Consider the following 119,891-nt stretch of genomic DNA (forward strand, 5'->3'; position numbering starts at 1 on the left):
CCAAATTTCGTTGTCATTAATTTGACAAATCGTTGTAAGGAACTTGGCACTCTGGCTGCGGAACTTTGGTCAGTTGTGCAAAAACTTATTCCAAACGGAGACCAGCCTGAGACGTGATATATGAGGACTATGAGATCTGGGAGAGATTTTCAGTATCAGTTAATCAAGTTCTTCATTTTGTAGGAGATTTTATTTGGATTTCTTTTGTTAACTTTACTGAGTAACTAAGCGTGTGAAGTTAATCTGTGCCATTTAAAGTCAATCCAGGACGTATGTATGAACCACCGCAGGGAATTCCGACGAGTTCAATGTGGTGGTGGGCTTACCCCAAGGGTCTGCGCTAAGTTTCTATCTCCTTCTGCTGGTGATGGATGCCTTGACGTCGGAAATGCAGGAAGAGGACCCTTGGTGTATGCTGTTTTCCAACGACATAGTGTGCGTCGGAGAAAACGGACTCGAGGACCAAAACATACTGGAGAAATGGCGATGCTGGTTAGAAAGTGTTGGCTTAAAAATCAGCAAATCAGCAGATCTAAAACATAACATCTGTTCTTTGATTCTGGCAGTCTCTCCAATTTTACACCCATTGCTCTCGACGGAGCACTTTTGTCAAGACTTCCGATACCTAGGGTTCGTTATCCAAAGCAACGGGGAACTGGATCATAAAGTGAGGCACAGAATTGACGCAGGATGGATGCAAATGGCGACAGTTCACGGGCACCACGTGTGATTCACACGTTTCCCTTTCCCTACAAGGGAAGATATAGTTATATAAGGTTATTAAGGCCTGCCGTCTAGTATCGATCAGCTTGTTGGACCATTAAAGTGGCTGATGACGGCGATTGCATGGAGCAAAGATGCGGATGTGTGGAGTAACGAGAATGGATAGAATACAGAATGAATATGTTAGAGGAAGTCTGAAAGTGGTACCTATAACAGAGAAGTTAAGAAGTGCGCGTTTGGCATGGTATGAACATGTGATGAGACGAAATGACGATGAGGTTGTTAAGAGAGTTTTAAATAAAAAAAAAAAAATTGCTTAGATGGGTGGATGAGCTCACAGCCCACCTGGTGTTAAGTGGTTACTGGAGCCCACCTGGTGTTAAGTGGTTACTGGAGCCCATGGACATCTACAACGTAAATGCGCCACCCACATTAAGATATAAGTTCTAAGATCTCAGTATAGTTACAACGGCTGCCCTACCCTTCAAACCGAAACGCATGAATGTTGAAGGCTTTAGAGGAATCTTTAGAGGTAACTAGGAGGACCTAAGAAAAATGGGTGGACTGCGTGAAAGACTATACATTTAAGATGGGAGTGAGCGAAGAAATTGTATATGATAAAGGAGTATGGAAGGACAAAACATGTTACGCTGACCCCTGGTAACTGGGAGAAGGGCAGGAAAATGATGATGACTAACTTTGCTTTCTAATCAGACTTCAAACAAATGTTTCAAACAAAGATGTTATGCAAGATACAATAAAATAGTAAAATGTTTGAACTGCTTTCCAACAGTCCTCAAAACCCCAAAAAAATGGCTTCGTCAGCCCTTTTTGGAGACCTGAATGGAATTTAGCTCTCAGTAAAATTGAAACGGTTGCTATTGTTTCTAACAAATTACTTTGTCAATTTTCCAAAAATAACACAAGAAAAATTCCGACTAAAATTTTCAAGGAAAATAAGAAATCTTTGTACAAACCGAAATTATAAATATAATTGCGGACAAAAAGAAAATTCTATTTACGTTGTTGATTGAATTGTTATTAGTCTCGAAAATACAAAGAGTTGTTTTCGTTTCAAAAATAATTTAAAACAAAAAAGCTGTACTTATCTCTTTTATTATTTAGTTCTCAAAATGCAATTTTATTTTCCTTCGCAACCTTCAATAGAGGCAGCTCGGTGGTATTTTTTTTTTTTTTTTTTTTTTTTTTTTTATGATTGAAAGATTACTGGTGGCCCGGAGGCCTTTCCAGCTTCACCAGGACAGGTGGGCGAGCAAAGGCTCAGCCAGGAGGGGGGGATTTGCTAACAACTGCCCGAGCGCCTCCGAAGGAGACCTAACAACTCAAGAGCAATTGCTTCGCGTATGAATCTACTACCGGATCGGAATCGCGACCCACTGAGAAGATCCGGCGAGAAACTCAGCGGGCTGATGCATGGGTTAGGTTGCACGTCGACCTCTTTGTCGAGTTCGACGAGTACGGTTACCGAGGTTCCTCAGCCTGCTCCTAGTGTTAGAGCTGAAGGTATCTAATGCAAGAGTTATTGGATCTGATGGATCCGTAAGGACGTGTCTAGGGCGACGACGGTGACTTGCTCCTGCGTGATCAGGATTCGGGGAGTAATCAGCGGCGGCAACGATAAGGCGATTATCATGACGCATAGCCTTATCGAAGTAACGTTCCGACACTAACTTCATGTGTTTGCGGATCGATTCGAGGCCCAGGTCGTCGTGAAGGTCGACGTTCCTCACGAACCACGGAGCCCCGACGGCTAACCTGCAAAAGCGGGATTGCAGGGATTGGAGGGTGTCTATGTGTGTGCGGGCCGCGTGAGCGAACACCACACTCGCGTAAGTCATGACGGGCCTTATGCAAGTTTTGTAAAGTGTCACCTTGTTCCGAAGGGACATTTTACTCCGCTTACAGATCATGGGATAGAGTCTACCGAGAATAAATGCGGCACGGTCACGGACTGTTTTTATATGCGGACGGAATGTCATGGATGCATCCAGGGTTACTCCCAGGTACTTGACCTTCCTGGTCCAGGGTATAGGTTGGCCGAAGAGGGTGATCGGGGGTGTGATATTTCTCCTCCTAATGCGGGAGGAAATAAGCGGAGAGTTTCCCCTTTGAAATAACACTGCTGTGCTTTTCGCTGGGTTGATGTCTATGCGCCATTTTCGGAACCACTGTCCGAGGGTTAACGCTGCACTCTGGAGCTTACTCGCGATTAGGGACTTGTTTCTACTTGAGTAGTAAACGGTTGTGTCGTCAGCGAATAAGGCTAGCTGGGTCGGCGGCGACCGGGGAATATCATTGACAAATAAACTAAATAGGAGCGGAGAAAGAACGGAGCCTTGCGGGACTCCAGCCGTGAGTGGTCGCGGGGAGGAGCGGGTTCCCTCTACTCGATATCGAAAAGAGCGGTTAGACAAGAAGTCCCGTATGATGAGCACGAGACTATCCGGTACGCCCATGTTGAAAAGTTTGAAAATCAAACCGTTGTGCCAGACTTTGTCGAACGCATTTGCGACGTCGAAGAAGAGGGCTCCCGTGTAGATCGGTTTTGGTCGGTTAAGTCCCACGAGAATGTGCTCCGTGAGGCGGTGCACCTGTTGTACGCATGAGTGATTTGCACGGAATCCGAATTGTTCATCGATGAGAATGCCCTTTGATGAGACGAAGTCTCTGAGGCGTTTGTAGAGCAGACGCTCATACAGTTTGCCTAGAGACATGAGGAGGCTAATCGGGCGGTAGCTCGTCGGATGATTTTTTGGTTTACCGGGTTTATGTATGCCGATAACGTCCGCTTCTTTCCACACCGCGGGAAAGATACAGTTAGCCATAGCGGCATTAAAAATAGATGCCAACATCACGATGAGTTGGACGGGTAAAAGTTTAATAACACGGTTAGATATACCGTCGGAACCGGGAGCTTTGCGAGGACGTAGGTCTTTGATCAAATCTTTAACTTCCATCGGGGTGACGGGTGGTAACGCATCCAAGGGTGGCAAGGAGGCTCTACGCTCTACCTCACTGTCCACCAACTCTACATGAACAGGGTCCACGGATTGAGTGCTGGGCGTGCACTGGGTCTGCAATGTATCGGCCAGCAGCTCCGCTCTTTCGTCATCATCGAATGCCGCGAGTCGGCCCGAGGGGCCTACGAGGGGGGGCATAGCTACTACCGTATCCGATTTGAGAGTACGAGCTAAGCTGTAGTAAGACCTTTGAGAGGGCGCGAGTCCTTCTAAGAAATCAGACCATCTGGCATCTCGGACTTCGGCGATGCGAGACTTTACGTCGCGTTGTAGGGCACGCATTCGAGTACGATTTTCCACGGTAGGATACCTATCGTAAGCGCGGATCGAGGCGTTCTTAGCTCTAAGGAGTTCCCTAATATCGTCAGGCAATTTGAAGCGGTGAAGGAAGTCCTCCGCTACAACTTGCTTCGATGACCTATCTAATGTCGAGGTGATGTGTGACGTTAAGATGTCTATGGCTTCAGCGGTATCCTGAGGAGACGGGGTAGAGTCCGGGCTAAACGGGAGCGATGGTGGATCAGATTCAGCCAGGCTAATGCCCAGCGTGTGCCAATCCACCACTGTCCTCGTGACGGGAACGGAATCAGGAGCGCGACCGAGTTTCAAAATGACGGGACGGTGGTCTGAATCCAACTCTGAAACCACTTCGATCGAGTGTAAGCGCAGAGTAACGTTTTTTAATAACGCTATGTCGAGTATATCCGGGCGATGCGCGATATTTAGCGGGTAGTGAGTCGGGGTTAGCGGAGCGATGATATCGAAGGCGAGATCATCGACTAACGCGTCGAGCCGCCTGCCATTAGGGGTTGTGGTATGTGAGTTCCACCTGATGTGTTTACAATTTAGGTCGCCCGCCAGAATGACAGAGCTTCCCATGCCAAGTAGCGCCTCGATATCACTGCTTAGAACGATCTTATCCGGAGGAAGATAAACGGACGCGATAACGATCGGCGCGTGACCCGTCAGTGAGATTCGGCACACTGATGCTTCGATGTTAGCGAGCGCGGGAGGATCGAGCGGGACGCAATGCAGGGCTCTTCTATAGTAAATGACGGTACCACCACCACGAGCAGTGAGCCTGTCGTTCCTAACCATGTTATAGTTCGCGATTTTAGGGTCGCGACGCGCGGGCTTGAGTAGGGTCTCCTGCACTAAAAAAATGTCAATTTGATGGTCACGCAAAAAATCACAAACCTGATCACGTTGATTTGCGAGACCGTAAGCGTTAAAAAATCCTATCGTTACGGATAAGGGCTTTATTCTACTAATGTACGCCATTGATTACCGGCGGAGTGAGGGGAGGACGTACGTATTTAACGACGCGTATACGTCAGCGTATTCCTGCACAACAGCGATGAAGTGTTGTGCAGTAGAGGCGGCGCGAATGGCGTCACCCAAGGCGTTAACACGCTCAAAGTTGATCGACTGAAAAAAGTCGATCGCTAGAGCGAGATTATCGGACGCGGTCGGAGTGCTGATCGCGGGGGAGGGACGAATCGCGGGGGCGGGACGAATCGCGGAGGGAGGAGCTGCAGCCGTGTTCGTGTACGGCAACGGTTTAGCCCAGGCCGAGCCGCTGGGCACCGGCGCCGGCACGAAGGCAGGCTTAGCCTTCGGCACAGAGGGTACTGAGACTTTGATGTCTGGGCGGGAAGCTCGGAGGCGGTTTTGGCGGGCGACGCGGCGATTTATTTTTGGAGCTCGGGGGCATCCACGGTAGTTCGCGGGGTGACCCTGTGTTCGGCACAGGACGCAGCTAGGTGGTTCGGTGGCGGTTTTCTGGTCGCGAGTACAGAGGGCCGTGGCGTGATCGCCCAAACACTTAACACATCGGGGGCGCGCGTGACAGTTACGGGAAGAGTGCCCGTACAGTTGGCAGTTATGGCACTGACTAGGAGTGCCTTTTTTATGGGGGACTTCGACGGCGATACCGGAGAGCTTACAGACGGTCCGTATGTTAAAAATGTGCTTACCCTCGGGGGTAGGCTGGAGGGCGACTAGAACCATATTGTATGGCTCCCTACCGCGGCCGGTGTGCATGCGGTGCACGGAATTTACTGGTAGGCCTTGTTCTATCAGATCAGCCTTGACGAGATCAGCATCTAGCTCCTTCGGGATTCCACGTATGACAACGCGAAGTTCGCGCTCCTCCTGGAGCGTATAAGTGTGGAAGCTTATACGCTCCTTTCGGAGGTAACTTGAGAGGGCCCTATGGTCGTCGGGTGACGTTACTTTTATTTGAATGCTCGGTGGTATCTACCTATCCTACATTATCTACCTAGTGTACATTATCAACCTATCCTACTAGTTACCGTCTTGCTGCTTTAGAATTTAAAATCATAATGTTAAAAGGAGACGGAAAATTGTGGGCCAAAAATGTAATAACTTGGAATGTAGTCTAAAAAATTTGTCATATTTTTTTATATAAGAATATAAAAAATCACCTCAATCCTCTTTCTGGGACCGGAGAAAAATGAGAAAGTTAGTTTTTGTCGGTATAACGGTGTGATCGATTTAATTAATCGATTACAGGATTATAAAAAGAAAAACATTGCACTAGGTAATTAATGCAAAGTAATTAAATGAGCGATTTATACTTGGTGTATACAAGTGCGGTATATGCCGGATTTAATTGCGATTATATACATAAATGAAGAAAAAGTCTATTATTACTTAACAAAGTAATATGATTATCGATTTCAAATCGATTAAAATCGATTGTATTTTTGATGACAGCTTTGACAGTAAGCTGACATGACGTTTGTTCATAGATTATACAATTATTTTTTGGCGCTTGTTAGTTTTTTTTGCTCTACTCGTTTTGTATCTTCGACGCATTTTGAGTGTGTATCTATCGGGCTGTTTTTATATTTTCAACGATCACTGCTTTATTATTACGGATTCCAACTCTGCCAGCCTTGTACGACAATTGCTTCTACACTGGACACCGAAGATCGCTCACACGTTTGACTTGAAATTGTTGCATTGGATACTGTTGAAATTATGGATCGCTGTGTGAATTGTGGGATGGCAATTCCATATTCCATACCTGATATATATCATTGATATTCATTCATATTATGACATTTAAAAGATTATCCAATGGATATATTAAACATTCACTTATGCTTAAATAAGTTATTATTCAGCACTTTTAAAGAGATTGTAACATAACCTAACTTTTACTAAATCTTGATTAACTCGGCTCTCAGATTGAGAATTTTTTTATAATTTTCAGCAAGGTACTGATAAATCTGAATCTATTAATTCATATTAGTTTCATCACGTTACATTCGGGCCCAAATATGTATGTAATCGTTTCAGTCTCCTTTATTCACTCAATCAATAACTGTATTTTTATGTCTAAATAAAAGAACATAATTTGTAGAATATATACCACTATAATATGCTGTATGCTATATAGCTATCTAATATAACTCTATGCTTCCCAAGATCAGTATCCACGATTTTCATGTTAGGCAACAACCTACTTAATTACAAAGTTTACACAGCAGTCTTACCCGTATCTTACATAAGCAAAACGAATACTTACAAAATCACTGCAGTTACAAATCACAGCTGTAGTTGTAGTTAGGAGGCTTTCATTGCATTTACATAATAGCTCCAATTTGGCCTGAGGCGGTACATCCGCATGAATCCGCAGCGTTATTTATGGCATTAAAGCAATTCTTTTCCGTTTTGTACACATATGTACGTAGTAATGCGGACGTAAAGACGCGCTGGCAATGGGTGTATCATGACTGTTTTGGCAATTCAGAAAAGATTGGCCGTTTGTTTTGATAAGTCTACTACACGTTACATGCAAAGAAACTTTTGGTTAGGATATGGGTTAGAAGAAATTTCCTGATCGGAAGCTCCAGTCACTCACTACATGACACCGCTCCGGGTGACCATTTTAATTTTTATTGCATAGACGGGTGCACGAGCTCACAGCCCACCTGGTGTTAAGTGATTACCGCAGCCAATATACATCTACAACGTAAATGCCGCCACCCACCTTGAGATATAAGTTCTAAGGTCTCAGTATAGTTACAATCTTTAGAATCAGACTACATATAGTTAGAATCAGACTAAATGAACAGAAAAAAATTTGATAGTAGTATGGTGCGTCGAAATCCTACATTAGAGTTGGAGACCATTCTTCATATTTTGAACGCGGAATAACCATGTTTTTTTTTTTTTTTTTTTTATGATTGAAAGTTTACTGGTGGCCCGAAGGCCTTTCCAGTTTCACCAGGACAGGTGGGCGAGCAAAGGCTCAGCCAAGAGGGGTGGGATTTGCTAACAACTGCCCGAGCGCCTCCGAAGGAGACCTAACAACTCAAGAGCAATTGTTTCGCGAATGAATCTACTACCGGATCGGAATCGCGACCCGCTGAGAAGATCCGGCGAGAAACTCAGCGGGCTGATGCATGGGTTAGGTTGCACGTCGACCTCTTTGTCGAGTTCGACGAGTACGGTTACCGGGGTCCCTAAGCCTGCCCCTAGTATTAGAGCTGAAGGCATCTAATGCAAAGGTTATTGGATCTGATGGATCCGTAAGGACGTGTCTAGGGCGTCGACGGTGACTGGCTCCTGCATGATCAGGATTCGGGGAGTAGTCAGCGGCGGCAACGATAAGGCGATTATCATGACGCATAGCCTTATCGAAGTATCGTTCCGACGCTGACTTCATGTATTTCCGAATTGATTCGAGGCCCAGGTCGTCGTGTAGGTCAACGTTCCTCACGAACCACGGAGCCCCGACAGCTAACCTGCAAAAGCGGGATTGTAGGGATTGGAGGGTGTCTATGTGTGTGCGGGCCGCGTGAGCGAACACCACACTCGCGTAAGTCATGACGGGCCTTATGCAAGTTTTGTAAAGTGTCACCTTGTTCCGAAGGGACATTTTACTCCGCTTACAGATCATGGGGTAGAGTCTACCGAGAATAAACGCGGCACGGTCACGGACTGATTTTATATGCGGGCGGAATGTCATCGATGCATCCAGGGTAACGCCCAGGTACTTGACCTTCCTGGCCCAGGGTATGGGTTGTCTAAAGAGAGTAATCGGGGGTGTGAGATTCCTCCTCCTAATCCGGGAGGAAATCCGTGTGGAGCTTCCCCTCTGAAATAGCACCGCAGTACTTTTCGCTGGGTTGATGTCTATGCGCCATTTTCGGAACCACTGTCCTAGGGCTAGGGCTGCGCTCTGAAGCTTCTTCGCGATTAGGGACTTATTTCTACTAGAATAGTAAACAGTCGTGTCGTCGGCGAATAAAGCTAAATGGGTCGGCGGCGACCGGGGAATATCGTTGACGAATAAGCTAAATAGGAGGGGTGAGAGGACAGAGCCTTGCGGGACTCCAGCTGTGAGAGGTCGTGGGGAGGAGCGGGTTCCCTCGACTCGATATCGAAAAGAGCGGTTCGACAAGAAGTCCCGTATGATGAGCACGAGACTATCCGGCACGCCCATGTTGAATAGTTTGAAAATCAAACCATTGTGCCAGACTTTGTCGAACGCTTTTGCGACGTCGAAGAAGAGAGCTCCCGTGTATAACGGTTTTGGTCGATTAAGCCCCACAAGAATGTGCTCCGTGAGGCGGTGCACCTGTTGAACGCATGAGTGATTTGTACGGAATCCGAATTGTTCATCGATAAGAATGCCCTTGGATGAGACGAAGTCTCTGAGGCGTTTGTAGAGCAGACGCTCATACAGTTTGCCTAGAGACATGAGGAGGCTAATCGGGCGGTAGCTCGTCGGATGATTTTTTGGTTTACCGGGTTTATGTATGCCGATAACGTCCGCTTCTTTCCACACCGCGGGAAAGATACAGTTCGCCATAGCGGCATTGAAAATAGATGCCAACATCACGATGAGTTGGACGGGTAGAAGTTTAATAACGCGGTTAGATATACCGTCGGAACCGGGAGCCTTGCGAGGACGTAGGTCTTTGATCAAGTCTTTAACTTCTATCGGGGTGACGGGTGGTAACGCATCCGATGGTGGCAAGGAGGCTCTGCGTTCTACCTCACTGTCTACTAATTCTACATGAACAGGGTCCACGGATTGAGTGCTGGGCGTGCACTGGGTTTGCAATGTATCGGCCAGCAGCTCTGCTTTTTCGTCATCATCGAACGCCGCGAGTCGGCCTGAGGGGCCTACGAGGGGGGGCATAGTTACTACCGTATCCGATTTGAGAGTACGAGCTAAGCGGTAGTAAGACCTTTGGGAGGGCGCGAGTCCTTCTAAGAAATCAGACCATCTGGCATCTCGGACTTCGGCGATGCGAGACTTTACGTCGCGTTGTAGGGCACGCATTCGAATGCGATTTTCCGCGGTAGGATACCTGTCGTAGGCGCGTATCGAGGCGTTCTTAGCTCTAAGGAGTTCCCTAATATCGTCGGACAATTTGAAGCGGTGAAGGAAGTCCTCCGCTACAACTTGTTTCGATGACCTATCTAATGTCGAGGTGATGTGTGACGTTAAGATGTCTATGGCTTCAGCGGTATCCTGAGGAGACGGGATAGAGTCCGGGTTAAACGGGAGCGATGGTGGATCAGATTCAGCCAGGCTGATGCCCAGCGTGTGCCAATCCACCACAGTCCTCGTGACGGGAACGGAATCGGGAGCGCGACCGAGCTTCATAACGACGGGACGGTGGTCTGAATCTAACTCTGAAACTACTTCGATCGAGTGTAAGCGCAGAGTTACGTTTTTTAATAACGCTATGTCGAGTATATCCGGGCGATGCGCGATATTTAGCGGGTAGTGAGTCGGGGTTAGCGGAGCGACGATATCGAAGGCGAGATCATCGACTAACGCGTCAAGCCGCCTGCCATTCGGGGTTGTGGTGTGTGAGTTCCACCTGATGTGTTTACAATTTAGGTCGCCCGCCAGAATGACAGAGCTCCCCATACCGAGCAGCGCCTCGATATCACTGCTTAGAACGATCTTATCCGGTGGAAGATAAACGGACGCGATAACGATCGGCGCGTGTCCCGTCAGTGAGATTCGGCACACTGATGCTTCGATATTAGCGAGCGCGGGAGGATCGAGCGGGACGCAATGCAGGGCTCTTCTATAGTAAATGACGGTACCACCACCACGGGCAGAGAGCCTGTCGTTCCTGACCATGTTATAGTTCGCGATTTTAGGGTCACGGCGCGCGGGCTTAAGTAGGGTCTCCTGCACTAAAAAGATATCAATTTGGTGGTCACGCAAAAAGTCAGAAACCTGATCACGTTGATTTGCGAGACCGTAAGCGTTAAAAAATCCTATCGTTACGGATAGGGGCTTTATTCTACTTATATACGCCATTGATTACCGGCGGAGTGAGGGGAGGACGTACGTATTTAATGACGCGTATACGTCGGCGTATTCCTGCACAACGGCGATAAAGTGTTGTGCAGTGGAGGCAGCGCGAATGGCGTCGCCCAAAGCGTTAACGCGCTCAAAGTTGATCGACTGAAAGAAGTCGATCGCTAAAGCGAGATTGTCGGACGCGGTCGGAGGGCAAGTCGCGGGAGAGGGACGAGTCGCGGGGGCGGGACGAATCGCGGAGGAGGGAGTTGTAGCCGTGTTCGTGTACGGCAGCGGTTTTGCCCAGGCCGAGACACTGGGCACCGCCGCCGGAACGAACGCTGGCTTAGCCTGCGACGCAGAGGGTGCCGAGGCTTTGATGTCTGGGCCGGAAGCTCGGAGGCGGTTTTGGCGGGCGACGCGGCGATTTATTTTAGGGGCTCGGGGGCAACCACGGTAATTCGCGGGGTGACCCTGTGTTCGACACAGGACGCAGCTAGGCGGTTCCGTCGCGGTTTTTTGGTCGCGAGCGCAGAGGGCCGTGGCGTGATCGCCCAAACACTTAACACATCGGGGGCGCGCGTGACAGTTACGGGAAGAGTGCCCGTACAATTGACAGTTATGGCACTGGCTAGGAGTGCCTTTTTTATGGGGGGCTTCGATGGCGATACCGGAGAGCCTACAGACGGTCTGTGTGTTGAAGATTTTCTTACCCTCGGGGGTAGGCTGGAGGGTGACTAGAACCATATTATATGGCTCCCTACCGCGACCGGTGTGCATACGGTGCACAGAATTCACTGGTAGGCCTTGTTCTAACAGGTCGGCTTTTACGAGCTCTACATCTAACTCTTTAGGGATTCCGCGTATTACAACGCGGAGTTCGCGCTCCTCCTGGAGCGTATACGTATGGAAACTTATACGCTCCTTACGGAGGTAAGAAGAGAGGGCCCTATGGTCGTCGGGTGTTTGAACCTTAATTTGAATGCCGTTCGCGAGGTTACGGGCATTCGTGAAATTTATATTTTTGGCCTTAAGGGCCAGGCAAACTCGATCCCAAGCTGCCTTCTCCTGAAGGATAACCGGGGGAGGGGTCTGGGTTTTATTTTGTGCCACCGGACGCGGCGACGGAGTGGCACGGGCTGGGGGCGCAACGGGAGTCTGAGGGCGGGGGCGCGACGCGTTCACGGCTTTGCTAATTTTAGCGGCCGCGGGAGCTCGAGACTCCGCGGCACGCTTCTTACCCTTCTGTACCAGGGTGAATCCATCCGTCGATGAGGCGGGGGCGAGGTCGACCTCCATGTCCGAGTCAGAGTCGGAGCACGAGGAGGCGGGTGCAGGCGACCTACGAGCAAGTGTAGGTGTTTTAGAGGGCGCGACGGAGGCCGCGGATGATCGCTCAGCTGAAACGATGGTCACGGCGGACGACGCAGCAGCTTTTCTCGCCAGTATAGGCGACACGGGAGCGGCAGGCACGACAGAGGCTGCGGTGCTCAATGCAGAAGCTCTGCACGCAGGTACAGGCGACGCAGGAGCAGCGAGCGCGGCGGAGTCCTCGAGAGGGCTCGCAGTGTGATTGGCCTTGAAGGCCAAAAACTCCGAGGCGAGCTGTGGGTGGCGAAGTCGGAGGAATTCCGCGAATACAGCGTCCATGATCGCTGAGTACCCAGGTGGGGCGGCCCCGGGTCTTGAAAACACTCGCCTTGCGGCGAGGCCCCAACTTCTCGGACCTGAGCGGTTCTATTGAACACAGGTGGCAATGCGGCGCGATTACTACAGGACAAAGAAAAAGCACAACAAAACTGAAATTACGAAAAGAAACAAAACAAATAAATACTTGCAGGAAACCACTTTGTCGGCAGATGTACCACGAACACAGAAACAACAAAAGGAAACAAAACAAATAAAAACTTCCAGAAAGAGCACTTAGTCGGCAGATGTACCACAAACACAGGCCGCGCGAACAATGGCCGGGCTAACAAAAGCCGGGCGAACAAAGACCGGGCGATCGAGTGGACGATGAGCACGTCCGCACGTGACGGGTGCCTCTATCGGAATAACCATGTATCCTAGTTACTAAACTATTGATTATTTACATCCTGAGCTTATAACTATAAATTGTATTCTTAATGAAGTATTTCAATTAAGTGAATATAACATTGTCTATAAGACCCGATAAAGCCAGCCACCTCGTATGGATATTTCTAAGTACACACAATAAGATAACAGCTGCAGTCGATACAATTTTGAATCATTATCGACGTCCAGGTTTCAATAAACATACCGACGGAACAGTAAGAACGTCATTTAAGGTTAAATATTGGAGTCAATTCGCACAAAAGGCTAGAGGCAAAGATGGATTTCCTGGACGACGCTTCGAAGTTATGAAATAGTGAGGAACGCTTTTCTTGAGTCCGCGATTTTTCTTTTCTTTGTCCTTTAACAAATGTTGAATATTACTATTTAATTTCAACCTTTAGATAAAACAAAAAGGTATAATCTCTATCGTTAAAATATCATCAGTGAGCTTGTTAAAATGAACCATTACTTTCATTGTAAGAATCTTTCCGCGAGAAGCTGGCATAGCCTCTTAAGCTATCAGCGAATAGGTAGGGGGAAATATTCTAAGAAGAGTTTTAAACTTATAATAGAATGATAACTTAGAGAAACTATTTTCTAATCTTTTAATCAACTCGAATGAAATTTAAAGATATGTTAACTTAAAGCAGAGGTTAATCCGGTTTCAATCATTGGACTGTATGATGATATGTAAGAATCTCAAGTTTACGGCAAATATAATAATATGTAGATGTTATACCGCGATGAGAACTTACATAATATTTAAGATATTATTATTTATTAAAAATGAATATATTAAGAAGGGGTTAAGATAAAAAATTAAAAAATTAAATTCAAGGTTCAAGCTCGTGACTTTAATTTGCAATTATTCGACTGTTAAAATCCGAACACAGGCTGTTATTTTGTTCTACTATTGCCTGTTGGTAGTCGTCGTGGTCTAAAGGATAATACGTCCGGTTTTTTTTTTTTTTTTTCTGTTTGAAGGATTACTGGTGGCCCGGAGGCCTTTCCAGTTTCACCAGGACAGGTGGGCGAGCAAAGGCTCAGCCAGGAGGGGTGGGATTTGCTAACAGCTACCCGAGCGCCTCCGAAGGAGACCTAACAGCTCAAGAGCAGCTGCTTCGCGAATGAATCTACTACCGGATCGGAATCGCGACCCGCTGAGAAGATCCGGCGAGAAACTCAGCGAGCTGATTCATGGGTTAGGTTGCACGACGAACTCTTTGTCGAGTTCGACGAGTACGGTTACCGAGGTCCCTAAGCCTGCTCCTAGAGCTGAAGGCGTCTAGTGCGAAGGTTATTGGATCTGATGGATCCGTAAGGACGTGTCTAGGGCGTCGACGGTGACTGGCTCCTGCATGATCAGGATTCGGGGAGTAGTCAGCGGCGGCTACGATAAGGCGATTATCATGACGCATAGCCTTATCGAAGTACCGTTCCGACGCTGACTTCATGTATTTCTGTATAGATTCGAGGCCCAGGTCGTCGTGTAGGTCAACGTTCCTCACGAACCACGGAGCTCCGACGGCTAACCTGCAAAAGCGGGATTGTAGAGATTGAAGGGTGTCTATGTGCGTGCGGGCCGCGTGAGCGAACACCACACTCGCGTAAGTCATGACGGGCCTTATGCAAGTTTTGTAAAGTGTCACCTTGTTCCGAAGGGAAATTTTACTCCGCTTACAAATCATGGGGTAGAGTCTACCGAGAATAAACGCGGCACGGTCACGGACTGATTTTATATGCGGGCCGAATGTCATCGATGCATCCAGGGTAACGCCCAGGTACTTGACCTTCCTGGCCCAGGGTATGGATTGACTAAAGAGAGTAATCGGGGGTGTGAGATTCCTCCTCCTAATACGGGAGGAAATCCGTGTGGAGCTTCCCCTCTGAAAGAGCACCGCAGTACTTTTCGCTGGGTTGATGTCTATGCGCCATTTTCGGAACCACTGTCCTAGGGCTAGGGCTGCGCTCTGAAGCTTCTTCGCGATTAGGGACTTGTTTCTACTGGAATAGTAAACAGTCGTGTCGTCGGCGAATAAAGCTAAATGGGTCGGCGGCGACCGGGGAATATCGTTAACGAATAAGCTAAATAGGAGGGGTGAGAGGACAGAGCCTTGCGGGACTCCAGCTGTGAGAGGTCGTGGGGAGGAGCGGGTTCCCTCGACTCGATATCGAAAAGAGCGGTTCGACAAGAAGTCCCGTATGATGAGCACGAGACTATCCGGCACACCCATGTTGAATAGTTTGAAAATCAAACCGTTGTGCCAGACTTTGTCGAACGCTTTTGCGACGTCGAAGAAGAGAGCTCCCGTGTATAACGGTTTTGGTCGATTAAGCCCCACAAGAATGTGCTCCGTGAGGCGGTGCACCTGTTGAACGCATGAGTGATTTGTACGGAATCCGAATTGTTCATCGATGAGAATGCCCTTGGATGAGACGAAGTCTCTGAGGCGTTTGTAGAGCAGACGCTCATACAGTTTGCCTAGAGACATGAGGAGGCTAATCGGGCGGTAGCTCGTCGGATGATTTTTTGGTTTACCGGGTTTATGTATGCCGATAACGTCCGCTTCTTTCCACACCGCGGGAAAGATACAGTTCGCCATAGCGGCATTGAAAATAGATGCCAACATCACGATGAGTTGGACGGGTAGAAGTTTAATAACGCGGTTGGATATACCGTCGGAACCGGGAGCCTTGCGAGGACGTAGGTCTTTGATCAAGTCTTTAACTTCCATCGGGGTGACGGGTGGTAACACATCAGAGGGTGGCAAGGAGGCTCTGCGTTCTACCTCACTGTCTACTAATTCTACATGCACAGGGTCCACGGATTGAGTGCTGGGCGTGCACTGGGTTTGCAATGTATCGGCCAGCAGCTCTGCTTTTTCGTCATCATCGAACGCCGTGAGTCGGCCTGAGGGGCCTACGAGGGGGGGCATAGTTACTACCGTATCCGATTTGAGAGTACGAGCTAAGCGGTAGTAAGACCTTTGGGAGGGCGCGAGTCCTTCTAAGAAATCAGACCATCTGGCATCTCGGACTTCGGCGATGCGAGACTTTACGTCGCGTTGTAGGGCACGCATTCGAATACGATTTTCCGCGGTAGGATACCTGTCGTAGGCGCGTATCGAGGCGTTCTTAGCTCTAAGGAGTTCCCTAATATCGTCGGACAATTTGAAGCGGTGAAGGAAGTCCTCCGCTACAACTTGTTTCGATGACCTATCTAATGTCGAGGTGATGTGTGACGTTAAGATGTCTATGGCTTCAGCGGTATCCTGAGGAGACGGGGTAGAGTCCGGGCTAAACGGTAGCGATGGTGGATCAGATTCAGCCAGGCTGATGCCCAGCGTGTGCCAATCCACCACAGTCCTCGTGACGGGAACGGAATCGGGAGCGCGACCGAGCTTCATAACGACGGGACGGTGGTCTGAATCTAACTCTGAAACTACTTCGATCGAGTGTAAGCGCAGAGTTACGTTTTTTAATAACGCTATGTCGAGTATATCCGGGCGATGCGCGATATTTAGCGGGTAGTGAGTCGGGATTAGCGGAGCGACGATATCGAAGGCGAGATTATCGACTAACGCGTCAAGCCGCCTGCCATTCGGGGTTGTGGTGTGTGAGTTCCACCTAATGTGTTTACAATTTAGGTCGCCCGCCAGAATGACAGAGCTCCCCATGCCGAGCAGCGCCTCGATATCACTGCTTAGAACGATCTTATCCGGTGGAAGATAAACGGACGCGATAACGATCGGCGCGTGTCCCGTCAGTGAGATTCGGCACACTGATGCTTCGATATTAGCGAGCGCGGGAGGATCGAGTGGGACGCAATGCAGGGCTCTTCTATAGTAAATGACGGTACCACCACCACGAGCAGAGAGCCTGTCGTTCCTGACCATGTTATAGTTCGCGATTTTAGGGTCACGGCGCGCGGGCTTAAGTAGGGTCTCCTGCACTAAAAAGATATCAATTTGATGGTCACGCAAAAAGTCAGAAACCTGATCACGCTGATTTGCGAGACCGTAAGCGTTAAAAAATCCTATCGTTACGGATAGGGGCTTTATTCTACTTATATACGCCATTGATTACCGGCGGAGTGAGGGGAGGACGTACGTATTTAATGACGCGTATACGTCGGCGTATTCTTGCACAACGGCGATAAAGTGTTGTGCAGTGGAGGCAGAGCGAATGGCGTCGCCCAAAGCGTTAACGCGCTCAAAGTTGATCGACTGAAAGAAGTCGATCGCTAAAGCGAGATTGTCGGACGCGGTCGGAGGGCAAGTCGCGGGAGAGGGACGAGTCGCGGGGGCGGGACGAATCGCGGAGGAGGGAGTTGTAGCCGTGTTCATGTACGGCAGCGGTTTCGCCCAGGCCGAGACACTGGGCACCGGCGCCGGAACGAACGCTGGCTTAGCCTGCGACACAGAGGGTGCCGAGGCTTTGATGTCTGGGCCGGAAGCTCGGAGACGGTTTTGGCGGGCGACGCGGCGATTTATTTTCGGGGCTCGGGGGCATCCGCGGTAATTTGCGGGGTGACCCTGTGTTCGACACAGGACGCAGCTAGGCGGTTCTGTCGCGGTTTTTTGATCGCGAGTGCATAGGACCGTGGCGTGATCGCCTAAGCACTTGACGCATCGGGGGCGCGCGTGACAGTTACGGGAAGAATGCCCGTATAATTGGCAGTTATGGCACTGGCTAGGTGTGCCTTTCTTGTGTGGGGTTTCGACTGCGATTCCGGAAAGGCTACAGACCGTTCGGATGTTGAATATTTGCTTACCCTCGGGGGTAGGCTGGAGGGCGACGAGAACCATATTATATGGCTCCCTTCCGCGGCCTGTGTGCATGCGGTGTACGGAGTTAACCGGTAGGCCTTGTTCGAGAAGGTCGGCCTTGACGAGCTCGGCATCCAACTCTTTAGGGATGCCACGTATAACGGCACGGAGTTCGCGCTCCTCCTGGAGCGTATATGTGTGGAAACTTATACGCTCCTTACGGAGGTAAGAAGAGAGGGCCCTATGGTCGTCGGATGTTCGAACCTTAATTTGAATGCCGTTCGCGAGGTTACGGGCATTCGTAAAATTGATATTTTTGGCCTTCAGGGCCAGGGAAACTCGTTCCCAAGCTGCCTTCTCTTGAAGGATTACCGGGGGAGGGGTCTGGGCTTTATTTTGTGCCACCGGACGCGGCGACGGAGTGGCACGGGCTGGAGGCGCAACGGGAGTCTGAGGGCGGGGGCGCGACGCGTTCGCGGCTTTGCTAATTTTAGCGGCCGCGGGAGCTCGAGACTCCGCGGCACGCTTCTTACCCTTTTGCACCAGGGTGAATCCATCCGTCGATGAGGCGGGAGCGAGGTCGACCTCCATCTCCGAGTCAGAGTCGGAGGACGAGGAGGCGGGCGCAGGTGACCTACGAGTAAGTGTTTTGGACGGCGCGACGGAGGCCGCGGATGATCGCGCTGCTGGAACGGTGACCACGGCGGACGACGCAGCAGTTTTACTCGCCAGTATAGGCGACGCGGGAACGGCAGGCACGACGGAGGCTGCGGTGCTCGATGCAGAAGCTTTGCACGCAGGTACAGGCGACGCAGGAGCAGCGAGCTCGGTGGAGTCCACGAGAGGGCTCGCAGTGTGATCGGCCTTGAAGGCCTGAAACTCGGAAGTGAGCTTTGGGTAGCGAAGCCGGAGAAATTCCGCAAATACAGCGTCCATGATGTCTACGTGCCCAGGTGGGGCTACCCTGGGTCTTAGAAAAGACTCGCCTTGCGGCGAGGCCCCAACTTCTCGGACCTGAGCGGTTCTATTGAACACAGGTGGCGATGCGGCACGATTACTGCAGGACAAAGAAAAATCACAACAAAACGGAAATAACAAAAAGAAACAAAACAATTAAACACTTCCAGGAAGACAGTTTGTCGGCAGATGTACCACGAACACAGAAATAACAAAAGGAAACAAAACAAATAAAAACTTCCAGGAAGAGCACTTAGTCGGCAGATGTACCACGAACACAGGCCGCGCGAACAATGGCCGGGCTAACAAAAGCCGGGCGAACAAAGGCCGGGCGATCGAGTGGTCGATGAGCACGTCCGCGCGTGACGGGTGCCTCTATCGGAATGCGAATACGTCCGGTGCATTCGTATCAAGCGATGCAACGGTGTGGTACCAATTTTTCTATTGAAATACGTACTTAACAAGTGTTCACGATTGACTTCTACGGTAAAGGAATATAACATCGTGTAATAAAAATCAAACTCGCAAAATTATAATTTGCATAATTACTGGTAGGACCTCTTGTGAATCCGTACGGGTACCACAGCCCTGCATATCTCTGCCGTGAAGCAGTAATACGTTTCGGTTTGAAGGGCGAGGCAGCCGTTGTAACTATACTGAGATATCCGTGTATCCTCCGAATGCTATTTTCATTTTCCCTTTACTTTACTTGTAGAGCTTATATTCTTGGCTCCATTAGGTACACAAGGACGAGAAATTACATCTCAAAACGCTCGTTTTTATTTAATTCCCGGAGAATCGAAACGAGATTCCTTAATGGTTTCTCGATTATTCTGTTTGATGTTTGGAAACAAAATGTAAGAAGGAATCGAGCGGATTTCTCATACAAGTTTTTTGTATAATGTTATAAAAAGATTTCTTTCTTCCTCTTATTCTTATGGTCCTTTTCATGGAGGATTATTAGAATATTTGATTTATTCTTGAGTTTTTAGTTTTGAAATTGGGTATGCCGGCTAGCTTACTACCGTCTTCCTGTTGATAATACTGGTTCCGGTACACCAGAAATTGAAATAATAGGTTATAATTAGGTAATAAAGAGTATTAACGAGTCAATGTGCACTGCAAATGTCTACTCATGATAATAAATATATGGCACTTATGTATTACAAACGTGAAATGTTCCACTGACCTACTGCTACAAGAGGGTTGCGTAGATGTCTCGAAGGGGAAATAAAACGGGCTGCGAAGGGGTGTGAACTAATCAAATGTCTACATGAATGATGTGTGGGTTGTAGCGTGTCTTTTAGGGCTTGTTAACCACTTTGGAAAGTTTTGATGTTTGTAAGGGATGGTTTGTTTTGCTATTTGGCTTTGTATAGCTTTCATATAATGGGAAGGTAAAATAAATAGGTTGTAATTGTGATAAGATTAATAAGAATCAAATCTCAAGTGCAATCAAATTTGAACCATCGTTTCAAAAGGAAAATCATATTGTTTCCAACATATCCAGAAAAGTAAGTAAATACTTGTAAGTAAGTTTTTTTTTTTTTTTTTTTTTTTTTATTGCTTAGCTGTGTGGACGAGCTCACAGCCCACCTGATGTTAAGTGGTTACTGGAGCCCATAGACATCTACAACGTAAATGCGCCACACACCTTGAGATATATAGTTCTAAGGTCTCAGTATAGTCACAACGGCTGCCCCACCCTTCAAACCGAAACGCATTACTGCTTCACGGCAGAAATAGGCGGGGCGGTGGTACCTACCCGTGCGGACTCACAAGAGGTCCTACCACCAGTAATTACGCAAATTATAATTTTGCGGGTTTCATTTTTATTACACGATGTTATTCCTTCACCGTGGAAGTCAATCGTGAACATTTGTTGAGTACGTATTTCATTAGAAAAATTGGTACCCGCCTGCGGGATTCGAACACCGGTGCATCGCTTCAACACGAATGCACCGGACGTCTTATCCGTTAGGCCACGACGACTTCAAAACTTAAACGTACTTGATGGTGTCTGTGATTGCAAAATCAAAAAGTGCTTAATAACAATAATTCTCTACATCATTTTGTATACAAAGTAAAATGAATAAATTTAAACAATACTCGAACAAGTTACATTTATATCGTCGGGTATGGTAAAAACGGTGTGTTCCGTGCGTGGATGTGGAACGCAGGAAGCGCGGTGAGACAAGCCCCTCGTCCCGATTCCGATATATTGGTATCTACGTGGTCCAAGCCACAGGCGCCAGCGGTTACAGTTTACTGTTTTAAGACCAGAATTTTGACAACAATAGCTAGTTTTATAGTTAAAATAATTTAAACTCTTTAATCTTCTGTGTCGATTAGCTTACGAATTTCACGATGTAGAACGAGATGTCATTTGCCTACGTTTGAATACTACCGACAAGCGTATTATATATTAAAAAATATGCCTAATATTTTCCTAAATTTCTTTACACACAGTAAGAATTATTAACAATTATTCCTTTTCTTTCTTAAGTTCCTCGACAGAGTGGACAGTCCCACTCGACTTAAGGTCTCACAGACTCTCGTTACAGAATTAAGAAGCTATACCATAGGAAGCTATACTTCGCTTAGGGCCTCGGAAAAATAGTTCGGAATATATTTTGGCGTGTGACGAAGCCGAACGTATTCATTTGTATTTTTTTTATTTTTTTTATTGCTTAGATGTGTGGACGAGCTCACAGCCCACCTGGTGTTAAGTGGTTACTGGAGCCCATAGACATCTACAACGTCAATGCGCCACATACCTTGAGATATAGTTCTAAGGTCTCAGTATAGTTACAACGGTTGCCCCACCCTTGAAACCGAAACGCATTACTGCTTCACGGCAGAAATAGGCGGGGCGGTGGTACCTACCCGTGCGGACTCACAAGAGGTCCTACCACCAATAAAATGGTATAATATAATACTCGTATAATTTATAGATCACATAGCAAGATTTTTATGATGTTGTAACCTCTATACGATTTTTGACATAAATCTTAAAAGAGCTTAATATGTTATAAAGGTGACATAAATGGTAATTTGAATATTGAACATTAGACAACATTTTTGAAGACTAAAATATAAAAAAAAAACATAAAAGTAATATAACTTCTTACAGGAGTAGATAAGTACATACGTGGTTATAAAATTATTCACTAACTCAAAGCTATGCAATAGTTTTCGAATTAATACCAATTCTTATGGCCATAATAATACTGAGTATTTTGTATAATAATAATATCATCGAATAAGCTCTCACAATAAGAGCACCGCCATCAGTCTTGAGACAGAAGGAAAACAGACGAAGATAAAGATAAATACGTTCATAATATGACCTCAGATCATCATCACCAGATATAAAACTTGTGATAGAAAGACATTAAATTAGGGATTCAATTCAACTTTAATAAAATGTTCACGATTGACTTCAACGGTGAAGGAATAACATCGTGTAATAAAAATCAAACCCGCAAAATTATAATTAGCGTGATCACTAGTAGTAGGACCTCTTGGGAGTCCGCACGGGTAGGTACCACCACCCCGCCTATTTTCTGCCGTGAAGCAGTAATGCGTTTCGGTTCGAAGGGTGGGGTAGCCGTTGTAACTATACTCAGATCTTAGAACTTATATCTCGAGGTGGGTGGCGCATTTACGTTGTAGATGTCTATGGGCTCCAGTAACCACTTAACACCAGGTGGTCTGTGGGCTCGTCCATCCTTCTAAGCAATAAAAAAAAAAAATAGATACGAGTTGACGACTTCGGCCATTTCAAGCCATCAAATTTCTCCTTGATCCGTTTAATTATATCAGTACATCGTGGTTCCATCCTAACAAAATACTGGTAAAAGTTCGTGAAATGTACCATCTCCTACCGCAGCGAGTGGCGGCGAACATCGCATCCTGCACGCGAACAATGCCCAAGCATTGTTAACAAGTTTGCTGGAAACGCTTCGAGGCTACCTCTCGATCGCCTCCACACTAACTACTACTATACGATGAAAACAGGAAGTGGTGATAGGTTGTGCTTTAAATTATCCTAAATGCTGATATTTCTTTTATATTAAACCGAAAAACTACTTTTGCTCGTGGCGAGGGTACTTCTAAACTCAGTAACACTTATCACGCAAAGAGGACGACATATCAAATAATTAAATACTCTTCTCCTAAATTACTCGAATATTATTTGAATGAACCTAAAACTGAACTTTATTTTCAGCATTAGGACACAAAACTGTTCCTGGCTATAAGATGCATTTTATTATTCCAATTTCCCAATACTCCACTACCTTTTTGACATTAAACTAGGTTGGTTTATAGAGCCATGTCACAGTTGAACTTGGTAATCTCCCCTCTGAGAGTTGACTCGAATATCGAGCTAAATCCATTAGGTTTCACTGTAAAAGCTCTAAGCTAAAAGATAAGTATCTAATGCACAGTCTCGTCCGTTAGTTCGATTTTTATAGTCAGCGTGTTTTGTGTTTACTGTCGAATATTGAAATCTTCTTTAATTAGATGACCATTTTATTATAGTGCTTCTTAGTGTCACGCGACTTAAGTGTTTTAAATCAATTTCTTATCTTAAGGCAGCATTCACGCTCAGTCTAATGGAAAATGTGCAATAGCGGATAGTTCAAGAGCTTTTCAGCGCATTTACGCGTGTTTTGTGTATTAGCAACACCAGCAGCATACACATGAAAAATTTGACTAACTCTTTTCATTTACAAACATTGATTAAATATAAACTCCTTGGTTAGAGAACCAAAAAAAATCGTAACAAAATAAATAAATAACACAAAGCCCTGCCAAGTTGGGATCCACATTTCGTTCTTAATTGCGTTTTAATAATTCCCCTGGGGCCGTAGCCGGTCCACTCCCGGATCGGAATCGACACCTGCGCTGCAGATTTATCGTTAACTTCAACAAACGCCTGGCGCCTTGCCATTCTCGCTGCTAACCGTTACTATGTGGCATTCGTTTGGGTAAACATAAAATCGGATATTGGCCAGTTTTGGTTTATGAGCTTAGCTGGCTCCGAGCTGAATGGCTTGGAGATTGTTAACGCAATTTCAAAGTTTTAAACCTTCAATTTGTATGCGGGTTCCTTATTTGTGTGACTTAGGGTTGTGAAAGATAAACACCTTTTTTCCAGGCCGGGGCCAAACCTCCTACGAGCTCCCCGCGACTAATAGGCGCGCAGAGTATGTGGGACTGGTCCGCGACTGCGAACCGCGGGCCCAAGGATGTTTTAGGGCCCTACCGCGCTAAACAATTCCCCTACTGCTGTGTGTGCTAACAGTACCACCAGCTGCTACGCCAAATTGAACATTTGTATATTGCGCATACCCTGAGAAAAAAATTGAGCAATGCTTGATCGACGTCTTATCGTTTAGTGATCTAAGCTTAAACTAATGGTTAGGCGACTTAAATGATTGATTGGGCGATTTTTTTATTTTAATTCCATCACATTATTAATTCATCATAGAAGTTTCTGAAAATCTGTTAAAAATGTTTTTTTTTATTCAGTACCTACCGCGGGTATTAAATTTGAGGTTCAGAAAAGTTTCATCACTCAATACGAATACATCAGGCGACTTATCCATTAGGCGACGAACACTTAATCGCTAATGAGTAATATTATACCACAGTTAGTGGCTACACTGCACATTAGACGGAATATATGAATACTTCGTGATTGAAATAGGCAGAGCCGGGGTAATGACGTGTGCGGCCTGACATTTATATTCATTACCAGTCATTTCACAGGATTGTCTTCTTGCTGAAATCAAAATACATTTCTTCACACGAAGAAATATCTAGCTTACGTCTGTCTCATGTGATATCCATGCTGAGTTACGAAGGCTATCGGCAGACATATGGTACTTCAGCAGCGATTTATTAGGGGTCAATACTCCCCAACTTACCTTGGTACCTTTCACCGGCCTCAACACATCCACGTAAAGTTGAAAATCGTGTACACTTATAAACTAAAAAAATGGTATGTGTCTAGAAAAAGTGGTAGCAGTGAAACAAATTCTCGTCAATAGGTAGCCGTAAATTCTGATTCTAAGTTGAATGATAGAATTCAATTTGTAGTTACGCGGTCTGCTATCCTAATATGTTTATGAAACGATTTTGGAATTCAGATGTAAGGTTCCTTTAAGTACGATATCTAAGAAATACTGTGAGCTCACGGTGAATCTTCTCTAGTAACACTAGAGACATGAATAAGACGCGAAATCAAAATCAGTACGGCGTGTTGTTAGTCCTTACTAGTGGTCGTATTTATTGATGCCGCGTAGCAACTGTACTTTAAGACTCTGAACTCTAAGCTTAAGTTGGCTCGAGATATTCATTCCGCAAAGACCTCGTGACATATACAGCTCTGAAAAGCCTAAGAAATAATGATCCATAATATGTATTTGAGCACGCAGGTTACATCAGAATCGCGTGCTACCCCACAGTTAGAAAGTAACAAGAACATATGAGCAAAACGTTAAAAGAAAAAACAAAACGAACTGGCTCCGTTGTGTGCGCAGTGTGTCATTCTATTTAAGTATTATTTCTTAGCCGACTACGAGCCTACAAGGGATATGATTTTCGCGGAATCTACATGTCGTTCTGTTCAGATTACATACTCTCAGAGCTACAAATATTCTTTTCATATTTAGCGAACGATATGTCATATAGGTAATATAAAATTGTAGCAAAATTTCAACTCAAGTTAGTGTGATGCAAGTGAAATGTGCAGTTATAACCACAGTCGTAAGCTACGTAATATATGTCGATGAATTTAGTGATGACTATCACAAGGTTTTATGTACCTAAGAGTAAATCTTGAACACATTTATTTAAGTTAGAAATGTGCCTGAGTATAACATTAAAGTCTAACAAAACTGTTTGCTGTCGGGTAGAAAAAAAAGCGGTAATCGTAATCACTTGTACTTATGTGCGACAGTAACCTCTAAACGTTAGCTGGGAGCCCTTTCTACTCATTTGCTTAGTACGGCAAATGTATCTAACATCATTTTTAATATCAAAATAATAGCTATCAGCTTTAAATTTCACTGTCTAATTCGAAACTAGATTTATAGCCTCGATTCTAATTTCATATAGCGAGATTAGATCAAACTCGATATTGGAAGCTAATTTGGCAGCCAGACGAAATAAATAGCATTCATAAAGGTCGCCGTCTGATGAATCATTTTCAAATATACTATAATATTTTAAAAGTATTGAATTTTGTGGACATTATGATAATGCGTATGTGTTAACTTAAAAATAAAGACGTTGCTGCGTAATTAATAATATTACGTTGAGCTTAGTTACGTTTTCTAATATATTACTTGTGGTATTTAGCATTTTAAAATTAATTATGTCTCTAAAGAATTCAAAATTACTACATCTTTTACATTTTATTTTTTGCGTATCTGCATGCATAACTTCACAGCTCTCCCGGCGTTAAATGGTTACAGGAACCTATAGATAGTACGAGATAAGTTCTGGGCTCCTGCTTTGAGACATGAGGTCAAAATCAATTGTATGGTATAACAACATTCCCATTTCTTCCAACCAGAACGCATGAAGGCTTCATGGCCGTAGGCAGGATAGCTGTGCAGCAGGATAGCAGGATATCGATCAATGCAGGAGCACAATATTTTTTAATCACCAATGAACACCAACTGGCAATTCGTAAATGGAATTTACAGAGTTAAAAAAAGGGTTAATAATGGCCTAAATTACACAAAATAAGGGGTATAAGATTTTAATATTAAATGACAAATAAAATTTGCTCGGGTAGATAAGTACAAACGCATAACCCCATTGAATTAAATGCTTACTGGAGCCTGTGGACATAATCTTCCAATAAGCCATGGACTTGACACTGATACCTAAGAAAGTACAAAGCCATGTGAACTTAGTTCTTACGTTACGCTCTCTTGTCTCTACGTCGAGAACAGTTTCATCTTGAGAGGCTATTCTTCTCAACTAGTCCCAAAAAACTGGTAAATTGCCATTTCTTTCTACAGTTAGGGTATTCACATATGATTTGGAGGCCTCCATAGATTATGTAAATTGCGTTAGATACGCTGAAATGATCGCCCGGGAGGGATTAGGGGATCACTTACGTAAACTCAAATTGAATTTCGGCCACCCATATGTTGGATTACGTTCTATGGTTTTTTTTTATATTATTTGGTTTTGGTTAAAAACGGAGACGGTTTTACATATCAATTTCCTAGAAGTTTCCTAATAAGGGAAAGATTTTTTTTATTAACTAGTGCGGATTTTTCCTCATGGGTCGACATTTCGTATATTGTTCCAAATGCCTTGTTAGCAGCGTATTCATTTATTGTACTCTGTATTTCAAGCTACTTTATACATTAGTGAACAAATTTTAAATTTATTTAAACTACGCGAAGTCCGTACCCGATATATTCAAAGTGGTTGCTATATTTCAAAATATGGTGAAATGTTTGAGAATAATAAAATAAGTGCAACTTTAAACCGCAGTGTTTCAAAAAAATTGATAGAAGTTCTATTCTTGCGATCAAATGTTTGTTTTCGATTCTTATTTCATCCATGCAAAATTTCGTATATAAGGCCTTTACTTATGAAGTTTCTATTTAGTAAGAAGCTGTGATGAATACTAAACCATCAAGTAGTGATCATGATTTTTTTGGGTCATTGCCTAGGTGCTGAACCAAGGTCTATCCAAAACGATGACCGCTTGTGATTTAAAAAAATATTTCATTTTTCATGGCTAGTGTCAATGCGGATAAAATCCCTTCGTTTATGTGTCTGCTTTGTTTGTTGTTATAAAAGCTTATTATTTCCTGCTAAAATACAAAGTAAATAAAAAGTTTAGAATAAATAAAGAAGTAGTCGTGGCCTAAAAGATCAGACGTCCTGTGTATTCTTATCTAGAGAAATTATAATTTGCGTAATTACTGGTGGTAGGACCTCTTGTGAATCCACACGGTAGGAACCACCACCCTGCCTATTTATGCCGTGAAGCAGTAATGCGTTTCGGTTTGAAGGGTGGGGCGACCGTTAAACTATACTGAGACCTTAGAACTAATATCTCTAGGTGGGTGGCAGCATTTACGTTGTAGATGTCTATGGGCTCCGGTAACCACCTAACACCAAATGGCCTGTGAGATCGTCCACCCATCTAGGCAATATAAATAAATAGAAGGTTTATTTCAATAATAGCTAATAATAAGTAAGTAAGTAGTTAATAATAAATCAGTTAATAATAAGCTAATAATAGTTTATTTATCGACTAATGTTTGGCAGGAATCCATTAAGCATGGTGAAGGCCACCTCCAAGTCCTTCCATTCGGTTCTATTTTGGGCTACCTGTATCCATCGAGGGCTAACAATAGTTTTTATATCGTCCTCCCGTCTTGATATTGGACGACCTTTTTTTCCTTTCCCTTGTGGCCCTTTCCATGAAGTTATTCTTGCATTCCATCTCTGGTCCTTAAGGCTTGTTGGCTTTAGTTTTCGGGCAACCATGGAGTAAGTTTCTCAAGATCAAAATTTCCATGTCGGAAGCATTCGAGCCAATAACGAGTTGTACGTTCGGTTGTAGTGCTCACCCCATACACGTTATTAATGTTTTTAGCTGGTTGTGCGGCATTGTTACCGCGACGGAACTCGTATTCCAGAATTACTCGTATTTTATCGTGTCCATGTTGACGAAAAAGATATAAGTGTAGTAAAAACAAGATACTATTATATAAAACTAGCTGACCCGGCGAACTTTGTTCCGCCTTAGAGGCAATAAATAAGCAGACTTTTATTTTTTATTTGGATAATTAATGTAAATTAAAAAAGTAAGAATTTTAATGATTCTTTATTGGCCACGTATTTTTTTTGTTATTATTATTATTATCTTCAGTCCCTTCACTCGCAATGTCTCGAATTCTAGTTGCATTACGGCTTCGTCGGGAAAGATTTGATCGTGTTGGCGGCATGGCTTTCATAATGATTACCCATATCGGTACAAAAGCTAATATAAACTCGAAACTAACACATCAACCGGTGAACTTCAAAAATTTTTTTTTTTAAGAGATTTTATGACCTGGTAACTAAGACCTTTAAGTCATGTCTTATTTTACTTTATATTCTTAATTTTATGAAAAATGATAATATGGAGTGAAATGAAATGAAGATGATTAATTTGAGAAATTAATCAACTGGGATGAAATTTAATGAAATTAAATGATATGGGATGAAATATAATCGCAGTAAAATGGTGGTCATTTACTGAGATTTTTTCAGTGGACTTTTTGGAGGAACCTGAGAAGTTACGTCCAGCAGCTTTGTTTCATTTTCCCACATTTGTGCACTTTCACAGATATTAAACACTTAATAAACCACCATTATTACACATTTAAACCTGAAGAAACACTAAATAGACAAAATAAAACAAATCACACAACTTCACTCCTCGCGTTCCCGCCAAAAAGTCCACTTCAAAATTCTATTATAATTAACCATAGACTACGTCATTACGTTCAGCTGTCAGTTGCGTTTTGTTATTCCATATCAGTTGCGTTTTGTTATACCACGTTTTATGTCACGTCCCACGGGAACGTGATAAAAAGTATCCTATTTCCTTCTCCTGGTTCTAAGCTACCTCCCCACCAATATTCACCCTAATCAGTTCAGCCGTTCTTGAGTTATAAATGGTGTAACTAACACGACTTTCTTTTATATACTATATAGATAAATAAATAACAGAATCAGAAAATACATTTCCATATTCTCTTAATTAAATTCATTTGAATTTAGAATTAATTGTTGGCCATACATTAATCTCATTACAAATGGCCAATATTGTACAACGACCACTTCATAGGTAAACAAATCTAATATATTATATACATACAAATAATATTATTATATCTTTTTTTTTCTCCACCTTTACCCTACTAGGTGGGGTCGGCACAGCGAATTTTTCTCTTGCATTTTCTTCTATCAGCCGTCATCTCAACACTCACTCCTCTCTCGCATATCGTCATTCTCACACTCCATCCATGTCTTCTTCGGTCGACCTCTTACCCCTCTACCTTGCACTACCATTTCCATACATCTACATATAATAATATTATTACGTACTCACATAATATTTATTGCTCTTTGGCCAACACATATCGTATTTTAAAGTACCACATAAAATATTTCAAGAAAATACTCTATGTCGTTAAAGTGATCAGAGCTTTTTGGCCGAAGCTCGTTTCATTAGCTCTTAATAGCGCACGACTACGAACACTCTTGGGCAGCGGTGCTCAAGTTTTTTTTAAGTGGAACTGGGGAAAATTTCAGGAAGAAGTCATCAATAGTACTCCTTCCTGTGTTTGTACACGATCTACGATTGCTCATCTGGTACTCTGTGTGTTCGGGAGGTTTGCAGCGCTACTCTATCTCTACCATATCCAGCGCTTGAATCTTCAGCCAATAATTGCCAGTATATGCATGTACTACTTATCTTGATTTGACGTCTAAAATTAAAATATCAACTAATAATTTTATGTGAATACATGGAAAAGTGCAAAATCATTATATTATCGGAATCATTTAATTTTCATTATGTACTACACCCTAATATTTCATCGGACATTAACAGAAAAAACAGGCTGTAAGTACCCATATTACAAAATCTTATTCAGAGAATGACGTGACCAAGGCTGCTGTGTGATATTCCGAGTCTAAGTTAGATAACTGGTGGTAGGACCTCTTGGGAGTCCGCACGGGTAGGTACCACCACCCCGCCTATTTCCGCCGTGATGGAGTAATGCGTTTCGGTTCGAAGGGTGGGGTAGCCGTTGTAACTATACTGAGACCTTAGAAGTTATATCTCGAGGTGGGTGGCTCATTTACGTTGTAGATGTTTATGGGCTTCAGTAACCACTTAACACCAGGTGGGCTGTGAGCTAGTCCATCAACCGAAGCAATAAAAAAAAAATAAAAAATAAAAAAAAATGTTATTCGGCCCGTGTAGTGTTCGAACAATCAGCCTTGCAAACGATCACAATCACTCTGCTGACTGTACCACCATTAGTAGCTCAGTTACCGAGTGATTCACATCAGGATTGCACATTGCGTTGGAATTCCATTCTTCACGTATAACGATTTGGAACATAGCAACTGACCTCTAATACACCAATTTACAGCACTTGTGCCGTTTTTTTATTTTTTTTATATATTTTGTACACACAGCTCCTAGAAGAAACACGACAATAAGGATACAGAATACAAAGGCACTACTTATTTCTTGTTGAAATCTCTTCTAGTAGGCTCGCAAAAGGAAAGAAAAATTAAGAACACAAACCAGTGTTTCAACAATTTTTTGTTACTTAATAGCATTTCAACAAAATAATTATTAAAAACTAGCTGACCCGGCAGACTTCGTAGTGCCTCAATCGATAAATAAAAGACCTAAACTTTTTTATAAAATAAACTTAAAACAAACAAAAGGAATCCGTCCGACGGGACACACATCAAACGGAAAACAAAATTGTTATTTTTATTTGATTACGAGCGTTTTCATATTTATCTGCCTTTTAAACCTTCTCTGGACTTCCACAAATAATTCAAGACCAAAATTAGCTAAATCGGTCCGGCCGTTCTCGAGTTTTAGCGAGACTAACGAACAGCAATTAATTTTTATATATATAGATAGATAGATAGATTTAATTCACGTAATCTGTGTTCCAGTACAAAACAAATACGTTTTATAAGTACGAATGATCGAATAAATCAACAAGTGAGTTGTTACAGGAACATTGTTACAGGAAAAAAAATCTGTTCGCATATTTGAGTGCCGCGGTCCACAGATAGGTGACTGCGAAGAGCTCGGCAATTTCCGTAGCGTCACACGATCAACTACTAATGGAGTTATAAAGCTAAAATATATCGTTACATTTATTGCTTTTGAACGTTTCTTGTTTATTTTCAATTTATATTCTCGATTGGGAGCATTAAAATTGATTGTAGAATATGAACGATGGGAAAAGAAATTTATTCCGAATTGAAGGTTTCATAGTGATGAACGCGTTACCAGCTTAGAAACCTAAAGACGAAATAGTGAAATACACCTCCCACTTCCTTCGGTGTACTAAGATAAACTCACAGACAGAGCCATCTCGTTATTGGAATACTAGAAATAAAAAAGCATAAGCAATAACCCTTAAAGTAATATTAGACAACGAACTCTCACACTCACAGTGATCTATTTTTGACAACCCTAACAAATTAAATAGGAAAATTAAATTCTGTGATAATTATAAGAGAAGCAAGCTGTCCAAGATCGCCGAGAGCTTCTGTGAGAATGTAATTTCGACATGAAGAGCGCTAATTCCGTACCTACACTTGTAAAACCTTGAGGCAGCACATGTAAGATTTAAATTAGAACTCAGGTTTAAAAATCCTCCAGAAAAATCTGTCCGGCTCTTCATCAGGCGATACGGTCATCCCCAGGTACTACTGTATTCCCTTATTTCATCAGTAAGATCATCTCCCTCTTCTTTGGAAATTTGTCCTGCTCTTAATTTCTTTGTAATTTAACTAGTGTTGGATCATATTGTAAGCTCACAAAGATGCGAACCATTCATATATATATATATATATATATATATATATTTTTATTGCCCTTGTAGGCAGACGAGCATACGGCCCACCTGATGGTGAGTGGTTAACGTCGCCCATGGACTTCAGCAATGCCAGGGGCAGAGCCAAGCTGCTGCCTACCGCTTAATACTCTCCACAAGCCTCGTTTGAAGAAGAACATGTCATAGCGCTCGGGAAACACCGTGGAGGGGAGCTCATTCCATAGCCGGATGGTACGTGGCAAAAAAGATCTCTGGAAACGCACTGTGGATGACCGCAGTGGCTCCAGGTAGTATGGATGAACTCTACTCCGGTGGCGGGCGATGCGATGGTAAAAACAAGATGCCGGTATCATCTCGAACAATTCCTCAGAGCACTCCCCATGGAACATACGGTACAGAATATAGAGGGAACCGAAATCCCTCCGCAGACCCAGAGGCTCCAAACAATCCGTGAGAATGGAATATTTCAAAGGTATGGCTAGCTATTATTACAATACATTCTTTACAATAAAGTTTCAAGCTCATGTGACAAGGTAGGGATTCGGGTTACAGCGTCGAAGGAAAATACCATTAACCATTTACCACTTAACTATCATCATCACCGGCTCGAAAGAGATCGATCTTGATCTCATCGGTCCATTAACGGCATAAAAAAAAACACGCTTCGTAAATTTAAATTCACGGCAATATTGCTAAGTATTTACTGCTTACCAAAATTAACATTTCAATACAAGAATTACGTATTCTTTGGATTCGTTACCTACTAAAAACTTTCTCCTTAAAATCTAAAAACAAAATTTACATGAAAACCGTCAGATTTACCTGAAACAAGTGATCTAATTACTCTTCACGAACAAAAAGAACAAATTTCGGTCTTAATATGTAATTTTGTTTTGAGTCGTGACGTAATGAGTTTGAGGTTACTTTGTTGGTAGGGATGGGGTAAGATTTATCGATTAATTACTAGTTTTTATGCATAAAAGGCTTCACGTGCTTTTATATTATATTCTATGATAAAACTACTGCTTCATTTTAGAATATTTAATCTTTAGAAATATTTTTTATTTGTGAACATAAAAGGTCTATGTCCATATGTGTAAAGGAACAGTCGTTGTGACTCATGTACACATGTACATATAAAAGCAATAAGCAGAATATAACCAAGCTGTTGCTTACGGTTAATTTTAAGCCCATATGAAGAAGGATATTAATATCACTCAGGTATATCACGGAGAAAAGCTAAATATAGGTCTGGGTGGAATGTATTAGAATTGTAAACTATGGATGGATACAGCGGCTCTAGACAGCCGAGATGAACTCTGCTCAGTGTGTTTAGTGTGAGTGATTTAACGTTCTCGATAGCGTAAAAGTTAACTTGAATTTGTATGGAGTTGGAACGTTTGCCTACATTTGCCGCTAGGGGTGATATTCCAACTGCATACAAATTTGAGTTAAGTTTTACGCTAACGAGTATGTTAAAAAACTCACACTAAGCACACCGGTGCGGGTGAAATGATCGTATGAAGGAAATTATGACAAAAATTCAAACAATTTCTTTTTATTTATTGTCCTTGTAGACAAACGAGCATACGGCCCACCTGATGGTGAGTGGTCACCGTCGCCCATGGACTTCAGCAATGCCTGGGGCAGAGCCAAGCTGCTACCTACTCAAGAAAGACTCAAAATATCATCGTAAATTGACACAACGATGTTAATGCCTATCGTACTGCACTGCCCAAGCGCTTGTAAATTTGTTTGTTTTTAGCTTTTTACCGAAATTTGAGCGTCTTCCTACAAGCCATCGTATAATGGTATAAATCTTAGCATTCATCGAATGTCAGAAAAAATATCTGTGACATCCGTTGCCTGATTAATAGTACACGTGATGTATTCGGCGTGGAACGTAGTTTCTCTCCATAAAAAGGTAGGTGGAACTTCTTATTTAAAACCAAGTCAGTTGATAAGTTTATTTGCTATGAGATATTACGTACAGCTAGAAAAACATTTTTTTTTTGTTAGATTGCAGTTTTTGTTATGAAGCGTTAAGCACATCACTAAAAAATTGAGAGGCAGTTAATTTAATATAATCACGTCGCGAGGCCAATCGTACCGGTTATTGTTTCTGTTGATAACGTCAGAATAATATTAACGAGGGTTCCGTTTGTTGCAAGCGACACGACAACTGTTTTATTGTTTTGAAAGAAATGGCATGAACCTATCATTTTCAGTATAAAAAGAAATTTTCTTTAAGATGAAACAATACATAGTACAATTTTATCGTGCTAACAGACGAGTGTGCTATTAAAATGATTTGAAGCTGAAGAGGGTAGTTCCACAGTTTTGGAGGACCATCAGAGCAGTACTTTTTGGCAGGAACGCGAGGGGTGAAGTTGTGTGATTTGTTTTATTTTGTCTATTTAGTGTTTCTTCAGGTTTAAACGTGTAATAACGGTGGTTTATTAACTGTTTAATATTCGTGAAAGTGTACAAATCTGGGAAAATGAAACAAAGCCACTGGACGTACTTCTCGGGATCCTTAAAAATGTCTACTGAAAAAATATCAGTAAATGGCCACCATTTTACTGATGATATTTCATCCCATATCATCTCATCTCATTTCATTTAATTTCATCCCAGATGATCTCAAATTAATCATCTTCATTTCATTTCACTCCATATTAAAATTTTTCATAAAATTAAGAATATAAACTAAAACTTATAACTTATAAAGATATGACTTAAAGGTCTTAGGTTACCAGGTCATAAAATCCCTTAAAAAAATCATCAGAGCAGAGCTCACTTCTACTACCCGGAACGAAGGTGCTCAAACACAGTGCATTTTCAAAAATCATTTCCGATTCTTATTTTACGACTTGTCCTTCTTCAAATGAGGTTACTGGTAGTAGGTCCTTTGCAAGGGGCTTTTATAAGCCCTGTGACACCACAGAGACTGATTAAAGGCCTAGATTCACGTAATTTAGTAATTTATCTATCTTGATTATTTGGAGCTGGAATAACTACTGTCCGTTATTTCGTTCCTTATGATATTTCCTATAATTACTCTGTCCTCTTCTTCTTATATTCAAACTTCGCTCGTGTGAATTCTGCAATGTCATTTGGAGATAAAAACGTTCATTTTTAGCATTGCAGGGCCGCACATCCAACGTTTTAGATGCTACCTTGACTTTACTCTCCAAATGATTGTGATGTTGAACACTGCTCGGAATGTCGACCTCAAGAATCTCAATATTCTCAAAAAATGTCAGAGATGTTCCTTGAAATTGCAGCGCCATAATAACTTTTATTTGCAATAAAAACCCAAAGCAGTTTTAATCAGTTGCCTGCCGCTAAAATAAAAACAAATACCCTATTCCGCAAAGCTGTCGTTTATTTTGTAAATTTAATTGAATTGAACATTACAGATGAAGGAATGTCATCTTCTTTACAATTCTCCTCCCACATCGTAGAAAATACATTTAATTACATACATAAGTTAAGTACATAAGTTACAAACGCTACATTATTATCGACTAGGGAAAACGCCAATTATTCTCGAATAGCTTTGTGTATCGTTACCCAAAGGTCGCGAGGCCACGGACCATTCAATGTAACTATATTGTATGAAACCTTAATTAAAAGTTTGAAATTCAACTTACTGAAGGGTTCATTACTTGTGAGAAATGTATGGAACAGAAACGATGGCTTCGGAATCATATTCCACGACTTGTTATCGGATTAATCTAATCTAATTAATCTAATTAAAATCAAGTGGCATCTATTAAAAACGCGAACCCAATAATGGGGCTCACGCAAGCTGCTTCAAACTGGATAATGTCAAAAACCGTTAATTTTCCATCACAGCACATTTTCAACCTACATTTGACATTCATTTCAAAGTATCAAACGACTTTGAACATTTAGAATTGTATATTGTATGATGCAAGTGTTATTATACGTAGCTTTAAACAAAGCAACTTAGTGTACAGAACGTAGATAGAGACAGTAAGTAGCTCTTCACATCTACTTATGTGACTCGCTTAGAGCGCAAAACGATGATCGTTTGTACCAGTATACAATGTTGTGATATCAACAGATATGAACTATAGAAATGTGACTTTTTGAAACAATTATCTATTATCTATATATATAAAAATAAATTGCTGTTCGTTAAAACTCTAAAACTCGCTAAAACTCGAAAACGACTGGACCGATTTGGCTAATTTTGATCTTGAATTATTTGTGGAAGTCCAGAGAAGGTTTGAAAGGTAGATAAATATGAAAATGTTCGGAATTAAATAAAAAATTGTAATTTTGTTTTTCCTTTGATGTGTCCCCCGTCGGATGGATTCCTTTTGTTTGTTTTAAGTTTATTTTATACAAAAGTTTAGGTCTTTTATTTATCGATTGAGGCACTAAGAAGTCTGCCGGGTAAGCTAGTTCTTAATAAAAATTTTTTGAACAAATTAGGTTTTATTTTACTGGAAGCTTATTTTATACGCATGCTACGTTCTTTAACATCATCCAACCGCTATTCCATGAAGACGTATCTTTGTATAAGTATCCAAGCAAGTGTAGATACGAATTCTTGGCGATTCGGTAGATTAGGCACGGATTACAGTTAGGGATTTCATGTTCTTAGCCAAGGGGCGCATCAAATGTGTTTTCCCATGTTCAATTCTTCGCAAGATCCTGGCCATACATCAAATGGTAACACGCCCACAAACGTAATGTGGCCCTCGAGAGCGTGCGTGCCGGCTTTATTTCATGCCATGGTTTATTGCGACCCTGAGATACAGAGATGTGCTTGTAATAATAATTGTTTTGCACTTTTTGTGTGATGTGTGCTATTCAGTTAGATTATTGTTAATGAAAAATATTTTGGTGTACAATAAATCACAGTTACGGCGCTATTTTTTATAGTATATGATGAATAGGTGTGATCTGATGTTAAGTGGTCATTTGTTAAGAACCATGGCTTTTTTTTTTTTTTTCGGGCCGAGGGCCGAACCTCCTGCGAGGTCCCCGCGCCTAGGGGGCGCGCGGGGTATGTGAGACTTAACGATCTGCAGGTGTTGAGAGCAGATCGCGGGCCCAAGGATTTTAGGGCCCACCCACTAAATGACTCCCCTGCACTCTTACACCCGACGTCCGATCTCCGTCCGGGGTCAGAACCTGGACAGATTAGGGGGGTTCCCGCGGTCAACACTACAACCAGACACGCGGTGCCACTCCGAGGACGCCCGACCGATGGGTCGTCGAGGCGATAGTCGACGACCAACGACGTCGGTCTCCGCGGTACGGCGGCCCTACCAGGCCGCCCGAGCGGTGCCGCTGGTGTTCCGGGATACCCCGCTGGGCCAGAACCAGCCTGCCGGGTCGGAACGCGATACACCGCCGACCGGGTTGCTCTTCAACAGTATGTTCGGCGACGACAGCGCTGACGAAAATGCGGACCGCATCGCAGTCCGCAGCCGCCGACGCGCCGTCCCGTCCTCCTGGTGCCAGCACGCTAAAATGACGGTAACGCGCGGCGCAGCCTCAACCCCCTTAGGTCGCCCCGTGACCATCACCGGGAGGAGACTGCCATCCTATCCTTTACATTGGAAAGCGTGCTTGCTATTGCAGCTGTGCGGTAACGTGTTCTGCTGTTAGTCATTTATAAAATACATAATTAAATTCTATGCGTTTGATATTTATAGCGTAAGTCCTTTTATATAAATGCACGTTGAAGACCACCAGTGTACAAGCACGGGCGGACAAACATTACAACGAGTGTACATGTAACCCAATTAACATCCGCCAATAAACCGTTGGGATGCGAAAATTAAAACTGCATTTCACGATTCATAGCGTCGACTGTTTACTGTGAGCGCCGAAATGTGTATTAATGTGGATAATTGAACGTTATTGACGCGATAATCCGACACGGCGGCGCGGCGGTACGAAGGCGATGTAAATATATTTGCGGTCGTTCATTTATTACATTTGTTCAATAATTCGATATGTGGCTTTAAAATAGTAGACCTGGTGTTTTTATATGTTTTTTCTGCTGTTATATACGTAAATTTTATAAATTGTTTTTCCGTCAGTCGTCTTTTTGTTTTATAGCTAGATACGTAGAGGTATTTGATGGCACTCCTGGTGTCTAATGACTTCCGGAGTCTGTAGAGGTCACAAAATAAATATCGTTGGCTGGCCTTTCCTTCAAACTTGGAGGAATGATTATTTCGTGGGAGAAATAGTCATGATGGCGGTACGTATCCACGCGGAATACATTGCACCCTACCACCAGCGCCGTAGTAATATCACGATATATTCTCTATGTACTCATCTCCATGTCAACCTACCTACTTATTATTGTTTGATTTTTCATTAATAATTTTATGTATCCAATTACTGGCATATACAGATATTCATATCTATAAGACAGCGGCAGTGCCCACACCACAGCGTCTATAGACTACTAGACTACTGTAATTTAGCATGAAAAGGACTGTGAGCTTGGGACTCTAGCAACGCTAAAATCAATTTCATCAAACATTAGTACAGGCAGGCGATACTTCGCTGTGGCCATCACGAAGTTCTAAATGCACGCTAATTAAAACCCCGTACCTCATAATATCTTTCTTGAACACCTGCAATCTTCAAACCGCTCACTTTCAAAGCCATCCCATCGACAATGCTCAGATGTATGCTACGAAAACAAACGAAAAAACCGAATGAATAACAATTATTTATTATTAGATTAAATTTGAAAACTGTTACGATTCACACTGATTGGGCTCAAACAACTAATATTTAAAGTTTGAATCAGTATCGGATACCCGGAATAACGCTCAATAGCTCAGATTTTAAACGAAGGTCCCCGCGGGGAGATATTAATTAGAATTCGTCGAACAAAACCAAGCCCTCTGGAAATTATTGCAGAAATACTATTTCGGAAATTAATTGATATTTCCTATTCACTTGAGTTAATATAAACTATTGATTGGCAAGATTTCTTCATTTTACCGTTGCGTTGGTGATGTGGAATAAATCCATGTTTTAGTTTCGTTTGGATTCATACTGCGCGTTTATTTGAGAATCATTAAGAGTTTAGAGGATGCTAATCAAGATAAGCAACAAGAATAATAGGACGTGTTGTAAGCCCACGCGTGTTGCTACCAACGCCCAAACTATTCTGTTGCGAAGCTGTCATCTGTTGAAATGTTAAGGCAGCTGTAAGTGTCTGGTTGTAGTGTTGACCGCGGGAACCCCCCTACTTTGACCGGGTTTTGACCCCGGACGGAGATCGGACGTCGGGTGTAAGAGTGCAGGAGAGTCGTTTAGTGGGTGGGCCCTAAAATTCCGTGGACCTGCGGTCTGCTCTCAACACCTGCAGTTCGTTGAGTCCCACATATCCCGCGCGCACCCCAGGCGCGGGGACCGCGGGGAAAAAAAACTGTTACAACACATATAATTGAACATTTTCATAAGTGATTCAATTAGACTCGTTACGTATCCCACACGACGACTCAATGATTCAATTGCGCCGGTGTTTAAACCTCGCCGACAGGTAACAATTTATCTAACACTTAGCTTAGCTCGTGTTGAACAACTTCTGTGATGAAGGAATAACATCGTGTAATAAAATCGATGCCGGAAAATTGATAAAATCGGATAATTACCAGACCCGGTCAAAATGTCGCGCCTTACTGAGACCTATGTCCAGTAGTGGACATCTGTGGGCTGACGATGATTGATGATAGGATGTATTATGACCCTGCACATTTGTTACCATTTCGTTTATTTCTACCGCGCGGTCATGCGTGCCGACATGGAGGGTGGGGCAGCCATAATAAATAAACTGAGCAATCAACCTCATGTCCCAAGTGAGTCATGGCATTTTCATTGTGATATCCGTGAGCTCCAGTAAGTACGAGGTGAACCGTAAAAAATATTTGTGCCTTAATACCGCTTAAATAAGTAATAAGAAAATCTCTTGGTTTTTCTCAGAGCTATAACTAAGAAAGCAATTGGATCTTTGTCCGAAGATCTTTAATTTCCTAAGTAGTCCATTTGGATTACAGCTCCGGCTCCGGCTCTCAACCAACACTTTCATTTAAACGAAGTCTTTTATTTGAGTTGGATTCGCTTCCACAATCCTTTCGACTTGAATGTTATTAACTCTTCAATTCTTTTGCGTACTTTGTAATTAAGTGAGATATTAAGTTATTTTCAATGTGAGCCATACATTAAGCAGCAGTCAAAATTCGACTATAATTAATTGGAATTGTAAGTTTGTAAACTATTATCATTGTATTTTATACTTTTATATTCACAAATTTCGCCAAGACTACACTATAAAAAATATTAATAAAGACAAACAATATTTAATATATTCTCAATTTGACAACATACGTCAAGAACAAAAGCTTGACAATAAATAGTATGCATGCATGTGTGCGTCAAATACATGGTATGTACTGTGTGTAATGTTATTTTTATTGATTGAAAGGATCTTTTAAGCATTATTTAAAAAAAAATTTAGCATCGTGCAACTAATTCTCTATATTCTCTATAAGTGTGGAAAATTTCATACTCCTCCGTCTGCGCAATTTTCGTAAAAAGGGATACAAAGTTTTTGCTTCACGTATTAATATATAGATTAATAAAATTAAGTACATTATCTCTTTTACGTTAGCTTTACATTAGCTTCCTCGTGCTTCAAATTGGAATGTATTACTACTTCACAGCAGCCAAGACATCCTACCGCCAGTATCTCTTTTTTCTTTTTTTTATATTGACGTGTGATCAAAATTTCGCCTGGGTATTACAAAGACGATCACACACTTCACATCAGAACGCATTACCGCTTCGTGACAAAAATAGGTAGGAGGTTGTTACATATCTGGGCGGACTCATAACACATTCTATCGACAGAATTGCCATTGACTCTCAATTATTGTAGCGTTTTGTTTGATAGGTAAACTTCAAGTAACGTCTAGCGCAAATAGACGGCATCCGACACTCCAATTAAGTTTATTTGTTTATCTAGAAAATTAGTACTTTCAAAATGTTGACGGAGACTTAAATGTTTTGAACTATAAATCGCCACGTTTTAAAAAAAACAGTAATTATAAATTATTCTTTTGGAACAATTCAATGTGTTTAAAATCACGAAAATTATCAGTTATAATCATGGTTATGAAGCCAATTGAAATATCTTATGTGATAAAACGGATCATAAGCCGAAGCTGGAAGCTAAGGATTAAAGTGATTTGAAAGTGTTTTAACAAATTTTCATTTTCCATTGAATGTAAATTATAATTCAATCTCTACTTAAAATTATATTTCAATAAGTATCAAATCTCATAAAGTACACACAATCAGTAAGGTGAAAATTTGTTTGTTTTGAAATTGCACATAAAACCTTTTGATTCCGAAATCCATAAATGGAAGTTGCTCCTTCGATAAGTCTCCATGAATATAGTTTGCAGCTTCACGACCACCCTTTGTACTTTCCATTCAGATAAAAATTTCCACAGCTCGAGTGAAAAATTCACCCACTATTTTTCTTGAAAATTTTCACTTATTTCACAGTTTTATATCTTCAAGAAACGTTGTTGTATTTCAGTGTTTTTTGAAAAGATTTCTCTCGCCCCGTTTATAATATGCTTAGCTTGTTTGATGAAATGCTCTGTGGAAAATGCATTGTAGAATAGCGTGCCGAGTTTATACTATAAATTCTAAATTTCACTTAAGCGCTCCTTTATTCTTCAAATTAATTAATGGAAGTCAATGTTAATAAAGATATTCGAGCCTTGGACACAACAACTCTAACTGCTCTCTCTCAACAACTCTAGGAACGCTTTAGTTAAACTATTGTCGCAGGGTTCAGTCACAGCGATCTGTTTCTCCCGCGCTTCTTCTCTTTGTTTTTATTCTCCTCAAGCTTGAAAGCAAACTTATAGGCAGCGGTTTGACTCTGCCCCTGGCATTGCTGAAGTCCATGAGCGACGGTAACCACTCACCATCAGGTGGGCCGTATGCTCGTCTGCCTACAAGAGCAATGAAAAACAATTGAAAAAAAAACTCCATGCCCCAATTACCAACTAGTCTATAGCACACTGAATAGAAGAAGCGATGTGAACGTAAACAACAATTTCATTAACCACTCAATATTCAAATAAGCTGAACACAATTCACAAACTCATCAACACGGTTATAACAATAGTAAGAATTCGATAAGCCCGTTAGAATATTACCCACCGCCGTGATGTTCGAAGCGAAGAGAAGGAAAGAGAACTAGATACACCAGAGTAGGCAGCGGCTTGGCTCTGCCCCTGGCATTGCTGAAGTCCATGGGCGACGGTAACCACTCACCATCAGGTGGGCCGTATGCTCGTCTGCCTACAAGGGCAATAAAAAAAAAATAAAAAAAAAAAAAGTCTCAGAGTCACTTCACTGTATAACCTACAATTGCTCCATTCGTGATGATGACGTCACAATCGGCCACAACTCTCTTTTGTTGACTGCCCATAAATGTACTTTATCAAGTTCTTTCATAGGCTTGCATAGCATACATTAAAAGAAACTAGCATCCGGGCCGCCATTTATTTAATACAAAATTATGTGTGTAAAAAAGTGGATGTACAATTCATGCACTGAAGTCGGCCAATGCTAGGCAACGAATTAATTGTGCTGCCAACATTATTATTCGTTGTACACCACTTAGCATTGTGGAAAAAAAGTGGTCCATGTCTCAATTCTGTTGGAATATTGGGTATGCTACTGATGATAATGGTGATGATAAGATACAAATTAACGCTGTTGTGGTAGACAACAGGATTTTATACAATGAAATGAAAACAAAAATTGAAAATACTATTTTCTTTTAATTTCTGAGTGGCACATACCAATGTAATTAGAAAAAGTAATAAAAACGAATTTTACAGACAAGGACGTCCGTATCTACGAAAGCTGTAAAGTATTTGAAATGTAAGAAATTAAATAATGACAATAAAAATCAAATCAAATCAAACTTTATTAGCTAAAACACGACTTACAATTAGCTAAAACACGACTTGTTTCTACCAGGTCGGCGTACAAATATTATTCAAAATTATTTACATTAAATGCCGTCAGTAAATATATTAAATAATTAAACTGTCAAACAACAAAATAAATTAATTGAATAAGAAAACAAAGAACAGAAAGAAGCGAATTTAAAATTACCATAATGATTTATCATTTCAAAAATCGTTAACTGTATAATAACATCTTAAAGTTAATAGTTTTTTTCCACAAAAAGGCAACATTAAACCGTATAAGTAATAAAAATTGAAACAATGCAATCAAACATAGGAAAATAGAGAGCAAAACCAAACTCTTGCTCCGGAATTGATGAAAATTACATTTTTAACTGAAATTTTATTAATTAAACTTGAAAGATATTGCACGTTTACCTTTATAGCCCAGGTTCAGTGTTGTGAGCTTCTGCCCCGGAAAAAATAATGAAACAACATGCCAGAATCCAATATTTATTTATACGAGACTCGAAGAATGTAATCAAAATCGAACATCTTCACATCACCGACGCCTTTCCGTAATGTTTTCCAATCACTTAGTGTAACAGTAAATAGAAGACTATGAATTTTACATGACTCTACCGTATCATAGAGTCAGTTACGAGTAGAGCGGGCACATTTTTCGGTTCTATTTTTTATTCACACTCTCCTGGAAATTAATGTTACTTCTGTAAATTTTTATATTCTGTAATGTTCTGTTTCAAAGCAATATTCTCCAGAGTGATGAGAGTAAGATGTTCTCTACATTCGATTCGCTACATAATACAACTGAACCTCGGATCTCCTGCCGGTTCTATTTTGCATCTACCACCAACCGCTTAAGTAAAACAAGAAAACGTTTCGAAAATTAGTTTTGCTGGCGTTAGGAAGTATATCTCCTTATTCTGCCGTGAAACAGTTGTGCGTTCCGATATTAAGAGTGGCATATCCCTTAAGCTGTACAGTTGAGGCTTGAGCTCATGTCTTAAGGTCCACTTAACATCAGATGGATCTTGAGCTAGTTGATCTGTACAACTACAGTAGTTCGAAGTCGTCGTAGCCTAAAGGATAAGACGTCCGGTGCATTCGTGTTGAGCGATGCACGGGTGTTCGAATATCAGGCGTGTACCAATTTCTCTAATGAAATACGTACTCAACAAATGTTCACGATTGACTACCACGGTGAAGAAATAACATCATGTATTAAAAATCAAACCCCCGAAATTATAATTTGTATAATAACTGGTGGTAGGTCCTCCTGTGAGTCCATACGGGTAGGTACCACCACCCTACCTATTTTTGCCGTGAAGCAGTAATACGTTTCGTTTTGAAGGGTGAGGCAGCCGTTGTAACTATACTTGAGACCTTAGAACTTATATCTCAAGGTGGGTGGCGCGTTTACGTTGTAGATGTCTATGGGCTCCAGTAACCACTTAACACCTGGTGGGCTGTTGGATTTGAGCTCGTCCACCCATTTAAGTAATAAATAAATATAACAAGTTAACATTGGTTCCCTGTATAACGTGTGCCCGAAATACATTAAAAATAAGAACTAGTCAAGGCCCGCGAACACCAGAATATATTGTTAACAAAGATACTAACTTTGATCGAGAATGGAAACTGGACCATGCAGTACAGTAATCAAAACTACTAACCACGACCAAAAGGAGAACAAAGCCACTTAATATCAAATGCATAATAACTACAGCAAAAAACATCATAAATAGTGCATTAAATTCTTCCATATTTGTTCTATTTAAAAAACGTCATATTTAGCGTCTAATAAAAGCATCATAAGGTCCATTACCTATAACCATTAGCAGATTCATTAGGTCCGTTAACTACTGCGATCGAACATACTCATACAGCTTTATGCGAACAATCTTAATAAGCTCGTACCAAATGTCCTAAATAATGCATAGTAAGCCTATACCTTAAGATAAACAAGATAATAAAGTCGTACCTTTGTGACCGATATAAATTGGTATTGCGAAGACATGGTTTTCCAGGCTGCATGTTCTCACTTGAAATTTATTTACTTTTAACAAAGATGACAAACCTGACGCTGAGCTAGCTTCTTTAGATTACCAGCACCATCAGAAGGTGGAAATCACTATCCACCTTAAAAAATAAAAATACAAACGTTCAATGGCTCTAACTTAGAGTTTCCTTCTGAGCTTAACATCTGGTAGATACACGCGTACTTAAAGAAACTAAAGTCAACCAGGGCCAAAGTGTAGTGTTGTGACAAAAGTCCATCTACAAATATATCATTTCTATTTGTTGATTTAGGTCAACTAATGCCTAGATCGTAAAGGCTCTTAGTGGTCAATGTACCGGACTCGCATTACAGTTTCGTAATGTTTCGATAGATACCCCCAGAATCTTTACCTCCCTATAAAGGGTCCTATAAGACTCAAGGTTATAAATCCGCACAGGGCGTGATACTAAAACACGGAGTAGCTTTCGAAGTGTTGTTGAATAACTGATCTGAGATACGCATTTAGTCCACATGCGAATTTAACCGAAGGCAGTTTTTCTCGGATACCGGTATGAAATAGTCAATGTACTTTTATTTCTGGACAGATGATTATAATGAAAATAGACTGTTCTACTTTAATGAGTACTTAAATACGAATATACGTGGTAGGACCTCTTATGAGTGGTGGTAGGACCTCTTGTGAGTCCGCACGGGTAGGTACCACCACCTCGCCTATTTCTGCCGTAAAGCAGTAATGCGTTTCGGTTTGAAGGGTGGGGTAGCCGTTGTAACTATACTGAGACCTTAGAACTTATATCTCAAGGTGGGTGGCGCATTTACGTTGTAGATGTCTATGGGCTCCAGTAACCACTTAACACCAGGTGGGCTGTGAGCTGCCTCTGCCTCCAGCTTCCCACAGCTATTTCTAACTACTAATTTGTTGTAATCCATCCTTAATAATCCTTATTCTCTTACATATTTCTACTTTACATTCTAATTCCTTTTTGATGTACTAAGAGTGAAGTAAATTGTAAGCCACCACTGATGGACACCACTATCCTGCCCGTTTCGATCAAGTGATCATGATTATCATTCAGGGTCTGTTTATATTTACTAAGTTGCGCTCTACAAAAGACCGTAATGCATTGAAAAAAACGGCTATTACTTTTGGAACAAAAAATATAATTGTTTTGTGGCAAAAATATGTAGTGTGGAACACAGGGTAAGCACCCACTTAAAAATCAATACTTAGGCATTGAGTGGACAATATTTATTTTATACTAGCTGACCCGGCACGGCATACTTCGTAGTGCCTCAATTGATAAATAAAAGACCTAAACTTTTGTATAAAATAAACTTAAAACAAACAAAGGGAATCCGTCCGATGTCCGATTTTCATGTTTATCTACCTTTTAAACCTTCTCAGGACTTCCACAAATAATTCAGGATCAAGATTAGCCAAATCAGTCCAGCCGTTCTCGGGTTTTAGCGAGACTAACGAACAGCAATTCATTTTTATATATATAGATTTGTATATAGTTCAGCCACCATGTCTACAAGAGGACGCCAGCATCTAAATCTTGATAACTAGGTGCCGTTGGTAAAATAATCGACGAACGCGTTGTAACAAATAAATATGCGTCGTTTTATTTCGTCAATGGTCGTACTATTCACAAAACCCCACGTATTCCCTTTGCCTCGAATCAGGCAAGTTATTTTGCAATAAAAATATTTTATTGTTTCACCTACAAGGTTTATTGTCAGTTAAGACGCACGTTTTATATGTTTCGACTTGTAATTGAATGTTTTACGATTGTTTCGTGTTTGTTAATCAATTTGATTGGAACTTTATTGTGATAGAAGTGGATGTGATTTTATTAAAGTTGCGTTGAATACATTTCAAACAAGCCTTTGGTGGCATTCTATTCATTTGCTTTTGAAGACAATCAGAACTGGAAATACCAATTGTGGGAAACGTTTCCGAATTGGGATCGGACTGTATCCATATCTTACAAAAGTTTTGTTCATTTCGTAACTTTTAACTTTACATTATCTTTTCCAACTTAGTGTGCGAAGTCAATTTTATACCTTAGTACTTTATCAATTTTTGAATCAATTGCAAACCTATATTTTTAATCTATTAATAAATTAATTGTAAAAAGTAAATTGAAAATATAATACAATCGCAATTTCAACTTCGCAGTGTCTGTAAACCAGCCAATTTGTCGTCTATTGATCTTCAGAGGTCAATAAAAGCTTAGATGTTTCATGACAATAATTTGTTGGACTGTTAGTTGTAAGATACGTGCGTAAGACCGTATTACGACCATAGTAATTGTATCGTCATCTGATTATATAACTTGAGCTGACTAGGTCAATTGAAATTCCGCGAAGATGTATATAGTACCCAAATTATTTTCTCTAACCAGCTATTTCTTAAAACGAAGATCAAGGGTATTTCTTTTAAATTTCAATTCTGAAAAGTAATTATAAGCCTTTGACTAATAAATTTAAATTGAAATAACTATGTGTACTCAGACGTAAAATCTACACAGCCACTTACTAAAATAAACTTTGAATCAAATCACAATTTCGTTAAGCAAATCTAAATCTAAATCTTCATTTACAAAAGACTCAATTTTCCATTATCTTTAGATTGTAATTACGTTGCAGCTGAGCTTTCAAGCTAGTGCTATGCAAAACAATTTATCTTTTTGAACAAGAAACACAAATTGCCCGCGAACAGAAAAGATTGGATAGTTTACTTCATAACGTTCCGCTGTAAGCTTACAGCATTATAAAATAAATTTTGGATGTGGTATTTTATAGATCTGATAAATTGACCTCTGTAGAAAACAAATAATTTTAACAAATTTTCATTGAATTTAATAACGATCTTGACAGTGACTTCAATCATCTGATTGCATAATCAAGTGGACTGAAAACAGGTATCCTTATCTTAGCCAGTAAAAAAAATTAATTCTAGAGTGTGTAATTTTTCTTCAAGCTAGCATATCCGCTTCGTTATGACTTCATGGTCTGCCTAACGAGAGTTGCTAGATTGAAAATTAAGGACTTAATACCGACATTATTACATTTTATAAACCGTTTACAAAGTAATAAATAAATTTGTTTACTTTATTACGAAATGTATGAAATGGTAAGTCATCTAGTTTGACAGCAAATCAATTATATTATTATGTTCCGATTTGAGAAGGGGGAGGGGAAGGATGTCATAACGTAATACACTTGTCTGAAACTAGGTGACGTCATTCCCATTTTGAAGTCCAACAAGTGCAGTGACCACTTGATATTAAGCGGGTAGTGAGCAGTAGCCAGTGGGCTCAGTGGTGCCCAAGACCGACGTAAATGGAAGGATTCGATTGGAGCTCTACCCCATCAGAGGGTAATAGGAAAAAGAAGAGGGCTCACCTGTATAGCAGCCGTACATCCTTCAGACTGGTGGTGGTGGTCACAGCAAGCCTTACTACGGCAGTACTAGGGTAAGATTATTATGATTGGCAGCACGCTATGGTGTCTATATGTCCTGATAGCCATTGGTACAAGGGGGAAAAAGAGGTCGTAGAGCGTATTTAAAAAAAACCTTTTAATAAAAAAATAATTACCGTTGGATCATTACTCAGTGGAAAGTAAAACATTAACTCGGTGAAAGGGTATTACAGTAATTTTAGCAATCACGCTATTAATTACACAGCAATCAGAAGTTTACGAGTTCAGCCATAATAAAACTGCTTAATGTTTATCCATTAGCATTTCGCATTATATTCTTTAGTTCTACTTTTAATGGAAAGTGGTCAGACTTTTATAGTCTCAACATAAGCTAGCGACTTACCTCGTTTTATTCCACAATTTTCCTACTGCATATTTAATAACATTACTAGAGCTCTTCACACATACGAGCATACGTCAGAAGAACTCAAATATGAAAATCAGCAAACTAAGAACTCGACGGAAAATTGGAAGTGAGCTCTTGAATATTTGCACAGAGTTGAGACCACAGTATGTTCTAGTTTGGGTAACAAGTTCATTCCAGAAGTAGCTTTAGGGTCCACACGCCGTGCTAGGAAAAGCAGAGTTATTAAACACATATTGAATATATTATACAAAAAATACAAAATAAAAATACAAAATACTTTATTTTCAAAAGCAAGTTAAAATAATACAATGATTGGAGTCTCCTTTTAAGCGTGCAAGCCTGTACTAGGAGAATTTATTTATTTATTATATTTTTACACATTACAGTACAGTTTTTTTATTTTTTTTATTGCATAGGTGAGTGGACGAACTTACGACCCACCTGATTTTAAGTGGTTACCGGAGCTCATAGACATTTACAACAAAAATGCCGCCACCTACCTTGACTTATTATAAGTTCTAAGGTCTCAGTATAGTACAACTGCTCCACCCTTCAAACCGAAATACATTACTGCTTCACGGCAGAAATAGGCAGGGTGGTGGTACCTACCCGCGGGGATGCACAAGACGTTAATCATTACTAATTAATTCCTAACAGCTTGTTAAAGTACGCGTCTTATTTCTAGTGTCTACGAAAAATGTTTAATTTAAAAAAAAAAACGTATATGAATAAGTGTGAAGTTTGAGAAACAGGGTAGATTAAACGTAAAACGTAAAATAAACCTTAATATCAAATAAATGATTTTATTTTAACTTTTTATTTTAAATTTGTAACGCTTTATGTGGCTTAATAATTAACTGTCCGTTACTTAGTCATCCGCAACCCCTTTAAAACTGACGATGCCATTTCTGCAACTGGCGAAAATCGTATAAACTACTTTATTATATATACTATACTAGCGGCCCGCTCCGGCTCCGCTCGGGTCTTAAACAAAAATTTCAACGATATTTGACGTTGTTTTATTTTTTAGAATAAAAGAACGCTTATTGCTGCATAACTACAATAGTTAAACATATTATGCTGTAGCGATACTTTTTGTAATTAATAATATGTTCTACAAAGTCGTAGTAAATTATTTTATTCTATCATCAATAGTTTTCGCAGGGCACGCGATGTAAAGAATATTTAAGGTAATTTTTTTACACCTTGGATTACATTATTAGAGTTTTAGTAAAGATCCCAAATTTTTTTTCAAAAAAGATTATAGCCTATGTCATTCGGGAATAGTGTAGCTTCCAAATAGTGAAAGAATTTTTCAAATCGGTTCAGTAGTTTCGGAGCCTATTCAATACAAACAAACAAACAAATCTTTCCTCTATAAAATATTAGTATAGATTTTCAGTATAACAAGTAATTGACAGCCGGGTATGTAACTATTTGTGACTTTACTCCATTCCATCCGTATTTAATTAAAATAGGAGTTGCAAAACGCTAGTTCTTCACTAGTGAATCCTCAGTAAAGTTTGTGGTCAAGCGGCGAGAGTTAGGAATCTTCGGGGCGCCACAAACCAGGGGCCCCTCTCATTATACATCAGCAAGTTACACTGCGCTCTGAGCTCGAATTGCACTTAATGTTTGACATTTATATTAAACACTCGTTATACTGATCATTTGCTAATCAACACATTGACGATTCTAATTGTTTTGAGAGTGGCTTTAACACTTTTGTTAATAGTCCTTCTTCACATCCTTTTGAGCTCTGTCTATCTATGAAACATTATCTTTAAAATTTGTACTCGGATAAGAGTCGACGACAATACAGTAACTTTATTTATTTGCCTTAACATCTTGATCGGTATAAAAATGTTTTAATTCTTAGTTGGGTCCCATATTTTAAGCATGTAATGTTGATTTCTATAGTATACTCAGTTCAATGAGCATTCACGAGTATATGGTTGAATTTTCATGAGCTCGAGTCTTTTAAAATCAACAGAATTGATTACTTGACTGCAGGAACTGTCAAAAATTACAAATTTCTGGCGCTCAGGAATTTTAAGAGCTTGTTGATAGCAAGTTGGGTTTTTTGATAGCAAGTTGGTTTGGGTTATGATAACAAGGAAAATTGTTACAAATTGTTACATTGTTACAAATCAATGCTATCTGTGCCAAATTCTTTCTAAGATAATTGTTTCTAGAGGATCATTTAAGGACTATATTATTTATAGAAAACGCGGATATCGGACCTTCCTAGATATATCTTACGGTATCTCTGAACTTCGGTAGCTACTCGACTACGGAAGAATCGAGGATTCGAAAGAACGAGCATCGTCTTATTATGCGTCAAATAAAGTTAATTTTAAAAAAAACGAATAACGGCTTCAGACTTTATACGGCCATTACAATGTAATTTAGCAATATTCTCGTTTGTTACTATAAAAGTCGTCGCTGTCGTAAAACCGTTTTCATCAGATTAACTGGAATCCATGAAGCTTTATGTCTAAACGTATTCGATATTTTTAAATGTTCTCAAAGTATGAAAAAAAACACTTCAAATATTTATCTTTTATTTGAATATTAATGTTCATGTGTTTGTTTTGTCTGTATCCCCACAACAGTGATGTGATTGAGTCGAAAAGGGATTTGGGTAACCGCTTTCAATGGAAGCCAAAAGCTGGCCTGCTCGTTCACCATAAATGATACAATTGTTGATTGGTTCCAAATACACTGTCTTCATTAAAAACAACAGTGACCAAATGAGATTTTATAATCGAAATTTATAAAAATCCGTAAAGACATAATTATGATTTTGATATTACGCTTGGCAGGAGAAGACCTGGTCGCCTGTACATACTTAGCGACGCACCGTGGAAAGCGAGATGAGGACTGCCGGCATGACCTGGGGTGATGTCAAGGAGCAGCCGCAAGACTGGGTGCTTGGAGTGGAGCTTGTGAGGGCCCTATGTACCGACGGAGTACCCTAGGACAGCAACAACATCATTGACATCCTAGTAAAAATTCCGCCATCCATCTGGAGATGTGGAGACAATATCTGGTTTGTACAGTATTTCGGCCACTTTACACAACCCTTTAAGCAAAAAGGAAAACTCTTTCGAATAAATACACACTATGATTTTTAATATGTCCTACCAGTAAGTCTAACTTCAAACTACGAATTGACATATCCTTGAGTCGTACAGTATGCAGCAATGAATAGTCTTACATTTTGCGTGAACTAAAATATTTTAAAACCGAATAGCGACTGCCTTATTCTAATCATTGGTATTATCTACTACACTATCACTGTTGTCAACCGTAATATGAGTACTACTGCCTATAGTCCTTTTATTATAGTTTTCGGTATAATAACAGGGTTTATAAAAATTTGGAAACCGCTGCTTCACGTCAATACGAGTTTTATGAGAGCGCCGGTTTTCGTTAAGTGTCAGTGGCTGGAGGCGGGCGGGATCTCAATGATCAGTCTTCCAATAGATAGCTATACCGACCGGAAACAACGGTTTTTGTCCAATGAAAAAAAAACTTTTATAACCGCCAGGAGATGGTATTTTTTCATTTTAACGGTATGTAAATAGAGTACCCACTGTACTGTACTAGACTTATACTTAAGTCTAACTTACTAGATAGCTTTGTACAGTAGACTCAACTGAACTACTAACGTAGAGTAAACTCTACTACTATCCCTCCAGCTATCGCCCGATTAGTTCCTTTTTTCTCTAGGCAAACTCAAATTTAAATTCAATCCAAGGGCATTCTTAAAAATGAGCAGCTTAGATTATTAGATTCTGCATATTGAGTCAAGGGAAGTCACTCTTCCCCTCGCCATATAACACTCTTTGGGACTAAATTGAAAAATTAATCCTATTTTTGCAGAATAGCTGTTGATGCGCCATGATTCGTGAGGATTGTCGATCTTCAGGACGATCTGGGACTCGAATCCATCAGAAAACACCTGAGGTTCACGTCTTCTTTTTTAATGCTTAGATGGGTGGACGAGCTCACAGCCCACCTGGTGTTAAGTGGTCACTGGAGCCCATAGACATCTACAACGTAAATGCGCCACCCACCTCGAAAATCCCACGTCGGAACTTTATTTAGATAAGGCGATGTGTCATGCAAATTTATACATTATAGCCGTGATCATTCACGATCCAGATGATGCACTAACACAATTATTAGATGACTGCAGTTTTAGCACTAGGAGCAGACTTAGGGATCCTGGTAACCCTACTTGTTGAACTCTTCGACGAGTTCGACGTGAAATCTATGTCATAGACTAGCCCACTGAATTTCTCGAATAAGATTGTGAATGAAATATTTTATTCTTTTTTTTGCATTGATGGGTGAATAAGCTCATAGCCCTAGCGCTTACACACTGATTATTGCTACATTATACTACGAAGAATTTAAATACAAAGAAAATCTCAAAACATTCCATAAAACTTTCAAAACCACAATTTTTCTAGAAATTAAGAAATGTATTTTAAATGTTAACTAAAACTATTGACGAATAATTAGGAGTAATTAGGATTAAAATCCTTTAAACTTATTACTGAATTACTAAATAATGTAGAGCATCGAAGGCAACTCTTAGACTAGTAACAAATTCTCCACGCCTATAAAACGTCTGATCGAGAATTCATTTTATTTCTTGGCATTTTCTACCGACACCTCGTATGTGCTCTACGACGTAGGTCTTCTGCGGCTCTACGACGTAGCATCGTAATGCCGAGCACATAACTATAGAGCGCTTGCTTTAGCTATTTTATACACTATTACTGTTTTAATTGAACTTTTGACTCAATTTGATTTAGATTACTTAAATAAATGTGATGTCATCGATTGTTAGGCATATTAACTTGTCATAAAAAAGTAATTAGTTTTGAAATATTCTGCTTAACAAGTGCTAACTGAAATAATTTAACGTGTTAAATTAACATTAATTTGATGAAAATGACCTACTCTAGGCTAATATTTTTAACACTAAAATAAATATTCAAGTATTGCACTAAATCACTGTCATCTATTGTAAATTTTGCTATACTAACTCAATATCTAGTAAAATAGAAATATTAGGTAGACGATTTGGTAAACTGGAAACTTGTTGAGACAATTCGATATTTAAGTGATATTTGATCAAAGTATTTATTAATTTAAATTCTTATCTTATTTGAATAAAGAATTATAACACTTTTTTTTCAATAGTCGTTTTTATTGCCCATTTAATTGTCGTTAAGAGGGCTTTTAATAAATCGATTCTTCAAGAGTAAACTCTAATAACAGACATTCAATATTGTTGTCTGCCGTTTTGTCTAACTTTATTGTCTAAATTTATTCAACATGAAATTTTAGACGGAAAACACAGTATGGTCACAGACCTCACATAATAACAAATGCATAATGTTTACGTGCTCCCTAAAGGCACCCTTGAATAATAAAATATGCTAAGTAGGTAGTAGGCCTGTCCTTGCATTAATTTTTATACGCGCCCAAGTTCAAGGATCGCTTAAATTTTAAATAACATTTTATCATAATTAAAAAATTTCAATATTTCCTGCGAAAGCTTATGAAGGGCAATGATTTTTGAATTGTGTTGTTCGCACGTACATCATCATCATCATCTTAGGCCTTACAGCCCAGGGTGGGCCTTAGCCTGGTCCAGTATGTCTCTCCAGACTGCTCTGTTCAGGGCTTTCTCCTTCCAGTTCTTGACGCCGATATTTTTGAGGTCGCGCTCCACGCACGTACACTATTCTATTATTATCTATTATCTATTACTGGTGGTAGGACCTCTTGTGAGTCCGCGCGGGTAGGTACCACCACCCTGCCTATTTCTACCGTGAAGCAGTAATGCGCTTCGGTTTGATGACCAAGGCAGCCGTTGTAACTATATTTGAGATCTTAGAACTTATATCTCAAGTTGGGTGGCGCATTTACGTTGTAGATGTCTACGGGCTCCAGTAACCACTTAACACCAGGTGGGCTGTGAGCTCGTCCACCCATCTAAGCAATAAAAAAAATGAATTGAAATGAAATGAAAAGAATTTGGAACATTAATCAAATAGCATGAAATTAAATTAGTCAATTCAATTGGCAAAATATTAGTCATTTACAATTTAGAAATCTAAACATAATGTGACTGTCAACACTGAAGTTTGAGAGTGACATTTGACTTTTTGGCGGGAACGCGAGGAGTGAAGTTGTGTGATTTGTTTTATTTTGTCTAATTAGTGTGTCTTCAGGTTTAAATGTGTAATAACGGTGGTTTATTAACTGTTTAATATCAGTGAAAGTGCACAAATGTGGGAAAATGAAACAAAGCCGCTGGACGTAACTTCTCGGGATCCTCCAAAAAGTCTACCGAAAAAATCTCAGTAAATGACCACCATTTTACTGAGATTATATTTCATCCCATATCATTTCATTTCATTTTGATTCGTTCCAGTTGATTAATGTCTCAAATTAATCATTTTCATTTCACTCCATAATATCTTTTTTCATAAAAATATGAATATAAATTAAAATAAGACATGACTTAAAGGTCCTAGTTACCAGGTCATAAAATCCCTTAAAAAAAAAGATTGACATTTGACAGACTTTTGGCGGGAGCATAATATCTTCCTTTTTCCCTTCCTCTAAGTCTCGGAAATCTAAAGTTTTAGAGTTGTATAAATATAAGCAAGACTTATAAATTAGTTCGCCAAAAAAGTTTCACTTCTGACATGTTTTTTTTTTTATGATTGAAAGATTACTGGTGGCCCGGAGGCCTTTCCAGCTTCACCAGGACAGGAAAACTGACATGTGTACTTTGTACGCACGCATTTTTTTGTTTTTGGTTGTGAGTTAGAAATAATTCACATCTATTTGGCATTGTAAGCTAATACGGTTAGTGTCAAGTCCGTCTATTTTTGCAGAAAAATGATCATAAGTTCCAATTTAAAGAGTAGAACATTTATTACATAATATTTCGTCCTCATGACACGTGAAAATTCATATCTAATTTTGTTTATAAAAAGAACAACACACGAAACGAAAGATGCTTTATAATCTACCATAGATTACTAAAGAGTACTCAATTTTGAGAAATCATTCAATTAAAAAATAAATAACAGTATAAAAAAACTAACAAAATACGCTTTTGTAGAAAATCCAAATAAAAAATAAATGTTACCCTTCTACTCATATCTGTTCATAAAATATTTATAACTACTGATACCATACACCCCACGCTTTTTTTACAATTTAGGTAATCATTTTTTCTTACACTATTTGTAATTCAAATTTATTAAAATTTATTCTCTATTTTTTAGTTGGATTTTCTGTAAAAGCGTATTTTGTTAGTTTTTTTAAACTATTATTTATTTTTCACTTTTTATTTGAATTTCAATTTTTTCTTCAATTTTCCATTTAATATTGAATTGTCATCGGTCCTTAATAAGTATACCAAATTTCGAGTTACTCCGACGTTTTGAATGGGGTCAAAATGATGATCAAAGATTCCGTTACATACTAACATACGTACGCCTGAAGCTAATATAATAAAAGCGATTAGAAAAAAACATCGCATTGTCGAAAATTTTGTTAATCTACTGTTTCTGATCAAAATACATATTGAGGAATATGTACTGTTCGCAATTAAGTTGACAGGTGTGCAGGACTGGGCAGCGTCCCGAGGGCCCCGCAGGGATAGCCCGACCTCAGGTTAATCAAATTATACAAGGAATATTTTACTCATGCAGACGACTAAGGACGACGGTTTAATTGAAAATTTGCCAGCTGTCGAGCCCTATGGGTGTTGCAGTGCAAGGACACTCAGTAATATGACCAGTTTTTTTTTGTATTCCTTAGATGGGTGGACGAGCTCACAGCCCACCTGGTGTTAAGTGGTTATTGGAGCCCATAGACATTTACAACGTAAATGCGCCACCCACCTTGTGATATAAGTTCTAAGGTCTCAAGTATAGTTACAACGGCTGCCCCACCCTTCAAACCGAAACGCATTACTGTTTCATGGCAGAAATAGGCGGGGTGGTGGTACCTAACGGTGCGGACTCCCGAGAGGTCCTACCACCGACCTAACTGTGCAGGATTAAACGGCGCCCTACCACCAGTAAAAATGGACTGCGGTAACCATTTTGTAACGACGCAACAGTTATATACTTCAATAGAGTATAATTGTGAATAGTCGTAGGATAGATAGCTGCCACATTCAATTTGTGATACCTATGGGCATTGGTCTGCACTTAAGACCGGGTGGATTGTGAGCTCGTCTGCCTATTACGGCAATAAAAACGTTTAAACGAGGGAAAATCAGCAAATAAAAAGTACATATAGCCTTTCAGAAAACTCTCAGAATAATTGCTCGAGTGCCGTTTACTGTTTCAAATTTATTCGTTTCCCGTAGCCTCGTTACGTGTCCGGTTTTAATTGCTTCTAATATTTACGAGCTTAGTTTTAAAAGTTCGTTTCCTCTGCGCCTGGACAGGTGATAAGGGATAAACAGATGAATTGGGTAATTAAGAAACGTGTTTACTATTAAAAATATATTAGGGTTAGATATCACTTAATACTAGAGCAGCTTTATATTGAGTTTAAAATCTAAAACTACGATTTTATTTTTGTAGGCTTATTTTAAAATTTTGAAGCTTTCGCTGTTAGTATCACTATGGGTTTTCCTGTCGGGGAGTAAGACCTGAGACAAAGTTACCTTCTCCTGCCATACGGCTACACTACAGTTTTTCACACACACTCGTCTTGCTATCGGGATTTCTGTTTGCTTAATTGCTGCGTGTTCTATTCATCTTAATTTGACACTCCTTATTCTAAATCCAGTTTGAAGGAAAACAGCCTTTTGAAAATTCAACAACATGTCTTAAAATGGATTGCGATGTCTATGGTCTCGGTAATTACACACATAGCACCAAGTGGACCGTAAGCTTCTCACCTATCTGCGCCGTAAAAAGACAATAATTCATAAACTATTTGCTTAGCTTTTCGTATGAAACATAAAATTCCCCTGAAAATTAATTTTATTAGAAAAGTATAGAAATTCGGTTTAATTGGGTGTCTCTAAAGGCGCACTTTATTTCATTTGAGTTATAACACATTATTATCCAAATCAACTGTGTAACATTGAACACAGTACCGTGAACTTAATGAACTGAAGTTTAAACCCACCAATGAACTTACCGATAACTTAAAATTCCAGAAACATAAGTCTCAAAGGAATTTGATGAGAAGCCAAATAATTTTACAACATCCACGTCCTTTGTGAAGTTAGAATTAAATTCAATTAAAATGTTAGGCTTCAGTGGTGGCCGCCTCACAGGATTAGAAAGTTTATATCAGAACGAGCTGTGTCCGCGGCTGCATAGAGCGAGACGGTATGTGATCTATGAACTTTACTAATACAATAATTATGTTGAGATGTTTTATTCTATAATTGCAATTTAGATGCGGTTGTAACAATTTTATCGTACACAAAATGCTGTACACTAATTCCACCGCACTTTTTACGCGTAGTTTTGGATATGTTTTCGGAAATTTAAGAAAATATAAATATAAAAGATAAAAAAACGAACCGGTGATTCAATGTCAGTCCATTCAAACTTTCACACCTGAATTTTAAGTATAGATACGCTTCTGCCTGCTATAGTGAATTATAATAGTGAAGGTAAGTTTCTTGACGGTAATTTTGTTGTGAGTGTTGAAATTACTGGCTATGAATACACTTTGGGGAGTACAGTGGAAGTAGTCATTGATAGTGATTCATTTAATAGAAAATTAAGTGCAGCAACTTTTACTTGTAATAATATAAAAAGCTCACAAAAGCAGTGTGATCGACGATGGCTCTCATGTCAAAATTTCAATAAAAATTAAATAAATTCAAATATTGGACTTTTAAAAAAAGGCAACCCCAAGATATGTCACAAAAAGTTTGGGTTTTGATATTTTCTATTACGTGAATGAATACGTCTAATGAAGACGTTACGAAAGTTCAAGGACAAAAAGAAACGAAAACCGTCACTTACTCCAATAAATCGATCATTGTCCTATTTCTATTTAAGTAACATTCATCTTTATGATTTCTCCGCAGATAAGCAGGGCACTAGTCATTCGTACGTACTGACAAAACAGCCAAGTACACATTTATTATTTTCAATAAGTACTGCGAGTTTAGTTTTATTAGTAGGTTGGTGAGTCGACAGACTTACAAATAAATATGGTGAGAACTGAAAACAACACTAAATTTCAGTACACATCATTTCAATTGTTAATACAATACTAGATGACATCTAGATCAGTAGGTACTGTAAATTGCTCAAACTCCAGACTGCTAAAAATCTAACGCCTTAAAATCATATCATATCATTCGTTTCTTATAATATTTTTATAACTTAGTTACATTTGTAAGACAGCTCATTTTTAGTCTAGAATCTTGAACAAAAAATCAAGTATTCTAGCAATATCTCAAAAAAAAACAGAACCTAAAAATGATCATTGATTACAGCCGAGTGAGTCGTTTGAATTGGTTACGTATCCACCCAGTTACCTCGTGTCTATTTTACGGCGCTCAATTTGTACCTATTAAAATGCTAAGCATTATCTGGATTTTCGGAGAATGTTCCAGAATATAAATCGGTGAACACCTTAGTCAGGCGCCGGGATATTACACTATCCGACAGAGGAAATTAAATTTATACTCTCTAGACTAATTTGCACTTATTAATGCTTTTAGGTCTATTAAGATCCTTATAAACGGATATTTTTTTTCCTTAAAAATTCATATTTAAAGTGTGCTGAAACAAAAAAACTACGAGTGCATTAAGGCAAAAGTTTTGGATTATTTTCGTATTTATAAACATACATACTTTTTTAGGATTTAATTACTGCGTTACTTATTTCACACAACAATGACTTATTACTAGTGGTAATGCATCTGTAAGCCGGTCTCTTTCGATAGCACCATTTACATTGCGATTTCTAGAGGCTTCTACAAAAAAAATAGAATGTAATCTGATGCCCAAGAATGGTTCATTAATGAAACTACTTAGTATTTATTTTAATCCGAGTCAGACCGAGTTCAAAATAATTCCAACCTTCAATTCAATGTAATTGAATCGCCACAATCAAGCCCTGTAACTTGAGGCAGTCCAAGGGTCTCCTTTAAAAAGGTGGTATTACCACTGTGAGCCCCGCCTCATCAACGATCAATACGGACTTAAGTTTGAAATTTAATGAGCAGAGAGATGGACCGAGTGATTTCATTTGGAGAAATTGTATAGACTTGTAAACATATAATTAATTTAAAATATATATTTGAAGACTTACATTTATATTTGACACAAAGCTTGAAGTGCGATTCTATACAGAATCAGCAATAGACAGCGGCTTGGCATTTATATTTTCTGATGAAATACGTAATAACTTCCACGGTGAAGGAATAATATCGTGTAATAAAAATAAAACCCGCAAAATTATAATTTGCGCAATTACTGGGGGTAGGACGTCTTGTGAGTCCGCACGGGTAGATACCACCATTCTGCCTATTTCTGTCTGTCTGTTGTATTGTACTGAGACCTTAGAACTAATATCTCAAGGTGGGTGGCGGCATTTACATTGTAGATGTCTATGGGTTCTAGTAACCACTTAACATCAGGTGAGCCGTAAGCTAATCCACCCATCTAAGCAATAAAAAAATCGAAACCGACGCTACTCCAACAAATATAACGCACAACCCGTATACACAGGTTCATTAGGAAATGTAAGAATATATCGCAAGTGCGACCCTGTGCTCGTATTTCTGAATAGCTCAATGAGGTCGATGGCATCACATCTCGTCACGCTGCCCGTCAACCTCACAGACTCCCGCCGGGTCTCTAAAGCGGTGATTAATGACACATATAACTTAATGTGAAATCGACATAGCCCATTTTCGACTTGTAATAACTTAGTTAATGTGGTAAATTTAAGCGAATGTAGATTAATACGTTAGGTAATTATGAATTTTCAGCCTTAAGAGCACAACGGCCGGTGGTTGTGGCGAGGCTTGGGTGGAGCCCACGTCTAGCAGTGTATGTCTGTGAGCTGAAAGATAGAAGATAAATTTGAACAATAGCAATACCGTGGCCCATGCCCAAGCCACATCCCTATATAGTCTAATTTGAACCTCATAATAAGGAGAATAAAGTGTCATAGTGCTGGAGAATCTCCAAGAAAAGGAATTAATTTTAAGATCTGATCTCACAAGTCGGTGCCAAGTAGAATCATCCCTTTGATACATCATCAATAAACCGAATGAAAATAAAGAACCAGAAACAAAGAATAAATCAACGTACACGTCGTAAAAAAATTCACTTTCAAGATTTCCATTCACGGTATCTTTACAGATGTATAAATAATGTTCCTTTCCCCCTAAATAATTCCACGACAATATCTCAAGGAGCATCTGTGTCGGCGATTCGTTGCTTTGCCGTACATACCTACAGCTCCGAAGCAAACAATTCCGTTTGATAAATCTCTTTTAATCCGGACACAAAAAAAAAACTGGATTATTTTTCTGTGAAGAACGAAAAAGATTTTTATAATGGAATTAGTTCGTTTCTTTCGAATGGATGTTGGGGCGCAGTGGAGTTGCTTATCAGTCAGTCAGATCAGTCTTGACCTTGTTATATATCAATATAACAAGAAATAAATAAAAAACTTGGGACTTCCCTCGGATCTTCGAATCGTCGTACAAAGGGGACTCTAGCCGCTTAGGGAACCAAAATTCTTACAAAATTCAACACCGTTCTCTATAGAAACTGGTTAGACTCGAGAGATATGAGCGCTCTCTTACGCCCCGTTTTCTGTTTATGCAAGATGGTATACTCTCAGAAGTAAAACATTGCTCGCCATATCTCGTCCGCTACGTCATGACACATCGGTACACGTATCCAATAAATATTATCTCAGTGGACCAGACTATTTCTGTCGTGGAGATATCATATACCATAAGTACAGTTTATAGATAGTAGTTATTGTATACTTCGAATCAATCTTTCGATCTGAATAGAATAATAAAAATCTCAAATGTTCCAACAATAATTTCAAGAAATCTTGAAAATGAACAACTACAATGAGTCTACCGAGCAAAAGTCACTCTTCCTTGCCTTTTTATTTCCTTTATGTATGATGTCACTTCCGTTGTAACACGCGGGTACTTTAGTAAATCTTACTTTATGTTATCTATTCTGTACCCCGCGCGGACATCGAGTATCTCTCGTGATCTCGTTAGATCAATAGAATATTCTATCAGGATTAAGCGTTCACTCAGCTTCGAATAAGGCCTTTTGTTATGGCAATTGCGCACTGGCTGCCTAATAACGTCTATTGTTAGAGTAATTATTATTTTTATGTTCTCGCGATTTTACTTTACTATTTTTATACATCTATACTTAATATTATAAAACTGAAGAGTTTGTTTGAATGCGTTTACTGGTGGTAGGACCACTTGTGAGTCCGCACGGGTAGGTACCACCACCCCGCCTATTTCTGCCGTGAAGCAGTAATGCGTTTTGGCTTGAAGGGTGAGGCAGCCTTTGTAACTATACATAAGACCTTAGAACTTACCAGTTGGGCTGTGAGCTCTTCCAACCATCTAAATAGGAAGCGGCTTGGCTTTGCCCCTGGCATTGCTGACGTCCATGAGCGACGGTAGCCACTCACCATCAGGTGGGCTGTATGCTCGTCTGCCTATACGGCAATAAAAAAAAAGCAATAAAAAATAAATAAATAAATCTCTGAAAACGGTCTATACAAACCTCGAAAATAACAAGCAAAATTTTCGCAGACTTAAAACTATTGCTGAGTTTTCGGGAATATTATTTTCGAAAATTGATAAAAAAAGTCTTTTGAAGTATTAGTAATTAATTACTTTCGAAAAGTGGCAAAACTGCGGCATAACTCCGTCGGCGTTGTCCGCGTAACTTCCCCACTTATTTATGCGGGTTAATGAAGTCTTCGACCGCTTAATTACTTCCACAGATAATGTTGTGGCGCGTTAAACATAATGACAGCTTAGGGCTTTTGAATTTAAGAGCATTCAAAGATATTTGTATATCATTTTAATTACATCTTGGTGCTCAGTTATCGGTAACCAATAAAGCCGTTATACGTGTGTTCAATACGTAAACTAAACAATAAACATGTTAATGTCGCTCTCATGACAGAGATGCTATCAAACTGAGTCTGTATTAATTATTAATAATGGCAAAACTACATCATGATTGCGTTTGTATGACATTGATTGTTTGTTATACTATTATTAATGATTTACAATTAATTATTCTACGGTCTGCCTTCGTAACCCCGATTAAAGTTTTTGTCTGTCGTGTGATGGTTTTATACATTTTCAGAGATTTGATTTTCTTAGAACAGAGTTTGTCATAAGGGAAAATTATATTTATATTACAAAGAAAAGTATATAGTATAAAGTCTTTAATTCGTAGTGACCTAAAGGATAAGACGCCTGATGCATTCGAACCAAGCGATGCGACTGAACCCGTGTTCGAAGCCCCTAAGGCAAGGACCATTTTTTCTAATTAAATACGTACTTAACGCATGTTCAGGAATTACTTCCACGGTGAAGGAATAACATCGTGTAATAAAAATCAAACCCGCAAAAAATATAATTTGCGTAATTACTGGTAGTTGGGCGTCTTGTGAGATCACACGGATAGGTACCTACCACCATCCTGACTATTTATGCCGTGAAGCAGTAATGCGTTTCGGTTTGTACTCGTAGGAGTGAGGCAGCCCTTGTACTGTAAGAACTCAGAACTCCTTCTCAAGATGAGCGATGGCATTAACGTGGTCAAGGCGTATGGGCTGGTTGGCTCGTCCACCTGACCCATCTTATCAATAAAATAAAAAATGTGTGTGTGTGAGAGTCACACGGTAGAAGTGAAACTTATAAAATATAGAAATTAACGCAAGAGTAAACCACTCCGCAGTGCAATGGAGCAGCCGCACCCTAGGGGAAGCGCCTGCATGCTCACAGTATCCCTACGCCAGGTAGGTATGATTTAGCAAGAGAAATACGAGAACATCTATGCGTAACATCTCGTCACCGCGATTCAGGAATTGTTGAATTTACGTGCAGCGATATCTGTTGATAACAAACTAAATAGAAATAAATTAAACATGGCGCGTAACAGAAGAAATCAAGATGGCGCGTAACCGAAAAACGGTTACGTTACATACGTTTTTTCCTCCTTACGTCGATAAATAAGTTTCACTTAAAAAAAAGAAATAACTGATAATAAAATACATTTTATTGGTATTTAAAAACATGACATACAAAATAATTCGATTTTGAAATAAACATATTATCTCACAATAATCAGATACGCGCGGACGTACCTCACTCTAACAAATCAACTAAAAATTTTCTTTGGCATTCAGAGTGTGAGCTCTTAGTTTTCAACTCCATTTAGCAAGTTAGTTAGCAAATGACTGCAGAGAAGAGGCAAACTGTGATATAACTTCGCCGTATAACTTGTTTCTACTTAATAGAGTTTTGAGTCTGTAGCATGCAGCCAAATTACTGAATGTTGTGTACACTATTATTACTGATTTAATGGGTACGACTCAGTTGCAAGGGAACGAAATTCACAAAAAATAGACTTATTGTTATGTTTTTTTAAATAAAGCTACTGGCTTTTTGCGATCAAATGCTCAATTTTGACGATTTTTTTTTATTGCTTAGGTTGGTGGACAAGTTCACCGCCCACCTGATGTTAAAAGTTTAGTGGAGCCCGTAGACATTTACAACGCATGTAAATGCCACCACCTACCTTGAGATATGATTTCGAACGTCCCATTTTGTACAGCACAACGGCTACCCCGCCCTTCAAACCGAAACACATTACTGCTATTTAAATACAACATTGTGCAATAATTACATTTTTCTAAAAGTTCTTGTTGTTGTTTGATACTTCAAAACAGAAAATGATTCCAATAAAAAAAAACAGTGTGAGATGTGGATCCGCGGATATCGTATACGGTGCGGATATGTTGCGGATATTGTGAGGAAATAGCGCCCGTGCGATGTTCGGTGCTACGATTGGCTTTTAGCTTATGCATCGAGCTTTTAATTATGCGACCTAAATATGAGTTGAGTTTTAGCGTAATTTGGAAATGTACGAGGAAATGTGTTTCGGTTTATCCTCGCTCGATTCTGCGGAAACATCAGTAGCTCAGTTTTATAACTAGAGTCAGCCTCAAGTTTTATTTAATTTATTGCTTAGATGGTAGGTCGAGATATACATAGGTCGTTAGCTCACGAATCTACGGCCCCCTGGTATTATGCAAACCCATCACATAATAATCTTTTTTTTATTGGCCCGTATAGGCAGATGAGCATACGGCCCACCTAATGGTGAGTGGTTACCGTCGCCCATGGACTTCAGCAATGCCTGGGCCAGAGTCAAGCCACTACCTAGTGAAGTACTCTCTACAAGCCTCGTTGAAGAAGGATATGTCATAACGCTCGGGAAACACCGTGGAGGGGAGCTCATTTCAAAGCCAGATGGTACGTGGCAAAAAAGATCTCTGGAAGCGCTCTGTGGATTAACGGAATGGCTCCAGGTAGTATGGATGAACTCTACTCCGGTGGCGGTGGTGCGTTGGTAAAAACGAGATGGTGGTATCATCTCAAACAATTCATCTCATCTTCTCATCTCATCTCATCATCTCAAATCTTGCGATACAGCTTCAAATTTGATGTGATAGTATCACTTCTATTGTAAAGCAATTGTCCCACACTTCAAGGTGGAAGATATGAGTGCATCGAGGCAGAAATAAGAAATGCTTATTGGATTCAACAATATTAAAAAAAATACAACTATCTTTCTCTCTCTCTCTCTCTGGCCAAGGTGACTGTTCTCAATGGTGAAACTGCATTTTTTTATTGCCTATCTGAGTGAACGAGGTCACGGCCTAAATTTAAGCGGCTGTGGTAAAAACTATCACACGTTGCCGATGCTTAAAACGAAAACTTGTGAATATTGTTAATCAATCTACGAAAAGTCTCGCGACTGTTCAAAAGTTCACCAAGGGGCTTCGGAGTGAGTCAATAAGTTTACTCTTTTCCCAGTCCCAAAAACATTAAACAGATAACATTCAGAGAACCATAGAGATGAATTAGGTAAACAGAACAAATAGGTAAATGTTTATCGACTGAGTCAGCTGTGTACCTGTGTACGCCACGCCAGCAAGCCAATGATCAAATTAATGATTTAATCGTCATGAAATTGGGCCACGCATGCCAAATAATTTAATCAGTGTCTGTATGCGCAACCGGAGATCAAAAGTGTTCGTTTTGTTCTAAAAATCATAGCTTAATTTGTTTTAAATTTCAATCTGGTCAAAATAATAGAGCTTTTTTTTCGGTTTTCGCAAATGGTTATTTAAAACAGTTTCTACGGTTTAATCTTGGGCTTATACGACTGACTGGTTACGAAGGCTGTAAGGTATCAGAAACATTAGAAACGATAAAATGAAAATAAATACAAGATTATATCATACGAGTAATTTAATTTATAATTCTGGTCAAAATTCAATGATATCAATAACTTACATCTTTCAAATGTTCACTTCAAAAAGAATTTTAGTAATTTATTTTATTTATAAATTTTTTTAGCTTCTCAATTTAAGAAATTCAAATAAATTGTAACGTTTTTTGGTCCATGTTCGTTCAGTTCCACAATAGCTGAATATTGAAATACAAACTAAATATATTTAAATATATATTTGAAATGTCTGTTGTGAAATCGTTGCCAAATTAAACACTCGTTACGTCGAACGTTTCGTATCTCGGAGGCAATAATTTATTTTTATCGGCCCACCAAAAACTAGAATCCTTTACAAACGTAAAACGAAATTGTGTTTGATTAAGCCGAGCACACACTGTAGTGTTCGAGCTCCCAATATCAACATGCTTTACGCCGACAGACTAGTACGGATTACATTTGCTCGTGCTATTAACTATGTACATAAACTTTTAACTCAACCAACTATGTAATCAACCATGAGCTTGTCTACATATTATACATTACATTAGCATATAGTATAAGTAAGTATAGCGTGGTATGGACATGTAATGCGTAGAGAGAAGATGTTTTTTTTTTCCTACCTATGCTGGTAGCCTAGAGAGGCTATTCCAGCGTAACCGTAACTAGTAGGTGAGCTCACGGGGCTCAAACCTGACGACGATGCTAACACGAACCCTAGCAAGAGCCATGCTTCGCAGAATCTACCACCGGATCGGAAACGCGACCCACTGACAAGATCCGGCGAGAAACTCAGTGGGCTGTGTCTGAGAGTTAATTTACCCGTCGAGCCCTTCGTCGCAAGCGACAGGTTCGACGAGAACGGTGACCGGTGCTTGAAGTACCTAGAAGCACCGTTAGTGGATCGAGAGGATCCGAGATGACATGTTTTGGGCGATGTCGACTGCTTTCCATTCTTTCCGCAGGATCGGGAATGGCATGAGAAGATGCATGTGACTAGGAGATGTATGGAAATGGTAATGCAAGGTAGAGGAGGAAGAGGTCAACCAAAGAAGACATGGATGGAGTGTGTGAATGACGATATGAGAGACAGACAGTGAGTGTTAAGATGACGGCTGATAGAAGAGAATGGAAGAGAAAAATTAGCTGTGCTGAACCCATCTAATAGGATAAGGTGGAGAAAAAGAAGATGATTAGTATTTAAGTTAAGTATTAAGATTAGTATAAATGTAAAATCTTATTGTACAAGATCGATATCGCTTCTGAGATAAAATGTTTATGGTCTCGTTGGCATAGTTTTTAGTGATCCTGGCTACTGGGGGGCTCGAATTCTATCTTCGTATACTATAAATATCTGCTTTTTGTATATATAGAATTAATAAAAATATTGTAAGCTTGTAATAATAAATAATGAACCGTGTGTACCAACCCTCGTAACACCAAAACTCTCCTTCACGTCAGAGTGGACTAATAAATCTTTTAGGAGTCGCCCTAAGTGAATAATTTGTGGGCCCATCGCGCAGAAACCAAATTAAATAGTCAAGCATTTTTAGGAAAAAATGTAAAAAGCTTTGTAAATTAATTTGATACGTTAATTTTTATCATTAGCTGTAACCCGCGGTTCCATCTGTGTTAGTTTATATAACTTGAGATGCTGCGCTGTTCATGTTCCCGTTCATAAATGGATGAACCCATTTAGATCGGCCCCAGCTAATATTAGTTCACTGCAACTTACAAAGTTTTACCTATATACAAATTTCTCACGCGCTTTTAACTATGCAGAATTTTACCAGAATAGAATTTTAACTGAAGCAATAATATGGCTAATATTGTTATGGTACCAAATTAAAAAAAAACGTAGATAGTCAATGTAGTGTTGTTGCATTTTCATACAAGTTTACGAGGTTTATTATTATTACAAGCTGTTGCTGGCGACTTCGTCCGCGGGGAATAGTTCACAAATAATGCTTTATTTTAGAACAAATTTGGTTAGCATAAAACACGTTATAGTGAGCCAACCTTAACATATAGACATATGCTGTCGCGGACTTTTTTTTAGTTCTTTTAAAGGGAAACAATTCTGTCATACATTATTTTAGCGAAACTTTAATCGTTTCTGCAGCGCACGCAGCGGAAGCTCTCAAAAGGGAAAAAACCCCGATTTTGAAACATTATTTATTGGTGCTCCGCTTGTATTCGTCTTAGCGTAATATTGTATACTTTATATCCTTCCTCAATAAATGGGCTATCTAACACTGAAACAATTTTTCAAATCGGACCAGTAGTTCCTGAGATTAGCGCGTTCAAACAAACAAACTCTTCAGCTTCATAATATTAGTATAGTATTATCCTTTAAGCTGTGAAAAACGCGAAATACAACGAGACAATGAACTCTGAACATCAGATATAGATGGGTCTATTTCAAAGCGTATGGGTACCCATTCAAAATCTAGATTACCTAATAGCCTAGATTTAGCCAGACGAGTTAGAGCTTAGACTCAAATTTACATTTAGATTACAAACTGTGTCACTTCCTGAACACGAAAGGAAAGTTATAGCTTTGAAGCTTTAGGCTTTGAGATTTCGTTGTTGGCTTGCTAACATGTTTGTGGTTTCACATGTAACTATAATATGTTTTCAAATGTTTTTTTTTTTCTTAGTTTAGAGTATTTTAGGAATTAAAAATTCTAGCTAGCTTCCTGAAAATAATACTGTAACTTTGAGAAAAAAATATACTGTTTATATTGCGAAAGCATTTTTTGTATAACTTTTGCATTGATGTACATAATATATGCGTTAATTTTTTATATATATTATCATAAAGTCACGACCCATTTAAACGATTATTACAACGCGAATTCTACTACTGCATTAAATTCACACCAAACAAGCTTTGTTGAAGGAAATATTATTATGTCGCCAACACGTGCTTACAAACGACTAACATAAATAAAAACTACAAAATTAATATTGCAAAGGCACATTGAAAGCCTCTATGAGTAAGTACCAGCATATGGACACAATAACTCGAAACAAATATTTAGTCTTCTTTAATAAATCAACAGAATAGGTTTTTCAGACACGATATTAGCTTTATCCCTACTTCTCTAATTCGTTGTATCTTGTCTTGAAATAACTATAGTAATTTTAAAATTACTACTTTTATAAATAATGTTTTTCTTGATTTGCTTCGGTACCAGCCTACTACTACTACTTTATTTATTTGGTTTTGTCAGCACTCTCATCCAATGTAAGTACTCTGATCATATACCTCAGTATAAATGTTCTAGACTTTTAATGGCAAGAGATATTGGTATAAAAAACTATAGTAACTTATAGCAAGAAAAATACATGATTTTTAGTAAGAGAAGTGTTCGGGAAAGCTTTTAATCAAAACATTGTTTACATTTTTTTCTGATCAAATGTGATCTTTTCAGGCTTTGATATCTAGACTCCGACGACCACCAGGTACCAGTTAGGATTTGAGCTACTCTTCACATCAATACAAATAAAAAACAAAACTCTTAGTGAATGCGGCACGGTACGGGTGTATTGTGACATAATTCTACTAATTTTAATACTTTTTGTGAATATATTTGTCTTAGTTTATATAATTTAAGCTTTTAATTTAAAATAAATAAAAAAGAACTATGTTATCGCTTCAAAATAGTCGTGCTATCTCTGTATCATAATTCTACACCGTAGTTGAATACTAAGAAACAAAATACTTCAATGTAAAGCATAATTCATACTAAGCTTAAAAAACATAACGCTTGCTAGTGTTACAATAACAACTTGTAGGTTATCTGTGAAAAAGTTCTTTTCAATACTAGTTCGTATATCAATCGGCAATTTCAATTAGAAGTATCCATTTGGTCACGAAATATCTGAATCAGTGCGATTCTCGCTTAATAGCCTCCAATAATGACGGGGTTCGCGCTGCACGGACAAAGGAGAGACCATTACGCCGATTGGTACGTTGGAAGGTGAAACGGTGAGCTACTGTAAGCACGGCCTCACGTACCCAATTAGAGAATGTTGGCGGATTTAATTTGAAAGCAAATATGTCCAGAACCTATTCATTGTACGGTTTGGTAACTCATGAAAATAATTCAAATGTTGACAAGTAACTCTTAATGAAATCAAATAAAGCTTTTTTAATTCGAATAGGCTTTCATAGACGCTTTGAAAATCGCTACAACTTTCCCACTAATTTGTCATATAGTTTCACTGCTGAGAAGGGTCACCTTAGTGCGAGAAAAACAACTGAAATTATTTTTTTATATCTCTATTAAAGCTTGAGTACCAAAATAACTAAATTTCTTATTACTACAGCGACGAACTCATAAGTTTGAAATACGAGGGAGGTGATATACAAGTGACATTTTCACCTCTATTTTCAAAGTGGGTAGCAGATTTTAGATTAAGATTTCTCGCATAATATCAGATGACCCGTAAACTCATCTATCGATTTATAGCATCAGTGAAAAACTAGATAATATTGCACTGAAGGTGTCACAACGCTATTTTTCTATTTGGAGTTTTAGTAAAGGAAATAATGAAGTCGGAAAATCGGTGCACTGAGTAAACAGAGCAACAATCTAAAGTCTTAACAGTATTATTATATCGCTGTTCCTTGTCGAGCGCAGTGAAAGACATTCAAGCAAATAAAGGACTTCAAGGTATGATATATTTAACTTACGATATACAAGGTTTCAATTGTGATTATTATTAAATTGTATTATTAGTGTTTACAATGAAAAGAATGAAACTCTTGAAGTCACATCCGCCTAAACCAGACTGAAGATCAATTTTATACAAAATGGCTTTCTGAGGTGATTCAAAAGTCCTTTTGGATATATCCCTGATATTGCTGAAGCTCAAGACTGATGTTAACCATTTACTATAGCAGTATACCATTTACTATTTAATTGTGGCTCGTCAACCTTCGGAGACAGTGAAAAATGAAAATAAAATAAAAAAAACTTCAGAAGTGTCAAGGGACACCCGGATGGAACGAAGTTCCTTTCGATTAATTAGTGAAGGAATTGTAATTTTTTTTTAAGTTATAATAATAAATTACGGCATTATGAAGAAGAAAAAAACAATACTATGAACTAAATTACTATTGTTGAAACGTTATCTCGAGAAACTGTACTCATTACGCGGACCAATCGGATACGAGCAATGTCACGCGATAAGCGCCTACACGTTGATTGGTCAGAATGACGGATCTAAAAAGTGTCGTGACAACTTTTCGTAAGAATTTTTTCCGTCTAGCCCCCTTTCACAACGCGCGATAAGGAAGTTCGTTCCAAAAGGAAGGGGTAGTCGTTGACAAATAATAGCTTTGAAATACAATTCAAACAACATTATAGCGAACATAACATTAAATAACATCTTGCGACCGAGATAACACGAAATAATATTGCACAAATTACCTCCTAAATCACAACTGTGGCGTGACATAACATATGAGAAATGTGCCGTTTTCATTGTATAATGCTCACAATGAATCTGACTGGAATCACGCGCTGAAAGAGGCCAAGATAAGAGTTTGAATGGTCTATTGTAAATGAAGGAGAAAGTATTCAATACTGAATCAGAATGCAAATTAATTTCGATTTTAATTGTACAAAGTGCTCGTAAGATAACCAGTTACGCGCAAGTGTAGTGACATTCTTGTTTGGTTATATACCACTATGTTTAGGTGCGTGTTCACTGGTACTCATAGGTAGCCTATTGACAAATGTTTTTGCCTGTTAATTACAAGAATAGCCCTGAGAAGTTGCAGCTAAAACAGGAGTTGTATGACGCTTATCTGTTTAGCGATTTAAGACAGAAATATCGCAAATATTTACTTATTTATTACACTTCATGTAAAATTTACTTTGGCGAACTTTATGGAAGGCATTATCTATCAGTCAACCAAAGGTAGCGCAGAGAAAATAGTGGTGGTTGCAATGAAATTTATATTACATTACAAATACATACACAAAAATATATACATACCATACATATGCGTAAACATATACATATTGACACGCATTTTGTTGTATTTTTTTTGTAATCATTACAAATCAAGGGGAGCACATTGTAAGCAGCTTAGCTATGACCCTGGAATTTCTGAAGTCCATTTGCGACGGTAACCACTCACCGTCAGAAGGGTCAGATGTTTCCGTACCGTCTGCTTTCAATGGTAATAAAAAATAATAGTTTAAAAAAACTAACAACTAGTGTAAGAAAAAAATATTTTATTGTTAAAAAGCGTGGGCTGCTTTTCAGGATATTATCAAAATAACCCTTCTACTCATATCTGTTCATAAAATATTTATAACTACTGATACCATGCACCCCGCGCTTTTTTTACAATTTTTTTTTTCTTACACTATTTTTAATTCAAATTTATTAAAATTTGTTTTCTATTTTTTAGTTAGATTGTCCATAAAAAGCGTACTTTGTTAGTTTTTTTGAACTATTACTTATTTTTCCTTTTTTAGTTGAATATCAAATTTTTCAATTTTTTTTTTTCAATTTTGTTTTAATATTAATAATAAAAAATAATAATTAAGTTTTGAGCTAATCCGACGTTTTAAAGGGGGTCGAAATCATGTTCAAAGATTCCGTCGAAGCTTGCACAGCTAGACAGTTTTACTGTAAATAGACACAATGAGATTTATGAATATATGCTTCAGTAAACTGCCGTTTAAGCCAAGCAATATCTAGATATCGTTTTATTTAAACTTATTCCCAGTACACTTTGATTTTCCAATTCGTTTAGTCGTAAAGAAAAACGTTTACAAAGATAGTGATTATTATCTATTACAAAGTTTATTTTAATATATTATAAACATATTAGTTATGCCATTTTTGAATCCCTAAACTAATTGTACATTTTTTTGTAATTCTAATATATTTAATAGAAGATTTATGTACATGGCAAAAAGTTGGATTCCGGTACCGGTACTAAATCTAAAGAAACCTTGACAAATTTTGAACAATACAATTCTGAACAGATAACAACCGCCCGCTGGAAGACCTTCGCTTTGCTTCTGAGGAGCGGCTGACGGTCTGTCACCAACACTTCCTATCGCGTCAGTACATTGTTAATATTACCAATAGCTCCCTTTGCCTTTCGTTCCGGTTCGAAGGAGAATACGCGTTTCCAATACAACCAAGGGACATGCTTGTGAATGCCGGCGTTACTTTTAGGAATTATAGACATTTAACTCTGACAAACAACATTTACATTAAACACTAACAAAAACAAACAAAATAGCGTGGAGCACTGGCGCAAAGGAGTAATAGTCACACACTAGTAATACACTACACGGTCAGCTGCTGTGAACTATAGGCGCCGCCATATTGGCCTTGGCTGCTCTGACGAGCGCCTTTCACTTTATCCCTACTCCGCGGCCGACCGTCACGCGACATGCAACAGACAGACGAAAAAGTTTGAAGTTTAAAAGTTTCCCTTTAATAATTGTAATGATCAATGACCTAGTTGACCCTGTATTCCTAGGGGAATATATTAGGGCCAAGTAAGAGACAGTTAGTGTGTACGTATGTTTGTTAAAATATTTGACAGGTGCAAAATTGCTTGCGAACTTTGCGAACGCCGTCCCATAAAACCTTTACAAGTGACAATTCGACAAAGTACCCCGCAGCGAGTTGTAATACACCGTAAAACGTTTTACACTCTCGTAAAACGCCCGGCACGCTTACATCGCGTTTTCTATCGTCAATGAGTCTTCGTGAAACTCTAAGCATTGATTCGATACTTTGGTTAGTGATTTATTGCCATTTTGTAATTAGCTATTTCGATTAAAATTAAATTAAATCTCAATAAAAATGATGTTGTATCTATGACATTCTAAGCTAATAATATCAAACAAAACAAATAAACATTTCCCTTCCGTTTCTAAAAATAAAATTTGGCATCGGTTATGGAACCGTAATCGTACATACCAGACGGGAATAATTACATCCAACTCTCGAACAATAAATATCTACACTAATAATTCTATAAATTTGAATGCTTGTAAACTTATGTATAAGTAATAACCTAATAACTTAATCACCCTAAAAAGGTTCTTCGAATTTGGACGAACCTGGATTAACAAAGGACATTTTAAAAATTGATAATAAATACGACGGCGCGTTTACTTATTCGTGATTTATGTACCAACGGATCTGCAGATAGACTGGAAAATTATAGAGCAGAGAATGATATGAGCAAATCTTCCCGAGAATATGTGTTTGATGTTAAGTGGCTATGACATCAAGACATCAACAACGGAATTGTCACCACCCTTGACACGTGAGTTCTAAGTCTCAGTTCTTACAGTACAAGACCTGCCTAACTTCATAAGCTGAAACGCATTATTGTTTCACAGCAGAAATAGGCGAGGTGAGGCAAATTACCTGTATCACAGGGCACGCTACCATTAATGTTCATTTCCTGAACGTCAAATGTCAGCGAGCGACGTCCCCCATGACAAGGTCCCTTACAAATCCAGTCGCCAAGAGCAACGCATCAATTTTATGGTCTTCTTAAATTAAGTCGTTATTTGTCATATAAAGCTATTATAAAGAGGAAAGATTTGTTTGTTTGTTTGTTTCGAATAGGCTCCGAAACTACTGGACCGATTTGAAAAATTCTTTTTCCATTAGAAGCCGACATTGTCCCTGATGAACATAGGCTACTTTTTTTATTTTATTTTTTATTTTCGTTTTTTGGTTTCATGTGTGTTTTAATGTTTCCGAAGCGAAGCGAGGGCGGGTCGCTAGTGTCATATAAAGCTACAATAAATTCAGTCCACGATCAATTACCACAGCGCGACGACTAGTAGTTATGCGAATTATATTTTTTTGCTGGTTTGATTTGTGTTAATCCCATTATTTTTTAACCATCGCTCCATCTGCAAACATGAAAACCGTTCGACCATATTGCCCAGAACTGCTGCGACCGTCAATAGTGCATTTTCACAGACATTTTTGCTATGTACCATCTGGATTTTAAATGAACTCCACTCCGCTCCTCGTGTTTTTTGACCGCTATAATCTGTCCTTCTCTTAAGAGGTTTGAGTGGTAGCAGTAGGTTGCAGCTTGTCCTTAGCATTGCTGATGTGCATGAGTGACGGTGATACACACCATCGATTAGACTGCATGCTCGTCTTAACGTCTAACTAAAAAGGCAATAAAAAAGCAGCGTAATATAGTTGAGTTGGTGCTCACCGTATTGACTTCTAGAATTCCTGACTACAATGTTAGCTACTAAATGTTACCGATTTGTAATGTGTAGGGACCACAAATGTCCCCGTAGCAACTAATAATATGTATGTGTTAGCATTAATTATATTGCAGTGATGCTACGTCAGTCTCGGGATTGTCGGGTTGTCGATAGCACGTGAGGTTGTATAATCCCAATATACTTTAGTCACTTAACTGAACACGTGTCTTATTATGAGTAATCCTTGCCAGATATAGAGACTCAACAAATGTTTACGAGTTTCATTTTATGTATTTAATGCGGTGCGATGCGAGTCTTTCATCGCCGAAGATTAGGCCAAGTTAAAATAGATCGGTGTGAGAAAACAAAACGCGTAATCAGTCCATGCGTGCATAATACAGTAAGTTGGCTGAGATAGCAGCCGAGACGCAGTAAGTGGTACTCATTTGTAAGCCTTAGGACGGGCATTGCTGCCGTCGGCTGATGAATATGAATGTTAGGGATGTGTACAGAGTGCCTGTCGAACAGCGATTGACTATGTCGCCTATTGGTTATACTCGTATTACTTAATTGGTACAATTTTTTATCGGAGAAACTGTACGATTACGTACTGGAATGGAAATACTTCTGCTGAAAGACCAGACTGAAAGGTGGTCTTGAACGACCAACAAGATCAAAACTTAAGTTTAATTTTCAAACGAAATACACTTTCATTTAGTAGGTATGTGATTTTGAAGACACCCTAATATTACGAAGGCTTAAACAAATAATTTTCAGTGCTTGTCTAACAATATAATTCAAGAAGAATCACACTTTTAGTTGCCTTCTAAAACTCAAATAAGAATCAGGTCGAATGAAACACCCTTATCGCTATTTCTTTTCTAACAAGACTAAAGCATTAAGTACCTATCTGTTATCTAGAATAGGAAGGAATAGCATATAATACCTTGTTCTCAAATGTTTACCACGACTGAATGTTAGGCGTCTAATCCACCCTTTTTGGAGAGAACACAATCTAGAAACTGTGTGGCTTGAATACCTACCATCCTTAATTAAATCAGTTAATATAACGTTGAGTAGGCAACGACGCACGCTAAAGATACGATTTTGTATTACAATTTCACAAAATTATCTCTGGTATGACTTAACTTATTAACAACAAAATTGTTACGGTAACATTATAGGCATATTTGATATTGTTTACACTGTTTAGTATTATTTGCTCTGATCCTATTTAAAACACCAAATTAAGAGTAACGTAAAAGTAAATAATTGAAAAACTCAACAGACTTCGCTTCATCTAAAACAGTCAAATTCACACCACGCGAATGCTTTATCCAAACTGTAATATTTTTGGATGACTGTTTTTGAGGTATGCGATTCAAATGGCATTATTTTTATATAAAAAGATACAACTTAAAGTAGAAATCATTTGTCGAAACCTCTCCAGAATATCTAATCAAGCAAAAAAATATATTCCACATAATTTAACGTCATTGATATTTTAAGTAAACTCGAATGAAACGAAACAGGTTGGTAAATTCAAGCTGCGTTCACTCGCAAAATTAGCCTTATCGGAGCGAATTGAAATGGCCGACTAAACATTATAATTAGCATCCAGCTCCAGCTATACGTATCTTTAAAGCCTTTTGAACATACGCTGGCAAACATATAACTTACGGAACTTTTATCGTCTTCCATGTTAGCAATTGTTATCAAGAGTACCTACATATCCTACCGGTGGTAGGACCTCTTGTAAGTCAGCGCGGGTAGGTACCACCACCCCACCTATTTCTGCCGTGAAGCAGTAATGCGTTTCAGTTTGAAGAGTGGGGCAGCCGTTGTAACTATACTTGAGACCTTAGAACTTATATCTCAAGGTGGGTGGCGCATTTACGTCGCAGATGTCTATGGGCTCCAGTAAGCACTTCACACCAGGTGGCTGTGAGCTCGTCCACCTATCTAAGCAATAAAAAAAAAGTAAGTACATTCGTAATAATGAATAAAGCTGAACTACTAGCTTTGAAACTTTTTTTCCTACCTATGCTGGTAGCGTCCGGGGATTATACCAGCTTAACCGGACGAGTAAGTAAGCTCACGGGCCTCTAACCTGACGACCTCTGAACCGCCGAAGAGATGAAAATATCAGTTTTAATGTTATTCGATCTATTGAATCTAAGACAGGGTAATCTCGGCGTAAAATAAACACCAATAGTCACGTAAGCCCACAAAATTCCGTTATTACTAAATCAAGGGGTATTAAATCGCATTGAAGAAGAGCCTAAGATTGGATTCATTCGCACGTATTGAGTGAGGGCGCCTGAGCAGTAGAGTAACCCTAATTGAAGATAAAGTCATAAAACATAAAGTTACATTAAAATTAAGTTATGGTATTTACATAAATAAGGTTTAAAGTGTGGGTGGCTTAAAAGGCATGAAGTTTTATGGGTTAACGTCACTTAATGTAGATAGATAGGTAGAGATATACGTAGATCCAATACTTACTTCAAGTAAAGACTTACTTAGCACGGCTATTTAATTTTATACTAACGACTTCAACCACAAAGTCGTAGCATCCTGTAAAAAGTTTTGAAACAATTATAAAATTCTGCAATTATTGGTGATAGGGTATTTTATGAAGTACTTTTAAAGGTGGAATAGACGTTATTCAATATAATTCAGACTTTAATCTTATATCTCAAGGTAGATCTTGGGATTCGCGCTGTCCTGTTTATTGGCACCGGTAGTAACGTAAAACCAATTCGCGAGTGAGTAAAATCATTAACGACTTGGAATCTTCGCGGACTGCGATCGAGGTCATCGTCGTCGCTTCCCGGCCACAGCTGTAAGAGTAACCCGGTCAGCGGTGTATGGCGTTCCGACCCGGCAAGCTGGTTTTGACCCAGCGGGGTATCCCGGAACACTAGCGACACCGCCTGGGCGGCCTAACGGACATCATCGGACGCGATTGCCTCGACGGCCTGTCGACCTGGTACTACCGCCAGTCTGATTGTGATGTTGGCCTACTCTGCCCGGGTTCTTATCTCAAGTGGATATCAGACGTCGAATGGGAGAGTGCAAGAGGAGTCGTTTAGTGGGTAGGACCATAAAAACACCTTGGGCCCGCGATCTGCTCCTAACACCGTCATCGAAAAAAGGGGCCTTGAATCTTGTATACACTTGGTGGAGATCTCGTACCTGACGTGTAATTTGGCCTCATATCTCACCATAGTCTTTTTTTATACTCTTGAAGTAGACGATCACAGCCAAGCCGGTGGCATTTGTGCTGCAATGTTTATATAACCATCTAACATTAACTTATATAAATAAATTATATCTTTAACTGTAGAACGAGTCTAACACACCGGAGATGATTCAGTTGTGCCGTCCAATTATTTTAAAATGGCCGAAAAGCGCGCGCTTGGCGACCGCGGCCCGGCGCTACGCTAATGGAATAACTGGACCTCATACTTACTTTTACAACTCACGATTTTTATAAGAAAATACTAATAAACTCATGTTAAGGTATTTTGAATATGAAAAAAGTAGTGCTGTGCTATTTCTCTAGAGCACAGAATAGGCAGTCGTTTTTATTGGATTAAGTGATAATACTAGCTCAATAATCAATAATAATCAAGAATTCCACTTGGCCCAACTGCTGTGCCAAGGAGTAACCGACTATGATGATGACTAGTTCAAGTTCTACCAGATGAAAAGTGGCTACAGAAGTCCACAGTCATCACAAATGAATACTACCACTATAGTTAGACAAGAAGCTTAAAGGTTCCATATGGCCCGATTCTTTTGAAATTACATACACGTTTAATCAAATCGTACTCTATAAATAGTTTTGACTCATGTTTTACGACCGTAGAAAGGTGGCACTTTCGTAAAATTCGAAATTGATATTACAGGCAGGACGTGGATGATGCAGCCTTCCATACCGATTTAGATATATATTAAATTTTACATTAAAGATGTGAATACCAAAAAGAACAGCAAAGTTAATAGATTTTATCGATATTTGTTATCTGTGGAGCTGCCAACGCGAGCTGGTTGTAGGCTTTATCAATTTTACAAGTAGCTTCATTATGCACGCTGGAACATAGAGGATACCTAAAAAAAAAATATCGATGCTTGATTGTTATAATAAAAAGTCGATAAAACTTGAGTCGTGTGCGCCATTAAAACTCAGTTTTACGACCCGGACGGTCCGAGTTTTTTTTTATTAAATTTTTAATAAATGTACCTTCATAAAGCCTCTTTACCTAAGGTCGCGACATCTTGGTGTTCCCAACGAGAATAATTTACATTTACTAAATTAATATTACGTACATTAAAACATTTTATTCTTGTTTAAATGGTAACATTTATTTCTAGTTTTGATATTAATTCGAATAAACGCGAGTGTGTCGAATATGTAAGGTGCTCACATCTTTTAATACTGATGCTCATGTAGTTGTTTCATTGAATTGATCACCTCGTTGGTCACGTGGTTAATTACATTGACTGTTGTTTCATAGGATCCGGGTTTGAATCAGTACTATCTTTTTTAGAAATGCTTTGAAATCAGGGTTTGGGTGTATGCTTGTGTTGTATTTGTTTTGGGCATCCACAACATAGGAGAAAGCCGCAGCCTGCAGCCAGAAGATACCAAACGAAAGTATTATAGACTATGTATTACATAAACAGCTCGTTATTTAATTTTATAAAAATAATGTATTAGCAACTCACTATTTTTTGTTTTACTTAAGAAGTTTTTATAGTAGGTACTTGGACCTCAAAGCAATAATTAAAACCCTCTGAACAATAAAAAAAATAATTAAATTATTTACCCTTCCGAGACCACCCTATATTTTGTGTATTCGAAGACGAGACTAAAACTGTGAACCATGTATGCTCTTTTCTGATAACTGTTCATCAGGTGTACGAAGGCTTCGTCATCTCGCGTGGTGGTGACATCAACTGGCCACCGAGATCGTGTGACTTAACATTGCACGACTAATTTCTGTGGGGTTACGTGAAATCTCAACCATATCGCGCTCTTACCAGTACGAAGGATTAGGTAGCCGTTGCACTGTAAAACTGATATTTAGAACTCATGTCACAAGGTAGGTTTCGAAATTAGAATTGTTGATGTCTATGGGTTCCAGTAAGCGCTTAATACCAGCTGGGCCGTAAGATCATCTACCTATTGCAATAAAAAATTAATATCACAAAACTAAAAGACTAGGCTGTATGATGTGATCCTTTAGTCGTTCCTGTTGGAAAAATGGAACTACTACTGTCATTATGTCAAATAAAATTAGAGGTTATGTTTATGTATGATTTGTTGATAGAATCAGACTTTATCAGACCAGTTAAAAATATGTTTGAGTATTGTTAATCTAAAGGTTGAATGAATTTAATGAATAATATCAGACTGGAACTATGAACTATCATTTAAACTTCTACCAAATACGCATTGTTTTGTAGTGGCCCACTATAATTTACTATAATTATATTCGGAAATAGTAATAAATTGTAATATTATGATGATAAATAATATTTTAACTTTGACTTAATTAAAATGGTTGGTAAGCCATACAAATGTGTGAACTGTGGAGTGGAAGCTTCAGCTTTATACAGAACTTACGGCACCGTTATTAAATTAACGAAATGTGTGAGTTTTGATAAAATTAAATTACTGGTTTTCGACGACACCGCGCGCTCTTTAATATCTCATTTCAATGAAAGACCCTACAAAACCTTTTTATTGCTTCAGATGAGTAGTCGTAGTAGACGGTCACTAGAACTCTTTCAACCAGAACAAATGATTGCATGACAGAGGATGATGATACCTACTATTTTATTAAACGCCACCGTCAACTTATCGTCCAAAAATGGATTGAGGGACTTAACATTATCCAGCCTTACAGGTCCAGTATCAGCTAAACACTAAGTAGCCCATAGACTTTTCAATCCGTGACAAATTAAAAAAAAAATATATACAGTCAAAACCGTTTACTGCGACATCGTTTAATACAACATGCCGGTTATAATAACCAAAAACAAAGGTCCCGGCTGAATGCCATATGACCGCCTTATTAAAAATATTGCTTTCTACGACATTGCTAATAACGACATACCTCATAAATCGACCACATTTAACTAATATTTCGGAGAATTAGATCTGTTAGAACGACCGGCTAAGCTGTATTGTAAACAATTTGAATAGGTATCCACGTTTGTCTTCAATGGCTTTTAAAATCAGGAAAGAAAACAATAGGATTTAGTTTAGTGTAGGGTCTAGGGCATGCGGTAGTCAAAGCCCGCTTCTTCATATCTCTTCAGTTAGTTTGTACACAAGACGCACCAAAACTTTGTGAAGTTATTCGTGAAACTTTCAAAATGTCGCAAAGAAAAATAAAACAAATTAATATTGAAGAAAAATCGCGTATTATATAAATATATTTTTCCAATAATTCCCTATCAATTTGTTTGTACTTGCACGATACACATTAAACATCACCGGTTGTTACGACTATCGGTTTTTACGACTGAATATGAGCAGTCCCTTCGATGTCGTTTTAACAGATTTTGACTGTATATAAATTTTTACTGGTGGTAGGACCTCTTGTGAGTCCGCATGTGTAGGTATTACCGCCCTGCCTATTTCTACCGTGAAGCAGTAATGCGTTTCGGTTTGAAGGGTGGGGCAGCCAGTGTACTATACTGTGACCTTAGAACTCATATCTCAAGGTGGGTGGCACATTTATGTCATAGATGTCTATGGGCTCTGGTAACCGTCCCCCATCTAAGCAATAAAAATAAAAAAGACTAAAAGAGAAATTTGCAAAGACATTATATCACTGAAATAAATATGTAAGTAATCATTAGTATTTTTATTGGTCCTTTACAAGTCATAAACATAATTAAGACCATAGTTACAGCTTAATTCTATATAATTTTTGTTTTGTTTTGTTGTGGTGAGGTTTGGGGGAAGCCTATGTCCAGCCGTGGATGTCTGTGGGCTAAAAGATAGATAGAAGATTTGTTTTATCATATCTGAAAGTTTTGTAAACATTATAATTTTTGTGGTCAAGGGTGATTGAGATTTCAATAGGTGTGCTGTGCTGATTATAGTAATGTTTTTATTATAAGTTATTGTAATCGAATTTTATTGCACACAGAAAGAACTAATAATATCTTGGGGTCTGGTTGGTTGTCTCATCTTTCTTCACAATAAGAGATTTTAATTTTTGATTATAGATATATTTGTAGGGTTGCATTTTTGGGTATTCAGCCATCTAGTTTCTTTATTAGATTGAATTTGAATGGTAATTCTTGATAGAACTCTAGAAAATACTGAAATAGTCGAGAACTGAGTGCTTAATTAATAAAAATGGGAGAGCTTTACCCATTACATTTAAACACATTACAATTTACTATTTAAAAAAAAAAAGTGCTAAATTTTCTATAATCTCTTCTCTGATTTTCAGGAAAACTGCAAAGGCTTTGTTGATAAATATATTGAATATGACCCTGTTATTGTCATGATAGATCTAATATTAATATCCAAAGAAGCACAGAGACATGTTTTATATAATACTGATTTTAAGGTAATATCACAAGTTTTTATTATTTATTTGCATTGGGTGCATCCCTAGCTGGCACTGGCTATCCTCCAAGTTGTAACTAGTTTCCAAAGCCTATCGTCATGCAATATTTCGGGAAGACAGAAGTCGCAATACATCTTTTTTTTTGCTCTAGATTTGATATTAAGGAATGACCGATTGAAATCTTATCTCGAATGGTGCTGATACAGTAACTTACGCTTATTTTTTTAGTGTCTGATAGGGTTCTTACATGCATCAACCCAACTCCTCTGTAAATCAGCCACTTCAAAAAATAATGTCTCTAACCCTAGATATTAAATCCAGTATGTGGTTAGTCCTGTATACTTGAAATAGAATAGAAAGACATAGTTAAATTTGAGTGACTGAAATAGGCTGATGTAGGCTGATGAGTACCAATCAACATTCTTTTAACTTGAAAATTCACTTGATTTTTCAGTCATTCTGGAAGCTCCTTATTACACTAATGATGTTGGAGACATATGGAGTTTGGAAAAGTGACAGTTTATTCAACATAGCCATTAATTCAATGTGCGGAATAGCAGGCAACAATACTATTAATATTACGAATTTGTGAGTATAATTTAATGCAGATGACAAAAAAAATTAAATACCATAAACACACGAAATAGTGGCCCATCTGCCGGTAATAACAGTCTACAGACTGTTATTACTTTATTTAATTAGTTGTGCCAACAAAGTGATCATCGATACAAAAAATCGACGAATTGATAGGAATTACTTATGTGACAAATGCCACCTCAATTATAGGAAAGTGTCAATAATAATAACTCAATAAAATACTCGTAAAACGAAATAAATTAATTCGAAAAAGCGGTGCGACACGAAATCCTTCCTGTCGTGGCCGCCGGTAACTACGGGATCCTGCAGACCGAATGGTAAACACGTCATTTCGGATCTTCCCGGGCCACTAACGGTGCTTTTAGGTACCTCAGGCACTGGCGATAGTTCTCGTCGAACCCGTCGCTTGCGATGAAGGGCTCGGCGGGTAAATTAACCCATAGACACAGTCCACTGAGTTTCTGACCGAATCTTCTCAGTGGGTCGCGTTTCCGATCCGGTGGTAGATTCTGCGAAGCACGGCTCTTGCTAGGACTAGTGTTAGTAACGTCGTCCGGTTAGAGTCCCGTGAGCTCACCTACTCGCTCGGTGAATCTAGTATGACCCCTCGAGGTCACTAGAATAAGTAGAAAAATAGATAAATAATATAAACATAAAATCCAGATAAAAATTATAGACAAAACAAACAGTGGTGGACCTATCTACTAAACAATATGCTTGCAGTACATATATGAGTTCCTGTCGCAGAAACTTAAGTAAAACTCCTTGTTTTCAGACATGTATATATTGCAACACCAGAGTTATCGAAAAACAATTGCATGGCATGGACTCATGATAACAGAGACGATAATAATGATTTATTTATATGGGAGAAGGATTTCTACATTCAGTTCATGTCTACGTTAGCCGGTATGTATAAATAGAGTGTCTATGATAACAGGGGTCCAAAGTATATGTATTGTGATCCTGCACCGTTGGTACCGTCATGCTTTTTAGACAGTAAAGTGGTCACGGCACCTTCCGCAATTATGACCACTTTTATTATTTTACCTTCTGATGTTTATGGACTGTGGTGACCACTCAACAGCATGTGGCCCGTAAGTTCATGTCCCATCTACACTTTAAGTTAATGTAAGACGGAACACTTCGGCAGCGAGCCAATGATGTATTCCGGTTTAATGGGCGGAGTTTTTTACTGGTGGTAGGACCTCTTGTGAGTGCGCGGGTAGGTACCACTACCCTGCCTATTTCTGCCGTGAAGCAGTAATGTGTTTCGGTTTGAAGGGTGGGGCAGCCGTTGTGACTATACTTGAGACCTTAGAACTTATATCTCACGGTGGGTGGCGCATTTACGTTGTAGATGTCTATGGGCTCCAGTAACCACTTAACACCAGGTGGGCTGTGATCTCGTCCACCCATCTAAGCAATAAAAAAAAGTATAGCTAATTTCATACCTATTATAATAGACAGTAATATAAAAAATATAGAAGTATAATAATCAAGCACTTATCGTAATGCGATAATTTTTTATCGCTTACACGGGTGAGTGTTATTGGAGCCTGTAGACATCAACAACAACCTAAATGCCGCCACCCATCTTGAGACATTAGTTCCAAGGATCAGTTCTGTAGTTACAACGGTTGCTCCTGTAACTATAGAACTGATCCTTGCTAAACACGTTTAGTTAGACGTACGAGTTCCTTTGATATTCGTTTCGGCTATTCGGCGATAGATGGCGTTACTCTTACAAGCGTAACTATATTATTAAAAACTTACAAAATACCTACATATTTATTTTCAGGCATATTCGTTTTCGTGGCGACGACACAGCTACTGATGACGTCATTCAAGCTTGTAATGTCGCAAAGCGAAGGTTTGAAATTTTTAATTCTGTAATTAAACAGTCCTAGCTCACAGACCACCGAGTATCTATTAGTTACCGCAGTAGCTGGACTCGCCGACACAGTCCTAGGAAAGCTGTGGTCCTAGGACAGCTATCACGGCTGTACAACGACCCGTAGTAATCGCGGTACTGTAGAAGGAATGTGTCGAATTCGAAGTTAGACTATTCAAAAACCTAAAAAAAGTTATTCATATGAAATGTCCCAGAGTGAACATTTTCTCATGTTTTTTTTTAAATAAGTGATTACTGGTGTCCCAGACGCCTTTCCAGTTTCACCGGGATAGGTTGGCGAACAAAGGCTCAGCTAGGAGGGGTGAGATTTGCTAACAGCAATTTTTGCCGTGAAATAGTAATGCATTTCGATTTGAAGGGTGGGGCAGCCGTTGTACACTATACTTGAGACCTTAGAACTCATATTTCAAGGTGGGTGGCGCATTTACGTTGTAAATGTCTATGGGCTTCAGTAACCACTTAACACTAGGTGGGCTGTGAGTTCGTCCACCAACCTATGCAATAACAAAACAAAAAAAAATAATGGGCCAGCTCAGCATCGAGTTGGCTGCATACCGGTGTATAAGACGGCGGACGACCCCTTTCTGTTCCCAGATTGTAGTTAGTTGATTTGACTTTGCAGTACCAATACTGAGGTGTCTGAAGGCGTTCTCGTTGGCGGACGTGAGCGTATTGTTCACGCTGCCGATGCTGGTGTGGGGCACGGACACGTCGCTGGAGACCAGGCTGGTGCACTACGGACTCGTCCTCTCTTACAGTTTCGTGGTTTTCACTAACGTCTTCACAGGCAAGCCGTTTTTATTAAATCCCTAAACATTAAGTGTTCCTTACATATTGTTACGGGCCGGGGTTCGGGATAATTAAATGTTCCACCAAAGTACAACTTAAAACTTTATTTATCACTTAGAACACTCACAGAACACTTCAAAATTCTTAATTCACTTCGTTCGTTCGCTGTTTCGATTCGAGTAGATCCGATTTCTAACTGACTGTGCCTGTGCCATCTCTGCAACGCTTTTATAGTCAATAGGTATGACTACCCTAGAATCTTCGAGAACATTCCTCACAAGTCGAGTATCTTCGATGTGTGTTTCCGCTATCTAACAATAGATGGCGTTGTACTGCTCGAGCGTTCTAGCTATTACTAGACCCTTCGATGTGTATGATTAAATAGGTCTATTCGACAACGAAAATATGTGTTAACGGCCTCAAATATAACGAAGAGAGAAAGTGACTTCTGTTTCTTCTTTTAATAACAACACTGCCGATATCAGGCAGCTAGAAGATGTTTAAAGTTTTATGTCAATTGCGGAAATAAGCCCATGCACACACAATTTTGCTGCTGGGAAACGTTGTGGGGAAGTTCATATGAATGGAAAATAATGCTCGTCGAATCAGCAAACAAAGTATAAAATGGGTTCATTTCGGTGCAAAATTTGGAAAAATGTGATCTAATGAGCCGATCACTTGACCACACAAACTGGAGAGGAATTGCATTGAGGTTAAAAAATGACAAGCGAACAAAAATGACCTAATTATGTGTCTCAACAGCACACCAGTATGCTTAGTGTGAGTTTTTTAAAGTTCTCGATAGCGTAACGCAAATTCATATGGAGTTGGAACGTTTGCCGCTAGGGGCGCTGTTCTAACTGCAAACATAATATTTGAATTAACTTTTACGCTATCGAGAACGTTAAAAACTCGCACTAAGCACACAGCAGCTTCTTCCTTTAATCGCTTTTTTCGAGACCCACGAGAGGATGTAATATGGTAGTGCTACTCTAGGATGTTTTACAGAAAGTATACTTAACTTACACTTTGAAAACCAAACTGCCCGAATGTTGAGGAAAACAGTCGATACTAACTCATATTTTTCTGTTGCAGTTTTATACGAATGCCCCATGTTTGTCGCCGCACTAACTGTAGTGGCGGGCTACATGGCTAAATACACTACAAGCTATCACGCAACGCCCTTACTAAGGATTTATATAACATAAAATAAACAATAATACAGTATCACAGAGTATCTTTATTTCAAAAATATAGTAACATTTATTTCTCTTGTAAATGTCTGATAGATTTTAAAACAAACAGATAACCTACACTTTCGTCAGTTTGCAAACGAAATCGGTTACGTTACGTCAGTGTTTTGACATCTTTCAATAAGATTCTTACACCTAATTTAAAATATCAGAATTATAAATAAAAAAGAAACTCGAAACATTAATATGCCAGTTTGACAAGTAGGTAAATAAATTATGAGATATCGATTTTATATAGGCAATTATTTTCTCTGTAATTGATCACCTTAACAACAGCTCTATGTTTTATTAAAACTCAGACGGAGAAACACTGACGTAAAGGAACTTTTAAACTATTATTACATTAATTTACTTTATCGGCTACAAGAGTAAAGTTCATTTTCGCCAAAAAGATAGTGAACACCGACGAATACCCATCCTTAGACTTCAGAAAATATTAATATGGTGGTGCAAGGTTCATCTGCAGTGGTTAGTCCTGAGATACACGCGAAAGATCACAAATGGTCTAGTAACTACAACAATATTTATGATAAAATCATTCATAAAATACACAAAACTTAATAACATGAATATACGAAAAGCTATATGTATGTAACTATGGAGATATTTGTAGATTGATGTATTCCACAATATCATTTCACATCATTTTATTTAATCTAACAAGGTATGCTAATTCTTAATTTAGAGAGAAATCTTCGGTTTTTCATTGTTGTGAAAGTCCTGTAATCTAGGGCCCGGTAGGCGAAATGAAACAGCGGTCCTCGTCAATTAATCTATGAATCACATTTCCGGCACAATAACTATCACTGAACTGACAATGTTTAACTATAAAATAGGGGAACTTTCATCCACCCCACATTTAAAAGTTATCGACTAAGGTAGGTATGAGTAATAAGGTAAACCAGGATAATATCGTTTCTACAAATTTCGCCCGTAACATTTAAAGCGATATCCAAGTTTACATCTTTAAATTATCCATCAGTCTTTGGCAACATTGAGCGTGAAGCTTAAAAAACAATCTAATAAATTGGTTAATAATAATTAATTAAATTAAAGTGTGGTGGAGGTGGCGGCACAATTAAAATCTGGCTCTACGAAAATTCTGCATTGTTTGTTGACAAAGATCCAGTGCCGTAGCGAGGGGGGGGGGGGGGAGGCAAGAAGGGCGCTCCTCACAAAGCTGCGCTAAACGGTCCACAAAACAAAAGTTGTTGGATAATTTTTATTTTGATTATAATTGATTTCTGCAAAATATATTTTAAATTTAGCGCCACTGTTACATTCTAAATATTAATTCGTAAATAAAAAGGAAAAAAAGGAACACCAATAGTCTAAATCACTAAAAGGTATTGTGCCCCGGACGCGACTTAGATCGTTACGCCACTGTAGAGCCCATTCCCAATAGTGGTTCTGCTACTGCAGGTATATTGGCCTCGACTAATAAACCTGGACAGGATTGGAACTGCAAACGAAACGACTTGCGAAATCATTCGAAGGAGACAGAACTGGTGGAATAAAGAGCTGACTCAATGAGCATAGTGTTCCGCTATATGTTGTGTCTTAAGAGTGTAGTTAAAACACTTATTGTAAAATAAATTAATTTACAATGTAATTGTGGTGTAAAGGCAAAATGAAATGTCAAATATATAATTTATGTTTAACTTTAACATCTATAATAGACAATATACATATAAAGACACATATTATGTAACTAAAAGCTAGCAAATTTTCTTAAGTTTATATTGACTGCGTCACTAAACAAGCTGAGAGAACCATATCACTAACATGCCATTGTTTTCGAATCAATTATTACAACCTTTAAACTTAAAATTTAATACATTCTGCATTCAAGTCACAGCAAGTTGTTTTTGAAAAATATCCGAAAAAAAAATTTTTACTTACTTTATTTTAGCAGAAATTGAAATTACATATTTGAAATTGCCAATAGCAGAGAAAACGTTATTAAAATCTTTAGTATTTAACACCACTGCATCCAGTCATTTCTTAAAATATAATACACTACACAATTTTTTTGATTTTGCTGATTGTATACTATTGTACCGTAATACTTGATTCTGCTAACTAAAAATCTTATTACTTATCTTTTCTTACTAAAGCACAATATTTTACATTAATAGATGATGTTTCTTAAATATTATGACTGTGTTAAATATTTGAAGCGTCTAAGAATTTAATTAGATAAGCAAAAACTCTTACTGTTGTAAAACAAGTCTTTTTAATGTTATATGTCTTCCCATATTTTGTGGTTCATGATTTATTTATATCTAAAGACTAACTTACATATCAATTTAAAGTAACAAAGATGTACATTCATTAAATATAAATCTGTGGAATAACATTAGCTGTGTGCTTTAACTTAAACTAAATATGAATTTCGTTATATTATAAAGATTTATTATTACTAAAATAACAACTAAGTGTGGATATTAACATCTCATTGAAGTTACTCGACAATCAATATTATCAAGCTATTAACAACGTTTAAAGGTTATTAATAGACTGCATTACCCGTGTAATATATACTCAGCCTCGAACTTGGAACTCTAATCAGGCTTACAAAATTTCCGTACACCAAGAATGTTGAAATTACATTACTTCACCAGAAGACTAATCAGATCCTTATTTCTTTAAAAGTTATATTCTTTGAACCCTTGTTTGTTAATGTCATACATATTTAATGTTTTTTATGGATGTAGAGTTTTTTCAAATGTTTGCTCCGAAGGTGATCACTATGACTCATAGATTTAGCCAATAGTAAAGGCTTACCTTTGCTTACTCAAATTTCAATATATAGCAAGTACTTAACAAGACATCTTCCAGATAGTAATTTAAAATTTAATAATGATGAATATTACTTGTATCAATTATTGTCGTGCAGGAAAGTTTCTTGTTAACATATTTACATATTAGTCTTATTTGCCTTTGATAAATAATTGTATTAATTTTTTCTGTCAAACAATAATATTGTGCAACTATACAAGTTGCATGTTTGTATTTATAACAACATATTGTGTATCTAAGAATAAAGGAAAATATTGCTAAGGTGATCAATGATTTACTTGTTGCATGCTGGCTTGCTTCTTGGCTGCACAGTATAGACATTAACATGATTGTCACTACCCATTTTAAAACCATGGTTACCGAGGCCACAGGGCCCAATAACCACTTTAAACCAAGTGAGCTGTGAGCTATCCATGTCATAATAATTATTTATAATGTAATGAGAACTGAATCCAAATAAGCCATTATTAACACTTATGTTGTCCCACCTATTTGGCTTTGTTTAATAACACTATCTCTTCAAATTAGAGCAACATTTAAAAACAAGATATTTAAGATTCTCTGCCTTTATTATTTAAAATAAAATCAACTATGCAGTTTTATTTTTTATATACTTGCCCATTTAATATCCATAATATAGTCATAAAGGAAGCAGACACTAATATCCTTTTTTACACTGTAAATATGGACCACCTAATGGTGAGTGGTCACCAACACTCATGGATATCACAAATTTTAATGTGTTTGTTACTGTTTTAGTTTAGCAATTGCTTAGCTAACATTAATAGTTGGACTATTAGTTGGTTAAAATGTGATTTGAAATTAAAAGAAAGTAACACAGAGAAATATAATACTTCTTGAGTGTTTATATTTTAAAACCTATTAGCAGTCTATAAAAATATTTATATTGCTATGGTCATTTGATTTACAGATTATAATATTATATTGTATACCAGAATGCACAGCCTTGCTTGGTCTTTAACAACCATTTTTTTAAGTTATTGTAACCTAATATGATTGCTTGTATTACTTAATGCATTATTTTCACTAAGCAACAAATCTAGATAATTTGCTATATTCAAAGGTAACCTTCAGTAGAGAGGAGGAATCACAGGAAGGAATATTGTAGTAAGAATTATTTTAAGACTACATTTAGTTAGATTGTTTAAGCTGCAGCATCACACTTCCACACTTAGTTCTATTTTATTATAATAATAACCAAAGATTAAATAGCTATCAAGATATTACGGGCTTAATGGAGGATCGTCATTACCTATCATGACGTCCTCGTACATAACATCATTTGTTCTTCGTTGATTAATCTTCTGCCTCATATATTCAATTAAATTATACTTCCTTACAACTAATACCAGACCACATACTATTAATGCTATAGTAAATATGGATACTATAGCAGCCGTGGCACCGTGAGGACCGCCTGTATCATCACTAGGCTCTTCACAGTCGTCACCAACTCGAATAAAACCTTTTTCGCAGACACACTGCAATGTCTTCTGGACGCAAACCTCATTTTTCCCCTTACAAGGCTCCATTGCGGTCACATTACAAGGCAGGATGTGGTCTGTTAAATAGAGTACTGTTCGTAATACGGGATGTATTTCGTTCTTTCAATTAAATAATTGTCGGTTAAAGTCACTTACCCGATGTAACGTATTGCAGGAAATTTAAGGTAAATGCAGCAATAATATCGATAGTATTTGGCCCCATTATGACTTTAAATAATCACATTACACTAAACGAGCAATACGTAAATTTTTGTTAGTGTTTATAAAATAAAGCCAGTTATTCCTTTCTTTCAGTTCCAACACAAAACAACGAATGTCTCTTTGTCAGAATTGTCAGAAATGTTGTGCTGTCATTCTACGTATAACATCAAAAGCGTTTCGTTTCTGCTTTGTAATGTTTGACACCTTAATAACAAAAATTTGCTATTTTAAAGTACAGTACACCGTTTTTTTTAAATTATATTTCCAATAATGTAATGAAAAAACAATTTCACTATTACACTATTTTGTTATAGTATTATGCAGGTACAAATTAAATTAAACTTGAATTTTAAAAATAGTTAAATAGGTACATTTTTACATTAATAATGACATACAGAAACTCTCATTCATTTCTTTATTTTTAACAAAAATCAATTCCTTTCCATCACGTTGCAAAAGATGGCGATTGAAAAGCATGTTTCATACAAAACAGAATTATTACATATTCAGTACTTAAGCGCTATCAGTCTGAAGTATCTCTATAATCTAAAAATTATATTCCTCTCCGCTTCCGTACGTATATTTTTCAGGAAGTATGTAGTCATTGGGATCATGACCGAAAGATTCTGTGCCGCCGTTGCCATCGCTAGCGCCCTCTCTTAAACAAAAATGTATTCTCAATTTACACTTTTTTGCATTACAAGAACTGAAAGTCTACGTTATAACTATTCGGAATGTGACAGTAAGTACTACATAGGTTAATTTAATCAAAACAAACAGAATCAAATTTGTCACTTATGTATGTTTATTTGTTTCTATCTTTAAAATACCGATTGAGAGAACCTATCTGACAAATTATATGTTTTTTTCATTTATTGCATGGATGGGTGGACGAGCTCACAGCCCATCTGGTGTTAAGTGGTTACTGGAGCCCATAGACATCTACAACGTAAATGCGCAACCCACCTTGAGATATAAGTTCTCAGGACTCAGTACAGTTACAACGGCTGCCCCATCCTTCAAACTGAAACGCATTACTGCTTCACGGCAGAAATAGGCAGGGCAGTGGTACCTATCGGCGCGGACTCACTAGAGGTCTTACCACCAGTAATTACGCAAATTATAATGTTGTGAGTTTGATTTTTATTACACGATGTTATTCCTTCACCGTGGAAGTCAATCGTACGTATTTCATTAGGATAAAGTTTTCATGAATAGCGTAAATGAATTAATTAAATCGACTGTCACCCATGTTCAGTTGCAGAGGTGGATCACTATCATACGCGCACTGTGTGAAACTTACTTTAGCTCTTCATGATGTCTCCCGTTGTTTGTTTCGGCTGGTTTCTTCTCCTCGTCGTGACCGACGTCTTCAGCTTCAGGTTCCCGATATTTCTGAGCTGAACAAAAACAAATCGTTCAGTTGAATTTATTTTATTAAGAACATAATATAATACAATATTTATGTATATTATATTCAGGTACTGTGCATATGTAACGTTATGTATTCTGTTCGTGTGATAGTAAAACAACAAAATGATAAGTAAACACGTTTTTGAAATTTGATGTTTCCCATTATCTCAATAATTTATTTTCCAAACCACTTGAAAAGCCTTTTAAGAAATTTTCTAGGTCTCTTTATGAATTTCGCTGATCTTTCTTCACCTTTTGTCTCATGGTTGTGGCTGTGAGCCCCCGCTTGACCCTCGTCGTCGTGACCGAATGAGTCCTGCTTCTCGAATTCGTAGTTATCGCCTGCCTTCTTGTGGTATGAGTTGAAATGCTGGTAGCCTTTCTTACCACCACCAGACTTCTTTCTCGAATACCCTATTTCACCATCACCTTCATTCTCATATGATCTGTGAAAGTTTTCTGGCTAGAAAATAAAGAACATTATGGATGATGATATTTGCGTTCATACAAAAATTAAACAATGTTCTCATTCAAAACGTCATTACTGCAGTGTTGTGGCCGATTGTACCGAAGCCCGCACGAGACCACCATTTATTATTAGTCCATTACTGCGGTAAAGCTTATAGCTATTCATGGATAGCCTATTCCAGCTACGCGTGGAAGTGTAGGTAAGCTTACGAGCTCAACTTAAGAGAAATTGCCAACACTAGCTCTAGTAAGGACACACAGAATCTACCACCGGATCGGAATCATAATAAGAAGATCCGGTGAGAAGCTCTTTTTTTTTATTGCCCTAGTAGGTATACGAGCAAACGGCCCACCTAATGAGTGGTTACCATCGCCGATGGACTTCTGCAATGCCAGGAGCAGAGCCAAGCCGTTAAGTACTCTCCACAAGCCTATTTTGAAGAAGGACATGTCATAGCGCTCGGGAAACACCTCCCAAACTCAGTAAACTGTGTCTATGAGCATCTCGACTCGCGCGCATTACGCGCGAATCACGCGCGAGTCGAGTCTGGCGTAGTGCACGCGATTTACGCGCGTATTTTGAATTCGCGCGTTGCTTATGGACGCGATCCGCGATGTATTGGTACCTAGTATCTTACTGACGCGCGAATGTTTTCGTTCGAAACATTTCGCGGCGAATTCACCCTTTCTGGACCAGGTCTTAAATACGACGAAGCAGAAAGTGTCAATTCCAATATGAGCGGTAGAACAGATAATTTCTTTTCTTATGAACATACGAGTTTACGGTCCACCTAATGACGAGTGATCAGTGTCGCTCATGTAGGTACATCAACAATAACAGCGGCACAGACAAGCCCCTGCCTATCGATGCCTTTTACAATTCAATTGAATCTTTATCCTAATTTCTCTAAGTTGGTAGTGGAATTTATGCTACGACCTCTTTGGGCTCTGCCAACGCTATAACAATAAAAAATCGTATAAGTCATATCACGAAAATACTAAACAACTTTTGACTTTAATAACGAAATTGGGACATTGTCTTCGTGGATTCTGGTGACGCATAACTTCACCTGTTTGTTCGAAACTTTTGAATTTCTTTACTCATATATTATTATGCTTAGCTTACCGGGGCGGCCCTAGCTTCTCGTATGTACGATCCTATTGACATAGTGTCATCAGCCATCTCCAGGTCTTGCAGTATTGTTGGCAGCGCCGCAGTCAACTGCAGGATGCCCAACGTAACGGACATCAATTTTAAAGCCATGTTTGTACTGAAACATATTTTTTATTTTTTAAATATTAATTAAATATTGTTATGTTAATGTGATTTTGTTTTAAATCAATATTAACTACATTACGCAATGCTTCGTAATATAATATTATTATTGTTTTATTGTTCATGTTAATGTTATTGTGGGTGATGCTTGCATTGAGATATACCTAATAGGTATATTGGTATAGGTATATATATAGGTATATTAGTTGATAAATTCAAACTATAATCAATAAAAAAATGTTGTAAAGCACATCAATTGAAAGCGGCTGGACTAATTTGGCTAAACATTCGCAATGATGTCTTAAATAGGTACCAATTTAGATTTGCAAATATTGTCCGGAAAAAAGAAAATTCACAAATCGTTCACATACCTACAAATATATTGAAATTTTGACCGGACAAGATTTGTTGCGTGAGTTAATTCTTTAATAAAACTAGGCTACACTATTATAGTCAAAATTGTGTTCCAAGTTATTGAAATATTTTTATTCAAAACTTATGAAATTCAAATTCTAACTTTAATTCAAAATTCGACTTATATAATAAATTTACCTGATCCTTTTCCAAATTCCGTTCCAATTTCCAATCTAAAAAAAAAATATCCATTAACACACTTCCTAACTTTTTTGCATGGCTGACGTACAAACCGTGCAGGCCAAGAAATGGGAAAAAAACCTAAAACAAAATTCGTGTCAGTCAAAAAAAAAAACTTGAAAAAGAAATTTCATAGATGAATTAAATTTTACGAAAGATTAAAATATAAATACAAGCACTAATCATTTTCAATCTAGAAAAAAATTAATTAAAATAATACGGTTGTTATTTTAAATTGAAACATTCCTTACCTTGCGACAATCAACAAAAAGTGCAGTCAACTTAGCGGCAATCGTTCGACTCGAGACAAAAATTAATGTTTTCTGTTTTATATAACTCGGAATCGCAACTGTACTGGTCTTTCACAACGTACCCTAGTATACGAACGTCGATTCTACATTTGTTTAAATTAAACCTTTTACACAACTTTGTTTGTGAAGGCGTCAATCCGTGACCGTTTCTGCAAGACTGGCGTTTTTGTCAGAGACTCTTTGAGTGGACTGATTGAATTTAGAACTATGAATTTAAGGGCTATTTCATATAAAAATTAAATACCGATTTGTAATAATAAAAAAATTAGGGTGCGTTTCTTTCGTTGTAAGAGATATTCAGGAATGCGGAACATTCCGTAGTGATAAATAGGTATATAGTACTAGCTGACGCGGCAGACTTCGTAGTGCCTCAATCGATAAATAAAAGACCTAAACTTTTGGGGGACACATTAAAGGAAAAACAAAATTGTCATTTTTATTTAATTCCGAACATTTTCATACTTACCTTTTAAACCCTCTCTGGACTTCCACAAATAATTCAAGACCAAAATTAGCCAAATCGGTCCAGCCGTTCTCGAGTTTTAGCGAGACTAACGAACAGCAATCCATTTTTATATATATAGATAGACTAGAGTAAGACTAGAAACTTACAAGATTAGTAATTTATGTTCTGGTGCCACACCGATGGATGTTTGTGTTTGAGACTTAGTCATTTTTTGTAGGTACTATGCATACAGAGCATAATGTTTGTGTGTTTGACTTGACTAAAAATCCCTCTGTCTGAATAACTCCACACACTCCAAGCCTTGGATAACACAGGATTCAGCTGAGGCAAGCGGCAGCAAGTTGACACGTTTATTGCATGACGCAAGACTCCTTGCCATCCTACACGCAGGGGAAGCCGACCCGGCAATTGTCGTTGCGACGACTGACGATGGATTTGGTTTGGATAGATAATGTTACGACTGCTCTGGGGTAGACCGGTGATATAAAATAAAAGAGTGAAACAAGTAAGTATCGCGGGTGGCGTTTCTGCACGAAGTGTCGAAGCAGGTGTAAATCCGCTACCCCGCGCCACTGTCCTCCTCCCGGCGCCCGCGCCGTTGGGTTCGTTGATGTCCGTGCATCGACAGATAACATAAAATTGAATTGTTTTAATTGACAATAAAAAACGTGAGGTCGTTTAAGGTTCACGACACGCGGACACTAAAGAGTATATATTCTATAGGTGTTAATTAAAGTCGTCGTAGCCTAAAGGATAAGACGCCCGGTGAATTCGTGTCGAACGATGCAACGGTGTTCAAATCCCGCAGGCGGGTACCAATTTTTCTGATGAAATACATACTTAAAAACTGTTCACGATTGACTTCCGCGATGAGGGAATAACATCGTGTAATAAAAACTAAACCCGTAAAAAATATAATTGGCCTAATGGTGGTAGGATGTCTTGTGAGTTCGCACGGGCAGGTAGGTAATACCCTGCCTATTTCTGCCGTGAAGCAGTAATGTGTTTCGGTTTGAAGGGTGGGGCAGCCGTTGTACTGTCAAAACTGAGACCTTACTACTCATGTCTCGAGGTGGGTGGCGGCATTTAGGTACTTTGTAGATGTTTATCTGCTCCGGTTACCACTTAACACCAGGTGGGCCGTGAGTATCCAAGATATAAAAAATATATATTGTGCAATGCAAACCAATTAATGATAAGGCACAGATTCAATAGTCGCACCAAACCGGGGTCTTTGTGCCCGTTCATTTAAGAGTCCAAGTGAGTTCTTGGCTCTTAATTTGACTTCAATTATGTACACTCAACATCGCAGGTTCACAAATAACGCAACAAAAGGTTACATTTTTTTATATTTTTAAAAAAGGTTATAAAGCGACATGGGCTCAGTGTCCAGAATTGTACTTACTCATTTAAATACGACAGGAATAGGTAAGACCGTAGTACCAATATAAGTGGTCACACACTGCTTACCGATACGTACTCGACGCAAGAAATAAGTAAAGGATTCAATAGGCGGAGGATAGTTATAAGTACTACAAATAAAGAGGGGGTAGCAGTAGTAGTTCAACTTGAAAAGCTTCATTAACTTTGTAATGGCAGTAGGCTACGGCCGTATACGAGTTTACGCAAATTATTTGCGGGTTTGATTTTTATTACACGATGCTATTCCTTCACCGTGGAAATCAATCGTGAAGATAAGTACGTATTTCATTAGAAAATTTAGTACCCGCCTGCGGGATTGCAACACCGGTGCATCGCTAGATATGTATGCACCAGATGTCTTATCCGTTAGGCCATGACCATTCATAACTACGGCTGCTCCGCCCTTGAAACCGAAACGCATTGCTGCTTCACGGCAGAAATAGGCGGAGAAATAATAGGAACCCGCGTGTCGAATAGTAAATTCTGTAATGTGTATATTGTGATTGTACACTTTCATTCAAAAAACAAAATTTGTTTTTCTAAACCAATTGATGTAATCCTTTTTTTACATAAATGTATTGATATAGACGGTACAGCAGCCCTGTAACTGTCATGTGTGACATTAACGTTTTGAAATAAATAGTTACGTAGGCATATTGCTAAACTACCTAGTAACTGCAACATCTTGATCAAGACGCACGCAGCTGACGGTTGGACTAAGTACAAGCCGTCGTCAGAATTAGTAAAGTATACAGTGGTGACAGAAATAATGAAATTCAAAGTGTTTTGACGTGATGATTGTAAAATATGATGCAATCGTTTCCTCAAAATTAATCAATTGAAATTTCATACTAATTTCATTGTACATGAAATTAAATCGGAATGTTCCCCTGTAACTACGTCGCGGCCAGTTAGGTCACGTCTTTAATGATTTCTCACAAATAACTTTACAATAGTAAAGTGCGCTTTCTGTCAGCCTTATCAACCTTCGAGTGGTTGTGTCATAGATTTGTCAACATTGATTAGCGACCAGCATAACTAATTTTGTTGGGGACAACAAATCAGGTTAGGTACCTACTCTTGGGAGAATCATTAAATTTAACTACGTTTATCTGATTAATTGAATACATTTTATGTAATTCTAATATTCCGTATAGGATAGTATAGAGCATAGCGAATGTAATTTCAAAATGAATTGCGACTAAATAATAAATCGACTAAATGCCTACTAAATAATAATATTATATATTAAATGCGAACGTAAGTTTATTTTCTTTTTTAAGTTTTTTTTAATTTCCTTGTAGGCAGACTAGCATACGGCACAAGCCTCACTTGAAGAAGGACATGTGAGGAGTGTGTTAATGCGCTCCGTGGAGGGGAGGCAAAGCCTCTTCATTGGTTAGGCTTTCACGTACTACACAACTGGCCATCATATAATTTAGCTTACACGATGCCAGAGACACCAAAAAGGACACAAGATATCTTTCTAGTTGTTAAAAGAACTATGCCTGAGTGATAGATTTATCCTACAGTAATGCGAGTAAAACCACGAATAAAGGCTAGCGGTTTACAAGACTATCAATGTTGATTATTGCGAAATTTGTCGTTCGTGAAATAACTTCGATCGTGCTATTTATATTTCAGATTTTATATTCAATAGACAACGCCCTTGACTTATGACAAAACAAAGAATATTTGGCAATATTTTAGATCACCGATTTATTCGTGATCTAGAAGAATTTCAAAAATGTCAACGGAGGTTTGAACATTTTCATTGGGCTAGTGGTATGCAAGTTGCAGGTCCGTGGTCCGCACGGTTCTCGCCTTTTTGTGCTGAACAACATTGCTGCGCTTGAGATCAGACAGACATTTTACTAGTACAAAAATAAAATATCGTTGTCAGAAAAACAAAAATCAAAATTTTCCACCCTCGAACTTTGCAAATCCTTGACCGAGATGCACAGATACCACCGGGATAAAGGCGTGTTTATACAAACGAACAATTGGAATAAAAGACTTAATTTTATGTAATTTTATTCTGCAACCGCCACACAAATTTAATTCATTTTTTTAGCGGCTTCTGTTGAAGCTGTATAAACAGCCACGAAATTCCCTTCAAGGCTAGCTTCTGCATCTTTAGGATTATTGTCAATGATTGCTGAAGATTGCGGATTCTCTTTCAAAACATTAGCATCGTATGAAAACTGCCATTCTTTCTTGAGCTGGAGTTCTTCTAGCGTTTTTGCTCTGAAAGTAGATTAAGTCCAAAAAACTAGTTTTTACACTGATTGCCCTTTACAGATCCAGTTAAAATGATTCAATAAGTTTTACTTCAAGTGAAGCCAAACGACATTATAATAATATTATTTTATGATAATGTGTACGGATGCTACTCGGTCGACAATGAATGGCGGTGTTGCTTTCTGGAGCTACTATTATTCTACATACTTCTCCATCATTCATTGCAGAAGTATTTGCATGATATTTGACTACCCGACTTTCTTTACAATACTTTCTAGCTTGAACACTGGGGTCAGGGCGTGTTCTGAGGTCTCATAAGTTAATGGCCAAATACGTATCTGTCACGAACCAATCACGCGCCCTATGATCTCAAACTCCAATTATAAACCATTTCATAACGATCTCCACCCTGCCGCGAAGCAGTTATGCGTTTTGGGTTTGAAGGGTTTAAAACTTGGACTGCTTCTCGTTTCGGTTATTTTAGTAATCGCTTAAAACTAGGTTAGCCTCTGAGCTTGTTCACCCATATATGCGATAAAAGGTAATCAGATGGCTCTGGAGAGCCGTCTTGTGGTGTCTGTAAACTTCAATACTTAGTCCCTTACCACATAAACTAGATGGTCTTCGCACATTTTGAATTATTGAAATAGTTCTGTTCATCAGACATACCCTAAACATACCCCAGACGTACCCTAAAATTATTTAAATAAAATCTCTTCGCGATAAACCACCATTGTGCCGTTTGTTATATCCAGGCTTACCTATTCTAATAATTTAACAGATGTTACCAAACAAAGGACCAATACCAACATGCTAACGTCGTTGACATCAAAACGCAGTAGAGGAAAGCCGACGTCTCGGCCTCTTTGTATCGCGCTCTTGGCCAGTACTTGAACAATGTCTGCACTCTTCAGACTGTTCTTGGGAACGATGAGATACACCTGTGATTATTTCAATGGAGCATATGATTGGTCAAATGTTTTTTTTTTGTTTTAATGAGGAACTACTGGTGGCCCGTAGGCCTCTCCAGCTTCACCAGGGCAGTATGGTGGTGATGGTGACGGTGGTGGTGGAGCGAGGTGAGCGAGCAAAGGCTCTGCCTGAGGGGTGGGATTTGCTAACAGCTGCCTGAGCGCCTCCAAAGGAGACCTAACAACTCGAGGGCAGCAGCAGCTGCTTCGCAAATGAATAATTGGTCGAATGATGAAGGCCTCATGATCTTAAGGATAAGACGACCAGTACTTAATCGTATCGAGCGACGCGACCGTGCCGTTGCTCAAATCCCGGTATCCTATTAAAAATACGTCCTTAACTCATGTTCACAATTTACTTCCACGACAAAAGAATAGCATCGTGTTATAAGAATAAAGGCCCCAAAAGCTATAATTTGCATTTACTGATGGTAGAGCGTCTTGTGAACACGCTTCGACAGGTAGCATGCTGCATTCCAGTTTGAAGGTTGGAAAAGCTGTTATACTATATATGTCTGAAAGACGGCGTTCAGATTCTGATGTGTAAAACCTCATAGGTACCTGCCTCAGCCTGTCCATGTTTTAATAATAAATAAAAAGCAGTATTTAAAATCAATAATATTATAGAACTTTTTAATCAAATTCGTTCATTTTTTTGTTAATTCGTTGTCAGTATCAGTTAGTCTAACTAATCATCTTAAGTTAAATACTGTTATACATTTTGTTCGACATTATATGGTCATCTATTTAATCTAAGTAACGTAGGATATTTGCACAACCACAAAATACTGACCTGTAATATGTTCTGAACTTTATATTTCTCATACAAGGCCGGGGCCCTCAAGCAATGCGCCGTCAGATATATCATCCTCCTCGATTTGGTGCAGCTCACGCAGCGAGCCCACTTCTCCAGCATCGTCGCGTCCCACGGACAAACTGATATACCCAAAGCGAGACCTCGGATTTGTGACCAGCCCCTCCTGATTTCTTGCTTTTCGGCTAACATTGAATGGCCTGTCAATTGACAAGAGTGATATTCGATTTCCATTCACCATTGGATCCTTTTTATAAAGTTCACAAAGCAACGGAAGCGACGGAAATTTACAAAATTAAACATATATTTGTTATAATTAACGTGAATGCGTTTCCAGAAGGCTAAATTATCACAATCATGATTAGATCACAATTCATAAAATAATGTTAAATAATAATTAGATAATTACTGGCAACAAATCACGCACGATCATCCGGTCCCAAATTAGGATTCCTTGTCTTATGTGTGCTAGAGACTGACATACATAAATGCGTTTATGTACATATACCTATAAAATTAATCACTTAGACAAAGAGAAAAAAATCCTGTTTATCACACGATTTCACGATGTGGGTATCGAACCCACGACCCTCGGCACAACAATCAGGAGCGCTAGCCACTGCACCACCGAGTCAGTCAAAGGTCATGTTAAAAGTCAGAGCAGGCGTCCCGCAAGATACAAGGTTGTTGACCCCGGTGTCATTGACTATTTTTCTTAGTTTACGTGAAATACACACTTCAATTAACAAATTTGACGTGAGGAAAACCGCGCGTCGCTTCTTGTTATAAGAGTTGATCGAAAAGGGCTCTTTGTAAGCAATCTATTACAATGAAATGGCACATTCACATGCTAACCTTGAGCCAACGCCCTAGCCAAGAAATCGCACAAAACCAGATTTGATCCTGGAGGAGCTGATACCTCTGGCCAGGTTTGTCGGACATGTTCACGGACAAATCGAATTACCCGAGGCACGTCCGACGGGCGAGCGCGACGCACCCTCACCGGTTCTTCATTTTCACCTTGTACCTTAAAGAAATGCAAAAAACAGATGAAACATGACTTCTAAGCCTATAATATACTATGTCTATATTACTGGTGGTAGCAATTCTTGTGGGTTCGCACGGGTACGTAACACTACTCCGCCTATTTCTACAGTAATGTGTTTCGGTTTGAAGGGTGGGGCAGCCGTTGTAACTACCATGAGACCTTAGAACTTATATCTCAAGGTGAGTAGCGCTCTTACGTTGTAAATGTCGATGGGCTCCAGTAATCACTTAACACCGTTGGGCAGTGAGCTCATCCATTCATCTAAGCAATAAATATAACATGCCAATAGCTTCCATCCATTACTGGTCGTATGATGTATTGTAAGTCTGTGTGGATGATTACTATCTTCCTGCGTATATTGCGGTTGCAGTCCCAAGGGTCTCGCCTTATTACAAAGCTAGGTAGTTCTGATGTAAGTAGAGTGTACAATTTTGGATGGCCCAGTCACCAATTACCACCAAATAGCGCGTGGGCTCGGGTGCTATCAAAAAGTACTCACTAGAATGCACGTTTCTTGTTTAGGGATAATAGCATGATTGGTGACAACGATACGGGTTCTAATTTATCTACATCTGCTAGCAAATTACTAGTAAACGCATCCGACATCATGCTAGTAAATTAAGGTAAACAATTTTTTGAATATAAGGATACTAAAATAAGGAGGTTCGCAGGTAACCAATGTTAATGATGCAGCCAGGAAAATTACTGAAGTAGCACATAGATCGTAGAACACAACCACTGCCACTGATTATTTTTGGGTGACGATCGCGTGAGATTTGTTGAGTAGACGAAGAACCTGATAGTTCCGTGAAGCTGGATCCTCAGCACAGTAGGTCGTTGCGTTTAAACTTATAGGGGGCTTATAAGACCGTGGTCATATTCCGATGGTGATGATAAAAATGCAACCTAAAGCTATTAGAGGTATCCCAACCGTGTCGCCGTTCCATACTACACAATTAGTACGAAAAGATGAATTATGAAACAATGTACACCATAGTATTAATAATGTCTATGACAATTAGTTTTTCTCTGTTCTGATGTGAAATTGATTGCCATAATGACTATTTATCTCCAATCTATTCTTAAAAAGTATTTAAAGACAAAATGTCATGACCATGTGGTATATTGATATGATGAGGCTTTGAAAGTTAATTTATAAATGAAACTAACCATAACCTGTTTAGAATTAGAATCACTTTTGGTTGTATCTGAATAACTCCTGACATGACCACCGAAGCCGCTGAAGGCTCCTTGTACTCTTCTGACGAGATTTCTACCTGATATGACCTTGAAAAATCCTGGCAGTGACGACATGGTGTGGCGGTTGAGGATGAATATTTTAATATATATTCATTTGAGCTTCATTTTGTATTTTTTTTTGTAGTGGTTTTATATGAAAAATAATAATTTGTCCTAAAGTAACATGTTGCAGTTTTATTTATCGGATTAAATGTTTTGAAATTTGTCAATATTGGCATTTCGGAATTTGAACTTCCTATAATGAATAAATAGTCGGTATATCAGTTAAAATTAAATACATAAATATATCGTTTCTGGTAAGTACGAATACGCTTTGTTATTTTTTCTACCTAAGCTGATAGCCTTGAGAGGCTATTTCAGCGTAACTTTAATTAGTAGGTGAGCTCACGGGGCTCAAACCTGACGGCGTTGCTAACACGAACCCTAGCAAGAGCCGTGCTTCGCAGAATCTACCACCGGATCGGAAACGCGACCCACTGAGAAGACCCAGCGAGAAACTCAGTGGGCTGTGTCTGTGGGTTAATTTACCCGCCGAGCCCTTCATCGCAAGCGACGGGTTCGACGAGAACGATGACCAGTGCTTGAGGTACCTAAAAGCACCGTTAGTGGATCGATAGGATCCAAAATGACGTGTTTTTGGCGACGTCGACTGCTTTCCATTCTGTCCGCAGGATCGGGAATTACGCTTTGAAGAAGGCTGTGATCGCTATGGAAGATGACATGGTCGACACCAAGTAACAGAAGATGGAAAAAGTGGGTTATGTGTCTTTTTTTTGTAGCTTAGATGGATGGACGAGCTCACGGCCTACCTGGTGTTAAATGGTAACCGGAGCCCATAGACATCTACAACGTAAATGCCACCACCCACCTTGAAATCTTGAGTTCTAAGGTCTCCGTTTTAATAGTACAACGACTGCCCTGCCCTTTAAACCGAAACGCATTACTGCTTTGCGATAGAAATAAGCAGGGCGGTGATGATACCTACCCGTGCGGATTCACAAGCCGTCCTACTACCAGTAATTACGCAAATAAAAATTTTGCGGGTTTGATTTTTATTACACGATTCCTTCACCGTGGAGGTCAATCGTGAACATAATTTGTTAAGTACGTATTTTCTTGGAAACATTGGTACCAGCCTTCGGGATTCGAACACCGGTGCATCGCTCGACACGATTGCACCGGACGTCTTGTCCTTTATTCCACGACGACGCGACGTCACTTCGTATCTTCACCACGACGTATCTTCTATCTCTCTCTCTCTCTCTCTCTCTTCGTATCTCTCTTCTGTTTCAACTTTTTAACCGATTGAGTTGAAAGTTGGAGGATTGTTTTTATAATCGTATTTAGCAAATGGGTGTTATCACATGTTTAGCTATAGACACTGTGAAGTGTGGTTATAACTAACAATCAACCATTTTTTTAATATTCTATAACTTAAATTTTCACCTTCTACTCTATGCTATTCTTCTTTATTTTCTCTTTGATCAAATCTTATTGTCAATTTGAGTAATTATGTACATATCTATTAGTATGAATATGTAACTCAAATTCCAAACATGATTTTTTTTATAAATTAAAAAAATATAAATATATTGCACAATGCACGCTCTCCAAATTTTAAGAAGTGGATTACGTTTACCTTTTTTTGTTGATAGATTGAGTATCAGCACCACAGCTAAGAGTTTACGAAAACGATCACCTTGTGACGTCTGCCTTTACCCAACTGACAAGAAACCGGTAAAATTTCACATTTTCTTAACACTTGTTATTGGCATAGACGGCAGAAAAGACCACCATTTTAGATTACCTAGATCAACGTGACTGCATTACGCTAAGTAAAAAAAATAGTGTAGCGAGCAATGGAAAAGCGAAAAAGATTGTTATTATTAGTTACTAGATGTACCCGTCCGCTTCGCTGGCCTTTTAAGATTAACATTATTTATTATTTCTCCCCCCCTACAAAGATTCTCATCATTAACGCCCCCGCAACTGGTGTAGGGAGTCCAACACGCATATAAATAGCCTATCCATTAAATACGTGTATTTTCTACATGTATACCAAGTTTTAAGTCAATCGGATGCATGGTTCAGTAGTTATAACGGAACATCCGTAAAAACTAGTGTAGATTTATATATTAGTATACATTTTATATTATAAGCTGCTAAACACATTTAAACACCTTTAATCTTTTTTATATACATTAATACTTTAAGATTTAAAACATTTTAAAGCAATTATGTTCATTGTGATTAGTTCATTATCGAAATAACCCAAGACATTTTACACTACCTCAGAAATCAACATCAAATACTAGTATATCTTCAAATTAAGACTAAAGAAGCTGAGAAGTGCTAAGCTCTTTTGGAATAGCAATCAGAAAGCGCCTTGAGTAGTTGCATGAGTGAGTTTTTTCCCCTGCCTAACCATTTCTAGCTTAAGGGGCTATTCCAATAAAGTCCAGACTGGGAACTTTTAACCACCATAACACATTTTTTGTGATTACAAACACACAAACGAGTAGACAATCAAAACATGAGTTACGAACTAATTCTAATCACGTTTTTATAGTGTTTCGACCTGCGGAATGTATCCATTGAGTTCGGCAACCAATGTCACGCGAAATTAATACGATCGTTCCTCTACACTCATTTCTGGCCTCGGGAGCCCAGTGTCGTTGGTCTGTGGATGTCTTTGGAATGCCCTTACCTTGAAGTTCTGACTGAAAAGTACTCTAATTCAGGTAAGTTGAGTGATTTTTTATAATGTAAATAGGTAAATGGACTCATGGTCCATTTGTGATTCAGCGGTTGCTGGAGCCTATTGGCAATGCAACGTTATGAAGGGCTTGAGATGATTTGTACTGAGATCCTATTCTTCAAGCCCGAATGCATGACATTGCGCTTTACAGATACCCTGCACCAGTAGTAATTAATTTGCAACTTTTGTTTATACCTTATTCATTTTAGTTGTTCTCTATTTATGAGGGTTGGGACTCTTCTGTCGTCTTATCACTGTCTCTCTTCACCTATTCGTATATTATATTTTTGAGACAGCTTCGTTGAGCGACATTTCTAAGATCTGAGTAACTTGGTTAAACAACCGCTTTATGTTTCGATCTTTAGCCCTTTTTTTTTCTATTTTGTTTGGAGTAGACGCTTCTATAAGTTATATGAAATATGGCACTAAAATATTATTAAGCTGTTAACAAGAAGTCCCTTTAATTTTTTACAGGAGATCGGTTCTTGGCCTTTGAGCGGATCCAACGGACAGGCGAGCGGAAATTGGCAGGAGTTTGCGTAGCTAATACGGTCAGACCTTGGAAAATCAAGGAATTGGAAGAATGGGCTCACAATACCGACTCAAAACCAGAGAGGCACCGCATGTATTTCTGTGCTCACTGTTTGAAGAGTCCGAACTTATTTGCTAAGTACAACGTTGATTACATCTACGATGTAAGTGGTCGAAGGTCGACCAAATTTTTGGTGCAGCTAGCTTAATAATGCCGTTATAATGACGACTGCCTTATATTGAACTTTCTAATCAACTCAGGTCGAAGTACTGACGACCGCAGCAGAAGTGACAGGTCAGGGACTGGCCACGCTTCTACTTCGCACGGCGCTGGCTCACGCGAATGAGCTGCGTCATCCATTGGTACAAACTGTGGCGGTCAGTCAGTACACGTAAGGGTTTTCGTTTTCTTGCATTTCATAATTATCGAAATTGACTATACTCGTACATAGTCTTATGGTTCGATAGTAAATTAAACGTTTTGTATCTTACTGTACTCAGTACTAATTTCTACTGGAGGAAGTCTGAAAGTGGCACCTGTGACAGAGAAGCTGAGAAGTGCGCGTTTGGGATGGTATGGACATGTGATGGGACGAAATGAAAATAAGGTTGGTAAGAGAATGTTAATTATTAATGTGGAAGGATATAGAGGAAGAGGTAGACCTAAGAGGAAATGGATGGATTGCGTGAAAGTAGATATGGGTAAGAGGGGAGTGAGCGAAGAGATGGTATATGATAGAAGAGTATGGAAGGAGAAAACATGTTGCGCCGACCCCAGGTGACTGGGAGAAGGGCAGGATAATGATGATTGATGATGTAATCAGTACTAATTTCCTATGACTGTCAGTATGTTAAAATTCTTACATTGAAATTGTTTTACTCTTTACTGGTGGTAGGACTTCTTGTGAGTCCGCACGGGTAGGTACCACCGCCCTGCCTATTTCTACCGTGAAGCAGTAATGCGTTTCGGTTTGAAGGGTGGAGCAGCCGTTGTAACTATACTTGAGACCTTAGAACTTATATTTTAAGGTGGGTGGCGCATTTACATTGTAGATGTCTATGGGATCCGGTAACAACTTAACACCAGGTGGGCTGTGAGTTCGTCCACCCATATAAGCAATAAAAAAAAACTCGGATCATCGTAGATCAGCACAGATGTATTAGTAGCTTTTGATAGTTCGTTGTTATTTATCCATTTTTAGTTCATGGCGGTATGAGGTATCTTAAATCTAAAGAAGATAAAGGTAATGATAGGTAGATAGATAGTGGTGGGGGTCTGTAACATTATTATTAATAATAATAATAATAAATTTTTTAGTAGTAATGTATTCATTCGGTTTAGGATTTTCAGATCTCATTTACTATAGAAACTTGAAGATGACACGATTTTTTAATGTAGCTCGCTGTAGCCTAATGTTGTATTATATTTAATTCAAATGTACATTAGCCAAATTTAACCAAAATCCGGTTCCGTTCATACATATACTATTCCTTTAAACCGAATTCCTCGGGACGGAGAAAGCTTGAATAGATTTTTGACCTGTTTCAGATCCAAAATATGCGAAAGAGTCGGTATGCGACGGGAATGGTCTATGAATTATGCCGACTACGTGAACGACGCAGGTCAGCGCGTGTTCTTCCCCCGAAGACCGCACCACACGGTCGCTATTTATGTGAAACATTTTGATCCTAAAAAGGGTGGTGAGGTTCCGTGCAAGCCTCCATATTAAGCCCGACAGCCTCAGAATCTGTATTGGTGTGCTTCCAACAGCGGCCATGCTTTTTATCATCTTCCGGTTTTGACAAATTACAGCTTTGTTTCGATGATACGATTATCAACTAAATTATGTGTGATTAAACAAGTTTTATGGTTCAATATGTGTGTTTTTATTATATTTAAAACGTCGTGAGTGCGATAATAATAGTGCGATTGAATATTAATATATTTATATTTACGCTTATTGCTGCTAAATATAGCTAGATTAACAGTCACATCCTTTAGAGCGTAGTGCTTTGCGGCAGAAATGTGCAGAATAACGTATTATTTATTATAATGTGTAACGGATGTGACGTCGCTACCATGCCCTGCTGCCCAGCCATGTATAAGCACGCTCCCTGTCCAATATAACATAATAATATGCCAATAAAACAAGCCTTGCCGGCCATTTCTACCCGCTTTTTCTGACAAATAAAAGAACTTGTCTTACGCTGCAGGTTTTTCTATCGGAACATTTAAAATACATGTACAAATCTGTAGAAAGTCGTCGTGTCTTAAAGGATAAGACGCCCGGTGCATTCGTATCTAGCAATGCAGCCGTGTTCGAATCTCACAGGCGGGTACAAAATTTTCTAATAAAATACGTACTGGACAAATATTTACGATTGACTTCCGCGGAGAAGGAATAACATCGAGTAATAAAAATCAAATCCGCGAAGTTGTAATTTGCGTAATTACTGGTGATATGACGTCTTGTGAGTCCGCACGGGTAGGTATCATCACCCTGTCAACAAGTATTTCTGAAGCAGTTTTGCCTTTCGATTTGAAGGATGGGGCAGTTGTTGAATGATGAACTCGTCCACCCATATAATCAATTAAAAAATATCTAAAATTGGATCTAAAAATAAAACAGGATCATACAAAATTTTATTTTTATTAAGAAAAAAATATCAAATTAAATTAATTAACAATAAATATTAACGTTAATTACTATAAAATACGCAGTTAGTAAACGTAGCACCATCTAAATATTTTCTTTTAAGTTGCCGAGAATTTGCTCGACTTGAAAAACATAAGCAGCGCTGTGCCGGGATTAATTTTTACAACATTGATACAAATAAAACACTATCTATCTCTGCGGATAGAAGGTCAAATTACATTTCAAGCTAATCAATTATGTTCAAAGTTTGGTAGATCGTTTTAAGAGCTAGTTTTTCGATTATCATATGAAGATTTTAAAATGATATTAAAATAAGAAATATATTGCAGTCGCGTGAATACAATTATGCAAAAAATTGAGTTAACATAATTAAGTAACATATTTAGAGTTAACATATTTGGTGAATAACTTATCTGATAATTAAAGAATCAACGTATAGTCAAAGACGCAATGGGCTTTTCATGAGCTCCAAGGGATAAAGCGGCTTCCCTTTTTACTCGAAAATATTTTTAAACAGAAATTATTTTGGTAATGTCATGTAGATACATTGCCAACATTTTATCAACCGTGAGCACTTGTGAAATCAATTTCAAACCAATCAATTTTCGTTACGTACATGATTTGAAACCTAAATCAGGTCACATTTTAAAACTGAACATAAAAAATGATGAATCTAATGGATAACACCACAGACCAAACCTTGCTAACACTTTTTTAAATAATAAAATTAAGTTCTATTAACAGTCGTTATAAGGATAAACTGAAGTTTTTGTAATAAACATGCTTTCAATATGACGCGATCATGTACACAACATTCCACTGAAGTGTTTTTCGATGAATCCTGAATGACCTGTTTTATTTTAAGGATTGGCGTAATTAAGGTTTGCTAAACATTCATTATGTTTCATAATAACTCATTTTATGGGTGTAAGTAACAATATGAGTACGGAGACAGAAACAGTCAAGCATAATGTAAAGTTGGTCACAAAAATGAGATTAAAAAAAATCACGATTTAATAAAAGGTAAATAGGTAAGACTGATTTGTCAAGGGATTGTGGAAAACCATTAAACGGGGTTACTGGAAGAAGATAGGTTACGGTCAAACATTGGCACAATAAAAGATACAAAAGACTCAGTAAACTTTAAGATAGAAACAGATCATCCCAGAACTATTTATCGAATTGAAGTAATATTCCGATAATTAGTTTTATAAACGAATCAGGACTATTTTTATCAATTTTATCAATTTATAATATCAATTGTAATGGAAGTTAAAATTTTACTTGATATTATTACCATACTATAAAGTTCATTAGCATCCAGAATAATTGACATTTTATCTTGCCCATCTAAATAAACCCCAAAACCCAATCATGATCATCCAAATTTTACTACTAAAACGGGACCGCTTCAAAGTTTTCAAAAATAATGTAAATCATGCATTTTCGATTGGCTTCCGTTTTACACCAGTAAAATCTCTTACAGTCTCTATTTGATTCATAACATACATAACTTAAATAGGCTAAATAGTATCCAGTAATAGTATTACTTGTACAAGTTTTGCAATTAGTGCTTCTTGGCATAGCCCCAATGGGAGCCGCCTTCCTTGCCACCCTTCTTGCCGTGGTCGGAATGGTGAGCATGGTGTTCTTCATGGCCTCGTTTACCATCGTAACCTTTGTGGTCAGCATCCGTGTGACCCTTGTTGCTGCAAACACAAGTTGAAAATCAGTGATCACATGTTTTGGTAATTTTAAAGCACATGGCAAGGTAACAATTAACCTTGCTCCATTATTTTTACTTTGAATTCAGTTTACGGAAAATTAGTATCACAGGTTTGTAGTATAGTAGTGTACTAGTCTAGTATGTAATTTAGTTAGATTTTGTTATGTATTTCCTGTAATCGATTGCCGATCGAATCGATTCGATAAAGATCAAAATTTGATATTTTTGTATTTAATCTCGTGTGGTTTTCCTTTTTTTACAATAGCAAATGTTTCCAACAACGACTATTTAGCTTAAGCAATGACGGGCGCTCGAGATATTACTATTAAAAAAAAACCCTCCAGTGTAAAGATTTTGAATTATACATGGAAATTTAAGTTACAGTATTTTGATACAATGCTTATGGGTGCAACCTCATCTTCCTCTCAAAAAATCCTGTTATTATGAAGGTATACCTGTATCCTTTCTTCCCTCGCTCGACGTAATCGTGTCCAGCATCGACCCTGTGAGCTTTCTTCTTGCCGCTCTCGTTGCTGGCGTGCTTCGCGTGGAACTTGCCGTATCTGTGATGTTCCCCGCTCTTGTGGAAGTCATCGTAGAACTTGTGCTCTTTGTGGAACTCATCTTTATGGTATTTGTTATGGTAGCCTGCGGACACAATCATTTTTATTTCATACTAGCTGACCCGGCAGACTTCGTAGTGCCTCAATCGATAGAAAAATACCTAAGCTTTTGTATTAAATAAACTTAAAAAAAAAAAACAAGAAGACGGGGGACACATCACAGGAAAAACAAAATTGTTTGTTTTTATATAATTCCCAGCATTTTCATATTTTTTCACCTTTTAAACCTTCTATGGACTTCCACAAATAATTCAAGATCAATTTGAAAAATAAAAATACTTGAAAAATACACAAGTGATGGTACATACATTTCAAAGTATATTTGTTTGTTACTGGGTAGAAATCACACAATACTGGGTTAGAAATCAGGAATAGGAACGTTTGGTTATTATGGACAAAGATGTGCTTCATTCATGCTAGAACTATCAACTATTTTAATTAATTTTGATTATCTGGCTTGTCTATAATAGCCCATTATTTTCGTAATATCAGCTACTTCCAAACCAATACAACATGGCAACTTATGTAAGATACTATTTGTAAGCACGTTGAGAAAGACTCGTTTATATTTATTTAATAATTGTAATAGACATCGAATAGAACGATATTATTGCTAAAATAGTCGAGGTTTTTATTACATAAATGACAATTTATTACATATAAATGACACGAATGACCAGAATCGATTCCAATAACAGCAGTTTAAATGATTTCTTAAACGTAATTTGACGTGTAATATTTGTAACTACTACCAAGTTCTTTTGTTTTGCTTTTAGAAAAAGTTGGGATGCTGTCCATTTCTATTATTATTTTAGGAGACGGGAAACCAAAGTCTACAGAAAGTAATTAAATTTAAGTAAATAAATGTATCATATTACCTTTATAAACTTATCATGGATATTAAATCATTTGAGTTCTATTTGAAAACTTTTTTTTTATTGCTTAGATGGTTGGACGAGCTCACAGCCTACCTGATGTTAAGTGGTTACTGGAGCCCATAAACATCTACAGCCTAAATGCGCCACCCACCTTGAAATATAAGTTCTAAGGTCTCAAATATAGTTACAACGGCTGCCCCACCCTTTAAACCGAAACGCATTACTGCAGAAATAGGCAGGGTGATGGAACCTACCCGCGCGGACTCACAAGAAGTCCTACCACCAGTGAATGTCAATGTTCGTTAATAAATGTTCATTTGTACATTACCATCACGATGCTACTGTTGGACATAGACCTCTTCTAGTTTACATTACATTGGTATACTATAATTTGGAAAAAAAAACCTTATATAAAACGTGGCATAGTTCTAGGACTACAGTTGGCTAAATTTTAGTGTCTGAAGCTTTCGAAAGCGCTTCATCTGCTCTTCTTGCTTACGTACTAATTCCTACTCCAAATCTCAATACTAAGACATAAAGCTCGTAAAATATCTCAGGGCGAGAGATTTAACAAAATCAATTTAATAGTTAAACAAGCATTGCTGTATCAAATCAGTAGTTTCTATTACGTTTGAGGTCAATGTTTTACTGGCAAGTAGAATTTATTTGCGTAAAAAGAAACAATCAACTTTCACTGGCCGCAAGTATTATTGTAATGTCCATAATGAGTTTCATTTTATACATAACACTGTCTTATTGTTATTTAAAATTGCTTTGTTTATGGATAAAAGCTCTAGTCATTATGTTTTTGGAAGTTGCTTTAGTTGTATGTACGTAACGTGAATATCATTTATCTCATGCCTATACTAATATTTTTTGTTCATGATTGTTCATTTTAAAATAAATTTATAATGAAGCCATTTATTAGATTCGTTGCTTTATAGTATCCTAAATAAGTATTAACTAGTTTGTAAGCATCCTAGTCAGTTTACTCTATGTAATTTTGCTTTTGTGGTTTGTAATTTTTCGTGTTCTAAGTCAAATTATATAGCTGTTTTAGATATGTTTGTTATAGCTTTAATATTATGTAGTACTAGACTAAATATTATGCGTATTGTGAAATACATAACAGTACGTACCATCACCTCGTTCACTTCTGACGCAAAGCAATTATCGAATTTGAGTTATGGAATAGCCGATAAATCGACTTTAATTTGGAGGTTTCTTTCGCTGTCTAATCCCACGTAGCCTATGGGACTATTCCACTAACACCCTGACGTGTAGGTGAGCTCACGGGCTCAACCTGAGAGAATTTGCTAGCAAGAGCACTAGCGTCGCTGAATCGATTACCGGATCGAAATCGTGACCCACTGAGAAGATCCGGCGAGAAACTCAGTGGGCTGTGTCTATGGGCTAGGTTGCACATCGAACCATTTGTTGTATATGACGAGTTCGTCGAGAACGGTGATCGGACTCTCAAGACATTCTGCGGTATTAATGAGGCAATGGGTCCCAGCAACTGATAATCCTCTATCAAATATTTACCCTTGGTCTTATGTCCTTTCTTGTGTCCCTTCTTTTCACCGAAGTGTGATCCCCTAGAGCCATGCGCTTCTTCCTCATGACTGCCCTGGTGTCCGGCGTGATCGTGATGCTTTTTCTTGTTTCCACCGGCGTCCTCGTACTCTTTCCTGTGATGTTCATCTGTTTTGTATCCTTTGCCGCCTTTGTCGACGAAGTGGTCCGTACTAAAGCCCTTGGTTGTCTGAAAATTTTAAATGTGTTTAATTTTTTACCATCGAAGGACGAGGATCCGAAATAATTATTATAGTAACTATCAGTCTATATTGCCGAGGCTACTGTCTGCCAGTACATCAATGCTATACATAGTCCTACTGCAAATAACTCTTTTAAAGATCTTCACTACTGTTTGGTTTTCAAAGTACCACGGCAATGTATGCTTTGGTGTTATTGTATGGTACGGAAATCACCATTTTGTATAAAGCAACAAGCCCCAATTGATTTGTCAGCGCCCTGGGTTTTTCAAAACGTTATTTTGTATGATCAGAACAAACAACTGGACTTAGACGGCTGAATTTGCAACAGTAGCTTTTTGAAAATTTCATCCCTAAGGAATTATCCATGAAAGATCACCTTCAGTGCCATTATACAAATCCATTAACATTAGTGAGCATAAAACATTCAAGTATTCAAATATACAAGCGTAGATCACATAGAGTGTTAATATTTATTAATAAACGAATTATTTTGCCACAGTTGAATATTTAGGCTGTAACGTCACCAGACAGAAAAAACTTCAATGACACATATTACTTATACTTACATTGTTTAGCTCAATAATGTTTGGTTATTAAACAATGGCCTGGGAATCTTACATCGCGTGTTCGATGCCATTGTGAAATACGAGAGAACGTAAAATAAAAATAGTTATTTCATATTATTGCTTAGGAGGACGAGCTCACAGCCCACCTGGTGTTAAGTGGTTACTGAAGCCTATAGATACCTACAACGCAAATGCGCCACCCACCTTGAGATATAAATTCTAAGGTCTCAGTATAGTTACAACGGTTACCCCACTCTTCAAACCGAAACGCATTACTACTTCACGGCAGAAATAGGCAGGGTGGTGGTGGTGGTTTGAGTTAATCCCGTTATTTTTTAACCATTGCTCCATCTGCAAACATGAAAACCGTTCGACCATATTGCCTACCCGTGCGGACTCACAAGAGGTCCTACCACCAGTATAAAAAAACAAAAAAAAATATTATAAAAAAAATATATACAATTAGTTTTACGTTACGCAATTAAATTAAATTTTTCAGATACATAATCAGATAAAATCAGATTTTTTCCTATCTAAGCGGAAGCCCAGCAGCTGACAACCAAACTAAGTACATTGAGTATTTTAAAAACTTATATAATAATTCCTTGACAAGACAAATTGTCCTGCAACAAACGAGGAATTCCAAGTTTTTGCTGCTGGCAAGGAGTATTGTTAACCCGCATGGGTAGGCACCACCATCCACTCTGTTTCTGCTATGAACCAATGATGCATTTCGGTTTGAAGGTTAGGGCAAAAAAAAAGAGCAGCCGTTACACATAAAATTTAAGAACTCGTGTCCATGGTGGATGGTGGCATTTGTATTTTTGATGGGGTGGGATGTCTGTGTACTCTGGTAACCATTTAACATCACATAGGCCGTGAGCTCATCCACCCATATAAATATTATAAAACCGTAGGCCTCGGCCTAACCGTAACCTCCTCTATCAGCAAAAGTGATAAAAACTAAGGAAAAAGGAAAAAAAAACAAGGAAAAAACTTTTAGATCCCAAAAACTCAAAAGCAATATTCAAAAGTTTAGTTTTGAAAACATACCTTACCACCATGTTCTGCATGATGATTCCCAAGGTTTGCATGACCTCCACCCTGCGTATGTCCATGTCCGTGAGTATGCTTATGATGATTTCCTGCGGCGGCTCCATAAAGATCTCCACCATCAAGTTTTTTCGGTGATTGTGTTAAAGGTCCTGAATGTATTGGTGCTGGACCGTCTACATTCACAACTGTAATCGGATCAGTAGCAATAGGAACGAATTGTACTGATTCTGATGGAGATAAGTTTATCTGGGCTGCTTTGAGCGGAACATGGGCACCAGAAACGTGGTTAACGGAATGGTCCAAATATCTTGCGGACTTAGGAGGCACTGCGTACCTTTGATAATGATCAGCACTTGCTGCCAGCATTTCCTCGTACGGAGGTGACGCCGGACCCAACCTTTCATCTGTAAACTCGTGTACTTCGTAGTGATGAACCTGTCTTGGTGCTCTGACAGCTGGCGAGCGTCGTTTTCTTGACTTTTCATATTCACAGCAACGTTTGACTCGATGGTGATCTATGTTGGGGTCATACACTTCTCTTTTCTTCCGGTAGCTCGCATCATCGTCGTCGTAGGACTCGTCGACATCTTCCTCTTCGTACCACGGTTCGTCGACGACCTCAGCCACCGCGATCGCCACCAGCAGCAGCCAGACTATCGAACGCATCTTGCGCTGTCAATGCGCTGCAAAATTTTTGTTTTTTTGTTATATACTTAGGAACCTTTCACTGTTGACACACAGGATTCGTTGCGAAAATCGCGACTAGAACTGTTTTAGTGCAAGCGAGCGTTCAGTTTGGGCGTGCAGCCACCACTGCGTCGCTCCGGTCACAGGCCAAGCGTAGAAAGCGTTGAATAGCGGGTGGTGCGAATCGCAGATTTTCGTGATTTTTCGAACTAAGTGAAAACGGCCGTGAGACAGGTAAAACTTTTACTGATTGCGGTCAAAGGTAATTGCGTAATACCGTATAACTGTGGCGCTTTGATTCGCGAATTACGAATGGATTAAATTTCGAACTACCCTCGAAGAATGTGAATTAAAAATATATTTAAATTTTAGTATACCGACCTTTCACAATTAAATACAGCAAACTAATATCGAACTTCCGAATAATTAAATTTATATGAAGAATTAAATGACATTTTACATTTTCTCACAGCTAAAAGATAAACATAGCTTTAGGTACCGTTTGTAAACGAGATCAGTAACAACAGTGTTACCAAGTTCCCTTTTATAGTTTATTATCTTGCATTATGTTTAACTACTTTTGTTTATGTTTGTCATGCAATAAATAGGGATGCCCTTAGCAAAAATACAATTGTAATATATCAATGTCCACATTTATCTTTGACGTCCGTATTTATATTATTTTTTATTTTCATTACTTGCCATCGTGATATTAAGAATATTTTTCTCTTTTTAGTTGGGGAAATGAATTTTTGTGAAAAAAAATATTATTGCATTATCGGCAAATATTGAAAATATTTATTTTATTAATAAGAAGACTAAAAAAACAGATTTTTACCATAACTACATATTTCATTTCTACTCACCACGAAATCAGCGCAAAAACGTCCGTTGCTTGACACGATATTTACACTAATAGTCTAATAATAATGTAACTTGGCGTTTTGCGGTGGATCGTGAAGTTATGTATTTATCGATAAGCGGGTTCTTACCGACTATTTATCAAATACTGCGACGAACTGCGACCTCTTATCTTACCCATTAATCTTAAGTTAGTTAGTCTCACAAAAGGTAACAATTAGCCTCCAGGCCTCAGACTTAAAGATCTAATAATTTTGGAAGCACAAATTACAAATTACTTATCCCTACAAGCGAACACAAGGTAAACTAAGTGATTGTTTATATTAAAATTGCGTAGCAACTGGTGTTTGACGTCAAAGACGTTGTCACAATGTTAATATTGTTGTACACGATTTTATTGTGGAATAGCGGTAACGAGCGTGTCTTTTGATCAACAGTTGCAGGTTTAAGACTGACAGCGTATCGGTCCGTGCTAGATCTTGATTTCGGAAGGGTTTCCCTTCTTTAAGTTAGCTTAGTTAGCACATTGTTCGCTATCGAAGGTACGAAAAAGCGATCGTATGAGAATAATTATCTACTTTGTTTATATT

General features: G+C 38.7%; 6 protein-coding genes across 10 annotated transcripts; 3 read left to right on the plus strand and 3 right to left on the minus strand.

Annotated features, from left to right (window-relative positions):
- Positions 1-388: 388 nt before the first annotated feature.
- Positions 389-730, plus strand: LOC101742934 (uncharacterized). The gene has a single exon (XM_004926346.2). It carries the CDS (start codon positions 389-391, stop codon positions 728-730), a length of 342 nt encoding a protein of 113 aa, XP_004926403.2.
- An 80,770-nt stretch (positions 731-81,500) lies between these two features.
- LOC101740229 (uncharacterized) lies at positions 81,501-88,341 on the plus strand. 2 transcript variants are annotated; one of them, XM_012690552.4, is made up of 8 exons: positions 81,513-81,872; positions 81,977-82,130; positions 83,694-83,813; positions 84,268-84,401; positions 85,186-85,319; positions 86,212-86,283; positions 86,948-87,112; positions 88,210-88,341. In XM_012690552.4, the coding sequence occupies exons 3-8, from the start codon at positions 83,748-83,750 to the stop codon at positions 88,320-88,322; spliced, it is 684 nt and encodes a 227-aa protein (XP_012546006.1). In that variant the 5' UTR covers positions 81,513-81,872; positions 81,977-82,130; positions 83,694-83,747; the 3' UTR covers positions 88,323-88,341. The 2 variants fall into 2 exon arrangements, with proteins under 2 accessions (XP_004926385.1, XP_012546006.1); XM_004926328.5 differs by lacking the exon at positions 81,977-82,130 and having other exon boundaries at positions 81,501-81,874.
- Positions 88,335-96,949, minus strand: LOC101742784 (uncharacterized). Its single transcript, XM_004926345.5, has 7 exons — positions 96,899-96,949; positions 96,606-96,640; positions 95,904-96,048; positions 94,562-94,772; positions 94,200-94,296; positions 92,831-93,554; positions 88,335-92,751 (listed from the first exon to the last, which is right to left on the minus strand). The coding sequence occupies exons 3-6, from the start codon at positions 96,039-96,041 to the stop codon at positions 93,443-93,445; spliced, it is 558 nt and encodes a 185-aa protein (XP_004926402.1). The 5' UTR covers positions 96,042-96,048; positions 96,606-96,640; positions 96,899-96,949; the 3' UTR covers positions 88,335-92,751; positions 92,831-93,442.
- A 3,918-nt stretch (positions 96,950-100,867) lies between these two features.
- LOC101739959 (uncharacterized) lies at positions 100,868-105,393 on the minus strand. Of its 2 annotated transcripts, none has more exons than XM_004926326.3 (5): positions 105,091-105,393; positions 103,728-103,899; positions 102,852-103,072; positions 101,898-102,028; positions 100,868-101,093 (listed from the first exon to the last, which is right to left on the minus strand). In XM_004926326.3, exons 1-5 carry the CDS (start codon positions 105,232-105,234, stop codon positions 100,904-100,906), a joined length of 858 nt encoding a protein of 285 aa, XP_004926383.1. In that variant the 5' UTR covers positions 105,235-105,393; the 3' UTR covers positions 100,868-100,903. The 2 variants fall into 2 exon arrangements, with proteins under 2 accessions (XP_004926383.1, XP_021203809.1); XM_021348134.3 differs by having other exon boundaries at positions 101,894-102,028.
- A 1,250-nt stretch (positions 105,394-106,643) lies between these two features.
- LOC101739822 (uncharacterized) lies at positions 106,644-110,345 on the plus strand. Of its 2 annotated transcripts, XM_062671650.1 has the most exons (6): positions 106,644-106,917; positions 107,750-107,921; positions 108,413-108,633; positions 108,731-108,861; positions 108,971-109,077; positions 110,019-110,156. In XM_062671650.1, the coding sequence occupies exons 1-5, from the start codon at positions 106,780-106,782 to the stop codon at positions 109,068-109,070; spliced, it is 762 nt and encodes a 253-aa protein (XP_062527634.1). In that variant the 5' UTR covers positions 106,644-106,779; the 3' UTR covers positions 109,071-109,077; positions 110,019-110,156. The 2 variants fall into 2 exon arrangements, with proteins under 2 accessions (XP_062527634.1, XP_004926382.1); XM_004926325.3 differs by lacking the exon at positions 108,971-109,077 and having other exon boundaries at positions 110,019-110,345.
- A 759-nt stretch (positions 110,346-111,104) lies between these two features.
- On the minus strand, positions 111,105-119,604 carry LOC101739502 (uncharacterized). Of its 2 annotated transcripts, none has more exons than XM_004926323.5 (5): positions 119,307-119,604; positions 117,751-118,436; positions 115,899-116,118; positions 113,308-113,500; positions 111,105-112,835 (listed from the first exon to the last, which is right to left on the minus strand). In XM_004926323.5, the coding sequence occupies exons 2-5, from the start codon at positions 118,417-118,419 to the stop codon at positions 112,694-112,696; spliced, it is 1,224 nt and encodes a 407-aa protein (XP_004926380.1). In that variant the 5' UTR covers positions 118,420-118,436; positions 119,307-119,604; the 3' UTR covers positions 111,105-112,693. The 2 variants fall into 2 exon arrangements, with proteins under 2 accessions (XP_004926380.1, XP_004926379.1); XM_004926322.4 differs by lacking the exon at positions 119,307-119,604 and adding an exon at positions 118,822-118,976.
- Between the last annotated feature and the right edge of the window lie 287 nt (positions 119,605-119,891).

The sequence above is a fragment of the Bombyx mori genome, chromosome 13, assembly GCF_030269925.1.
Source record: "Bombyx mori chromosome 13, ASM3026992v2".
Lineage (NCBI taxonomy): Eukaryota > Metazoa > Arthropoda > Insecta > Lepidoptera > Bombycidae > Bombyx > Bombyx mori.

Coding starts and splice junctions, on each gene's coding strand:
- LOC101742934 (XM_004926346.2), top strand. CDS start 389: ATGCAGGAAGAGGACCCTTGGTGTATGCTGTTTTCCAACGACATAGTG.
- LOC101739959 (XM_004926326.3), bottom strand. CDS start 105,234: ATGTCGTCACTGCCAGGATTTTTCAAGGTCATATCAGGTAGAAATCTC. Junction 103,900..105,090: donor CTAATTCTAAACAGGTTATG/GTTAGTTTCATT, acceptor CATTTCTTTAAG/GTACAAGGTGAAAATGAAGA. Junction 101,094..101,897: donor GATGTCAACGACGTTAGCAT/GTTGGTATTGGT, acceptor ATCTACTTTCAG/AGCAAAAACGCTAGAAGAAC.
- LOC101742784 (XM_004926345.5), bottom strand. CDS start 96,041: ATGGCTTTAAAATTGATGTCCGTTACGTTGGGCATCCTGCAGTTGACT. Junction 94,773..95,903: donor GAGAAGCTAGGGCCGCCCCG/GTAAGCTAAGCA, acceptor TTTATTTTCTAG/CCAGAAAACTTTCACAGATC. Junction 94,297..94,561: donor CCACAACCATGAGACAAAAG/GTGAAGAAAGAT, acceptor GTTTTTGTTCAG/CTCAGAAATATCGGGAACCT.
- LOC101740229 (XM_004926328.5), top strand. CDS start 81,782: ATGGTTGGTAAGCCATACAAATGTGTGAACTGTGGAGTGGAAGCTTCA. Junction 85,320..86,211: donor GTTCATGTCTACGTTAGCCG/GTATGTATAAAT, acceptor ATTTATTTTCAG/GCATATTCGTTTTCGTGGCG. Junction 87,113..88,209: donor TTTCACTAACGTCTTCACAG/GCAAGCCGTTTT, acceptor TTTCTGTTGCAG/TTTTATACGAATGCCCCATG.
- LOC101739822 (XM_004926325.3), top strand. CDS start 106,780: ATGCACGCTCTCCAAATTTTAAGAAGTGGATTACGTTTACCTTTTTTT. Junction 106,918..107,749: donor ACCCAACTGACAAGAAACCG/GTAAAATTTCAC, acceptor ACGTTTTTATAG/TGTTTCGACCTGCGGAATGT. Junction 108,634..108,730: donor ACGTTGATTACATCTACGAT/GTAAGTGGTCGA, acceptor TAATCAACTCAG/GTCGAAGTACTGACGACCGC.
- LOC101739502 (XM_004926323.5), bottom strand. CDS start 118,419: ATGCGTTCGATAGTCTGGCTGCTGCTGGTGGCGATCGCGGTGGCTGAG. Junction 116,119..117,750: donor ATGCAGAACATGGTGGTAAG/GTATGTTTTCAA, acceptor TAAAATTTTCAG/ACAACCAAGGGCTTTAGTAC. Junction 112,836..113,307: donor CGAGGGAAGAAAGGATACAG/GTATACCTTCAT, acceptor TTGTGTTTGCAG/CAACAAGGGTCACACGGATG.